The sequence below is a fragment of the Muntiacus reevesi genome, chromosome 4, assembly GCF_963930625.1.
Source record: "Muntiacus reevesi chromosome 4, mMunRee1.1, whole genome shotgun sequence".
Taxonomy (NCBI): Eukaryota; Metazoa; Chordata; class Mammalia; order Artiodactyla; family Cervidae; genus Muntiacus; species Muntiacus reevesi.
This window is the reverse complement of record NC_089252.1, coordinates 20800740-20944918: the sequence shown is the minus strand read 5'-3', so window position 1 is coordinate 20944918 and position 144179 is coordinate 20800740. Positions and strand designations below refer to the sequence as shown.

General features: G+C 42.1%; 3 protein-coding genes, 1 long non-coding RNA gene and 1 pseudogene across 10 annotated transcripts; 2 read left to right on the top strand and 3 right to left on the bottom strand.

Moving 5' to 3' along the window:
- The first annotated feature begins 23144 nt into the window (after positions 1-23144).
- On the top strand, positions 23145-72836 carry ZNF397 (zinc finger protein 397). 4 transcript variants are annotated; one of them, XM_065932369.1, is made up of 7 exons: positions 23145-23203; positions 24514-25008; positions 25278-25419; positions 26682-26747; positions 27905-28944; positions 37173-37178; positions 69934-72836. In XM_065932369.1, the coding sequence occupies exons 2-7, from the start codon at positions 24595-24597 to the stop codon at positions 71668-71670; spliced, it is 3405 nt and encodes a 1134-aa protein (XP_065788441.1). In that variant the 5' UTR covers positions 23145-23203; positions 24514-24594; the 3' UTR covers positions 71671-72836. The 4 variants fall into 4 exon arrangements, with proteins under 4 accessions (XP_065788441.1, XP_065788440.1, XP_065788439.1 ...); XM_065932368.1 differs by lacking the exons at positions 26682-26747; positions 37173-37178; positions 69934-72836 and having other exon boundaries at positions 27905-32084; XM_065932367.1 differs by lacking the exons at positions 23145-23203; positions 24514-25008; positions 25278-25419; ... (1 more) ...; positions 27905-28944; positions 37173-37178 and adding exons at positions 60284-60660; positions 61160-61383; positions 68383-68440 and having other exon boundaries at positions 69671-72836.
- ZSCAN30 (zinc finger and SCAN domain containing 30) lies at positions 32653-53640 on the bottom strand. Of its 3 annotated transcripts, none has more exons than XM_065932370.1 (4): positions 53505-53640; positions 43080-43601; positions 42669-42807; positions 32653-36335 (listed from the first exon to the last, which is right to left on the bottom strand). In XM_065932370.1, exons 2-4 carry the CDS (start codon positions 43485-43487, stop codon positions 35407-35409), a joined length of 1476 nt encoding a protein of 491 aa, XP_065788442.1. In that variant the 5' UTR covers positions 43488-43601; positions 53505-53640; the 3' UTR covers positions 32653-35406. The 3 variants fall into 3 exon arrangements, with proteins under 3 accessions (XP_065788442.1, XP_065788443.1, XP_065788444.1); XM_065932371.1 differs by having other exon boundaries at positions 53044-53514; XM_065932372.1 differs by having other exon boundaries at positions 53126-53514.
- A 1676-nt stretch (positions 72837-74512) lies between the features above and the next one.
- ZNF24 (zinc finger protein 24) lies at positions 74513-99739 on the bottom strand. Of its 2 annotated transcripts, none has more exons than XM_065932374.1 (4): positions 99627-99739; positions 97260-97758; positions 96884-97031; positions 74513-94938 (listed from the first exon to the last, which is right to left on the bottom strand). In XM_065932374.1, the coding sequence occupies exons 2-4, from the start codon at positions 97677-97679 to the stop codon at positions 94400-94402; spliced, it is 1107 nt and encodes a 368-aa protein (XP_065788446.1). In that variant the 5' UTR covers positions 97680-97758; positions 99627-99739; the 3' UTR covers positions 74513-94399. The 2 variants fall into 2 exon arrangements, with proteins under 2 accessions (XP_065788446.1, XP_065788447.1); XM_065932375.1 differs by lacking the exon at positions 99627-99739 and adding an exon at positions 98948-99111.
- On the top strand, positions 78549-80821 carry LOC136167384 (small ribosomal subunit protein uS2 pseudogene; annotated as a pseudogene).
- A 23881-nt stretch (positions 99740-123620) lies between the features above and the next one.
- Positions 123621-130534, bottom strand: LOC136167601 (uncharacterized). Its single transcript, XR_010663095.1, has 3 exons — positions 130412-130534; positions 125758-125863; positions 123621-123651 (listed from the first exon to the last, which is right to left on the bottom strand). It is a non-coding gene; the product is annotated as an uncharacterized lncRNA (long non-coding RNA).
- Positions 130535-144179: the final 13645 nt, after the last annotated feature.

Sequence of the window (144179 nt, the reverse complement as noted above, 5' to 3'; positions counted from 1 at the left end):
TGACACAAATGAACTTACTTATGAAGCAGAAACAGACTCACAGACATAGAAAGCAAGCTTAGGGTTACCAAAGGGGAAAGAGACTGGAGTGGGCATAAATTAGGAGTTTGGGATTAGCAGATATACACTATTATATATAAAATACATAAACAACAATGTACTATAGTATAGCACAGGGAACTATATTCAACATTCTGTAATAAATCATAATAGAGAAGAATATGAAAAAGAATATGTGTATACATGTATAACTGAATCACTTCGCTGTATGCCAGAAACTAACACATTGTAAATCAACTATACTTCAATTTAAAAAACACTTTATTGCTTAATAATGCTAAACATCATCTGAACCTTCAATGAGTTGTAACTTTTCTTTGCCATAGTAACATCAAGATCACTGATCACAGATCACCACAACAAGTACAGTAATACTGAAAAAGTTTGAAGTATTGCAAGAATTACCAAAATGTGATGCAGAGACACCAAGCGAGCAAATGTTGTTGGGAAAATGGCGCCAGTAGACCTGCTCAATTCAAGGTTGCCACAAACCTTCAATTTCTTTCAAGAATATATATATATATGTAAAACATAATATATGTATCTAGTTTCCCCAGTGGTTATGTTACATCTTATGTAATCATTGGAGAGAACTGGGTAAAAGGTACACAGGTCCTCTCTGTAGATTTTGCAGTTTCCTGTGAATCTAGTTATCTCAAAAGTAAAACAAAGAAAAAGCTCTACCTAAGTTCAAATCCAGGCTCCACCACTCCCTCTGTGAATCTGAGCTCATCTGACTAATCTGTGCCTTGTGTTTGCTCATCCATACAATGCAACAACAGTATCTACCAAGTTACGGCAAGAAATAACTGAAACAATACATTATAAGAAAAATTATTGTATGAGTACTAAGTGATTATTCCCATATTTCTGATTTTTCCTTTGTTGTAGAGCTAGGCAAGATCAAGTCCTCTTTTTATCTTTGACTATTTACATGATCTATTTCATGTCCAAATCATACAGCTATTATTAACAAGCTTGTATGATTAATAAATGTTTTAAGCATCTCATCAACACATTTAAGAAAACATCGGCCTACAGGATGAAAGCAAAAGGACTGGACTCTAAGCATATCAAGGGTAGGCATGGACAGACCTACCCTCTGACTTTATTCACGGTCTACCTGGAGAATCAAAATATACCTCCCAAAGCACAAGATGTTTACTGTCCATATGATTCACTGAACAAAAGAAAAAAAAATCTTATTTCAGGTGGCACTAGTGGTAAAGAATTCACCTGCTGGTGCAAGAGTTGCAGGTTCGATCCTTGGGTCAGGAAGATCCTCTGGAGAAGGAAATGCTAACCCACTCTAGTATTCCTCCTGGAAAAACCCATGGACAGAGGAGCCTGGCAGGCTACACTCCATGGAACTCCAAGGAATTGGACACAACTGAGCAACTGAACACAATAGCACAGTACATTATTCACTGAACAAAAGGAAAAAACATACTGTTTAATTAACCAAAAGCCAATTAGAAAACCTGACACATATATAGCCAGACAAAGCCAGAGGAACAGAATAGAGAGTCAAGAAATAAAACAAATACACATGAAAATTTAGTATATGAGCAGGATGTTACCTGAAATTGGTCAGGGAAAGATGGACTATTCAATAAATTGTGCTATAGCTATTGGACAGCCACTTGGAAATAAAAGGCTACATTCACACTTTATATCAGGAAAATTCTAAATGGATAAAAGACTTAGATATGAAAATAAAGCAATGAGAGTACTAGAAGAAAATAGAAACTTCTTTTTAACCTTGAAGTGTGGAAGGCTTTCCTTACCATGATGGCAAAGAAGCCACAGAAGAAACAACTGACAAAGTTGACTATATAAAATAAAAAAGTTCTGCATGGCAAAAACAAAATAAAAAAAAAAAAACAACAACAACAAAAAGAAAAGAGTAAATGAGGGAAAATATTCACAGAAAATAGTAAGATCAAAAATCATATTTAAAAATATATCTGGTTATTCCTATAGCACAGTTTGTAATAGCAAAAAATTGGGAACAACCTAAATGTCCATCAGTAGAAAGCTGATTAAGTTGTTCAGTACATTTTTACATGACAGAATATTATGCAATTGTGAAAAAGGAAAAATTCTTCAGCTAAATAATACAGAAAAATCTCTATTATTAAAACTAGTATTAATTTAAAAAAAAAAAAGCAAAGTGAAAACAGAATATGCAGTATGTTTCCTTTTGAGTAAAAGGGGTAAAATAAGAAATATATTGCTTATATGAATGAAGAAACTCTGTAATGAGACAATGTTGTTGTTTTTCAGTTCCTCAGTCATGTCTGACTCTTTGTGACCCCATGAACTGCAGTACGCCAGGCTTCCCTGTCCTTCACCATCTCCCGGAGCTTGCTCAAACTCATGTCCATTGAGTCAGTGATGCCATCCAACCATCTCAACCTCTGTTGTCCATTTCTCCTCCCACCTTCAATATTTCCCAGGATCACATAACAAACCACTTGTGTTGGTTATCCAGAAGGTAGGCAGGTAGGTGAGAACTAAGTAAATAAGGAAAATTTTTCATTTTATACTTTTTGCTACTGTTTTGAATCACTCAAAAATTTATCTGTTCAAAACACTGGATTAAAAACAACTCTTAAGCAGACTCAGAAAGGATTGTTTTATTCATTTTAGCCTCCATTAAAAAGCATCCTGAGCAACTCATACAGACTGAAAATATTCTGATAAACACCTAATCAGAGACTGGGAGTCTTAAGATACTACCAAGAGCCCCTGGATCAAAGTGCCAAAAGATGACATCACACTCATTTCCCACTCAGTCTAGGAAATTACATTTACTTTAAAATAGGGCAATAATAAAAGTAGCAAATTTTAAAGATATGAACAACTGAATTTTATAAAATTCTGAAGTCTAGAAACGCCACACTATTTAAAGAGACAAATTTTTTTTAAAAAGACAACAAGGAAGATAGGCAATTGGCAGAGGAGGGAAGCAGCTTTTGCAACAGAAAGATAAGGAGTGAGAAATACCAAAGAGTTACAGTTCATTACAGCAGCAAACTCAAACTTGAGAGAAATATTCCAACAACTTTTTGCCTATATACATATGTATTGTGTGGGATTATTTATCTATTTATTCATTTACTTATTTGGTCATTCATTTAGTCATTCACTTGTCCATTCATTCTGAACTGGCAAATTCATTCACTGTCCATTCATTCTAAACAAAATAAATTTAAAAGCTGAAGGGAGGGAATTCCCTGGCAGTCCTGTGGTTAGGACTCCTTGCTTTCACTGCTGAAGGCCCAGGTTCAATCCCTGGTCGGAGAACCAAGATCCTGCAAGCTGCATGAGGCAGCCACATAAATAGAAAGACTGAAGGGCATGATATTCTCAAAGACCCATAGAGCTAAAAATCAATTTAAAGAAGGGGTTTTTTACAGAACAGTAACCTAAATTATAAAATGGGAGGGCAGCCTGATTACAGTATTGGTAAGTGATCATAAAAAAGTGATCATTCCTAAAACACTAAATATTAAAGCAAGAGAGATTATAGGGCTTCCCTGGTGACTCAGCAGTAAAGAATCTGCCTACAATGCAGGAGACTTACAGGAGACGCAGGCGTGATCCCTAAGTCAGGAATATCCCCTGGAGAAGGAAATGGCAAACTACACCAGTACTCGTGCCTGGGAAATCCCACGGACAGAGGAGCCTGGCGGGCTACAGTCCATGGGGTTGCAGAGTCGCCCACAACTGAGTGACTAAAACAACAGAGAGATTGTAAGTACAGCACTCTCATAGCCTCTAGTCATTTCTGGCTAAGTGTTATTGAATGACTTACATCTTAACTATGGAAAGAGTACACAATTTTTTCAAATTTAAATATTTCCCTTGAGAGAAGAAAATGAAGGAAAATTTACAGTGAGTAACATATACTTTGGATAGAAATCTGATAACGCATTAAAACCGGGGGTTAAACCATTTTTATTATGGAGACATAAATTGAAGCCTGCATTTGTCAGCTGCAAACTAGCACAATGATAAAAGAATATTTACATTAATCTGCTTTATCTGTTATATCCCATAATCCAAGTAGGGATTTAGAGTTCCTCCTCCTTGCTCCCAAAATACTTTATGTTTACTGCAGCTTACTGTGTTCTAGAATTCAGTTGATGTCTCTCCACATCAGTCTCTAGACAGGTTTCCAGAAGGCAGGACCCTGTCTTCTATTCATTATAGTAGTTACACAGAATCTAGTAAAGTGCTTGGTTTGTTGATGATTAATAAACATTGTTAATTAAATATAAAAAAATTAGGTGTTGTAGCACATATTCACTATATTAATGATGTTGTAACATAGCCCACTTTTTCATTTAGGCCAAGGTTATTTCGGTTTATGTATCCAGGACTCTTAAAAAGATGAGATGACAAACTTATAAGACTGAATAAGCCTAAGACAAATTGAAGCTTAAGAGTTTCACTGTAAAATTCTCCAAGGCTAATTCTCTTCCTGTTCATGTAACTCAGAGTTTACTCTTTCACAGCATCCTTATATAACTCCATGGAAAGCATTTCCGATTACTTGGTTCCTTAGGATGTTATAAGATTTTTCTTTGTAATTTAAATATTTGATGAATTCTCTAGATGTTGAAAATCCAAATTACTATGCTTAGAAAATATTAAATGTTAGTTGGAATGAGGAATTTCACGTTCATGGCAGACTCCTCTGCGAACCTACAAAACCTGTCCTGCTTTATCTGGCCAAGAGGTGGCAGCATGTAACAGGACAGTATCTCAAAGCTCCCGTGCCTATTTCTCCTGAGTATTTAGAACCACCCAAGAACTTTACAAATATCTGTGAAGAGATGCAAAAGGCAAAGGAGAAAAGGAAAGATATATCCATTTGAATGCAGAGTTCCAAAGAAAAGCAAGGAGAGATAAGAAAGCCTTCCTCAGCAATCAACGCAAAGAAATAGAGGAAAACAATAGAATGGGAAAAACTAGAGATCTCTTCAAGAACATTAGAGGTACCAAGGAAACATTTCACACAAAGACGGACTCAATAAAGGACAGAAATGGTATGGACCTAAAAGAAGCAGAAGATATTAAGAAGAGGTGGCAAGAACACACAGAAGAACTATACAAAAAAGATCTCCACGACCCAGATCATCACGATAGTGTGATCACTCATCTAGAGCCAGACATCCTGGAATGAGAAGTCAAGTGGACCTTAAGAGGTATCACTACAAACAATGCTAGTGGAGGTTATGGAATTTCAGTTGAGTTATTTCAAACCCTAAAAGATGATGCTATGAAAGTGCTGCACTCAATATGCCAGCAAATTTGGAAAACTCAGCAGTGGCCACAGGACTAGTAAAGGTCAGTTTTCATTCCAATCCCAAAGAAATGCAATGCCAAAGAATGCTCAAACTACCGCACAACTGCACTCACCTCAAACACTAGCAAAGTAATGCTCAAAATTCTCCAAGCCAGGCTTCAGCAATACATGAAACGTGAACTTCCAGATGTTCAAGCTGGATTTCAAAAAGGCAGAGGAATAAGAGATCAAATTGCCAACGTCTGTTGGATCCTGGAAGAAGCAAAAGAGTTCCAGAAAAACATCTACTTCTGCTTTATTGACTATGACAAAGCCTTTGACTCCAAAATCACAGCAAACTGTGGAAAATTCTTAAGAGATGGGAATACCAGACCACTTGACCTGCCTCCTGAGATACCTGTATGCAGGTCAGGAAGAACAGTTAGAACTAGACATGGAACAACAGACTGGTTCCAAATAGGAAAAGGAGTACATCAAGGCTGTATATTGTCACCCTACTTATTTAACTTAAATGCAGAGTACATCATGAGAAACACTGGGCTGGAGGAAGCACAAGCTGGAATCAAGATTGCCAGGAGAAATATCAATAACCTCAGAAATGCAGATGACACCACCCTTATGGCAGAAAGTGAGGAAGAACTAAAGAGCCTCTTGATGAAAGTGAAAGAGAAGAGTGAAAAAGTTGCCTTAAAACACAACATTCAGAAAACTAAGATCATGACATCTGGTCCCATCACTTCATGGCAAATAGATGGGGAAACAGTGACAGACTTTTTTTTTTTTTTTTTTTTTTTGCAGCCATGAAATTAAAAGACAATTGCTCCTTGGAAGAAAAGCTATGACCAACCTAGACAGCATATTAAAAAACACAGACATTCCTTTGCCAACAAAGGTCCATCTAGTCAAAGCTATGGTTTTTCCAGTAGTCATGTATGGATTTGAGAGTTGGACTATAAAGAAAGCTGAGTGCTGAAGAACTGACGCTTTTGAACTGTGGTGTTGGAGAAGGCTCTCGAGAGTCCCTTGGATAGCAAGGAGATTCCATTCTAAAGGAAATCAGTCCCGAATAGTCACTGGAATGACTGACGCTGAAGTTGAAACTCCAATACTTTGGCCACCTGATGCGAGGAACTGACACATTTGAAAAGATCCTAATGCTGTGAAAGATTGAAGGCAGGAGGCACAGAGGACGAGATGGTTGGATGGCATCACCGACTCAATGAAGTTGGTGATGGACAGGGAGGCCTGGCATGCTGCAGTCCATGGGGTCACAAACAGTCGGACCTGACTGTAACTGAACTGACTGACTAACTGAATAACTTTACAGGAGACAGAGTAAACAAAGATTTAGCTACTTTATTAGTTGCAACTAACTGGATGCCCAAAATGGTAGAGGTCACTGGATAGTTTCAACCATCTTACAGCTAGATCCAGTGCCACCACTGCTAATTATCACCTGCTTGCTAATTCACAATAGGTGTAACACAACATAAACTAGCAAGATCCCTCCCAAGCCAGAGAGGAAAAAGGTAAAGAACAAGGGAGCTTGGGAAAAAAACTGAAATAAAAGAAATCAAAAAATGCTTGAGTAATCTGGAACACCTCTTATAAACACTTGCGATGACTTTTCAGTCTGCAATAATAAACATGATTAACATGTGAAAAATTTTTACAGTTTATGATACTAACCCTTTTTATATAACCATATTGTTAACACAGAGACTAATAATAATAATATGATCGAACAACTGCAAACAACTCGTGAGGGTTTTAAGGTCGATTGATGTACTACTCATTTTTTGTACAAGTGCATGATTTGGTAAAAACAGGAGAATTTATCCCATAGCATAAGTACTGTTTGACATTCAACATTTTCATGTATTTTATTATACCTATAGGATGTTATTAGCATATAACTCTTTTATAGAATATTAAAATTATGATAAAATATTGGGCAAGTTAGATAATAAGGATAAACAACTACTTGTTTGGGTTTGTTTGGTGTGGTGTGGTTAGATTCAGTCATCAGCAGACTTATTTCATTCTGCCATGTCATCATCATGCTTACCTACATAAGCTGTTAATTAAGTGTCCTTGCTTTTAAAGATTTAAGATATCCTGACATGCTCTCTATTTAAAGGGTTATTATTTGAGTTCCTAGTTACCACCCAGTTTCCTAGGAGACTAAGAAATCTGTTGCTATTTAAACACAAAGCTAAACTGACTATACTTGTTTAACTGCAAAATTGAATTGAGACCTGTTTAAAATTATATAAAGGGGTAGCCACTAAGCTTAGAAATGTGTCAAATGTGAGGCAGGTTAGAACCTGAATTTCATCTGAAACTGGGAGATTTCTGTGGCACATTACCTTCTGAAACTGTGTGCAGTTTCAGCTCGGACTCACCGGGGACTGTATGGTAGCCCAGAACTGGAAGAAGTACAATCACACAACATCACTCCAGGGCTACATACAGCTGCCTGAGTCAGTGAGTGCAGGACCAATCGTTAAATCTTCCTGCACCCTAACTGTGTGCAAGCAGTCTAGACATGTTACATGTTTGTCAAAATGATGATGACCATAGTGATGATGTTAGTTTAGCTTGCTTAAAAAAAAAAAAAAAGGAAATTTACCTTTTAAAATAAAGCAAAAATAAAGGGTAATAAAAACTTCCTTTTAAGGATCATTTCTAAAAATAAGGAATTTTACTTTTAAAAAGAAATTGAGATGATTACATCATCAGATTCATGTTAACTCTGGCAGCAACCTGCAAGATGCATGGGAATAGGAGGGCAGATGTGAGTCAAGGAGATCAATTAAGAAGCTATTACTAGAACGATAATAAAGGCTTGAATTAAAACAGTAAAAAGGAGAAGATGACAAATCTGATCTATTTCAAATAATGAGTTTGATCAAAGTTTTTAAATGACTGATTTTTCCCAGTCCCTTCCACTGACCCTAAAATTTCTACTTACTCATGATATGTGAGGGTAAAAAATGCAAGAAGTAATTATTCTACTATAAAAATGCCACAATATAATAATTAATTTTAATAAGGGTAAAAATAGAGGAAGGTAGTCCAATTTGATTTGGCTGTGTGAATGTAGAAGCATTGGTGAACTGTCCACGACAGATGTCCTCACACCTCACAGGTTGGAAATTAAGATTTGGGGCTTGGGACTTTCCTGGTGGTCCAGTGGTTAAGACTCCGTGCTCCCCATGCACAGGTTCAATTCCTGGTCAGAGAACTAGATCCCACATGAAACAACTAGGAGTTCACACTGTGCCAGAAAGAGAGATCCTGTGTGCCACAAGTAAGATCCGATGTAGCCAAGTAAATAAGTATTTTTAAAAAAAAGATTTGGGGCTTGGTAGATACAATATTGGGGCTACCCTGATGGCTCAGATCATAAAGAATCTGCCTGCAATGCAGGAGACCTGGGTTTGGTCCCTGGGTTGGGAAGAATCCTTGGAGGAAGACATGGCAACCCACTCCCGTATTCTGGCCTGGAGAATCCCATGGACAAAGGAGCCTGGCAGGCTACAGTCCATGGGGTTTTAAAGAGTCGGACACTACTGAGTGACTAAGCACAGCACAAATATAATTTTGTGATATAATAAGAAATACATGTTTGGTCTTCATCCCCAGTTTCTGGCACAGAACGCCTAAATCCCCCGGAATTTCCCAAGTGGTGGAGGGAGAGCAGTGCCTTTTGTTACATAATAAGCCCTTTCAACTATACCTCAGTTTATGCTAATTCCAACCACATGATCAGAAGACTGGAATTTTTAGCTTCACCCAGTGACCTCCAGGGAGAGAAGAGAAACTAGGGATTAAGTTATTAATAACTGTCAGTGGTCAATAACTTAATTAGTTGTGCCTATTAACAGAAGCTCCAATACTGTGGCCACCTGATGCAAAGAACTGACTCATTGGAAAAGACTCTGATGCTGGGAAAGATTGAAGGCAGGAGGAGAAGGGGGCACAGAGGATGAGAGGGTTGGATGGCATCACCAACTCGATAGACACAAGTTTGAGCAAGTTCCAGGAACTGGTGATGGACAGGGAAGCCTGGCATGCTGCAGTCCATGGGGTCGCAGAGAGTCAGACATGACTGAGCGACTGAACTGACTGATGTAACAGAAGCTCCATAAACACCCTAAATGATGGATTCAGAGAGCTACTGGCAGGTGACACAACCCAAACTCTATGGGGACAGAAGCTCCCACACTCAAGACCCTTCCTGACTTCGTTTTAAATACCTCTTCATCTGGTTGTTCACTTGTATTCTTTATAATAAACCAGCATTTCCCTGAGTTCTGTGAGCCTTTAGAGCAAATTATTAAACCTGAGGGGGAGCTGTGCAAACCTCAAATTTATAGTCAAGTCAGACAGAAATGTGGATAAGCTGGAACCCACTACTTAAAATTGTTGTCTCAAGTTGGGGGCAGTCTTGTGAGACTCAACCTTTAACCTATGTGCCAACTGGGTAGTTAGGGTCAGAACTGAATTAGATTATATTCAGTTCAGTTCAGTCGCTCAGTCATGTCTGACTCTTTGTGACCCCATGAATCGCAGCACGCCAGGCCTCCCTGTCTATCACCAACTCCCAGAGTTCACCCAAACCCATGTCCATCAAGTCGGTGATGCTATCCAACCATCTCATCCTCTGTCATCCCCTTCTCCTCCTGCCCCCAATCCTTCCCAGCATCAGGGTCTTTTCCAATGAATCAGCTCTTCACATCAGGTGAACAAAGTATTGGAGTTTCAGCTTCAACATCAGTCCTTCCAATGAACACCCAGAACTGATCTCCTTTAGGATGGACTGGTTGGATCTCCTTGCAGTCCAAGGGGCTCTCAAGAGTCTTCTACAACACCACAGTTCAAAAGCATCAATTCTTTTGCACTCAGCTTTCTGTATAGTCCTACTCTCACATCCATACACAACCACTGGAAAAACCAGATCCTTGACTAGACAAACCTTTGTTGACAAAGTAATGTCTCTGCTTTTTAATATGCTGTCTAGGTTGGTCATAAGTTTCCTTCCAAGGAGTAAGCGGCTTTTAATTTCAAGGCTGCAATCACCATCTGCAGTGATTTTGGAAGCCCCCAAAATAAAGTCTGACACTGTTTCCCCACCTATTTGCCATGAAGTGATAGGACCACATGCCATGATCTTAGTTTTCTGAATGTTGAGCTTTAAACCAACTTTTTCACTCTCCTCTTTCACTTTCACCAAGACGCTCTTTAGTTCTTCTTCACTTTCTGCCATAAGGGTGGTGTCATCTGCATTTCTGAGGTTATTGATATTTCTCCTGGCAATCTTGATTCCAGCTTGTGCTTCCTCCAGCCCAGTGTTTCTCATGATGTACTTTGCATATAAGTTAAATAAGTAGGGTGACAATATACAGCCTTGATGTACTCCTTTTCCTATTTGTGACCCGTCTGTTGTTCCATGTCCAGTTCTAACTGTTGCTTCCTGACCTGCATACAGGTTTCTCAGGAGGCAGGTCAGGTGGTCTGGTATTCCCATCTCTTAAGAATTTTCCACAGTTTGCTGTGATTTTGGAGTCAAAGGGTTTGTCATAGTCAATAAAGCAGAAGTAGATGTTTTTTCTGGAACTCTTGGTTTTTTGATGATCCAGCAGATGTTGGCAATTTGATCTCTGGTTCCTCTACCTTTTCTAAAACCAGCTTGAACATCTGGAAGTTCACGTTTCATGTATTGCTGAAGCCTGGCTTGGAGAATTTTAAGCATTACTTTACTAGCGTGTGAGATGAGTGCAATTGTGTGGTAGTTTGAGCATTCTTTGGTTGTTAATAACTTATGTTTGCAGAGAACTGCTTGGTGTGGGAAACCCACACATTTGGTGTTGAAAGTGTCATGAATGGAGAAACAGTTTTCCTTTAGTAAACAAGACAGGAAAGAAGATACAAATTGGGGGATCATTTATGTAGGAGAAGAATGAAATCAGCCCCCCGACAGAGGGGATATACAAGGAAAGTGACGAAGATGAGCTCAGCAGAAGCCTGAGGCAGGGAGCAGGCAGTGAAGAGGAACCACCCAGGCACAGTGTGGCTGGAGCAGGAGAGAAAAAATAGTGTCTTAGAAACTAAAAAAATAAAATGAAATTAAAAAGGATAGGCTGTCAGTGACAAAAATACTAGAGTTCAGGAAGGATAAGGATTGAGAAGTCATTGAATTCAGTGATTATAAGATCACTATCTTCTAAGATTCAACTTCATGGGAATGGTAAGAGAAAACTGGATTGATAAATAAGAAGTATGTATCCTTATCTCCATGCTTCCACAATTCCTCCAAATTGTATTTAAATATCAATATTTTAAATATAAAAGTAAATCAGAGCTTTAAAATTCTTCAGTATACCCTCTTTTTGTGGTTATGGTAATGTGCAACATATTTAGGATGTGTAAAAATGTGATAACTTCGGCTCGTGAAGAGGTAAGCATCAGCTGTCTTAAATGTCACTGGAAAGAATGCCCCCATTGCCCCAACAGTATGTCCAAAACATATTTTTGCTTTCAGTCCTTGTTTTCTGTACTGTACATAAAGCATAAATACAAAAAGTAGAAAGAATAGTAAGTCACTTCGTCCAGTGTAGGATAAATGCAGAACCTGAAAATCAAGGGATAAATGCAGAGATACTCAAGAGATTCAAAGAAAGCAATACTTCACCTTTAATATTTTTTTAACACAAGTAAATAGCATTTTTACATGAGTCATAACCCTAGTTTTCTTCAATATTACTGAAAAACAAACTAAACAAAATACAGTCCCTGCCTCTGCCCTGACCCTAAAGGGAGACAGGCCACCAGCTGTGTTAAATCGAGCTCCAGCTCAAACCACTGACAAGTACTTTTTGGTATCCCCTGACATGAGAACAGAACTATTTTCAAGGATAAATAAGTCCTCTTACAAGAAGCCATCAACAAAGAGAATATATTCCTGTGTTTGACCATACATTCCTAGAGAAAGAAAAAACTCAGATTCAGCTGCCATAATTTCCCTTTCAAAGGGCAATTTTGAACGGATTGGCAACTCACTCCGATATTCTTGCCTGGAAAATCCCATGGACTGAGGATCCTGGTAGGCTACAGTCCATGGGGTCTCAAAGAGTCGGACACAACTGAGTGACTTCACTTTACTTCACTTCTGTCAACCTATTAGGCTTGGCATCTAACCAACCAGACAATCCATACAGAAGCCCCAAACCAAAGGAAACTCAATCTGGTCATAATTGCTTTTCTGTGGTTAAGTGGCTCAATTTCCCATTTAAAGGTAAGACCACCCAGACATCTTCACCACCAACACCACCACTTTTGTTTTTTTCTATTGTAAATTCCTTTACTTAATATGAACATCAGGCCCCTGCACAGCTAAGGAATCCCTCTCCAACATGAGTTCACTGGATTACAGTTTATAATTTCTGATTTATTTTTCCCTTTAATGAACTGATAATGTTTTTGTGACAAGGGATAGAAAAGCTTTTATTGTTTAAATTGTTCATTCAAGTTACTCAGCCAGGCCTCCTGTTGACATTTTACAGTAGGAATCCCAATAGACTCTAGGATCTAAGAGAACAAAATCAGAGATTTTTTCACTGGTTTTAGCCTCTGCTATACACGCAGAAACTAAAATAGTTCCTGGTGGAAATCTGGACACAGTTTACTTAACAGATCAGAATCCACATCTGACTCTGAAGTCTACACTCTTATCTGCCACATCACAATTTCCCAACCTAATTTGATAATGAGAATCATTTGGCGTATTTGTCAAAAATATAAATTCACTGAATCATCCCTATGCATGTTTGCTTAGTCGCTAAGTCACGTCCAACTCTTTTGTGACCCCATGGACTGCAGCTCACCAGGTTCCCTGTCCATGGGATTTTCCAACCCACTGGAGTGGGTTGCCATCTCCTCCTCCAGGAGATCTTGCCCCTGGGATCGAACCTATGTCTCCTGCATCTCCTGCATTAGCAGGCATATTCTTTACCACTGAGCTACCTGGGAATCCAAACAAGGTTTAACACCCTGAATCATCCTGAGGTATTCTAACTGAAGGCCTAGTAATATGTATTTTTAACAAAGACCCTAAATAATTATTCAGTTCAGTTCAGTTGCTCAGTCATATCCGACTATTTGCGACCCCATGAATCACAGCACACCAGGCCTCTCTGTCCATCACCAGCTCCCGGAGTTTACTCAAACTCATGTCCATCAAGTCAGTGATGCCATCCAGTCATCTCATCCTCTGTCATCCCCTTTTCCTCCTGTCCTCAATCCCTCCCAGCATCAGGGTCTTTTCCAATGAGTCAACTCTTCACATGAGGTGGCCAAAGTACTAGAGTTTCAGCTTCGGCATCAGTCCTTCCAATGAACACCCAGGACTGAACTACTTTAGGATGGACTGGTTGGATCTCCTTGCAGTCCAAGGGACTCTCAAGAGTCTTCTTCAACACCATAGTTCAAAAGCATCAATTTTTCGGCGCTCAACTTTCATCACAGTCCAACTCTCACATCCATACATGACCACTGGAAAAACCATAGCCTTGACCAGATGGACCTTTGTTGGCAAAGTAATGTCTCTGCCAGCGGGCATATCTAGGGACTGCCCTGGCAATCCAATGATTAAGACTTTGCCTTCAAAGCAGGGGGTTCAGGCTTGATCCCTGGTCGGGGAGCTAAGATCCCTCATGCCTCACGGTCAAAAAAAACCAAAACATAAAACAGGCAAATCCAGACCCACAGAAATGTTTCTTCTGCCAACTTCCACACTGCTTATCTAGTCAATCTCTCCTTTCCCAAATACCAACAATACACATTCATCGAGCACTGTTCTAAATGTATTCCAACAGCCTTATGAGGTAGGTAATTTAACTACACCCATTTTTCAGAAAAGGAAATGGAGGCATAGAAAATTTAAGAAGTTTGTACAAGTCACAGAGTTAATCACTGAGAGAGCAGGGATTTGAACCCAGTCTTATCCAGAAGCTGAATTCATAACCATTACATTATTCTGCATATACCCGCTTGTCCCAACCTCCCCAAAGTGCTGGTTTCCTTTGGGTAACACTTCCACATCTGGTAATGAAAGTCATCTTGTAGTCTCTGTATGTGCGTGGGCTCAGTCACTTCAGTCATGTCCTACTCTTTGCAGTCTCGTGGATTGCAACCTGCCAGGCTCCTCCATCCATGGGATTCTCCAGGCAAAAATATTGGAGTGAGTTGCCAAACTCTCCTCCAGGGGATCTTCCCAACCCAGGGATAAAACCCAGGTCTCCTGCATCTCCTGCCTTGGCAGGCAGGTTCTTGATCATTGCACCACAAACCTCAAACTGATAGATTATAAAAATAAAGATAGTTCCACCAAAAGGCACTCAATTGGCTTTTTTAGTATAATCAAAAGAAATAGCCAAAGGAAAGTGTTATTATCTGCAGTGGTACAATCCCGGGCACAAAAACACAATATAAAATAATGAATTTGTAAAAGCATGACAAATCCAGAAATAAGCAAATTGAATTGCACCTCCTGAAAATGTTTTAAACATAAAAGTGTATTTTAGCATTCAGAAAGCCTGGAGGTAATGTGTGTGTGTGCGCGCTCATGCTCTCAGTTGTGTTCAACTCTTTGTGACCCCATGAGCTGCCAGGCTCCTCTGTCCATGGGATTTTACAGGCAAGAATATTGGAGTGTTGTTGCCATTTCCTGCTCCAGGAGAACTTCCTGACCCAGGGATTGAACCCTCACCTCTGCATCTCCTGCATTAGAGATATATTCTTTACCACTGAACCACTTGGGAAGCATCCACAGAGGTAGTATATAAATCAGTCATTTCCCATCATGCTGCCTAACAAGATTAAAAGAAATGAAGTTATCATTATATGTTGCCACAAAAATGAATATTCAATAAGTTCACTGTTCTGTAAAAAAAAAAAAAATTCAATTAAACCCTCAATTTCTTTCTAATAATGATTACTACAACAACAAAAGAATTTAGGCAAATAATACAAGTTCAAGACAACCAAATTAGATTTTTAAACACATTCATTTTAACACAGATAATGGTTATAATGAAATGACATGAATGTCTTTTAACACCCAAGTCCTACAGCTTTAAAAAAGAAAAGCTTCCCCTTCACTCTAAAGTTTCCTACCCACAAAACCATTAGAAAATATTTCATTCAGTTCCTTTAGCAGAACTGTCCTTTCAGTTACTCCCTAAACTTCCAGATGGCCAAGCTGGATTTAGGAGAGGCAGAAGAACCAGAGATCAAATTGTCAATATCCGGTTGGATCCTCGAAAAAGCAAGAGAGTTCCAGAAAAACATCTACTTCTGCTTTATTGACTTTGCCTAAGCCTTTGACTCCAAAATCACAACAAACTGTGGAAAATTCTTAAAGAGATGAGTATACAAGACCCCCTGACCTGCCTCCTGAGAAATCTGTATGCAGGTCAGGAAGCAACAGTTAGAACTGGACATGGAACAACAGACTGGTTCCAAATCAGGAAAGGAGTACATTAAGGCTGTATACTGTCACCCTGCTTATTTAACGTATATGCAGAATACATCATGAGAAACGGTGGACTGGGAGAAATATCACTAACCTCAGATATGCAGATGACACCACACTTGTGGCAGAAAGCAAAGAAGAACTAAAGAGCCTCTTGATGAAAGTGAAAGAGAGTGAAAAAGTTGGCTTAAAGCTCAACATTCAGAAAACTAAGATCATGACATCTGGTCCCGTCACTTCATGGCAAAGAGGTGGGGAAACAGTGACAATTTTTTTTTTTTTGCTCCAAAATTGCCAGGGTCTAGCCTCGGCAGGATCCAGGGGGTACCCTCAGGATGAACGGCGTCTGCAAGAGAAGACATGTGAGACCAGCCTTGATAGGGCCAAGTCTGCGAGGGAAAGAGAGAAAAAGAGAGAGAGAGAGGCCAGACGGGGGGCGTGCAGCAGAGTCTGGCAATGCTTTATTTTTTGCTGTAGCTTTTATACCCTAAGTTGGTACATTTCTAAGGGGAAGATAGTTTAACAATACGTCAGCTTGTCCTTCACGAAACCAGGGTGTTTTCTGCATACTTCTTTGTTTATGAGGGTCTTGTACATTATCTTCTGGCCTTGGGGCCTATTAACATTTTATGCAAGTCAGGTGAATGTAAACCTATTTTCTGTTTCTATGGTGACCTTAACTGAAAGGTAGCAGTCTCATAGGGCAACAGTACAGAGTAGAAGTATAACCTTGTTAACACAAAAATTAATCCTTCTGCAGAAGTTGTCAGTTGCATTTATCTAAGAGTTTTACCCCATACAGCCTCTGCGACTTCAGTGAGGCAGCTTCTGCCTAGCACTCCTGGCTGACAATTAACAACCGTTTCATTGTTACCACACTAGGGCTAAGCTCTTATTTTTCTAGATCTATAACTATATTAACAATGGTTTCTATAATGCAACCTTAGCACATTAAGAGCAAAAACACAGCAAGCAAATGTTAACCCAATAGCCACTTTTAGAATAATTTTTCTTGTGTTTTCTAATAGGGCTTCCTCACCCCCGGAAGGGCTCTATGTCTATTAAGGACCCTATATGATCAGGTTCTTTATGCTGTTTTATGATTAGGGTATTATAAGCAATCATGCATATTAGTACCAAGGGCATAAACGCATTTGCCAAACAAACTAAAATACCAGCAAAGGAGTTTAAATTAAAACACTCCTTTCACCCTGGATAATCTCATAAAATACCACCACCCGGGAAACTTACTGATTAAAGTTCTAAATTGATTCTTATTTGGGAAGAGATTGGAGAAGGCCTTCTGCCTGTGTCACAGAAATTAGGGAGTAGTCTGTTGAAGCAAGCATCAGAAAGACAGATATCATCTTTAAGGTGAGCACCGGGGGCAGCTTTTTGGAATCCCTGAAAACCTGATCTGCCTTGCCTGTCAGGTTTTCTCCCTCATGACCTTGTCATGGGTGGGATTTCGTGTGCTGGCTCCCGGCACAAAATCACTGCAGATGGTGACTGCAGCCATGAAATTCAAAGACACTTGCTCCTTGGAAGAAAAGCTATGACCAACCTAGACAGTATATTAAAAAGCAGAGAAATCACTTTGTCAACAAAGGTCCATCTAGTCATAGCTATGGTTTTCCCAGTAGTCATGTATGGATGCGAGAGGTGGACTACAAAGAAAGCTGAAGAATTGATGATTTTGAACTGTGGTGTTCAAGACTCTTGAGAATCCCTTGGACAGCAAGGAGATCCAGCCAGTCCATCCTAAAGGAAATCAGTTTTGAATATTGATTGGAAGGACTGATGCTGAAGCTGAAATTCCAATACTTTGGTCACCTGATGCGAAGAACTGACTCATTTGAAAAGACCCTGATGCTGGGAAAGACTGAAGGCGGGAGGAGAAGGGGACGACAGAGGATGCGCTGGTTGGATAGCATCACTGACTCAATGGACAGGAGTTTGAGTAAACTCTGGGAGTTGGTGACGAACAGGGAGGTCTGGTGTGCTGTAGTCCATGTCAGTCACAAAGAGTCAGACACAACTGAGTGACTGAACTGAACTGAATCCATTCATTTATAAAGTCATTGTGCTTTTTCTTTCCTAATCTTAGAACGTATCTTTCTTTGTTGAATCACCCCTAAGGCAGAACAGAATCCTGGTGGAAGATCCTTCTGAAGTGGCTGGCAGGATTAAGAACTAGGATGAGATTTGTCTTTGTGGATAACTCATAAAGGGAAACAAACGTAAAACAATACTAAGAGCCTGTCTATGGCTTTAACTCTGTTCTGGGCATGGTAAATGCAAGAATGTGCAACCTCAAGGGCTTTGACATCCAGGCAGAGAAACAACTCAGTAAATAAGGCTTTTGTTTACTGTCTTGGGTGCTACAAATAAGCACTGTCTTGTTCTGTTAATCCATCTGTCTCTAAAAAACACTGAATGCAATGCTAAGTTGATGATATAACAGTGACAGTAATAGAATTTAATAGTGTAACAATTATTCTGGATATTCTGTATTAATGATTTGGCGTCTTGGAGTTGTGGAGCCACACTAATAACCCAAAGTTTTAACAAACACCTCCACCATCAGGCACTCGGCAATCTATCACAAATCCTGCAATCACAAGCATCAACTGTGTGTTTTGTTTCCCACTCCCACTTTCAATAGGAGACATCCCCACCCAGCTGACTGCTTCTCAGCACTATAACAAGGATTAGTCCCAGCTCTCTCTACTTCTCCCTGTAAGTGACCCCATGTGGTCCCCTGTGGGATGTGATGCGTCCCATTCTCTGGGTATCTGAGCAGTAAACTCTTCTTTCAATGGTTGCTGTCTGTGTGTCTGTCAAAACTTGATTAAAATAAATCTTGGATTAAAATAGTCCAAGTACATTATTCAAAATGTTCCTCTCTGAATAGTCTATGTCTTTGAATCCTTCCATTACTCTCATTAGTTGTGGTATTGTTAAAAGGTAAACTGAGTGAGGTTCATGAAAATTTTGAAGAGTTTCATTGAGCAAGTGAAGTGAAAGTCACTCAGTCATGTCTGACAGTTTGCGACCCCATGGACTACATAGTCCGTAGACTTCTCCAGGCCAGAATACTGGAGTGGGTAGCCTTTCCCTTCTCTAAGGGATCTTCCCAACCCAGCGATTGAACCCAGTTCTCCCGCATTTCAGGCAGATTCTTTACCAGCTGAGCCACGAGGGAAGCCCAAGAATACTGGAGTGGGTAGCCTATCCTTTCTCCAGGGGATCTTCCTGACCCAGGAATCGAATCAGGGTCTCCTGCATTGCAGGCAGATTCTTTACCAACTGAGCTCTCAGGGAAGCCCTTCTTTTTACAAACATCGAAGCAAATCAGGCAGCACCAAACTGAAAATGGCTGGGAGCTTTAGAGCAGATGTGGGAGCAACTCGTGGAAATTGATGCTTAAGCTTAAGTGATGGCCTCATTTGAGAAAGCCTAGTTGGCTGGCTGTGATTAGTTGTTAAGTTTGGTTCTTAATCTTGAGGCATTTACAAAAATAAACTCTGGCTTAGGTTTTGGTTTGCTTATATAGGCTGCCAAGGCATTAGATTCACCTGAACCAAACACCACCTAATCAAATTTTAAAATCCCTGTTTAATTACTTTAACCAGCACCAATATTATCGCTTGCATATTTCTATACTAGTCATTACTGATTAGACAACAATGAAAAAAAATCCCTGCCCTCACTGAGTTTATACTCTAAAAGTTACAGTTATAAGTGAAGTGAGGAAGCTTGTCTTTTATTTCATTTGAATCTCTCACTTGTCTTACCAGTGTTTCACATATAATAATATTCAATAATTATTTGCTAAATGAAAGAATGATCCGTTTTCCTTTAAGCATCAGAAACCATTTTCTCCATCTTTATGACTGAAGAGTGGTTTACAGTTAAGTTTATCTCACTTGATGAAGACCACAAAGTATAGCACTGTTAAGTGACACATAATTCAAGCAGTTGGACTCTACTGAATGAATAGCTTTACTCACCAACCACCAGTTTATGAACAAGTGGGTCTTCACAGGGTCTTCACATCTGCTGATGCTGCGGCCATAACTTTTCAACGTCCAGAACTGTAAGAAGTATATTTTTGTTGTTTATAAGCCACTAAGTCTACGGTATTTTTGTTACAGCAAGATGGACTAAGACACCATGTAAGTGGAGACTGTCGACCAAAGCTCTTAAAATGATCAGCTGCCATCCCACTGAGCATTTAAAACAAGTCCTGGGAATTTTTTTATAAATCTTTCCTACATCTCTTGCAACTAAGGCATTGGTTTTTATTTTAAATGTCTGTGCCATCTTGTAAGGAATGATAAGGATTTGAATTTTTTTCCTAGGGTCTCACTTTCTTACCAATAAAGGCTCATTACTTATCAAAAGATTATCTACTGAAGTAGATGTTCTTGTTGCACTCATCACTCATCTATCTGTCCCCTTTTCTGTTTTTTTAACATAAACCTAATCTCACTCACCTTCCCCAGACTGTATCTCTCAGGAGATACAGGAGATACAGGCTGGCCTCTCCTCAGCTCTAGGACATGAATCTCAATCGGCCAAGCCTATTTTGGAGGACTCAAGCTTTAGGTGTTGCCTTTGGTTAAGAACCCGCCTGCCAATGCAGGAGACATAAAGGACATGGGTTTGATCCCTGGGTCAGGAAGATCCCCTGGAGGAGGGCAGAGCAACCCACCCCACTATTCTAGCCTGGAGAATCCCATGGACAGAGGAGCCTGGCGGGCCACAGTCCATCGGGTCACAAAGAGTTGGACACGACTTAGCAACTTAGCATGTATACACTCACCTTGGAAGCCTCCCTCGTTAGTGACAGGCATAGACAGGTGAAGCAATTTTAACTAATGTAACATGAGTGAAAATCTGCTGGTGGGGGGAAGGTTCTCCTTAGTCTTAAAAATAGAAAATATAAAGGTGACCCCTTTTCCTGCCCCTGGATGTCATCTGTAATCTGGAACAGAGACCACTTTAGGACCATAAGGGAAGTCAGACTGGAGAGCATGCCAACACGCTTAAACATGGAGCAGCAAAAAGAAGAAAGGGACCTGGGTCCCTGACAATGTTGTCAAGCCATTGAATTAACCAACCCTGTGGATGACCTGACCTCCACTTACCTAGCAATATTAGGTAATAAAAAGGCTTAAACATTAAGGATATTTAGTGCGGTTTTCTATCACTGCAACTAAGAGTATTTCTTCTCTCTCAATAGTTGTCCTCCTACATAGTAGGCTTCTCAGGTACGCATAACAATGCAATGATAACGCCTATATTTCCTCCTAGGTTCAAGGTACTCTTTCTCTTAAAATGCAGAGTCTATTTCAAGAGCCTTCCCATGAGTCTAGTCTGCCAACAGAATACATAAGTAATATAATGTAAGTTCCAGACCTAGGTCTTAAGAGAGCAAGCATCTTACCTTCTTCCTTCCCATTGTTGGAAACCAGGACCCCTGTCTCGCTGTTCGCTGAATACATAGGCAAGGCACGAGCAGGGAACCTGGAAGAAGATTCGAGGTGTCGTAGGAACTGCAGATAGGTTTATTCTGTCCTGACGGGCAGGGCAGCAGCAAGGCAGCAGCAGACATGTTGCATTCGCTCATGAATTGACCCAGCAAACACAGCCGTAACGCAGGCCAAGGGCTTTTCAGGTGGTGCTTATATAGGCAAGACGCGTGAGTGCAGTGCTAGAAACAATTTCAGCTGTTACATAAACATGCAAAGTTATTAATCACAAAATGTGGGGCGAGAGAGCCTGATCACTGCCATCTTGGCTAATTTGCTCTTTCCCTACAACCAGGTAAGAAAGTCTAGGCTAACTCCCAGAGGACAGGCCACTTCGAGGAAACTTTATGGAGGAGAATCAATGGACTCCAGCCAAAAGACAACACCAAGACCACGACAAGGCGAGTGACATCATCCTGGGCCTTCCAGTCCCTATTAAGCTACATGGGCTGACACCTCATAAAGCATCTCCGCTAAGCCCTGTCTGAAGTCCCAACCACAGAATTATGAGCAATAAAACACCTATTTCAGTCACTAAGTATTGGAGTGGTTTGTTAGGCAGCAACAGCTGAAGCATAACGTTGTATAATTTGTTCTCTTGCTTTGTAAAATTGTTCTAGTCTGTGCACTATGATTAGGAATTATTTAGTGAGCCACTCTGAAAGCTAATGAGTATTTTTTCTTCAAATATGTGTTTCGTCTTAGCTCACAAGAGTTGTTTCTCTCCATGTATCACCTTGTACTAACATTTACAAAACAATTAAATACAAATAAAAGGGGAAATATTTGTGACAAATGAGTTGATATCCTCCTCTCACAAATACAAAAGAAAATTAGTAACACCTCAGTTTTAAAAATGGAAAAGCCATTTCTTTGAAGAACCATAAATGGTCAGTACACATATGAGGGAAATACATTAACTCAAGCTCACTAATTTAAAAGAAATGCAAATGAAAACAACATGAGGTAATCTTTTTTAAAATTTATTTTTAATTGAAGGGTAATTACATTACAGTGTTGTGTTGGTTTCTACCAAACATCAACAAGGAGGCATTTTTCAATCTACTGAATGTCCAAAGGAAAACTTAAACACTAAGACCTAAAGCCAGTGAAAAATGGAAAATACTCCTTATTAGAGACTCCAAGTCTGGGACCCCTGTCCTTGAAATACGGCGACTTCGGCGTCTCTGGCCACCAGTTAGCTGACTTAGGGCAGAGTCTACGGCTGTAATGTGGGCATAAACAGCTACCTCACAAAGCAGTTGTGAGGCTCAGACGATACGCACAGGGAAGAGCACTAAAAATAGTTGTTACTTTTTGTCCAGCCCAGTTCATTCACACGTTCACTTCTGTCGGCAGTACTGGAAATGCACAGGAATTACAGGAAAATTCGAATTATTTTCTGAAAAACTGGAGGTGAGATGACTAGGGAGTGACAAGACATCAAGGACGGAGGTGACCGAGGCGGTGAGCGGTGCTCTCGGGCAGCGGCGACTTCCCACGGGGACCCCGGGGACCCCCGCCCCTAGAGCATCCTAGACCGGGCGTCGACATTCCTCGGGTACCGAGGCCACCACGAAAGCGATGGGAGGACCAGATCCACGCACTGATTGGCTGCCTGTGAGCACGGGGCGGGGCGGACGGAGGCTCGGGAGGTCGCGCGAGCGGAAGGCCGCGGGCGGGTACTTCCGGTCTTTGTGGCTCTCTACTGCAGGTCCGCGGCTCGCGCCCTGGTCGCTCCTGGTCTTCGCGGTGAGGGACGTGGGACCCGAGGCGGAGGGAGGGCGGGGAGGGCGCTTGGCCCGGGCGGCGGGCGCGGGGTGGAGGGTCCCCGCTGCTCCGCCTGCGCGCCTTGTCGGGGCGGCATCTCCGAGTGTCTTGGGGACGAAGGGGAGGCCAGCAATCTAAGCCCCTGCTTTCCGGCAGAAAGGGCAATTATTCTCCCTCCACTGTGACTTTGCTACGATTTAAGCGAGGTATAAAAATAGAAAGGCTAGTGCGACGGGGCTGGTAAATAAACTACAGGCTAATAAACTACAGGCTAAATAGTCTGTTCTCTAAAGTTAACTTTAGTAGGTTAGGTTAGGGTTAAATTGTACTGATCTGTCCTAATTCAAGGGCATACCCTTCCATCGAAGTTCTCCCATTCAAAAATCAGATCATGATCGATCTACATTATGAAACTTAAAACACAAATTACTAGTTGCCATATTTCACTTTTTAAAATGTTTACTCCCCTGTGAGTTCTAAGCATTTTGAGAGTTTAGATTAACCTTTTTGCTTTTATGTCTCATAATATCTGACGTGTTTTGGGGCATATGGTAAGCATTTAACAAATACTTCTTGCTTAATTCCTGGGTAGACTCTTATTCAGGAGAGTACCCAATACCTGGCTCAGGACAGAGACCATAATAAGTGCCTCAGTGTTTGTTGAGGAAGTGCATCAGATACTAAATTTGATCAAACGGTAAATGTCCAACGATGTTTTCATTAAAATCAACTCATGTTTAATATGAATTAAAAAAAATTTTTTTAATACGAAAATTTTAAAAAAATTAATATGAATTTTAAAAATAAAAATGAATTTTTATTCCTACCTTAGATGAAAAGCACCATAATTTGCTGTAAGTAAAAGGTAACTAAAAATAAATTTTTTAAAGCATATCCAATCCTAGCTAGATATGGTTACCCATGGAAATCTGAGGCCTATATTTTAAAGAGAATTTCGAAAGTTTTACAGATGATGTTAAAGACAGGCTGTTCTCCCTGATGCAATCAGGATTGAAAGAGAATTGAAGAGGAAATTTCCCAATATGTGATTCAAGTTAATGCTTTCTTTTGCCTCTAAAATAATTCCTCATAGTATAAATGTGGTAGGAATTCTACAGAATGAGAGACATTGAATGAGGTGAGTGATTTTTAGTTTTGTCGCTTGTTTATTAGTTACGGTCTCCACCCTGTTCCTACTCCATACGTTACTCCAGTGACTGATCTTTATTATTACAAGTTCTTAGAGGTTTTTTTTCATCGCTGTAAGTTAACAGTGCTTTTATATCCTTCAGGAAAGAAGAGATTACCCAAAGAAGCTCTGAAGTACAGGACCCAGTTTTAGTGAGCTTCACGCTAAGCTCTTTCAGCCCAGAATGGCTGTGGAATCCAGAACAGTTTCAACCCCAGGACCTCAGAATTCTCAGGAACAAGAGCTGATACTGGTGAAAGTAGAAGAAAGCCGTTCTTGGGGGCAGAAACTTAAGCAGAATGGGAGTACCCGATCCTGCCAAGAATTGTTTCGTCTGCAGTTCAGAAAGTTCTGCTACCAGGAGACGCCGGGGCCCCGGGAGGCGCTGGGCCGACTCCAGGAGCTTTGCTATCAGTGGCTCAGACCAGAGTTGCACACGAAGGAGCAGATTCTGGAGCTGCTGGTGCTGGAGCAGTTCCTGAGTATCCTGCCGGAGGAGCTGCAGATCTGGGTTCAGCAGCATAGTCCAAAGAGCGGCGAGGAAGCCGTGACTCTGTTGGAGGATCTGGAGAGGGAATTCGATGATCCCGGGCAGCAGGTGGGAACAGGGAGATGTGATACGTTGTGGGGAAAGGAATGTACAGACTGGAGCATGTGGCATCATCATAAGAATGGGATGAGAATTTATCTCCACTGAACCATAACCCTGAAGTGACTACTAGCACCATACCCATCTCTGTCCTTCGTAGTTCTTGTGTCCCTGTCCCTCATCCCCGGAGATGTCTTTGTTAACCTCTGAGAGATTTTTTACTAAGCATTTTCCCTAGGGGTTTTCTCACAGAGCTAACCATATTTTACTGATTTCAGGTTCCAGCTGGTCCACAGGGACCAGCAATGCCTTGGAAGGATTTGACCTGTCTTGGAGCAGCCCAGGAATTTACACATATTCAACGCCAGCCTTTAAAGAAACAGCTGAAACCGTGGGAACCTTGCCTTTCCCCCAGGAGTGGTAAGAAATAGAAACTCATTTGGAAACTTATCAGGCCTCTGGTCTGGAGGATAGGGAATTAGCTACATTTTACAGCCCACTCCAGGTGAACCTCACCTTTATTCTTCTAGAAAGGAGGTGCTCACCTTTGCAGCTTTGTATTCAGTGGTCCTGGTGAATTGCAGTTAGCCTTCCTTGTGTTAGTTTGCCTGTCCTTTATTCACTTACTCCTTCATTACATAACTTAATAGGGTGCTAATACATGTTGTACTGTGGTGGGCAGTGGTTCTCTATCTTCAAGGAATTTTGGGGTCTAGATGGGGTGGTTGGCAAGCACAAAGGCAATTATAATACAGTGCCAGGGAGTAAATTATAGACTAGAAGTAGATAATGGGTCCTACTACATATAAAGGCACCCAAGTCAGCTTTAGAGGTTCAAGGAGCACTTCCTGGAAGGAGAGACATCTCAGCTAAGACATGAACTGTGAGTAGAGGTAAGCTAAGTAAATAAGTGGGAAGAGGAGCTTCCACGCTAAAGGGAAAAACTGTTTCTCTGCTCACAACACTTCTGACACTGGATATGTGGGGTCCTCCCCCCTGTTAAGCTCTTCTGACCCTAACTACCTGGAGCCAGTGCAGACCCCACAGGTTAAGGTTTCAGTCCCAAGCCCAAGAAACTGGCCCGTCCCCTGCCCTCCATCAGATACTAGTGTCACATGTAGGGAGTCCCCAGATTACCCACCTTCTGTCCAGCTTGGTTGCAGGTTGGAGGTTCCACAGCGGCATCCTGAGGTTTCATAATTTGCTGTACTGGCTCCCAGAACTCAGGAAACACCGTCTTCACCATTTCCTGTTCATTGTAAGGACACTGGTGACCAGCCAGGTGAAGAGGCCCACGGGGCAAGGTCCAAAAGGGGCCTGAGCACAGGAGCTTCTCTTTCTGGAGTTCAGGATGTGCCCTTTCCCTGAAGCTCTCTGAACCCCTTTATTTAATGTGTTATGGAGGTTTTGTTAGGCATGATTAATTACATCACTGGCCATTGGTGATTAATTAACTCAACCTTCAGTCCCTGTCTCTGATGTTCAGGGTGGGGCTGAAAGTTCTGACCCTCCAGTCAAACTGGAGAACCTTTGGGAACCAGCCCTTCTTGCCCTCCAAGGGTCAACTCATTAGCATAAGCTCCAGTATCCTCTCCTCTCCACCACAGATGAAACTGCAGGGTTTTAAAAGCTCTGTGCTAGGAACTGGGGGTGAGGCCAAATATATATTTCCCACATTACAGTGTCACACAAGCAAGGACCACAAAGTCCTAAAGATGAGAGAAGACAACCCATTCTGGGAATTGCAGGTAATTTGATTTAACTTGAAGAGAGAATTCCTAGGGAAGAGAGAGAAACTAGAGGGGAAGTTGGCACACAGGTTGTGAAAATGTGTCTGTCATCCTAACTGGTTTGTACAGTGCAGTGGGGTACAGCTGAAGGGTTTTAGATGAGGGACTCAGTTGCAGGTTTTAGGACTCAGTTGCAGAGGGGAGAGTGAATTTGAGGAAGGCAATGCAGAGCCTGGTTAGAGACAGTTGTATCCAAGTGGCCACAGGGAATCAGGATGAGGTGAGAGATGGGGAGGATCACAGCTGAAAAAATACATCTGATTTATTTTCATTTTTGTGTTTGTCAAATATTTATAAGTAACATGGCCAACTAACACTGGATATGAGTGTCTGGAGCGTAAGAGAACTGGGTTAGAATTGGGGATCTGGGGAGACATTACTATATAGCGTAAGTAGTGACTGACGCTGAGAAGGTAGTTGGTGGACTGAGGACATGTGAGAGCTCAGAACAGAACTCCGAGGAACTCGTGTTCCTCATGACTGACCTTGAATCTGAGAAGGAACAGCCATAGAAATCAGGCTGATGTGTTTGGAAGAAAGTGTCTCTGGAAGGAAGGTGTGGTCCGCAGTGTCAGTGCTACAGAGAGGCCAGCTAAGAAAGATCCAGAAAGTAATCATTGGATTTAGCAGCTATGAAGTTGGTGATGTTAATGAGGGCAGGGTGGAGGGTGCACAGGTAAGGCAGACACCAGATTAGAGAATGGGGACCAGTACAGACTGCTGTTTGAAGAAGCTTTATTCTGAGTGGGAGTGAGGTTGCATGAGGGAGATGTATAGACAAGGAGCTTGATTTTAAAAGATGAGAGAGACTTGAATTTATTTAAGTGCTCATGAACAGGAGTCAGCGGAGAAAGAGACCAAAACAGTAGGAGTGGAATGGTGGATAATTGGTCTACTGAAGTCTCAGAGGAGGCAGGAAAGGATAAATTTCAAACTGTGGATGTAGGTCTTAGTGTTAGAACAGAGGAGGGACCCTATTTTGACCAGTTAAAGAAAAGGTACATGCAGACAGCTATATCTTTGTGGGCAGGAGCATCTATTTTCTCTAACCTAGAAAGGGAGTATTGAAAGGGACTGGAGAGATAAAACATTATTTTTTGTTATTACCATTTCAGGTTGTGAGAATAATGAATCGGCAACAAAGAAGGACATTTCAGGAGAGAAATCACAGACACTTTCCCAGGAGCCTTCATTTGGAGGATTCAGTGAACACAAAAGCAGTTTAGAGTGGCAGCAAGGGAGTGCTCCAGGGGAGACATTGAGAAGATCCCCTTCCCAGGGGGGCAGTTTTAGTCCAGTAATCTTCACACACAAATCGCTAGGAAACAGAGACCATCCTGAGCCCCAGAGAAACTTGATTCTAAGCACAAACTCTGTAATGTATCAGAAAGTTCCTACAGAAGAGAGACCTTACAGGTGTGACATCTGCGGGCACAGCTTCAAACAGCATTCTTCTCTAACACAACACCAGAGAATCCATACTGGAGAAAAGCCCTACAAATGTAACCAGTGTGGGAAGGCCTTTAGTTTGAGGTCCTATCTTATTATTCATCAGAGAATCCATAGCGGTGAGAAAGCCTATGAATGTAGTGAATGCGGGAAGGCCTTCAACCAGAGCTCAGCCCTCATCAGACATCGGAAAATCCACACCGGTGAGAAAGCTTGTAAATGTAATGAGTGTGGCAAAGCATTCAGTCAGAGTTCCTACCTCATTATCCATCAAAGAATTCACACTGGTGAGAAACCCTACGAGTGTAATGAGTGTGGGAAAACCTTTAGCCAAAGCTCAAAGCTTATCAGACACCAGCGAATTCATACAGGAGAAAGACCTTATGAATGTAACGAGTGTGGGAAAGCTTTCAGGCAGAGCTCAGAGCTGATAACCCATCAGAGAATACATAGTGGAGAGAAACCCTATGAGTGTAATGAGTGTGGAAAAGCCTTCAGCCTGAGCTCAAACCTCATCAGACATCAAAGAATTCACAGTGGAGAGGAGCCTTATCAGTGTAACGAATGCGGCAAAACCTTCAAAAGGAGCTCAGCCCTTGTGCAGCACCAGAGAATCCATTCCGGGGAAGAGGCTTACATATGTAGTGAGTGCGGCAAGGCCTTCAGGCACAGATCCGTCCTCATGCGCCATCAGAGAGTCCACACTGTAAAGTGACTTGTGAATACACTGAATACTGTAAATACTTCAGTCAGGCTTCTATGTCAGAAGGGCTTCATTTGCTTTGGAGTAAAACTCCATGGGGGTGGTTATAAAGTGCCAGGTCTCAAGTCATCTGACTATCCAGCACTCCCCAGTGCTCATGCATATTGTCTCCTGAAAGCTTTTCCTGTGACTAATCAGAACAGCAGGCGGAAGAATCGTTGCTTCCAGCTTTTCTCTTACCATTAGGAATCCTCAGGAGATGCTGAAGATGGGATTATAACATTGAAATCTCATTTTCCATGAGAATGTCACAAAGAGGGCACAGCAACCCAGACTCTTGTCAATGCATCTCCTGATCCATGGGCCAGATTTGGGGGGTGGCATGGAGAGTGTGAGGGATATTTTCTCAGGAATGCAAAAGGTTTTACTGACCAGTGGCAGGGCAGCAAGACATGGGAAACAGTTTCATCAGTGACTTATTGAGCCCAGGGCAGGCCAGAAGTGAGACAGTGAAGAGAAAATACAAATTAAGTTACCCAGCAGTTAGTTTTTGAGTGGGTGCTATCTGGCACAAGGGGTACAGTGGACAGTAAGCCCGTCTCTGCAGTTTCATGCCAAGGCAGGCAGGCAGTGATCCTGGTTCCATCAGTGCTTGCGTGACGTTGAGTACCTGACCCAACCTTGGATCAGGGAAGGCCTCTGAGAAAAATTATCTGAAGGATAAGTGGGAGTTAGCCAGGGAGATAGGCCAACAGGAAGAAAGTCTGGCACATCTGAGAAAAGGAAAAAGCTGTGTTACGTAGAGCATGGCTGTTGAGTTCCTTCTGAAGTAGATTCCTGACTATAAAAGAAACGTGGATGTAGCCAGAATCTTGTTTACTACAGTGCCTGTAGTTAAAACATGAACCAGTGGAAAAGTTTGTCAATAAACAAAACCTGGAGTCTTCGGAACACAGGGTGGTAAGGAGCTTTGTCTTGGTTTGTGTGATCTCAGGGTAAGGGTAAATAGGTAGTTTCCTTGTCCATCCTGGAGGCTAGACCTTCCGTGTGGGGGGAGGGCAGCGGGGCCAGAAAGCCCAGTCTGGAAGAGTCCTGGAGTTTGAGATCTCTCCCTTGCAGGCCTAAGGATTCCTTTGCCTTTTTTTTATCAGACCTCAGCTTCTAACTCCCAAGGCTCTGGGTCAGAACCACTATGCTGCCCTGTTATCTGTCCCGGGCTGTGCCCCCACAACAGTGCACGCACCCAATTCAGGTGCTAAAAAATATTTGTCCGCTGCTGGGTCTCTATCTTCTCCAAGCACCTCACATGTTTTCAGTTCTGTCTTTTTATCTGAAGTATCTCAGAGTCTTGGGAAGTTTGTCAGAGACCACTCTAAAGGGAAGTAGCAGTACCAGTCATGGTCCATCCAGAGACTGCCCTCGTTTGAGGGACCCAGCAGGAAATGTCTCTCAAACAGGTGCTTCTCAGTGCAATGCAGAAGGGTATACAGTTCAGTCAGCAACAGGAAGACGTGTTTAAAACTTCTCATAGGTTGGAGGTGTAACACACCTTCCCAGGTGGCACTGCTAGTAGAGATCCTGCCTGCTAGTGCAGGAGACAGGAGATGCAGATTCAATCCCTGGGTCAGGGAAGATTCCCTGGAGGACAGCATGACAACCCACTCCAGTATTCTTGCCTGGAGCATCCCACGGACAGAGGAGCCTGGTGGGCTACAGTCCACAGGGTCACAGAGTTGGGCACAACTGATGTGACTTACCACATCACACACCTTAACGAAAAATACAAACCTTTTGGAATCTCGTGTCCTGTACGTAGGAAAAAGAAGGATTTTTCATGAGGATAAATAGAGAAGCAATGCTCCTGCTGGGGCATGAGCTTGTACTAACCCATAAGAATGGTGGGAGGGCTACAGCCCAGGCTTGGAAAGAGAAAGTAAAAAAGGATCAGTTACATGTAACAGAATAGCATCCTAAAGTGATTCAACTCCTGTTCCTCTTCCACAGAGGCAGACCCAATCAAACTGAAACGGGTAGAACAAATGCTAAGTAGGAATTGCTACAGCATATATTACGAAAGGTAGATACTCTTCATAGAGTTCTTAACGTATACTGGTAAGAAACATAATAGGTACATGCAAAGGCTTTGTATAGATGTGTTTTCTCAGACAGCCCTGTATTTTACAGATGTGGAGATGAATGAAGGCTTAGGGTCATGGCGTACTCAAGATCACGTAGCTACAGAGTGGTGACGTCGGACTGGAAACTTAGGCAGTAGGAATCCAGAACGTGTCCATGGAGCCACTTCTCCATACCATCTCCCCATGAAAAGGTCCCAGTAGAAAAAATAGTACTTAAATAGGCGAGTCACAAAAGTATAAATGCCAACGGACAATAAATGTTAGGCTTGCTAGAATTAAAAATGTATATTAAAGCAAGAGTTGAGGTGGCACGTTTTTCCCCCCTTGTAAAACTTAACAAAGATTCAGGGAAATTGGGACTCTGATGCTGCTGGTGAGGTGTGAATAGATGCTGTCTGGCAATCAACACCAGAAGCCTTAAACACTGCCTTTTGTTAAAATTCTACCTGGAAATGTATGCTTCAGAAACCATCATGAATCTATACAAAGTTGTTTAAAAAAGTGACGCTGATTAATAATAAACGACAAAGCATATCTTAAGTAAAAGCACAAGACTGTGTACAATATGATTCATTTAAAAAATAAATTTATGCATTAAAAACACTGGAAATATATATAAATTGATTTGCCATACTGGTTATATCTGAGTAATGAGATTGTAGGCGATTTAATTTTCTTGTGCTGTGTCTTACAACGTTTCCTACAATAAATATTTCAAACTTCTAAAGTTAGAGGAAAAAAAGGTTTAAAAGGGAATGGAAGCCCAGGATAGTTGAAAAACACCAAGAAAAGCACGTGCTTTATATAGCATCTTCGTGCTTTCTGAGTCCCAGGAGGTTAGTTAAATCATTAACTGTCTGTGACTTCCTCACTGCTAAATGACAATGGCAGATGTATTCACCTCACTAGTGTACAAAAAAGTCTGCAAATTACAATTTTCTGTGAAGAGCAGTAGCCTTGACATGAAGACGTCTGTTGTCAGTGGTGCTTTTCCATGAATTCTGCACCACAAGCAAGTCACCTCATAACTCTGGACCCTCAGTCCAAAGGAGCTGAAGTAGGTGATCTCTTTAAGAGTTAAAGCTTCGACAGTCTTATGTTTATGAAATGGGGGGGTGGCGGGGGGTGGGCACCAAATAAGGTAGATGTCAAAGGTAATTGTTTTTCCCTTCACCAGAGTTGCTGGAGGAAAAGTAACTCATCTGTTTCTTTTCTGCTCAGAACCCTCATTTCTTGGGGTGGAGAGGCAGTCCTAAACGGATCCTGCACAAATTCTTGGATTTTAAAAGATGTGGAATGTAGGCACAGTGCTTAATACCAGTTTTCTACCTCTCCCTCACATCCACTGGCTAGTCAACACTGTCTAGATGAGAGAATTAGAAATTTAAACACGTCTGACCTTGGTCTTAGCTCCCCTGTGAACAGCTTTGCTTCTTTTGCCCCTTGAAGTGAATCCTCAGAGCAGGGAGACTTGCCAGTCATTTCCATGCAGAAGGAACTCATCTGGAGAGCATTTCTGCAAAGTCAAGAGGGAGGGTGAGTAGACAGGCCCACCCCCTGCTTTCTGACCGGCCAGAACCAGACACTGCTGCTCAGTAACTTTATCATTCACAGCTGTCTCCTTGGCAGGCACGAATGATGGCAGATCTAGAGGGTCATGGGGTTTTCCTTCACGTGATTCTATTAAGGACCTGCTGAGAGGAGGGGGGAAAGCTGTGGCATTCTCCCAGGCTCTTGCTCCTAAGAGGGGTGGGGAAGTCTTCTGATTCTGGTGGATGCAGGGCATGTGTGTTCACAGAGGGGACTTGTTCTGATTCCCATGTTCTTTCAACCACAGTGCAGCCTCAGATGTCCCCTCAATTTTGTGGCTTCACCTGGTGAACTGCATCCCCAGGGAGTAGCTAGCGTCTCAGACACGTTTTGGCCATGGAGTCAAAGGTGAGATCACCAGCTCCCAGCCTTCCACAGCTCCTTCCCCTGTTCCCCCAACATGTCTCCACTTGTCTTATTGTGCTTATTAATGAGTGATCAGTTTCAAAGCAAAACTTAAAACTCAAATTTTATTACAAGACATCTTGCATTACATTCTCATGCTAAATAGTTGAAGTATAACAACAAGGTCCTACTGTATAGTACAGGGAACTATATTCAACATCCTGAGATAAATCATAATGAAAATGAGTATTTTAAAGAATATGTAGATACATAACTGAATCACTGCTGTACTGCAGAAATTAACAATATTGTAAATCAACTACCAAAAATTTTTTAATGAATAGTTGAAGTATATATTTTAAAGTATAAATGTTAAAAATCAGTTACTAAGAATGATTCACCAGACAAGATTATTACCAAGAAAAAACATATGTGTGTATATTATATATATTAGGGTTTGTGGGTTAAAAAAATGAATAGAAAGTACTCTAAAATGTTAACTGTTTCTGTGGATGATGGGATTCTGGGTGATTTATACTCTCTCATTTTCTGTACTATCAAGATTTACACTTAACAATCAGGAAAAAATATTCAATGGTATTAAAAACATTGAAAACATGAAATCATTTGATTGTCACCTACAGGAAAAGGCAGCTCTGTCCATCTGAAAAATCTTTTTCGATATCTGACTGACCTCACTAGTGATCCTATGGCCTCTGGACACAAAGGCTGTCCCCCCAGTCCTGCCTCCCCTGTTACCCACAACAGCTTTGATCACCATGTCTTCAGAAGTGACAGCATCAGGAACGGAAATTGGGGTATCCTAGAAGAGGACTCAGACTTTCTCTTAGGGATTGACTGCCCTCAACAATTACTGGTAAGTAATTAAAACTGACAAAAATTAGCGAAGTAGAGTTTTGAGGAATCTGAGAGGGTAATTCAACAAATAGTCATTGCCCTCACGTAGCTTAGCATCTGTGAGTCTGATGAAGAGGAGGGCAAGCAGCGAATGAGACAGAGTGGAGCCTGAGAAGACCTCCTACTCCCATGTTCCTGTCAGCTTCTTGTTTCTGAGCCCCAGGGTCATGGGACACAAACACTCCAGTCCACACTGTCCCTCTACCATCCAAAATGTACTCCTTCCTTGATGTACAAACGTGTCTTTTTCATGCATCACAGCCAAGTCTCCCATCACACTAATTCTCTGAGTACTTCAAGAGATTGGGATTGGCCACCCAACTCAGTGACTAAATAGGAAGCGAGGAACCAACACCTCTCCTGGCTTCTGAACCAGGGGCCACAAGAACAAATTGTTGCCAGAGAGAAGTGTCAGAAGAAGGGATGCCTCCAGATCCTCTCTTCATGCCATCAAGCATGAGATAACCTCTGCTGTAACATTCTCTTCCTTCTCACTTTGTTCAGGCTAACCTCTACCCACCTTTTATGTCTTAGCTGAGGCTTCATCACATCCAGGAAGCCTTTGGTGACTCATGGACGAGGTTAGGTATCCCCTGCCATCCATGCATTTCAACAGAATCATACATGCACACACACATATATACATACTCACAGATATGAATATGTGTGTATATGTATTTCTGAATACGCATATGCATATAAGGGCTTCCTTGGTGGCTCAATGGTAAAGAATCCACCTGCAATGCAGAAGCCACAGGAGATGCAGGTTAGATTTTTGGGTTGGGAATATCCCCTGGAGAAGGAAATAGCAACCCACTCCAGTATTCTTGCCTGGAGAATCCCATGGACAGAGGAGTTTAGGGTTGCAAAGAGTCAGATATAACTGAAGCAACTGAGCATGCATGCATGCATATATATATAAAAAAAACTCACTAGCCCTTAACTCAAGATGCAATGGCCGTGTCTGCCGCTGATGAATGACACATACCAGGTGCTCAGTAAATAAGCAGACCTCAACTGACCTCAGCAGGAAGGCCAGGGCTGAGGAGAGAACGGACATGGGAGGAGAATGAGTCATCATTCCCCAAGTACTACTAAACTGATCCAGGGCATAATTCAACATTTCACAACCTCACAATGCAACATTGCAGAGAACTGGATAATTCTCAGCATGTGACTTCACCTGCCAAATACAAATGCTCTTGCCTGGGCAGGGATCCTTGCCATTGGAGACATCACCTCCTAGACCATCTTAGAAGGAGCTCTCTCAGGATCTCTTCCCTAACCCCAGATTTACTGTGAAGGTACCCATTCAACACTTCAACAAACAGCCTTCTGTGGATCTACTCTTATGACAGTTCATTGCACTGGAAGGACAAGAATTCTGCTCTCAGAAAACCTTTATCTTCTGTGGAGTCTCACCCCCAAAGTGAATTCCTAGCATTTCACAATTGTACAACTCTTACCCAAAGAGTTACACTCTGGTGTGAGTTCTCTGATGCTGCATGAGGCCTGATCTATGCCTAAAGGTTTTCCTACATTCACTGCATTCATAAGGCTTTTCCCCACTGTGGATCCTCTGATGCTGGGTGAGGGCTGAGCTTTGATTGAAGGATTTTCCACATGCATTACATTCATAAGGTTTCTCTCCAGTGTGAATTCGCTGATGTTCAATAAGGATAGAGCTTCTACTGAAAGCCTTACCACATTCAGTACATTCATAGCCTTTGTCTCCAGTGTGAATTTTCTTATGCTGAATAAGGGCTGAGCTCCGGCTGAAAGCTCTCCCACATTCACCGCATCCATAAGGCTTCTCTCCAGTGTGAATTCTCCGATGCCGGATGAGCTCTGAGCTGCCCCTGAAGGCTTTTCCACATTCACATCCATAGGGTTTCTCACCACTATGAATTCTCCGATGTCTAACAAGGTCTGAGCTCAGACTAAAGGCTTTGCTACAATCTTGACATGCATAAGGTCTCTCTCCAGTATGAATTCTCTGATGTCTAATCAGCTTTGAGCTCTGGCAAAAGGCTTTCCCGCAGTCCAAGCACTCATAGAGCTTACCCCCAGTGAGAATTCTCGGTTGTGTTTTAGCGTTTGAGTTCAGGCTGAGACTTCCTATACTTTCATTACATTCCAGGAGACTCTTTTCTGTGGAGATTTTCTTGGTGAAGCTTGCCAGGCTAAAATGTTTTTCCTGGGAAGGGAATTGACTCAGTTTGTTCCCAGAAGAACTACCTTTCAGTTTCTCAAAATTGTCCAGACCTCCCAAAACTTCTTCAACTATCTGTCCTGAAGGAGTTTCCCCAGAGAGTCGTCTTGGAGGTATTGTGACTGTTGATGCAATACATTCAATAATTTCTTGCTTTGCTGTCAATACTCTGTCAGCCACAAGTTTGCCATCTAAAAATGTGAATAGAAAATGCAAGTGTCATTTGCTTCCCATGCTGGAAGAAAAAACACTATAATGAGAACAGAAAAGAAATCAAGTGAAATAGGTGTTTACCTATTAGAAAGAAAACTCTTAAATATTAGCTTCCAAATCTAGAATTAAGAGAAGTTACTTGGGGTAGTGAGAGGTGCCCCCCCCCCCCCCCCCCAGAGAGTACTATAGACTAGAATGAGAGTCAGCCTGGGAAAGGAGAGACAGTGAACAGCAAAAGACATTAGCTAAAGGAGATGGTGGTAAAGAGGAGTAGCAGTGAGAGAGCAGGAAGCTGGGAGACAGTCCTGGGTTAGAGGAGAAGGTGTGTTTTTAGGTAATGAGGGAAAGGAAAAGAGGAGATAGGAGCAATGAGGCTAAAGAAAGATGTCTGAGTCTTGAATTTAGTCCTTGTAGAAAAACAGGGGAGCAGAAGATACAGTTAGAAAACACTTCAAGGTTTAGAACTGAAGAGAGGTAGGTGGTGCAAGGGCTTCCCAGGTGGCGCTAGTGGTAAAGAACCCACCAGTCAATGCAGGAGACGTGTGTTCGATCTCTGGGTTGGGAAGATCTGGAGGACAACATGGCAATCTACTCCAGTATTCATGCCTGAAGAATCCCATGGACTGAGGGCCACAGTTCATAGAGTCTCAAAGAGTCAGACATGACTGAATCAACTTAGCACGCATGCACACAGGTGGTGCAAAGGTAAACAGCAGATTCTGGCAAGTTCTTGGTTGATCAAATAATTACAAGCAAATAGAATACGATATGCAGAGCATAATAAAAGGAATCCTGTGAATTCCTGACTTATTCAGGGTCTGGTGGGAGTCTTCTGTGTTCACTTTTTTATTGATAAATGGTCAAAGACGGTTGGAAAGGAGAGGCAGATATGACTGCCTGGTGCCAAACCTTCAGCTCTCACACAACACGCCCCTCTCATTTCTAGATTTCTAGTAACTCAAAACAGGAGGCTACTAAATGATGGCTAAGGTAACTTGAATTATTTTGCATGGAGAAAATCTGAAAAACTGTTAAGTTACTTTCCACCTCCTCAAAGTCTTCCAAACTTATACGCATTCTACAGGTCAGGAAATGAAGACTCAGAGGCTATATCATTGATATGTCTTGTTGATGTTGTTTAGTTGCTAAGTCATGTCTGACTCTTTGCAACCCCATGGACTGTAGCCCGCCAGGCTCCTCTGTCCATGGGATTATTGGAGTGGGTTGCCATTTCTTTCTCTAGGGGATCTTCCTGACCCAGGGATGGAACCCAGGTCTCCTTCTTGGCAGGCAGTTTCTTTATCACTGATCCACCAAGGAAGTTCTATGATGTAAGGTCATAGAATAAATAATTGGTAGAGTTAGGTTTCAACCAAAGATGCTTCACATCAAGGTTTGCAGTTTTCCCTCCATATCATTTGCCTTCCTTATTGGAAGGAAGCAAGGCTATAATTGCACTGAGGGAAAAAAATTTTTTTTAACATTTTTGTTTTATTTTTGTAAAAAAGCATGTTTTTATATGAAAATAAATACCTTTTCTGATATTATTGTAGTTTATGATACTTCAAACACAACAATAAAGTCTCAGTAATTATCTGACCAAAGCAGAGGGCTATCCAGCTTCTCTTTCCCTCACTCCTTACCATAAATCACAGATGGACGACACTGCCTCTTAGATTAGGATGGAACACTCAAATTCACACTGTTCTTGGATCTTAGCCAGAAACTTAAATTAACCAAGCCTGTGCTTGTTCAAAAAGGGAAAAATTATAAATAAAAGCATAATATATAAAAAGGGCTGAATAATAATAAGCACCAACTTGGTTAAAGTCAGAGAAGTAGCAACCCAAAAGAAATTTTCTGAAAGTAGTAAATAGATCAAATTATTAAAGAGTATAAAGTGGCAATAAAATTTTGTAGGGACAAAATTATGGCTGTGAACATTAAAACAGCTGCATAATTTACAGGATTTAAAATATCTCTTACTCCTTGGAAGGAAAGTTATGACCAACCTTGACAGCATATTAAAAAGGTCTGTCTAGTCAAGGCTATGGTTTTTCCAGCAGTCATGTATGGATGTGAGAGTTGGACTATAAAGAAAGCTGAGCGCTGAAGAATTGATGCTTTTGAACTGTGGTTTTGGAAAAGACTCTTGAGAGTCCCGTGGGCTGCAACTCCTTGCAACTCCATGCAACTTCAACCAGTCCATCCTAAAGGAAATCAGTCCTGAATATTCATTGGAAGGACTGATGTTGAAGCTGAAACTCCAATACTTTGGCCACCTGATGAAAAGAGTTAATTCATTTGAAAAGACCCGGGTCCAGGGAAAGATTGAAGGCGGAAGGAGGAGGCGACAGAAAATGAGATGGTTGGATGGCATCACTGACTCAATGGACATGAGTTTGAGTAAACTCCGGGAGTTGGTAATGGACAGGGAGGCCTGGCTTGCTGAAGTCCATGGGGTTGCAGAGAGTCAGACACAGCTGAGAGACTGAACTGAACTGAACTGAAAATACCTCTTCAAATTCTGTAATTACATGAAGTCAAATCATGAGATCAGTGAAAAATCCTGACCTTAGACGTATAGATCAGGAAAATATCAAGATTTTTATTCTTTCAACTATATATGTTTATTATATAAAAATATTAGGATAAACAGTTAACGAATAATTTATGGAAATGAAAGATTAAAAGTAGAATACCAAATGACTACTTGAATATTTAGAAATATTTGTACAAAAATAAGCCAAATAATCTAATTAATATCTCCCAAGAATGAATGATAATTCACAACCAAGCCCAAAGTTCAGAGGCTGGAGGGAAGAGTACAAATTATAGGAGGCACTCTGGAAGAGAAATAAGCCATAGGTTTCCCTGTAGAAAAGCTCTTCTATATAACATCCCCTCACCCCACCCCACTACTTCCCTACCTTCCCAATACCCTATATGGTCTACACTCCTCTTACTGAGGACTCAGCCTTAACTGCACAGGGTAATACTATAAAGATGATGCCCCATTGCCCACTCCAATCACCTTCACAAGTATGGTGCCTCCTTCCCTCAGCTGCTGCACCTGTTGGTTCCTAATGACCTACAGCTCCCCCCTTCTCTGGAGACCTTCCCTGGCAGATGAAAGTCATCCGGCCTAGGAAATCACTCCACCCTTACCGCCCTCCACCCCAACTCAAGAAGGGACAACTCAGCAGTACAATTATGCTCCAGGGGGGACCCCTCCAAAGCCCCATCACATGGATTAAGCCAAGGCTAGGTTTCTTGATCTTGTCCCTTCCTAACCCTACCTCTCTCACTCCATCCAGAGTTCTCCTAAAGAGCATGTTCTCAGCAAACCACCTGCACTCAAATCTCCAACTCAGACTTTTTTTCTTGTAAGACATACTATCAGGCTAGTGAAGAAGCTACAGGAAAATTATATATATTATATAACGAAGGGTGTAAAGTTGTAAAAATGACATGGTGACTCTTACAATCCTGTCAGAGTGGATTCCTCCAATGATTTAAACCTCAGGACCTAGGTGAAAGATGTGAAATGATCCACATTAATACTTCAGAAGTGGAGGTGAAACCCTCATGACTAAAAGAGAGATCAGCATAACGAGATTCATCCGGAATCCAGTAAAGACCATTCAAGGCCATATACTTAGGGACCAGGCATAAATGGAGGATGAGGAAGGCTGGAAGATGGAATCATTGTGGCTATAAGTTGATTGCATCAACAATGTAATACCACTGTGAAAGAGCAAACGATAAAAAGATGCAAAGTGCAACAAATGAGAGGTGTGAATCTACCTTATAAATTAATCAGATCTTCATTAGCATATTTTATTTTTTTATCCCTGTAGTTCAAATGAATGTGCAGAACCTGAAGCATGTCCAGGGGAATGAGCAGAGAGATGGAACACAGAATCAGAGGCAGTGAGACACTTAGTTAAAACAAAGTTAAAGGGCAGTGTACTCATTGCCTTCAAGAATAGGTTGTGTTTTATGAGGGCTCTGCTGAACAAATAAAATGGAATTAACTTAAAGTTGGAAGTAGTTCATATTGAGCCAGAGAAGAAGTTTAAGATTGGTTTAGTTGGCTGGTCTGCCTGCCATAACACAATATCATACACTGGATGGCTTAAACAACAGAAACTTACTTTCTCACAGTTCTGGAGGTTGGAAGTTCAAAATCAATGTGTTGACAGGTTTTTTTTCAGGTCCACCTCTCCGTGATTTGCAGTGGCTTTCTTTCCACTGTGTCTTTAAACGGTTGTCCCTCAATCTGTGTTACGTCCCAATCTCCTCTTCTTATAAGGACACCATCATATTGGATTAGGGATCACTCTAACAATCCCAAGTTAACTTATTTACTTCTTTAAAGGCTCTATCTCAAACACAGTCATATTCTGAGGTACTGAAGGCTAGGGCTTCAACACAGAAATTGGGGATGGGGGTACATAATTCAGCTCACAACAAATATCAGAATGAGAAAACCAAGGACTTAAAAAATTACAAGACAGTCTCATTCCTCAAGACCTTAAAATAGAAATAATCTACTCTAACTGATTTAGATATTTACATACCTTAAGGCAGAGGACTCGAGGAGATGATTTTTAAAATCCACTTGAATGTAGTTCCTGCTGAATGCAGAAGATGGCTCACTTGGCAAATGATGTGTGGGGGGAGCTGGAAGGGAGTTTCCCAAGAGGTCTCAATGTACAGATGCATGGATTCCTTTGGTGAATTGCCAGAATCTGAGAGCTAGCCCTTGACCTTGTGGCCTCATAAACCTAACTTTATCATCATACAAAGAATACATTTACTTCTTGGGGTCAACTCTCATTAGCCAAACTCATGAAACTGAGCAGTAAAACCACAATAAGAATGAATGAATAATGTAACTACCACACAGACCAGACTAGACTAGTGCACTTTTTTTATTATAGCTAAGTTTCATGGGAACTTAATAAGATTGTTTGGTAAAGATGAAATCAGAAGGGTAGGTGGGTCTAACAAACTTGTTAACGAAAACAAGTTAATAAGCCTGATGTATGTGCTGCCCATAGGGATGACTTTGCCAATAACAGAATCAAAGCCCTCTGGTCAGCTTCAAATCCACCCTTCAATGCCCTGCCGGTGACACACTTCGCCCTAGCCGGCTGACATTATGTGAGCTTTAACAGTAGAGGGGGCCAAACGTTCTGGTGTGATCTCTTTTTTTTTCCCTGCAATGTGCAGGGCACCATCCCTCAGGGTGCCTTTCCAGCAAGTTCCATGTCATGGCACCTCCCCATGGGGGGCTCCTGGCAGCCAAGAGGGAGGCTTCTCAGTGAATTCTGCCTCCTAGAACACAACACTCTCCCCCAACCCTGTCCTCGAGCCCCAAAGAGCAGTTTCCCAGCAAGCTTGCCAGCAAGCACTTCCGGGAATATCTCAGTGGGCCGCAGCTGTGCCCTCTTCAACAAGGTCTGGACCTCAGCTCCGCCAGGGGAGGGAGAGGATGTGGCACCCTCGTGCAGACTGGTTCCTTTCTGGGGTGCTCTACCTCAATCCTGGAGACTCCCTACATGTGTTATTTCTGTATACTTAATGGGGTTTTAAAAACTAACTAGTTATTAATCCCCTGTCATAGTTAATAATTCTTAATGCTAAACTTTCCCTGTTCAAGCTACTATGTAATTTCTCTTGCTGATACATTATTCCTCTTCATCTTAGGGAATACCTTGACAGTAGGACCATAATTTTTAAAAAACAGAACAGTGACCTTTGAATATTATGGGTATTATTAGAGAATTTTATTAGCGACTTTAATTCTAAGTTTCTTTTTTTAATTTTTTTAAAATTTATTTTAATATATTTTTTACTATGCTGGGTCTTCACGGCTGTATGTAGGCTTTCTCTAGTTGTGGTGAGAGGGGGCTACTCTCCAGTTGCAGTGCACAGGCTTCTTATTGGGTGGTTCTCACGTGGTGGAGCATGGGCCTCAGTAGTTGTGGCAGACTGGTTTAGCTGAGGCAGGTGGCATCTTCCCTGACCGGGGATGGAACCCATGTCCTCAGCATTAGCAGACAAATTCTTAATCACTGGACCACCTGGGAAGTGCTAAGACCTTAATTCTTAAGCCAGAATTAGAAATTATGTTGGAATTTCAGATTCTAGGCAGAGCCAAAGGAAGAATATTTCTAGGTAAGGGGGCTTTTCCACAACATTTAATGACAGTCACAAGCAGCAGTCATTACGAAAATGCCCCATGCCACGCCTTTAAACCTTCACTTCCATCCTCAATCCCACATGGACTGCAGGCTCCTCACCTCTCTCACAGAAAGCCTGGCACTCCTGAGTCTCATTCTTGCCCTGCTTTTCCAAGGGCTGGAGCTGGATACTCGGTGACTTCAGCGCTCCCACAGACGTCATTTCCTTCCAGGTCATTCCCTGGCCATGAGCTGTGTCCTAGGAGTAATCAAGTACCAACACTATGATTCTGAGGACACATAAGAGGAAAACCCCTAGAATAACGGGGCAGGCCAGCCAGAGTCAGAAACTCAATCAAATGATTAGACAGAGAATAATAAGGCTAAAAGCTCTAGTGACTTGATCCTAGTGGACAAATAAGCCAAAAGGCAAACATTTTTATCACTCTCTGGTAGCCCAGTCAAGTCACTCAGAATGGCTTTCTCGTTAACCTACAAACAGTTAAACAAGCCAGCAAAACACCCCCTCACCTGCCGCCTTGGCTCGTCCAGCTCCTTCTCCAGCTCCTCGAGCATCTCCACCGCATCCTCTCCGCTCTCTGGCCGGGTCTCTCGGAACAAGGCCTGCAGCTCCTCGGGCAGGATGGCCAGGAACTGCTCCAGCACCAGCAGCTCCAGGATCTGCTCCTTGCTGAGCACCTCGGGCCTCAGCCACTGACAGCAAAGCTCGCGGAGCCGGCCCAGGGCCTCCCGGGGCCCCGCGGAGTCAGAGTAGCCAAACCGCCTGAAGCGCTGGCGGAAGGCCTCCTGGCTACAAGCACTTCCCTGACGGCCAAAGTCCTGCCCCCAAACACAGTTTTCTTCTTTGACCTTCAACACGATGAGTCTTTCCTGCCCTTTTGGAGCACAGTAGGCCAAGGATGCAGACTTCCCAGCCATCCTGGGCAGAGACAGCCTAAAGAGGCTGCCTAGCCGAAGCGGTGAGCAGATGGAGGTCTGTCTGAGATTTCTTCTGAGTTCTGATGCTTCAGGGAGCTCCTGAGGTGGACGAAGCTAATGTCACACAGGGGGAAGAAATGTGTTTAGAATATAAATTTGAAGACCAGGTGCCACAGAGCATAGCACTTTAAAGAAAACTGACTAGACGGGAGCTTTCGTATAAATGATACATTCATGGGTGATTCAGGATTTTTCTCAGGAGGTGAAACAGAAAATGTTAAGTATCACTGAAATAAATTCACCTTTTGGTGACCATGTTAGAGGCAACATTGGGGACAGTAAGTAGTGCTCATAGCTCATGGAGAGCAGGAAAAACACTCTAGTGTATTATTACTTCTCAGAATAACAAGCACCATTTTACTGAGCACCTACTAGATGCCAGGCACCTGCTAGATACTTAACATAAATTTAAGATAACTTCCCGAAGAATTCTGTAAGGACAATCATGATTGTGCCCATTTTCCAAATGAGGCTGCTGAGAATCATAAGGGGACCCAAGACACACAGCCAGTAAGCAGTACAACTGTGCTCAGCAAACAGAGTATTTATTAACTCTTTCTATTAAGCCATGGGGTCTCCCCAAAGAGGGGCTTCCTGAGTGGCTCAGTGGTAAAGAATCTGCTCGCCAATGCAGAAGACTTGGGTTCAATCCTTGCGTCAGGAAAATCCTCTGGAGAAGGAAATGGTAACCCACTCCGTTTATTCTTACCTGGGAAATCCCCCAGACAGAGGCGCCTGGCGGGCTACAATCCATGGGGTCACAAAGAGTTGAATGAGACTGAACAACAACTCCTCAAAGAAGGGAATCTTCACTTAATAGACCTACCTTGGGTCAGGCAATTTACAAATACACTTTTATCAGGAAGTGTAAATAACACTAATAGGTATGCATTATCATCCCCACTTTACAGATGAGAACTGAGGTTCTCGAAAGCTAAGTAATTTGCCCAAGGTCCCAAACTGGTATACAGCAAAGTCAAGACATGAACCTAGAACAGCCCAACTCTGATGCACTGGCTTTTTAAAATTACAGAATGGGTTAATGCCCAGGACAATCTAGGTCGATACTGTAAATTAAGAAAGAGGGTGAAACTGTTAAGGAAAGGTCATGGAGAATGGCCACGGTGATGTACAGAAAAGGAAGGTTTATTACTGACTTTAAGTCACAAGGTTCTGAGACAGCACAAAGAAAAGAGGAATGGATTCCTTCATCCATTATCTCAACAATACTTGAGCTATATGCTAGGCGGTGTATTGATCAGGATTCTCAGGGTATGAAGGTCTGTTTTCAAGGACTCCCAGTTTAGTACAGGAAAGTGACAGACAAACACAGTGCAATACATCCAAGGATCAAGAGAGGAAGACAAGGTAGCCCGGAAAGATGACCAAGACCAGGAAGAACTGCCTGCCTGGGGGAATCATCTCAGCATGACCTGATATGTGTGAGCTGGGTAAAGCCGTAGAGGAAAGTCATTCAGGCAAGGAGCAGTGGGTGTAAGAGGACGTGGCCCACTGAGGAAACTGCAGAAAGGCCAGGCTCAGCATGCTGTGGCTCAGAATCAACCACGGAGCACAGACCTCAGGGCAGACTTGTTCAGTCAGAATCTCCATGGGTGGGACTCCAATAAGTGCCATAGATGCTTCTGATGTGCAGCCAGAGTAAAAAGTCCTGGATCAGAGCCTGGGCAGAAGGAATAGTGAGAGAGGACAGAACTCAACAAAGAGAAATTTAGGGATATTTTTCTCCTTAATTTTGTGGTATTTGGAAAATATTAAATACATTTCTTTAGTTCTTCTTACAATTGACATTTAAGAAATTCCATGACAATGCACAGATACTATGCCTCACCAACTTGTCCTTCACTGGGTAGCTGAAGCATTGTCACTGTTCCTTTTCCATCTCCTTCACAGGTCCGCCCTCCTCTACATCAGAGATCCACAGGTCAGACCTAAGCCCACCACCAGTGCTCTCAGCCTCTCCCAGGCAATATCATCCTTACCTTCATTTACCATCCATCTCTAGTCTAGGCTTCCCATCTGAGCTCCAATTCTATTTGCCTATTGTGACTCACATCCATCATAAATCCTCTTGGATTTCTCACAAGGACCTCAAACTCAGCACATCCATGATCAACTGATGATTCCTCTCACCCCAACCTGCTCCTCTCTCAGGAAGATCCCCCTCAGGAAGCAAGAACAACCATCTGGCTGTACTGCCAGAAACAAGGAAGCATGCCTAACACATTCTTCCTATATTTAATTCAAATTCAGTCCTATTGATTTGATTTCCTATCTCCAGAATCTACCTTTCCCCATCACTACCAGCACCACCTTCATTCCGGCCACTATCCTTGTCACACTGTACGAGAACCCAGTCTGTTTCTAATGTAACCACAGTGACTTCTTCAAGTTGCAGATCAGATCCTGTTCCCCCAACTAGTTTTAAAAAAGCAAAAACAAAAACAATGGATAATCAACAAGTACCCACTGTAATGCACAGAGAACTCTGCTCAATATTTTATAATAATTTAAATGGGAAAAGAATCTGAAATACAACACAAACACATGTAACTGAATCACCTCGTTGTACACCTGAAACTAACACAAGACTGTTAATCAACTACATACACGTGCTTGGTCACTCAGTCCTGTCTGAGCCTTTGTGACCCCATGGACTGTAGCCCAGCAGGCTCGCCAGTCTATGAGATTCTCCAGGCAAGAATACTGGAGTGGGTCGCCATTCCCTTCTCCAGGGGATCTTCCTGATCCAGGGGTCACACCCAAGTCTCCTGCATTGCAGGCAGATTCTTTACTATCTGAGCCACCAGGGAAGCCCACTATGGTGGTGCTGGTTTAGTTGCTAAGTCGTGTCCGACTCTTGCGATCCCATGGACTATAGCCCACCAGGCTCGTCGGTCTATGAGATTCTCCAGGCAAGAATACTGGAGTGGGTCGCCATTCCCTTCTCCAGGGGATCTTCCTGATCCAGGGGTCACACCCAAGTCTCCTGCATTGCAGGCAGATTCTTTACTATCTGAGCCACCAGGGAAGCCCACTATGGTGGTGCTGGTTTAGTTGCTAAGTCGTGTCCGACTCTTGCGATCCCATGGACTATAGCCCACCAGGCTCGTCGGTCTATGAGATTCTCCAGGCAAGAATACTAGAGTGGGTCGCCATTTCCTTCTCCAGAGGATCTCCGTGACCCAGGAATCAAACCCAGGTCTCCTGCATTGCAGGCAGATTCTTTACCGATTGAGTTATGAGGGAAGTCCTATGTCAACTATACTCCAATATAAAATAAAAATTAAAGACAAAAAACTCCAAAGCCCTTTAGCCAAGGTAAGACTGTCTTTGATTGCACTCATGTCACTTTACAGATTCCTGGGCCATACCCCAGCCTGAGCCAGAACCTCATCGTAGGTGGGGTTTTAGATCTGTAAAACAGTCTACGGCCATACCACCCTGAACACGCCCGATCTCATCTGATCTCGGAAGCTAAGCAGGGTCGGGCCTGGTTAGTACTTGGATGGGAGATCTGTAAAACAGTCTGCAAGCAATTCTGATGTGTAGGCAGGCTTGAGAACCCTGGACCAGTCAGGAAGTCATGAAAGAGGATCGTGTTTCTTTCCCTCAGAGCACTTCTCTCATTTTGTCAGTATATATACAGCCCCAACCATGAACAAAGATTCAATTAAAGATTTACATAAAGGCCTCACAAATAGCATTGGTTCCACCCATCAGAGCAAGACCCAGATTTTCCCGTAGCCACTCCCTCCCATCAAGAAGCTTCCACAATCCTCTTATCCTTATCCATCAGAGGACAGAAAAAATGAAAACCACATCACAGAAAACTAACCAAACTGATTACATGGACCACAGCCTTGTCTAACTCAATGAAACTATGAGCCATGCCATGTAGGGCCACCCAAGATGGACAGGCCATGGAGGAGAGTTCTGACAAAATGTGGTCCACTGAAGAAAGGAATGACAAACCACTTCAGTATTCTTGCCTTGAGAACCCCATGAACAGAATGAAAAGGCAAAAAGATTTGACACTGACAGATGACCTCCCTAGGTCAGTAGTTGCCTAATATGATACTGGAGAAAAGTGGAGAAATAGCTCCAGAAAGAATGAAGAGGCTGAGCCAAAGCAAAAACAACACCCAGTTGTGGATGTGACTGGTGATGGAAGTAACGTCCGATACTGTAAAGAACAATATTGCGTAGGAACCTGCAATTTTAGGTCCACGAATCAAGGTAAATTGGAAGTGGTCAAAGCGGAGATGGCAAGAGTGAATGTCGCCATTTTAGGAATCAGTGAACGAAAATGGACCAGAATGAGGGAATTTAATTCAGATGACCATTACATCTACTACTATGGGCAAGAATCCCTTAGAAGAAATGGAGTAGCCCTCCTAGTCAACAGGAATCTGAAATGCAGTACTTGAGTGCAATCTCAAAAATGACAGAATGATCTCTGTTCATTTCCAAGGCAAACCATTCAATATCCCAGTTATCCAAGTCTATGACCCAGCCACTAATGCCAAAGAAGCTGAAGTTGAACGGTTCTATGAAGATCTACAAAACCTTCTAGAACTAACCAAAAAAAAAAAAAACAAAAAACAAAAAAAGGCATCCTTTTCATCATAGGAGACTGGAATGCAAAAGTAGGAAGTCAAGAGATACCTGGAGTAACACGCAAGTTTAGCCTTGGAGTACAAAATGAAGCAGGGCAAAGGCTAACAGAGTGTTGCCAAGAGAATGCACTAGTCTTAGCAAACACCCTCTTCCAACAATGCAAGAAACGATTCTACACATGGACATCACCAGATGGTCAATACTGAAATCAGATTGATTATATTCTTCGCTGCCAAAGATGGAGAAGTTCTATACAGTCAGCAAAAACAAAACTGGGAGCTGACTGTGGCTCAGATCATGAACTCCTTATTGCCAAATTCACACTTAAATTGAAGAAAGTAGGGAAAACCACTAGACCACTCAGGTATGACCTAAATCAAATCCTTTACAATATTACAGTGGAAGTGACAAATAGATTCAAGGATTAGATCTGATAGACACAGTGCCTGAAGAACTATGGGCGGAGGTTTGTGACATTGTACAGGAGGCAGTGATCAAGATCATACTCAAGAAAACAAAATGCAAAAAGGCAAAATGGTTGCTTGAGGAGGCCTTGTAAACAGCTGAGCAAAGAAGAGAAGCAAAAAGCAAAGAAGAAAAGGGAAGATATGCCCATCTGAATGCAGAGCTCCAAAGAATAACAAGAGATAAGATAGCCTTCCTAAGTGACCAATGCAAAGAAATAGAGGAAAACAATAGAATGGGAAAGACTAGAGACTTCAAGAAAATTAGAGATACCAAGGGAACATTTCATGCAAAGATGGGCACAATAAAAGACAGAAATGGTATGGACCTAACAGAAGCAGAAGATATTAAGAAGAGGTGGCAAGAATACACAGAACTATATGAAAAAGACCTTAATGATGCAGATAACCATGATGATGTGATCACTCACCTAGAGCCAGACATCCTGGAATGCAAAGTTGGAATGCAAAGATGGAATTCCAGCTGAGTTCTTTTAAATCCTAAAAGATGATGCTGTAAAAGTGCTGCAGTCAATATGCAAGCAAATTTGGAAAACTCAACATGGCCACAGGACTGGAAAAGGTCAGTTTTCATTCCAATCCCAAAGAATGTTCAAACTACCGCACAACTGCACTCATCTTACATGCTAGCAAAGTAATGCTCAAAATTCTCGAGGCTAGGCTTCAACAGTATGTGAACCAAGAAGTTCCAGATGTTCAAGTTGGATTTAGAAAAGGCAGAGGAAGCAGAGATCAAATTGCCAACATCAGCTGGATCATAGAAAAAGCAGGAGAATTCCAGAAAAACATCTAATTCTGCTTCATTTACTATACCAAAGCCTTTGACTATGTGGATCACAACAAACTGTGGAAAATTCTTAATGAGATGGGAATACCAGACCACCTGACCTGCCTCCTGAGAAATGTGTATGCAAGTCAAGAAGCAACAGTTAGAACCAGACATAGAGCAACAGACTGGTTCTGGATTAGGAAAGGAGTACGTCAGGGCCATATACTGTCACTCTGCTTATTTACCTTATATGCAGAGTACATCATCTGAAATGCTGGACTGGATGAAGCACAAGCTGGAATCAAGATTGCCAGGAGAAATATCAACCTCAGATATGCAAATGACACCACCCTTATGGCAGAAAGTGAAGGGAAACTAAAGAGCCTCTTCGTGAAAGTGAAAGAGAGTGAAAATGATGGCTTAAAACTCAACATTCAAAAAAGTAAGATCATGGCATCCGGTCCCATCACTTCATGGCAAACATATGGTGAACACATGTAAATCCGTGGCTGATTCATGTCAGTGTATGGCAAAAACCACTACAACATTGTAAAGTAATTAGCCTACAACTAATAAAAATAATTGGGAAAAAAATAAAATAAAAAACGCTTGCTCCTTGGAAGAAAAATTATGACCAACCTAGACAGCAAATTAAAAAGCAGAGACGTTACTTAGTCAACAAAGGTCCATATAGTCAAAGCTATGGTTTTTCCAGTGGTCACGTATGGATGTGAGAGTTGGACCATAAAGAAAGCCGAGAGCCAAAGAACTGATGCTTTTGAACTGTGGTGTTAGAGAAGACCCTTGAGAGTCACTTGGACAGCAAGGAGATCAAGCCAGTCAATCCTCAATAAAGTCAGTCCTGAATATTCATTGGAAGGACTCATGTTGAAGCTGAAGCTCTGATAGTTTGGCCACCTGATGCAAAGAACTGACTCATTTGAAAAGACCCTGATGCTGGGAAAGACTGAAGGCAGGAGAAGGGAATAACAGAGGATGAGATGGTTGGACGGCATCACCAACTCAATGGACGTGAGTTTGAGCCAGCTCTGGGAGTTGGCGTGTTGCAGCCCATGGGGTTGCAGAGTCAGACACAACTGAGGGACTGAACTGAACCGTACTTCAGTGGATTATCTGAGTAATACCCATGTGCGTGGGCTCAGTTGCTTCGGTCATATTCAACTCTTTGTGACCCCATGGACTGTATCCTGCCAGGCTCCTTGCCTATGCCCTCCTTCAGGGGATCTTCCAGACCCAGGGATTGAAGTGGCAGCTCCTTCATTTCCTTCACTGCCAGTGGATTCTTTACTGCTGAGCCACCAGGGACACTCAAGCGATACCTACTGTCCTCCACAATAAGATTATAAGCCACATCAAGATCTTTGCTCCCACTGTGTCTCCATCACCCAATCCAATGTGTGGTATATAGTAGGTGTTACACATATAAAAGAGAGTGTCACTACAGTTAAGAAAGGAGAGTTTAAAACAGGCAGTGGTCAACATTGTTAAATGCCTAATTAGGTCTGAAAAAGTCCCCATTTCTCATACTGCAGGGAGATGACTTAGCTCACGGGAAAAGCACCAGCTTTGGAATCAGGTGACCCCACAGTGTGGAATCATAATGCAGCCTCTTACAAGCTATGTGACATTAGTCGCCAACTAAACCTTTCTGAGATTCCATTTCTTCTTCATTAAAAATGGAGTCAACAATGCTTTCATCACAGAGTTATTACAGGAATTGGAAATAACATAGACTATTTAGAGTTCTGCTTGGTATATTAAGCATTTTTTTTATTCTGATGCTTTGACATCTAGAACCTTTTCAACACTGGAGGGACTGCCCTTTCCAGGGCTGGCAGATTCCAAGAGATAGCAAACTTGCCTGCAGGTATGCCTTTTACATACCAAGCAACCAATCCAGAGCCCCACACACCCACCACCTCCTCCTGGGGGTTTCTCATCCAGAGTCACCATTCCCCGGCCCTAATCACCCCAGGACCAGGTATCAGACAATCAGGGACAACTCAGAGCCCTGTCCCTACTTTGAAATTATTCAAAGTAGCCAATCCTAAACCTGATGACCTTGCCCTGTTTCTTGTCACACAAGACACAATAAAGGCTCCTGCCCACTTTCTGCTCATATCACCTCCTAGCTGCCCCTGGTGCTTCCCTAAGTGGCTCTGTGGGCCAGGCATGCCCCTGCTTCTTTGGGATCTGTAACAGACTACCTTTTCACACCAATCAACTCCTGATCTGTTGACCTCCCCATAACTAAATAATAATAAAAGTTGCGTTTTAAAACACTTGACCCAGAGCAGATTCTCAACACATTGTGCATACAGCACTCAACATAGTGGATAAGGGAGACGCAAATTTCACGTCAGAAGGCATAGGTTACAGAATAGGCTTTATTGGGGAAACTTACCGAGTGGTGAGGAAAAGGAGCACATGTCCCCTGACTCCCCCATTATCCCATAGAAAGGAATTCCAGTGTTGATTTTTTTTTCTCTCCTTTTGTTTTGGGTTTTTGGTTTTTTGTGTTTTTTCGGGTGTATGCAGCATGCGGGGTTTGAGTTCCCTGACCAGGGATCCAACCCATGCCCCCTGCACTGACCCGCCGGGGAATTTACGGAAGGTAATTCAAGGGAGTGCTCCTTCTACAATCTTAGTGTAAATATAAGAAAGCAGCCTTGTCAGCAAAGGGCGTAAGTCGACTGCGCTGGACCAGAAGCGTGAATTTAAGTGTCAGCTGTTTATGGAGTTGTCTAAGGGACCTAGTTGCAGGCCAGAAGCACCTCTGGGAGATGAGATCCTGGTCTCAGGTAGCTCTTAGTCCAAGAAACCCAAGGAAGTCCAGGGCACTTGTGGACATTCTTGCTTACTGCAATATAAAGTATCTACCTTGTCTGCTTAAACTGTAACAGAAAACACTAATTGAGCTTTCACTGTAGTGTCCAGCATCAGCTACCTGTTCTAAGTCTCTTCATTCATTTCATCTTTATAGCACCCTATATTCTAAAGTTTTACAGAAGAAAAACAGAGAAGTTATGTATTTTGTCTCAGGGCACAAGGCTAGTTAGTAATCTGGATTGTTTTGAAACCCAATGGTCTGACTCCAGAGTTCATACTCTTAGATGGGTACCCTGCTGACCTGCCCTTTCACATCTGCCTTCTCCACTAAACCAACTGCACTTTTGAGGAGAGCCTGTGTTTTCATGCAATTCTCTAACAATATTTATTGAGTTCCTACTTTGTGCAGGCACTGTGCTAGGCAGTGAGCAAAGAGTTATAAACAAGACATTGTCCTTGCATTGTGGTTGTTGAGTTGCTAAGTGTGTCAGAATTTTACAACTCCTGTGACCACCCCCACCCTCACCAAGGACTGTAGCCCGCCAGGCTCCTCTATCCATGGGTTTTCCTTCTCCAGGGGATCCTCCCAAGCCAGGGATGGAACCAGCGGTCTCTTGCACCTCATGCATTGGCAGATGGAGTCCTTACCACTGCCCCTCCTGGGAAGCCCTAACCACTGAGACACCAGGGACTTAAAAACAGTAGGGAAAGGCAAATGTTAAAAAAAGAGGGGGAAAAAAGAGCAGGTAATTACCTGATTTAATCGTTAAAGAACTACAAGGGGGAGAGTAGAAGGTGCTCTGAGAGTGGCTGGTTTAAAAAAAAAAAAATCTAACTTAGACTGGGGAAGTCAAGAAGGATGGCTAAGATAGGACACAAGAACGAACTCTGGGCGAGTGAAATGGGAGGAAGGATTCCATCCGTGTCCCTGCGACTCCTCCGTCAGCGGCCAGGCACACAGGAAGCGCCCGGTTAGTGCTCGCGGAGTCCGGGGATGCAAAGGTGGGTGGACGAACCGCAAGCGGACAAACCCATGAAAGAATGGACCGACAGACGGATGCGCCGACGGACGGAAGGGCGGGCAGCCAGACGGTACCGTTGAGGGGCGACCACTTGGTAGAACCGCATGCTCTGCCTGGGGCCTAGGCAGGCCGAGGCCGGACAGCAGCGGTTTGGGAAGCACCCGGGGCCGCGGGGCCGCACCGCCTCACTCACCCTTCGCTCCGCGGGCGGCAGGGAGTGACCTCAGGTGAGGGGCAGAATGACCTCGGGTGGCGCGCGCCGGAAGTGGGGGGCGGCGCGCCCCTCTAGGCCGCCCGGAGGACTGCAGCTCTGTGGCGGGCGCGCGGCGGGGTTCCGAGGACCGTTGAGGGGGCCGGGGAGAAGAAGCGGGTCTCTGGGTGGGACCTGGTGGGTACCGCCCCAGGTCGAAAACGGTTGACGGGAGACTGTAAGAGGAAAATAGAGATAGAAGTAGCGATAGAGCTTAATGTAGCATCAAGGAGCTAAAAACAGAACCGACCATCTGTAAATCCGGGGCAGAGGACTAGATCATATTCGTACACCGCGCACGCTGTCTGCAAGGACAGTTCTTGAAGCTACAGGGCGGAGAGTAGGGGAAGGGGTCTTACCCCAGCGTGGCGAGAGTGTAAAGTGCAGAGCCACCCTACCGTCGACTACAAGGGCGTGGGGATCTGGGACCCAGCAGTAGAAGGTCAATACTTTTCTCAAAGACCGCGGTACTCAAGCTGAGCCTTGCCGCCGCCGGGGTAAAATGGAGATTTAGGAGTGCAGTGTTCCTAGCAGGTAGGGAGCGGCAGGAGCGAGAGCACAGCGATGGGAAGCTCAGGGCCCGCTGGGGAATTAGCCCAGCATCTTGGTTGGCCGGATCCTAGGCTAAGGGATGGGTTGGGATCAGGTTTGGAGGATTTCAGATGCCCCTGCTGAGGAATCAGGAATGCATTTAGTTAGCGGTGCAGGACATTTACGTGTGACATGACCAGAATTGTAATTCTGCGGCAGTATCTGACAGTGCTTTGGGGACGGGATTAAAGGACAAAAGAGATGAAAGAGGACAGGCCGTTAAAAATGTAAACTTAGCAAGATTTGCGAGTATCTGAAAATATGACTAAAGATAGGGAAGAGACAAACCAAGGGAGATCTTGTGGAAAAAAAACAAGGAATTATAAAATACTAGTATCTGAGGGAAGGAAGGGGTAGAGCTGGTAGAGATGAGGAGCTTCTCAGAGAAGCTGGGCCCAGCTAGTTCAAACATCATAAAAGCCAGGAGAGCTCTCAGGAGAGGGAACAAATGACTAGGAGATGCTGCAGAGAGCTGGAGATGGTGCTTACTAATGCTAGAATTAAGGCAAAGGGGGAAGAAGGGCCAGAGGGGTGTTACCTGTGTAACTTGCCTGGGGTTCGAAGTGTAAGGTAAGGCCCTGAGAATAGATAATAATTCCTTTCGAGAAATGTGATAATGCAGGAAGGAAAAAGAGAGGAAACTCGTTGGTTGAGGCAACAGGATTGTAAGGAGTTTGTTTTCTAAGGAGATTACAGACCTAATTATATTTGTAGAATAAAGGTAGAGAGTGAGTGGGGAGAAAAATTGAAGATAGAATAGAGGAATAGTCGATGGGGAGAGAATAAGACCAGATAGGTCTCAGGAAGTAAGATGAAACACTATAATTAAAAATGGTACATTTAGTCTGTGTTGTCATGCTCTGAATGTAGACCAACCACGTAGTATCAATAGGTGATACTCATTTTACAAGTAAATAAGTGCACTGGTTACTGAATTGTCACAAACTGAGCACACCTGTGTTACTAGCACTCAGATGAACAAACAGTATTATCTATCCTCAGAAGTGCCTACTGCAGTCTCCTCAAGCTGCTACCCTCCCCCGGCCCTAAAAGATAGAAACTACCCTGGAGGAGGGCATGGCAACCCACTTCAGTATTCTTGCCTGGAGAATCCCCGTGGACTGTAGCCTGCCAGGCTCCTCTGTCCATGGGGTCACAAAGAGTCGGACACGACTGAGTGACAGCATAGCATACATAACACTAAACCCTTAACGTGATAGGTTAGTCTTGCCTATTCTTGTACTTTATATAAATGGAACTCAATATGCACTCTCTTAATTCAGCCTTCATTCAACACTGTGTGAAATTCATATTGCTTTCTGTAGATGTACACTGTACAATTCTCATTTCTAGTTAGAATATATTGTGTGATTATGCCAATACTCAGACATTCTATTATTGGTGAACATTATTGAGAGTGAAGTATTTAACTCTCTAAATACATTATTCTGGGATGTTAAGCTAACCTTGTATTACTAAGATAAATTCCACTTAATCGTGATTTTTTAATATATTAATGGATTTAATTTACTCATATTTGAGAATATTTGTGTCCCTATTGTTAGAGATATTCGTCTGTAGTTTTCTTTTCCTGTGATATCTTTGTCTCACTTTGGTATCAGAGTAATTAATGGCCCCTTTTATTTTTTGGGAGAGATTGTGAAGGATTAATATTCACTTCCCTGATAGCTCAGTTGGTAAAGAATCCACCGGCAATGCAGGAGACCCTGGTTTGATTTCTGGGTCAGGAAGATCCGCTGGACAAGGGATAGGCTACCCACTCCAGTATTCTTGGGTTTCCCTTATGGCTCAGCTGGTAAAGAATCCACCTGCAATGCAGGAGACCCTGGTTGGATCCCTGGGTTGGGAAGATCCCCTGGAGAAGGGAAAGGCTACCCACTCCAGTATTCTGGCCTGGAGAATTCCATGGACTGTATAGTCCATGGGGTCCCAAAGACTTGGATGTGACTTTCACTTTCAATGTTCTTAAACTGTTTGAGAGATTTCACTAGTGACGCAATCTGGGCCTGTGCTTTTCCTTGTTAGAAAAATTTTTATTATGAACTCAATTTCTTTACTTTTCATACACTTGTTTTTATTTCTCTTTCAGTCAGTTTTAGTAATTTGTATAATTCTAAGTAATATGTCCATTTCACTTATGGTGTATAATGTGTTTGCATAAAGTTGTTTATAATAATCCCTATGCTCTTTTAAATTTTTATAGGGTTGGTAGTGATGTCCCCTCTTCTTGGCTTTTGTTAATCTCTTTTTTTCCTTTAGTTGGTCTAGTAAAGGATAACTACATACTAACAAAAATACGTATTTTCAAAGAACAAAATTTTGGTACTTTTGGTGGGGGGGGGGCGGGTAGTGGCCTGCATGCAGTCTTAGTTGTGGCACACAGGGTCTTTGATGGAGTGAGATCTTTCAGTTACGGGACGTGGGATCTAGTTCCCTGACCAGGGATAGGACTTGGGCCCTCTGCTTTGGCAGTGCGGAGTCTTAACCACTGAACCATTTGGAAAGTCCCTTGGTTTGATTTTTTTTTTTTTCTGCTTTCAGTTTTATTAATTACTACTTGACTCATTACTTCCTTCCTTCTGCTTCTTTTGGCTGTTAAGTTTGCTTTACATTTTCAAGTTTCTCAAGATGAACTTAGATTACTGCTACGAGGTTTTCTTTTCTTATGTAGGCATTTCAAAGCTAAAAAAATTTCCTCTTATGCACTGCTGTAGCTACACCATACAAACTTTTAAATATTGCATTTCATTTTCATTCAGTATAAAACATAATTTCCTCTTGTGATTTCTTTGAATTATAGGCTATTTAGATATGGGTTGTTTAATTTCCAAATATCTTAGAGTTTCCAAATTACTCTGTCGCTTGAAATGCCCTGTGGGTCAGTGGAAGTGAAGAGAAGTCACTCAGTAAGGACACATCAACTCTTTGCGAGTCCATGGACTATATAGTCCATGGAATTTTCCAGGCCAGAATACTGGACTGGGTAGCCTTTCCCTTCCCCAGGGGATCTTCCAACCTAGGGGCCGAACCCAGGTCTCCTGCATTGTGGGCGTATTCTTTACCAGCTGAGCCACGAGGGAAGCCCAAGAATACTGGAGTGGGGAGCCTATCCCTTCTCCAGCAGATCTTCCCGACCTAGGAATCAAACAGGGGTCTCCTGCACTGTAGGCAGACTCTTTACCAGCTGAGCTACTGGGCCAGTGGAATCCCTATCAACTGCAATCTCTGGGCCACATAGGTCCCATTGGCCTCGGAGCCACTCTCAGTTGAGGTGGCCTTGGTGTCTCAACCCTCAGTAGTGGACCCATCCCCTGGGCATTCCATCGTCTGTGTGTAGAATCCCAATAGAATCCCAAAAGTCTGACAGTCTTTATTTTGTCCTGTCTCTGTCAAATTCAGTCCAAGCTGGCAGTGTTTCTGGTGAGAATCATATTGGTCTTCCGTGGATATCAGAGGGATGCACACAACTGGATACAAGGTTCTTCCATGGATCCTTCCTATGGATAACCCCCTTTCTATTCCTGGTTTCTGTTGAGATGGCTGATTGGGTTCATGAATCACCCATCTAACCTCTTCACCGAAAGGCTGTCCAGCTACACCAATGGCCTTGTCTCTGGAGCATGTGATCTGTGTAGGCTGAGAATCTTCCAAATCTTTGAGTACTGACTCCTTTTCGATTTATCTCTTTCCTCTCATATTTTTACTATAATCAGCAAGGGAAAATCATCCAGCTATACTTTACACCTTTTGCTTGATAATCTCCTCAGTTAACTACCCAAGCTCATCACTTACAAGTTCTATTTTCTGTCCAACAGCAGAATGTGATTCAGTCAAGTTCCTGCTACTTTATAAAAAGTATCACCTTTTTCTCCAGCTTCCAATAATTTTTTTTTTTGGCCACGCCACATGGCTTGTGAGATCTTAGTTCCCGGACCAGGGATTGAACCCCAGGCCCCAGCTGTGAAAGTGCCAAGTCCTCACGGATGGACCACCAGAGAATTTGCCCTCACCAGAAGTATTTTTAATGCTCATTTTTTCTAGCAAAATTCTGTTCATGACAATATATGTATTCTCTAAGATGACAGAGGATTCCACTTCTGAGCTTTTCATTTCCTTCTGAGCCCTTGCCAGAGTCACTTTTAACGTCCATATTTCTACCAACAATCTCTATAGGGAGAGAACGCCAAGGACTGGGACTTCCCTGGCCATCTGCTGGTTGACTCTGCACTTCCACTGCAAGGGGTATGGCTTCCATTCCTGGTCAGGGGACTAAAATCCCGAATGTTGCATGGCATGGCCGAGGAATGCCAGCAACCACCTGAAGTTAGGAGACTGGGGTGGAACCAGTCCTTCCCTAGAGCCTTCAGAGGATCATGGCCCTTGCTAACACCTTTGATTTGGGGTTGTAAGCTCCAGACTGTGACAGAATAAATTTTTGTTGGGTTGAGCCACTCAGTTTGTGGTACTAGAAATGGGGTGCTGAACAAACACCTAAAAATGTAGATGTGGCTTTCAAACTGGGAAATGATCAGAAGCTGGAGGAGTTCTGAGGTTGATGATACCAACCAAATCTAGGATGCCTTGAAGAGATTGTGTCCATACAAAGACCCGTACAGAAATGTTCATGGCACCTTTATTCCTAATAGTGAAAAAAACTATAGGTAACCCACATGCCCATGAACTGGTGAATGGATAAACAAACTGTGGTGTGTACATCCAATAGAATATCATTCAGCAACAAAAAGGAGGAGTAGGCTGCTGATACAGCAATATAGCTAAACCTCAAAATAATAATGCTTAGTGAAAGAAGTTTGAGTGCAAAAAAGAGTACATTATGTTTGAGTCCATGTAAATAACTCTAGAAAATGCTAACTATAATAACAGAAAGCAGAATAGTGGTTGGGGGCTGTGAAAACAAAGGGAGGGATTACCAAGGGAAGGAGGAAACTTCTGGGAATGTGTTTATAATTTTCATTATGGCGATGGTTTCATAGTTGTATACATAGGACAAAACTCACCAAATTGTATACTTTAAATATTTGCTGATTATTGTATGCCTGTTATATACCTTACTGTGTTTTTTTTAAAAAAAGCATCTGCACTCCCTACTTGGAACCGCTGGACCCAAACAAGGAGTCCTTACATTTGTTTTTACATAATGTTCCTTACATTTCATCAGGGTCTCTTTCACATCCCTAAATTTCATAAATTGGAACAGGTTCAAGGGCTGAAGGACAAAGTCCTCTTTCTCTACCTCAATCATCACTTCAGCCTGCCACCATTTTCCCAAACCTATACCTTTTCTTCGACATCTTAACTCACATTTCTCACCGGTCTCAATACTTCTATTTCCTATTTCTATATCCCCCCCGCCCCCGCCCTCGCCTCTCGCCCTCACCCTTATTTCCCAAGATATTTCCAAGGACACCGGAACATCCTTTCCCACCCTGATGCCCTCTCCCGCCCCCTTTCACATCCTTCTCACCCTGATCCTTCAGCCACAACGAGGAGTGTATTGGCAAGCAGACAGTTTAGAAAGAGACCCCCATGCCCTTTCTTAACAGCAAAATAGATGAAAATCCAGCTTTCTAGCTAGTCAGGGATGAATTCCTGAGCACTGTCTATTTTTCAGGCAGCAGTTATCAAAGTGTGGCCTCAGGATCACCTGAGAAGCTGCGCCCCCACTGCAGACCTACTGAGTCGGAAGCTGGGGTGGGGCCCAGCCATCAGTTTTAGTAGAGGCACGTCAGTGTTCTGGGGCGGGGGGAAACAGACGGGAAGAAAGTTAGATTGGAAGCTCTCCGTGCGTATCTGATTGACAGATTTGGGGGCTCGAAGACAGGGTGTGGGGTGGGAGGGAGACATTAACAAAGGAGAAAGAGATAATTAAGGAAGAGCTCATTATGTAGTCAGAAAATCTACCCTGCCCCAGAGTGCTTTCTCGAAAGATGTTCTCTGACATTTACGCCAGGAACTGGCAGACAGGGCCAGCCAGGCCCCTAACTGAGGCCAGTTCCGCGGATGTTTAGGGGTTAAATCTCTGCAGCTCCCCGCCACCCCCGCCTCGCGCGTGTGCGCGTGCGCGGCCTCGGGCCATAGAGCTAAGCAAGCCTCCCAGATTCCTAGAGCGGACGGCGCGATGGCTGGTTTAGCGGGTGGGAGGCTTGACGGCGACCTGGAGAACACGTCAAGGTATGGGTGATGTCGGCTCACGGATGGCAGAGGAACTCGGGCAATCTGGGCTGCCCAGCGGCCTCGCAGCGCCGCCAGGGAACCTTGTACGGTTCCTTGAGTCTTTAGGGAGTCGAGGCTGTCGCCGTGGCCCCCAGGCGCCGCTCCTGGGCCCTGGGAGCTGGTCGGTGCTTGGCCTGGCTTGGGTACCCAGCCAGTCGTTGACCGGCCTTGGGTTCTGTTGAATGAACACTAGAAACTGGAAGCGAGTGGAATCCAGAAGCTTGGATGCAGCCGCGCGAATCAGCCGACGAAGGTGTGAGTGTGAGAACAGAAGGAGGGAGGGACGGATGATGATAATGATGTCATTTGTGTCATTTGGGTGTGGGAAGGGCAGCGAATAACATAGAGCTAACCGCTAGGGCAGAATCCTGAAATTCCCTCCCCTGCCTTATGTTTCCCGTTATATCCTTATTTTGGTAGCATTAACCCCCGGATTATTTTTTTAAAATCTCTAGACTTGGAATGAAGACTACATGTCCAAGACGGTGGTATACACTATTGATACACTGTGTAAAATATATAACTAATAAAAAATTAGGTATGATGAGAACATACTGTATAGCTCAGCAAACTCTACTTAATGCTCTGTGGTAAACTGTATGGAAAGGAAGCCCAAAAGGGACTTCCCTAACTAACCCTAACTTCCCTAACCCATCCCTGGATGATGAGGGAGGAAGCATAATACATTTGAAAGAAAAGCACCTGAAAGTTAAATGAGATTTTATTTTCTCCTTAACGTCTTTTATATCCAGAGGATGTTTTTGCTGGTCTAGTCTCAGAAATTATATCTTCAGCCTCTGCATTGATTCCCTTCCAAATCCAATGGTGCCCAGTTGCCTCCAGGCCTCAGACTTCTATGTGAACAAGAAAAGCTCACTGAGGAAATGGTAATTCTTCAGTTGCTCCCTGAGATGTCATGTCCAGTTGCAGTCTATGGAGACTCAGTTCACTTATGAGTCTTAAGAACACCTGTCAGGTGAGAAGCAGTGTGTGTCTTTTTTGATGGTTGGGGGAGGGGGCGGTTTGGGGTTACCTTACTATGTTAGTGTCTTCTGGTGCTCTTGGTATTTCTCATTGCCATTAGCCTTCCCTGTATTAGGCAGTACCATCTCTTTTTTCACAAAAGAAAAAACATTCTTTTGTGTTCCGAGCTCATGGCTTTATTGTACATTCTTGCAAAATTCTCCTGGCATTCCTTTCTCTCTTCCATTTTTCCCATTATAATCACCTCACCACCAAGCTATCAGTATTCTGTATTTCTGGAGATACTACCTGTGAACTAATCAAAGAAGCCTTTACCCTCAAAGAGTTTACATTCTAGTTGCAGGGAAAAGAAATATATAAATACACAGTATAGTATCCCTGTGGCTCAGTTGGTAAAGAATTCACCTGCAATGCGGGAGACCTGGGTTCAGTCCCTTTGTTGGGAAGATCCCCTAGAGAAGGGAAAGGTTACCCACTCCAGTATTCTGGCCTGGAGAATTCCATGGGACCGTATAGTCCATGGGGATGCAAAGAGTTGGACACGACTGAGAGACTTTCACTTTCACTTCACTTTCACAGTATAGTATCAGATACTGATAATTGTTATGGAGAATGTATCAGAATTCTGGCAGGAAACAGATGGCTTATTCAAATTGGATAATTCAGATTTCATGAAGAGGCTGGGCGGGATTATAGAAATCAACAAGGGATGGAGAAGAGCCTACACAAAGTCTAAGCTGATAGAACTATCTTCTTTTTTTTTTTTTCATTTATTTTTATTAGTTGGAGGCTAATTACTTTACAGTATTGTAGTGGGTTTTGTCATACATTGACATGAATCAGCCATGGAGTTACATGTATTCCCCATCCCGATCCCCCCTCCCACCCCCCTCTCTACCCGATCCCTCTGGGTCTTCCCAGTGCACCAGGCCCGAGCACTTGTCTCATGCATCCAACCTGGGCTGGTGATCTGTTTCACCCTAGATAATATACATGTTTCGATGCTATTCTCTCGAAACATTCCACCCTCGCCTTCTCCCACAGAGTCCAAAAGTCTGTTCTGTACATCTGTGTCTCTTTTTCTCTTTTGCATATAGGGTTATCATTACCATCTTTCTAAATTCCATATATATGTGTTAGTATGCTGTAATGTTCTTTATCTTTCTGGCTTACTTCACTCTGTATAACAACCTAGATGCCCATCAGCAGACGAATGGATAAGAAAGCTGTGGTACATATACACCATGGAATATTACTCAGCCATTAAAAAGAATTCATTTGAATCAGTTCTAATGAGATGGATGAAACTGGAGCCCATTATACAGAGAACTATCTTCTGTCACCCATTCCACATCACCCTTATCTTCTGCCAGCATCCCAGTGGTGCAGAGTTCTTTATCTAGTCAAATAACATAAACCTTCTTTCCTAGATGATCTAAGTCCTTGGTGACCCTGTCTCTTTCAGGTTACTTTGGTGTACCGTTGACAGGGCCTGTTAGACATGAGAGAACTAATGGGCACCCCCATGAAGTCCTCTGAGTTCCAGTAGCATCAACCATTTCCCCACTGGTAATTGGTATCAGTCATTCTGGCCAGCAGAGTGACCCCATCTCTGCCTGCTGGTTTGACAGTTTGAGGAGCCCAAAATACAGAAGCAGGAAACAGTCTCAACTTCAAATTTAATAAAATTATGACTTTGTCCCATGGTAGAAGTATTTTTCCTTTGAGAATCAGAATCCCAAACCCACCAAGCCCAAGATTGTAGGGATAAGAAGCAAAAATAATGTAAGTGAGTTATGAGGTATAGAGTAAGAGACATTATTACTTTCTCTTCTTCCCTTGGCTCCTATATCCATGTATTATGGCCATGGGGAATATATAGTGCTGTTTATCATCCTCTAGTTTATTGCATATATTGCATCCCGTATGACAACACCACAAACTTATCAAGGTGTTGTTGCCCAGCTGGTACCATAATGGAATCTTCATTTAATCATTCCACCATTATCATCATCCACTTAAATCCGGATGGTGGGACATATGATAAGGCCCGTGAGTTATATGTATATGAGCTCACTGCTGAACTTCCTTCCCTGTAAAATGACTCCTTGGTGGTAATACTATATAGAATACTGTGATAAGAAGTACAGCATTCTCTTAAGTCAATGTAAATTTTTATCTGGACTGTGTATTATAGTCCTTTGAAAACAAATGGTTGCCTTCTCCATAATAAAAAGGGTTAGGTGTAGTGAATCTGTCCCCAAGTGGGTACCTAGTTTCTCTCTAGAGAATGGTACCTTATTAGGGCCTTAGCAGTTGGCCTCTTGAGCACATAGAAATGATTCTGGGCATATCAACCTTCATAAGTGGAGGTCCGTTTTGTTGAGTCCTTATATAGCCTCCGTCTGTGCTGCCGTGACCACTTTGTGCACGAATCCATTGGGCAAACACTGCATTGGTAAAAAGGCTGATTGACATCATAATATGGATCGCCGTATCCATCTGATTGAGAGTCTTCTCCACAGAAAATGCCCTTTGGTAGGATTCACATGGGCCACTAACTTATTAGTGGTTCATGCTTTGGTTCATCCTCATACTTTTCCTCCAGAATCTTTATTTCTCATCTTGTTCAGTCTTATTCTTCCCAGGTACCTAAGTGATCAGACGGGCTTCCCTGGTGGCTCACCAGTAAAGACTCTGCCTGCCAATGCAGGAGATGTGAGTTTGATCCCTGTGTCGGGAAGATCCCCTGGAGAAGGAAATGGCAACCCGCTCCAGTATTCTTGCCTGAAAATTCCATGGACAGAGGAACCTGGCAGGCTACAGTCCATGGGGTTGCAAAGAGTTGGACACGACTTAGTGACTAAACAACAAACAACAACAGATAACCCATTAGTTCAGTTCAGTTCAGTTCAGTCGCTCAGTTGTGTCCGACTGTTTTCGACCCCATGAATCACAGCACGCCAGGCCTCCCTGTCCATCACCAACTCCCCAAGTTTACTCAAACTCATGTCCATCGAGTTGGTGATGCCATCCAGCCATCTCATCCTCTGTCGTCCCCTTCTCCTCCTGCCCCCAATCCCTCCCAGCATCAGGGTCTTTTCCAATGAGTCAACTCTTTGCATGAGGTGGCCAAAGTATTAGAGTTTCAGCTTCAGCATCAGTCCTTCCGGTGAACACCCAGGACTGATCTCCTTTAGGATGGACTGGTTGGATCTCCTTGCAGTCCAAGGGACTCTCAAGAGTCTCCTCTAACACCACAGTTCAAAAAGCATCAATTTTTTGGCGCTCAGTTTTCTTCACAGTCCAATTCTCGCATCCATACATGACCACTGAAAAAACCATAGCCTTGACTAGATGGACCTTTGTTGGCAAAGTATTGTCTCTGCTTTTACTACACATGAATTGTCAATTCATGTATCTTAGGCTATGTTGCCTAAGTAGACTTGGAAAGTAGACAACCAGGTATATACCTGAAATTCTGCCCACTGGAAGGATTTGCCTTTCCCAGCGTGTTTGAGGCCACTGCTGAGTAGAGGTATAGGCTGGTGCCCATACACTGGGCACGCTCATCTGTGCATTTTCCTCCTCTGTTAACTGGTAATAGGGAACTCCCATGGGACCCTAAATATAGGTTGAGGGGGCGTGGTAGTGGTGCAGTAGGAACAGGATTGGGAATCTGAGTCACTATCACGTGGAATTTACTTGTCTTTCAGATTTGCTTTTATAATGGAATACTGGTTTATATGTTCAGTTCTCTGAATTGATGGATCATATAACAACTAGTACACAGAGGTCACTTTGTAATAGTTATTTGGTACTCTGTGGTCAAGCATTAAGTCTCTAATAGTGCTCAAGAGCAAGCCAAGATCTGCTTTTCACTTAGAAAATGGTTGGTAGAAGGGAGTATGGTCTTATTCCACTATGGTTCTCTCTTTTTTTAATATTTATTTTTATTTATTTGGTTGTGCCAGGTCTTAGTTGTGACATGTGAAATCTTTAGTTGTGGCATGAGAACTCTTAGTTGCAGCATGTGGGATCTAGTTCCCTGACCAGGGATTGAACCCAGACTCCCTGTATTAGGAACATAGAGTCTTAGCCAGTAGACTACCAGGGAAGTCCCTTCACTGTGGTTCTCTTACAGAGGCTTTCAAGAGTCTCCATACAGCAACCATGACTGCTCCTGACACTTCCAGTACCATTGGTTATCCTGGTTAATGAGGTCATGTGACAGGACAGCTTGTAATGCAAAATGGTCCTATTGTAGAACCTTTTTTTATTCTACTGTTAGTCACTCAGTCATGTCTGACTCTGCAACCCCATACACTGCAACCCGCCAGGCTTGTCTCTCCATGGAATTCTCCAGGCCAGAGTACTGAGTCTCTCTCAAAAGTTGCAACCTTACAAATTACTCAGATTGGTCATTTCAGCTCACTTACTATGGTATCTGTTCCCTAAAAAATGCAGGCCCACCAAGCATTATGGTCTCTGAGGTGGTAAGAATTGGTTAGAAGTATGACCTAAATGAGAGTATAAGCCATGTGACAGAGAAGAGTCTTCCAGGAGGAGGGAATAGCAAAAGTCAGAGCCCCATAAATGTAGCAGGAACAGAGTAAGCCTGGGGTAGACAGGTGATAGGGGTGGTGTAGAAATGAGGGCAGAGAGAAAAAAGGGACCAGATCATAAGTTATTCCCAGTGAAATGGGAAACCAGTGGAACTCTTTTCACAAGATAACATGTAAAGATCACTCTAGCCATTATATGGAGAACAGGAGAAAAGTAAGTTAGCATAAAGAAAGCAAATGATTTAAGAGAGTAATCAACTATGTCAAATAAATCAAGAAAAAGACTGAAAATTGACCATTGGATTTGTTAAGATAGAGCATATTAGGGGCTTTAATAAGTATGGTTTTGATGGAGTTACAGAGATAAAAGCCTGATTGCAGTGAGTTAAAAAAGGCCTAGACTTGATGTTGCTTAGAATATAGTGCTGTGTGAACTATACACACCTGAGCAAAGTGTGAAGTGGCTTAACCACTTTGGAAAAATCTAGTTAAAGACCCAACAATTCTGATCCTAAATTTATATAACCAAGAGAGACACTTATATATGTATACGGCGATAGACATACTAGCATATTCATATCAGCATTGTTTGAAATAACAAAATGTTCTTATCCATTGAAGAGGAATGGATAGATCACTTGTGGTATATGTCACATTATAGTAGTGAACATGAATGCACTGTGGGTGAATCTTCCGAACATAATGTTGAGCAAAAAACCAGTCATAGAATATATGTGGTATGATTCCATAAATGCATAAAGTTCAAAAACATGCTGTATTTGTTGCTAGGAATGCCATACCAAAACTATAGAGTGGGTGGCATAAACAACACAAATTTATTTTCTCAGTTGTGTGTATTAATTTTGGTCATCTATGCTTTACTTTGCTTCTAGAAGTCTTACAGCTTTAGGTTTTATATTTAGGTTTACATTACATTTCTAGTTAATTTTTGAAATAATTTTACTTATTTACTTTTGGCTGTGCTGGGTTTTCGTTGCTGCACAGCCTTTTCTCTAGTTATGCCGTGTGGGGGCTACTCACTAGTTGCGTTGCATGGGCTTCTCATTCCCATGGCTTCTCTTGTTGTGGAGCATGGGCCCTAGGCATACAGGTTTCAGCAGTTGTGATGCACAGGCTTAGTTGCTCTGTGGCATGTGGGATCTATCTGGATCAGGGATTGAACCTACGTCTCCTGCATTGACAGGCAGATTCTTTACCACTGAGCCACCAGGGAAGCCCCTCAGTTAATTTTTGTGTATAGTATAAGGAGGGGCTTCCCTGGTGGCTTAATAGGGAAAGAACAGAGTCAGGGTTAATTTTTGTTATTATAATATCCACTTGTAACACTCGTTTTTGAAAAGAAACTACTTTTTCACCATTGAATTATCTTGGCAACTTTGTTGAATGCCATTTGTACATACATATTTAGATCTGTTTATAGACTCTGTTCTATTCAGTTAATGGATATGTCTATCATTGCCAGTATCTCACTGCCTTGATTACTATATTTTTGTAGTATAAGCTCTCCAGTTTTGTTCTTTTTCAAAATTGTTTAGACCTTTCTCTGACTTTCTACACAGAGTTTAGAATTGGTTTGTCAGTTTCTACAAAAAGGCCTGCTGAGAATTTGATTCAGATTGCATTGAATCCACAGATCACTTTGGGAAGAATTTATCATCTTAACAATATAAAATCTTCCTATCTGTAGATGTTGGCATATATTTCTAAGTCTTTAATTTCTCTTAGCAAGTTTTATAGTTTTCATTATGCAGATATTGCACATACCTTGTTGAATTTGCTTGTAAGTATTTCATTTTTTAGTGCAACTGAGAAAATGTTTTTAATTATAGGTTCTAATTGTTCATTGCTAGTATACAGAAATGCAATCAGGTTTTGTGTATTGCACTAAAACCTTTTACAAGTTCTAGTAACTTTTTAAAGACACGTCAGGATTTTCTGTATACATGGTTGCATAATCTGTAATACAGTTTGACTTCTTTCTTGTATATCTCATTTATTTTTCATGTTATATTGCATTGTCTATGAATAGTGAATAGAAGTTGTACAGTGTTGAATAAAAGTGGTAACATGTTCTTGTTTTCCTTGCTTCTTCCTAGGAGAAAACTATGTAATGTTTAACCATTAAGTATGATGTTAGCTATTAGTTTTTCTTTGCCTTTTATTAAAGTAGTTAATTTACATGTAACATGGTTGATGTTAGGATTTAAATGTACCATTTAAATGTATTTTTTGTTTTTATTTTATCCCATCTTTTGTTTCTTTTTTGTTTTTATTTTTCTCTTCATGTGCCTGATTTATTTACATTATCAAGTTTTTTGTTTTTCCATTTTTTTCCTCTATCAGCTTATTGTTTATACATCCTTGTATTGTAACTTACCTGTCACATTATAACTTTCACCTCATAGGCTTTCTCAACTGTGATTCTGTGCGAAAATTAAGCCAAAATGCTCTAAGGCATTCACTGTAAGTAACATATTAATGTTTCTCCTATACATCTGTTGATGTACTAGCTTTCTACCATCTTTGGGAGAATTAAGAAAACAGTCACTCATAATATTTTCTTGTGGAACCCTGTTTGAAAAAGGCTGCCTTAGAAATCACAACATACATATTTAATTTATTCCAGTTTATCTTAGTTTACTATTTCTAGGATAATCCAAAGACCTTGTAATATTTTGGTTCCATTTACCTTCCTCCTTTTATGCTACTTTTGCCATATATTTTAATTCTACATATATACTGTAAACTCCATGAGATATTCAGGCCCATTTAGATTTACCCCAATACTTTACTTTTTCCAGTAGCCTTTACCTCTGGCAAAGAGGAGAAACGTCCACTTGGAGGCTTGGGATTTTTGATTTTAGCCCTTGAAATTAATCTCTGTCATGTTTTTAGCTCTCTAGACCATTTGCAGCCTGACAGTGATGTACCTTTTGTAGTAAACACCTCTTAAGAATGGGCTGATAGTCTCAAGAATTTTGGTGGAGCTCTCATGTTCTCTACCAATACATCTGGTATTGTTGAGCATAGGAATAACTTCCTAAAAAAAATCAACTCAAAAGAGATTTCTGATCCTACCTCCCTAATCTTTTTCTGATTTACATACCTTAGTAAGGACGTTTGGACACTAAATATAGTTGTCTTCAAAAGGATCATGTTTTCTTGGTCACTTTCTTCTAATAATCAAGACAAAAGAGGTAGAGGACTACATAGACCTATTTTTGAAAATTCAGGCTTCTTTCCTAACCATTCCTGGGCTTGGTGCCTCTTTCTTTCCCCCTGGACAGCACATGAGGAGCCTGGTTGGTGTACGCTCACAGTGACCGCCTGGCTGCCACTGCCTCCTCCTTCTCTTTTTCCCTTTTCCCTCCTTCCAGCTCCGTCACTGAAGTTTTCATTCATACTGCCTACTTTACATATACCAGTAAGTTGCTTATGTATTAGCTCTAAATAGTCAAACTTTCCTAATTACTGTAATTAGATTTCAGTATTCACAGATCTCTTCTTATGACAAACATATACAGAACATACCTGAGAAGCCACTTTAATAAACAGTTATTCATTATTTATTAATTTTCAGTGTTTTGGAGCACTCCTATACTGTGACATTTCATAGGAAAATACTAATCTTTTCACCTTAAAATTTCACAGTATGGAGAACATGTTCCATCTATATTTTGTTTCTTGTTTTAGATGGTGTGACTAAGGCCAGTGTTGGAGAGATGGCTTCTAAGGAGAAAATTACAGCAAAAGTTGAACCATTGACTGAAGAGTCTGGCAACCCCAGAAATGATGTTCTCCAGGATTCTGAATGCAGAGAATTCTCTGAACTTGGGGATAAATTCAATGAAAAGGATCAGAACATCTTTAAAAGAAGACAGCACAACTGTGATGAATGTGGGCAAAGCTTTGCTTGTAGTACAGGCCTTATTAGGCATCGAAGAACCCACTGGGAGAAACCCTATGAATGTGATCAGTGTGGAAAGGCCTTTAATGTGAGCTCAGCCCTGGTTCTGCATCAGAGAATTCATACTGGGGAGAAACCCTATCCTTGTAATTGGTGCATTAAAAGTTTCAGTCGGAGCTCAGACCTTATTAAACATCAAAGAGTCCACACTGGTGAGAAACCTTACAAATGTGATGAGTGTGGGAAAGCCTTCAGTCAGAGCTCTGATCTTATTATACATCAGAGAATCCATACAGGAGAAAAACCCTATCAATGCAGTCATTGTAGTAAAAGTTTTAGCCAGCGCTCAGACCTGGTTAAACATCAGAGAATCCATACTGGAGAGAAGCCTTATACATGTAGCCAGTGTAATAAACATTTTAGTCAGAGTTCTGATGTTATAAAACATCAAAGAATCCACACTGGTGAGAAACCATATAAATGCGATGTGTGTGGAAAAGCCTTCAGTCAGAGCTCAGATCTTATTCTACATCAGAGAATCCACACTGGAGAGAAACCATATCCATGTAATCAGTGTAACAAAAGTTTCAGTCAGAACTCAGACCTTATTAAACATCGAAGGATCCACACTGGAGAGAAACCCTATAAATGTAATGAATGTGGGAAAGCTTTTAATCAGAGCTCAGTTCTTATTCTGCATCAGAGAATTCACACTGGAGAGAAACCCTATCCATGTAATCAGTGTAGCAAAACCTTCAGTAGGCTTTCAGATCTTATTAATCATCAACGAATTCACACTGGAGAGAAGCCTTACCCCTGTAACCAGTGCAGTAAAATGTTTAGTCGAAGATCGGACCTTATTAAACATTATAGAATTCATACAGGTGAGAAACCCTATGAGTGCGATGAGTGTGGGAAAACCTTTAGTCAAAGCTCAAATCTTATTCTGCATCAGAGAATCCACTCTGGCGAGAAACCCTATCCGTGTAGCGATTGTACTAAAAGTTTTAGTCGTCGTTCAGACCTTGTGAAACATCAAAGAATACACACTGGAGAGAAACCATACACATGTGATCAGTGCAATAAAAGTTTTAGTCAAAGCTCAGACCTCACTAAACATCAGAGAGTACACTCTGGAGAAAAACCCTATCATTGTGATTGTTGTGAGAAAGCTTTCAGTCAGAGTTCTGACCTTATTCTTCATCAGAGAATTCACACTGGAGAAAAACCATATCCGTGCACACAGTGCAGCAAAAGTTTCAGTCAGAACTCAGACCTTATCAAGCACCAGAGGACCCACACTGGGGAAAAACCATATAAATGTAATGAGTGTGGGAAGGCGTTCAGTCAGTGTTCAGCTCTTGTCCTACATCAGAGGATCCATACTGGGGAGAAACCATACCCATGTGATCAGTGTGGCAAAGGCTTTAGTCGGAGCTCTGATGTCATTAACCATCAAAGAATCCACACAAATGAAAATCCATATAAATGTGATGTGTGTAGAAAAGCCTTCAGCACATGCACCGATCTTACTGAACACCAGAGAATCCACACGAGAAAGAAACCCCACAGGTGCGTTCAGTGCAGTAGAAGTTTTCGCCGGCTCTCTGATCTTAATCATCATGAGAAAATTCATTCTGGGGAAGACACTTTGAATGTGGGAAAACCTTTAGTGTATACCCCAACTTTGTTCAGTACTAGAGATGCTCTGCCAGAAAAAAATCTTAGGAATGCTATTGATTATGAGAAAGGTTTTAATCAATGTTCAGCTCTCATGCTACATTAAAAACACACACACACACACACACACACTACAGAGAAAACATAGTAATTCAATTTTTGTAATGAAAAGTTTAACTCAGAGCTCAGACATTACTAAAGAAAAATTCTGAGAATGAATCCTGTGGGTAGAGGGAAAATCTTTAACGTGAAAAAAATTTTACTGAATGTCAGCAACAATGGAAAAAAATTTCTGTCTGCTGTAATGTAAGAGAAGCTCTAGTCTTTTAATCAAGTCCACAAGAGGAAAGTTCCTATCATTATAAGAAATGTCTAACAGTGTTAATGCAGAATGTTACCAGATATTGTAAAAATCAGTGTGGTGGTGTGTGTAATCAGAGCTCAGAAAGAAATGTATTAGTGTTATAATCTCACACCTTTAGTGAGCCCAGATCACCAGTTGCAGAGAAGTTATTTTAGAGAATGTAGGGAAAACTTAAACCCTTCTCTTATCTTATCATTCACTCTGATAATTGGCATACTACTTATCTCCTGACAGCTGGAGAGTTCTACTTTATGCTAATTCTAGCTATTAAATTCCCTGCGTGTGAACATGCTATGCTATTTTGGTATTAAACTTGTTAACTACAAAACTCTAGTGCCCCATTTTCTGAAAGATGTTTTTTTTTTTTTTTGGCCAAGTTTTGTTCTTCCTAGTGAGCACAAGTTTTCAAGTTTCTGTGATGTTCATAGCAAACAGGAATTTGTTTTACTCTAAATAATGCAGCCCATCCATAAACTTTAGAGGTCTGAAATTATTTCAACACTACCATTTAATTGCAGCTTCTGAATATATGAAATAATTCTTTTAAATTCCATATGTTAAAGTATGAAGATTACTACTATGTTTATCCTGTCATCTATAGATTGAACAAAATATTAGCTAAACTAATAACCTTCATGACTAATTCATATAGCATATTCTGTTTACAAGTAAAAAGATCTTTTTTTAATGGCAACATTCATCAGACTTTGTTTTCTTTGTTGACTTCTGACATACATACTGATAATAGGCTATGTATACTTGATATTTTCAACTGAAAAACAGTTTTTTAAAAGTAAGAAAACCTGTCTTTCTGGTATTAACCATTTGTTAAAATTCTGCTACTGTCATTTACTTTGACTATCCCCCATAATTATCCAATTAATATTTTAATACACATTGTTAAATTACCATGTGAAAGACTTCTTTTTTTTTTTTTTTCAGGTTTTGTAGTATACACAAAGAATACACTGTCGTCAGAAATCATGAATTGTCTGGTCATAAAGGCTGACATATACAGAAAACATGGCTCAGTAGAATCATTAAGGTAGACGAGATGCTCATAAGAGCTCAGAGGAGGTAGGGTTCACTTGTGATTGGAAAGGAAGGAAAAGCTTTGTGGAGTTCCCAAGATTTGAGTTTTGAAGGATGGGAGTAGAGGCATATGGGCAGGGAGGGAATAGTCAAGAAAGGCACAGAAGTGATAAAATACAAGAAATGATGCAGAGTATGGTGCTTAGTCACTAGTTCAATAAATATTCAGTGTCAGACACTGCAGTGAGTGCTACTGAAGAAAGAATGATGCCCTTGTGCTTAAGTGTTTAGGAAAATAATGACTGAAACATGTACCTAAAAGAGTAAGAATAAAGTGGAAATTAAAATGAAGTAGGAGAAAAGACAGTTAAGTGTGATGCTAAATAAGCAGACACTTCAACTCTCTGCAGTTTGGTGTCATCTGTAAAACAAAAGTACTAGGTATGGTTGGAATAGATTTCATATTCCTGCATATTGTTCTCAAGGTAGTGGAAAGCTATTAAGATCTATGAATCAGGGAATGGCATGATCATCATCTTGCTTTCAGAAAAGTCTAAAAAGGAAGAAAGAACAGAAAGGAAAACCATTTTGGAAGTGTAGAAATAAAATCACAAGGTCCAGAAGTAAAGGAGCTAAATGGCATAGACATGATGATAGTTTGAGAAGTGAGTAGGGGTGAAGTGAGGAGTAGAAGGGGAAAAGTATAACAATTATTGTCTGTTTTGGGGAAATTTTAAAAGTTAAGAAAAATGCAATGATAAAATTTATATCTGAAGGTTAGCTCTTTTTTCCTGAGGATAAACACTAAGAGCCAACTGCTTCCTACACATTACTATCTAGTGTCCTACAGGTAAACTTAAAATTCATAAACTTGACACACGGATGATACCATCCTCCTGAATTCCTTACTAAACACCTTGCCATCCAGATAAAATAACTTGTAGCCAACCTACATCCTTCATTCTCCCCCAGTTTTCTAAATCTACTTGCTCACTAGGTCATTTCTGAGTTACAAAAATAACACTACTTATTGTAAAAATTTAAACAATAGTGAAGTATATAAAGTAAAAAGGGAAGGGAAACAGAACTAGGCCTGATATTTTATGCCAGTTGATTCCCCTGGCATTTGCTGATTCTCAAGCTGGCAAGACAAAAGGCCAAGAAATCTAACTAAAGGACACTGGAAGATTCAGATATCCACTATCACAAGCTGAATCACACACTTACCAAGTGAATCATCAAAAACAGGAAATCTGAATATAACCATAGCTAGTAAGGAGATTCCTGACATAGAAAAGCCCAGAACCAGATGGTTCCACTGTTGAATTCTACCAAACATTTAAAAAAGAAACACCAATCCATCTCAAACTGCTTCAAAAAACAGGAGGGAATGTTTTCAAGCTCATTTTATGAGACCAGAATCAACCTGATATCAAAGCCAAACAAAGATACTACAAGAAAACTACAGATTAATATCTCCTATAAATATTGATGCAAAAACCCTCAAGAGAATATTACCAAACAGAATCCAATAGCACATTAACAGGATTACATAATACCAAGTGGAATTTATTTCTGAAATGCAAGGATGGTTCAACATATGAAAATCAATCAATGTAATACATCATATTATCAGAGTAAAGGGTAAAAACCACATGATCATCTCAATTGATGCAAAAAAAATTTTCTTTGACAAAATTTAACACCTTTTCATGACTTAACCCACATACTCAACAATCTAGGGATAATATCTGGATAATAATAAAGGCCATACATATAAAACTCATAGTTAACATATACTCAGTGGTGAAACACTGAAAACGTTTCCTCTGAGAGGAACAGGAATGCCTGCTTTTGCCATGTTAATATAGCACTGGAACTCCTAGTCACAGCAACTAGCAAGAAAAATAAATGAAAGGAGGGATTAAAATGATATCTCTTTGTAGATAACGTGATCTTATATACAGAAAACCCTTAAAGTCTCACACACACAACTTGTTAGAACTCAAATCAATTTAGCACAGTTGTAGGGTACAAAATCAACATGCAAAAATCAATTGTGTTTTTATACACTAACAATAAACAACCTGAAAAAAAAGCAATTCCATTTACAGTGGCATCAAAAAGAATAAAATACTTAAGAATACACTTAACCAAGTAAACAAAAGACATGCTAAAAGCTACAAAATACCTGAAAGAAACTAGACACCAATAAATGAAGAGCCATCCCATAGTATTAAGTACATTAAATAATAAAATTAACCAAGGAAACAAAAACCTTATACACTAAAAGCTGCAAAATGTTCTGAAAGAAATTAGACACCAACAAATGAAAAGACACTCCATGGTGTTAAATATGTTAAATAATAGATAGTAGTAAATACTACCCAAAGAAATCTACAGATTCAGTGAAATCCCTATCAAAACCCCAACAACAATTTTTTCAGACCCAGAAGAATCCATCCTAAAACTCACATGGAATATCAAGGCGCCCTCAATAGCCAAAACCACCCTTAGGAAGAACAAAGGTGGAAGTCCCACACTTCCTGATTTCAAAACTTAACTACAGTAATAGAAACAGTGTGGTACTGGCATAAAGACAAATGCATAAACTAATGGAATAGTATAGAGTATAGAGAGCCCAGAAATAAATGCTCCCATAAATAGTCAAGTGATTTTCAACAAGGGTGTCAAGACCATTCAATGTGTAAAAAGACAGTTTTCTCGATAAATGACATTGGGAAAACTGCATATCGACCAGCAAAAGAATGAATTTGAACCCTTGCATTACACCATGTACAAAAATTAACTCAAAATGGATCAAAGACCTAAACATAAGAGCTAAAACTACAAAACTCTTAGAAGAAAACATGGAGGAAATTGGATTTGTCAGTGATTTCTTGGATATGACAACATAAGAGGAAACAAAAGAATTAAGTGGATTTCATCAAAATTTAAAACTTTTACGCATCAAAGGATACCATTATCAGAATGAAAAAGGAAATCCATAGAATTTGAGAAAATATTTGCAAATCATATACAGACAGATTTAAAAATTTTTTTTTATTTTTAATTGGATAATTGCTTTACAGTATTGCACTCATTTCTACCAAACATCAACATGAAACAACCATAGATTTACAGGTAAGGGATTAATATTCAGAATATATAAAGAACCCCTACAACTCAACAATAACTAACCAGATTTTTTAATTGGTCGAATGGCTTGAATAGACATTTCTCCAAAGATGTTATAAAAATGGTCAAAAAGCACGTAAAAAGGTACTCAGTATCACTAATCATTAGGGAAATGCAGACCAAAACCTCAGTGAGATATCATTCTATACCTATTAGGATAGCCATTATTTAAGAAAGAAAGGAAGTAAGGAAATAATATTGTTGGTGAGAAATTGGAACCCTTGCCCAATGCTGATGCGAAGGTAAAATGGTGTAGCCACTGTAGGAAACAGTATGGTGGGTCCTCAAAAAATGAAACACTGAATTACAATATGATCCAGTAATTCCACTTCTGGGTATAGACACAAAATGGTTGAAAGAAGGGACTCAAATATTTGTACACTGATCATAGCAGCGTTATTGACAATAGCCAAAAGCTGAAAACAATCTGAATGTCTATTGACAGACAATGAATAAACAAAATGTGGTATACAAATACAATAGAATATTACTCAGCTTTACAGAGAAAGGAAGTTTTGATACACACTGTGTCATAGAGGAACACTGAAGACATCATGCTAAGTGAAATAAGCCAGACACAGAAGGACAAATATCTTATGATCCCACTTACATGGTGTACCCAGCAGATTGGATACACTGAAATGGAAGTTGGTGAGAGATACATAAGTAGAAAACACCAAGGCTGAAACATGGAAGAAAAAAATGTCATAGAAGATACAGAAGAGAGCACAGGAATCATACCTGCTATGGTAAAAAGGCCTGGTGGTTGTTCAGTTGCTAACTGCAGCACGCCAGGCTTCCCTGTCCTTCAGTATCTCCTGGGCTTTGCTCAGACTCATGTTCATTGAACTGGTGATGCCATCCAGCCATCTCATCCTCTGTCACCCCCTTCTCCTTCTGCCATCAATCTTTCCCAGCATCAAGGTCTTTTCCAAAGGGACACAACTTAGCTACTAAGCCATGGGGTCACAGAGTCGGACACAACTGAGCGACTGAACTGAGCTAGCTACTAAGTCATCAAAAAGTCCTAACATACACAAAATTTGAATCTCAATGAAATAGATGATGAAACAAAGGCTGTATTTAAAGAAAGAGTGGTCAAGAATTTTCCAGCACTCATGAATAATCACGTCATACATTAAAGGAGCACTGCAGACACCAAAAACTACAAGAAAGTATAGCTGGGGATATCATCATACCTAACACAGTACCAAAGAAAAGAGAAAATCTTAAGAAAGGGGGAAGTCATTATATGCAAGGAAGCAACAAATAGACTGAGGCTTAACTTCTCAACATAAAGCCAGAAGATAATGAGATATCTTGGGAGTATAATTTTCAAAAGTAAAGACAATGTAAAGACATTTCCAGATAAACAGAAAGAGAATTCACTGCTCACAGACTCAAACAAAAAGTACTAAAAGAAGCTCTTCAGGCACAAGAGAAGAACACTTAAGGAAAAATGAAGAGCCATGGAAAGTATAAATCTGAAGGTAAATCTAAACAAATATTGACTATAAGAAAAAGTAAGAATGCCTAAATTCAGGATTTTAGGCATTAATGGCAATTTTAGGCAGATAATGGCAGTACATTAAGTACATTGTCAGGGAAATGGTAGAAGTACTAATTTATATATTAGGTTCCAATAAACCAAGGATGCATGTTGTGATCTCTAGAGTAAAAAAGGAGTATAACTAACAATTTAACAAAAAGTAAAATGGAATAATAAAAACCATTGATTAATCTCAAAGAAGGCAAGAGAAAAAGAATATAAATAGAAAACAAATAGGAACATGATAGATGTAAGCCCAAATACAAATAGGAACATGATAGATGTAACGGGATCTTCCTAAGCCAGGGATTGAACCCACGTCTCTTACGTCTCTTGCATTGGCAATTGGTTTCATTACCTCTAGCACCACCTGCGAAGCCCATGTTACATGCAAGTGGACACAAGACAAAGATTCTTGACTAGAATTTTTTTAATTAATCATATTACTTGAGATACAACTATCAAGGGGATTCCCAGGGGCTCATTGGGTAAAGAACCTGCCTGTCAATGCAGGAGACATACGCTGCAGGGTTCGATCCCTGGGTTCGGAAGATCCCCTGGAGGAGGGCATGGCACCCCGCTGCAGTATTCTTGCCTAGGAAATCCCATAGACAGAGGAGCCTGGAGGGCTACAGTTCATGGGGTTGCAAGGAGTCGGACACAACTGAAGTAACTTAGCACACACACAAGCACAACTATCAAAATCCAGGAAATTTAAAATATTAATACAAGTACAGAAAAAGATACTTCATTCAAACATTAACCAAAAGAAAGGTGCTAATAGCTGTACCAGTATTAGACAAGGAATAGACTGTAAAGCAGATGTCTTACTAGAGATAAAATGAACAGAGGCCTCTGTGAGAGGCTGGTGGGCATCCCTCGGATCAGTAACCACCGTAAGTCTCTACTCCCAGAAGATTATTGATGAGTCCATTCACTAAGAAAACAGAAATATACTAAACGTGTGTACACCTAACAATTTTGCGTCAGAGTATATAAAGCTAAAATTGACAAAACTAAAATGAGAAAGGTAAATTTATAATCTTAGTAGGAGACTTACACAAATCTCTTAGTAAAAGAGAACAAGCAGGAAAAAATGTCTAAGAATATAGTATATTTGGACAATATGATTAATAAAATTACCTAATGGACATATAAATAACAGTGCAACCAATAATGGCAGGAAACTTGATTCTTTTCAGGTGCACTGAGAACATTTTCCAAAACTGAGTATATGCTGGTTTGTGAAGCAAGCCTCAACAAATTTTATCATATTGAAATCATTTAGAGTCGGGCAACAGAATTTTCTGTGTTCATCTGTATTGTTCAATACATCAGACCTCAGAGTCAATATAGTAGTCATTAGCCACATGTGGCTACTGAGCACTTAAATTATGTGACTGATGAACTCTGTTGTATTTATTTTAATTAATTTATATAGCTACATCTGGTTAGTGACTACTTATTAGCATAGACTTAGCATATGTTTTCATTCAACAATAAAACTAGTTAGAAATCAACAGCATAAACATTTAAAAAATTTCCAAATCTTTGGAAATTAAGAAAAACAATTTAAATTACCCATGGATAAACAAACACAATGGAAATTAGAATGTATTTTTAATCTGGATAAAGTGAAATACAACTTTATCCACAGAGATAAAGTAAGATACAACTAAAGTCCTGATTAAAGAGAAATGTATAGCATTCGGTGCATGTATTAGGGGGAGAGGGAAAGGCTAAAATTTAGTGATTTGAGTCTCAATCACCAGAAGTTAGAAAAAGAATATCAAGTAAATCTAAAGAAAGTAGCTTTTGCTGTTTAGTCACTCTTTGTGACCCCATAGATTGTAGCCCACCAGGCTCCTCTGTCCATGGGATTTCCCAGGCAAGAATACTAGAGCAGGTTGCCTTTTCCTCCTCCAGGGAATCTTCCCAACCCAGGGATTGAACCTGCATCCCCTGCTTCACAGGTGAGTTCTTTACCAGTGAGCTACCTGGGAAGCCCCGAAGGAAAGTAGAGAGAGATTGATATGGGTTGTTCTGGTTTCTCATCATAATTTAAAGAGAAATACTCACAATATCCAGAGCCCTTTATGTCCTGCAAAAGAAGGAAGAAGAGGTCCTCAAACTTGCCATGCTCCCAATGCTGGGGGCCTGGGTTCAAACCCTAGTCAGGGGACTAGATCCCACATGCCACAACTAAGAGCTCACATGCCACAACTAAAGATCCTGCATGCCGCCGCAACAAAGATCTGGTGCAGCCAAATAAATAAAAATAAAATAATTTAACTATTTTAAAAAGAAAAATCCTTACATAAGGAACCCACTTAGGAGGCACTTAGGTTGACTTCCAAATGGAACAGTGAATCTACAAAAGGAAAAAATGATGGCATCTACCTCATAAATCTGGAGAGAATCTGGGAGAAAGTTCTGGCAGCTTGTGCCATGCCGTCGATGCCACTGAAAACTTGGCTAACATCTGTGTCCTGTCCTCCAGACATACTGGCTGCCAAGCTGTGCTGAAGTTTGCTGCTGCCCTGAGGCCACTCCTATTGCTGACTATGTCACTCCTGGAGATTTCACTCACCAGATCCAGGCAGTCTTCTGGGAGCGGAGACTTCCAGTGGTTACTGATCCTAGGGCTGCCCACCAGCCTCTCACAGAGGCCTCTTACGTTAACCTGCCTACCACTGCTGTGTGTAACACAGACTCAACTCTGTGCTCTGTGGGCATTGCCATTCCCTCCAGCAACAAGGGAGCTCACTCAGTGGGTCTGAGGGGACGGGTGCTGGCCTAGGAAGTTGTGCGCATGTGTGGCACCATCTCTCGTGAACACCCACAGGAGGTCACACCTGACCTCGGCTTCCACACAGACCCAGAAGAGATTGAAGGGGAGGAGCAGGCTGCTGCTGAAAAGGCTGTGACCAAGGAGGCATTTCAGTGTGAATGGACAGCTCCAGCTCCTGAGTTTACTGCTGCTCAACCCGGGATCCCAGACTGGTCTGCGGTGTACAGGTGCCCTGGGTGCCTACTCAGCAGGTCCCTTCTGAAGACTGGTCTGCAGCTCCTACTGCTCAGGAATCGGGAGGGAAGACCATTGAGTGGTTTTAAACCACTCTCTCATAGACGTTAAACAGAACATGGAAATCAAGTTGAGGGAAAATGAAGTTTTTTTTTTTTTTTAAAAGAGAAGGAAGGAAATAGTAGAGCATGAATTAATAAACTAGAAAGCAAACATTTTAAAAAGAAAATAAAGCCAAAGGCTCATTTTTGGGAAAAGAATAAATTTTATATTCTCCCAGCAAAACTAATCAAGAAAGAGAAAGAATTCCCATATGTCAATGTAAGGAATGTAAAAGTGGCCATCAGCACAGATCTACAGCCATTACAGGGGTAATATGAAGGATATGATTAATAATTTTACCTGAAAATAAGAAAATTAATCTAAAATTAACATAATAAGAAATATAAAATTTGAATAGCTCTATGTCTATTAAGGACATTATCTGTAATTTAAATTTTTCTTATAAAGAATATGCCAAGCCAGACATCTCAGCAGGGAATATTTCCAGACAGTAAATGAAAAAAAATATAACAATCTCACACAATCTCTTCAAGGTAATAGAAAAAGACCATACATTATCCAACTAATTTTATGGAAGCTGTGGATTATGTTCCTTACAGAGGAAGGTTTCCTTTCTGAAACTAGAACAAGAGGCCAGCTTTCCCAATGATGTTGACACACCCATCTCTCCACATCTCCCTAAAACACCCTTCAGGCCTTTGATCATTCCAGCTGTCAAGAAACTGCAGCTGAGCCTCCAGGGCACATTAAAAGCAATCTCTTTCAAAGAATTGGGATCCAGTTCTCTGGCAGGCAGACTGAATCTATACAATACCATACAATATCATTTATCACTTACACTAATACCAGGCTGAATGAATCACAAGCTGGAATCAAGATTGCTGTGAGAAATATCAACAACCTCAGATATGCAGATGATACCACTCTAATGGCATAGAGCAAAGAGGAACTAAAAAACCTCTTGATGAGGGTGAAAGAGGAGAGTGAAAAAGCTGGCTTATAACTCAACGTTCAAAAATATAAGATCATGGCATCTAGTCCCATCACTTCATGGCAAATAGAAGGGGGGAAAGTGGAAACAGTGAAACTTTCTTGGGCTGCAAAATCACTGAGGGTGGTGATTGCAGTCATGAAATTAAAAGACACTTGCTCCTTGGAAGAAAAACTATGACAAGCCTAGACAGCATATTAAAAAGTAGAGACATCACTTTGCTGACAAATGTCTGTATAGTCAAAGCTATGGTTTTACCAGTAGTCATGTACAGATGTGAGTTGGACCATAAAGAAGGCTGAGCACCAAAGAATTGATGCTTTTGAACTGTGGTATTGGAGAAGACTTTTGAGAGTCCCTTGGACTGCAAGGAGATCAAACTAGTCAACCCTAAGGAAATCAACCCTGAATATTTACTGGAAGGATTGATACTGAAGCTGAAACTCCAATGCTTTGGCCACCTGATGAGAAGAGTAGACCAAGAGTATTTTGATGAGTGCTATAGTACATATATGTGTACTTTGTTCTAAAAATCATATAGACAGTGGCAAGTGAAAAATTTTCCATTGTTGTACCAGGAATATTCCTATATCAAAAACATAGCTCTATACCTTCATTTTAAATATGGCTGTAAGGGATATTTCTAATTGCTTTCTCAATATTCCTCCTCCCTCTCCCTGCCCCAAAACTTCTCAGTAACAGCACCTTACCTTTCTTTTAGTAATTTGCTCTCTCCCTTTCAGGGCTACTGTTTTTTCTAACTTTGAATTTTGAGATAATTTCAAACTTACAGAAAAATTGCAGGAAGAGTACAAAGAATTCCTATATGTGCTTCCCCCAGATTCCCCAAATATCATTTTATCACATTTGCTTTATCATTATCTACCTATTTACTCTATCTACCCAGATATATCTCTATATATATTTTAATTTTTTTCCTGGATTGTTTAGGAGTAAGTTGCAGACACCTTACTTTGCAGGCAAAGGAGAAAAGGAAAGATATGCCCATTTGAATGCAGAGTTCCAGAAAATAGCCAGGAGAGATAAGAAAGCCTTCCTCAGTGATCAGTGCAAATAGAGGAAAACAATAGAATGGGAAAGACTAGAGATCTCAAGAAAATTGAGATACCAAGGGAAATTTTCATGCAAAGATGGGCACAATAAAGGACAGAAATGGTATGAACCTAACAGAAGCAGAAGTTATTAAGAAGAGGTGGCAAGAATACACAGAAGAACTATACAAAAGAGATCTTCATGACCCAGATAATCATGATGGTGTGATCACTCATCTAGAGCCAGACATCCTGGAATGCGAAGTCAAGAGGGCCTTAGGAAGCATCACTACGAATGAAGCTAGTGGAGGTGATGGAATTCCAGTTGAGCTATTTCAAATCCTGGAAGATGATACTGTGAAAGTGCTTCACTCAACATGCGAGCAATTTTGGAAAACTCAGCAGTAGCCACAGAACTGGAAAAGTCAGTTTTCATTTCATTCCAATCCCAAAGAAAGGCAATGCCAAAGAATGCTCAAACTACTTCACAATTGCACTCATCTCACACACTAACAAAGTGATGCTCAAAATTCTCCAAGCCAGGCTTCAACAATATGTGAACTGTGAACTTCCAGATGTTCAAGCTGGACTTCAAAAAGGCAGAGGAACCAGAGATCAAATTGCCAACATCTGCTGGATCATCGAAAAAGCAAGAGAGTTCCAGAAAAACATCTATTTCTGCTTTATTGACTATGCCAAAGCCTTTGACTGTGTGGATCACAATAAACTGTGGAAAATTCTGAAAGAGATGGGAATACCAGACCACCTGATCTGCCTCCTGAGAAATATGTATGCAGGTCAAGAAGCAACAGTCAGAACTGGACATGGAACAACAGACTGGTTCCAAATTGGGAAAAGAGTACATCAAGGCTGTATATTGTTACCCTGCTTATTTAACTTATATGCAGAATACATCATGCAAAATGCCAGGCTGGATGAAGCAAAAACTGGAATAGAGATTGCCGGGAGAAATATCAATAGCCTCAGATATGCAGATGACAGCACCCTTATGGCAGAAAGCAAAGAAGAATTAAAAGAGCCTCTTGATGAAAATGAAAGAGGAGAGTGAAAAAGTTGGCTTAAAACTCAATATTCAGAAAACTAAGATCATGGTGTCTGGTCCCATCACTTCATGGCAAGTAGATGGGGAAACAGTGGAAACAGTGACAGACTTAATTTTGGGGGCTCCAAAATCACTGCAGATGGTGATTGCAGCCATGAAATTAAAAGAGGATGGGAAGGACTGATGCTGAAGGTGAAACTGCAATACTTGGCCAGCTGATCGGAAGAACTGTCTCATTTGAAAAGACCCTGATGCTGGAAAAGATTGAAGGCAGCAGAAGGGGACGGCAGAGGATGAGATGGTTGCATGGCATCACCAACTCAATGGACATGAGCTTGAGTAAACTCCGAGAGTTGGTGATAGACAGGGAGGCCTGGCGTGCTGCAGTCCATAGGGTTGCAAAGAGTCAGACACGACTGAGCGACTAAACTGAAGTTGCAGACAATGTTCCTTTGACATTCAAACAGAGCAAGGAGAAAGAGGATTTTGAGCAGAGAAATGGTATAGTCTGGTTTCTATGATCCGGGTGCCTTGTGGGGAACTGAGTAAAGCAGGGAGATGGGGAGGCTATGGCCTGAGCAACTGGGAGGATAAAATTGCCACATTATAAGATAGCAATATAAGATATGAGAAAACTACATGTTTGGAGAGAATTTAAAAGTTTGATTGGGTCATGTTAGGTTGAAGATGCCTAATGAATCACTGTTCCAAGCATCGTTTATAAGCCTTTTTGCAGGGCCAGGGTTTCTGCTCTTTGATACTGATGACCCTCTCAGACTGCCTGCACCATCCACCCTTGCGGTTGCAGAACCAGGCTGCAAGTGGAGGGAGCAACTGACTCCCCCTGGATCTCTGGCCCGCCACTCCCCCTGTGCTGCTGTGCTGTCTTGGATCCTGACTTCCCGGTGGGTGCTGCTGGAGGGGCTCAATGATACCATCTGGGAGTGTGGAGTTGGTGTTTCATGATGGAAACTGAGGGGAGGCTGAAGAAAAGTCATCTCCCTCCTCCTACCCCATGGTGAGATGACCTAGTTCATACCATGAGCACTCTAATGATAGCGAAACTATGCAAACAGCTGTGCCTTGACTGTAGACACAGAGTAACACCCACTTGTACCTTTCTTTGTCCCTGGCTCACTACCCATTTACCTTCAGTCAACATGCTCTGAGATTGCACCACCCCAATAAAGGAAAAGAATCCACCTGCCAATGCAGGAGACACAGGAGACCCAGGTTCCATCCCTGGGTCAGGAAGATCCCCTGGAAGAGGAAATGGCAACCCACTCCAGTATTCTTGCCTGGGAAATCCCATGGACAGAGGACCCTGGCAGACTACAGTCCAGGGGGTTGCAAAGAATCGGACACAACTGAGCATGCATGCATGCAATAAAGAATTAACAATAAGGTTTCATTTTAGGCTCTGTTTTCTTGGGAACCCAGATTAAAGTAGGCATCAAAGTGGAGATATCTGGTAGGCAAAGGGATTTATGAACCTGTAATTCAGAGAAGAGGTCAAGGCTGGAATATAGATTTTGGAGTCCTAGGTACTAATTGTAAAGACCTAAGACCAGATGAGGAGAAGGCTATGGCACCCCACTCCAGTACTCTTGCTTGGGAAATCCCATGGACGGAGGAGCCTGGTGGGCTACAGTCCATGGGGTCTCGAGGAGTCAGACACGACTGAGTGACTTCACTTTCACTTTTCACTTTCATGCACTGGAGAAGGAAATGGCAACCCACTCCAGTATTCTTGCCTGGAGAATCCCAGGGACAGAGGAGCCTGGTGGGCTGCCATCTATGGGGCTGCACAGAGTTGGACACGACTGTCTCAACTTAGCAGCAGCAGCAGCAGCAAGACCAGATGAGATCCTAGGAAATGAACAGAGGTAGAAAGCCAAAGAGACTTGAATGCTGACCCCTCAGGCACTCCAACCCACTGAAGGCTAGAGTTGAGGAAATACCAGCATTGAGACTGAGAAGAAATATCCCACAAGGTAGAGAAAAACCAAGTGTGTTGTTCCTGAAGCCAAATGAAAATGTCAATTATGCAAAGTACTGCTGACAGCTCAAACAATAAGTTAGTATTGGAACCAGCAATATGGAGTTTAGCAAACTTGATTACTACTCTTTATGTGGAGAATTAGTTTAATATTCAGTAATGTCATACCTCTCATTCCTGATATAATTTGCATCTTTTTTTTTTCCTGATCAATCTGGCTTAGAAGTTTATCTTGTTCTTTTTAAAAAATTGCTTTTGGTTTAAATAGAGTATAGAAATTGATTTTTGTTTTCTATTGATTTCCAATCTAGTCTTTCTTTTCTTCTCTTTATTTTGGGCTTATTCTTATTCTGGTTTCTTAAAGTAGAAGCTAAAGTAACTAAATCGAGACTTTTTTCCTAATGTATTTCATGGCTAAAAATTTACCTGTAAAAACTGTGTCCCAGAAATAACTTGTTGAAATATTTCTCTGTTCCTTTCTCCCCTCACCTTCGGGAACTCTAATTACTGTTATACATACAAGGCTGCTTGCTTTGTACTGCAGCTTTGTTCATTTTTTCTCAGTGTTTTCTTTTCCTTTTTTTTCATTTTGAATGATTTTTGCTATGTCTTACCTGTGGTATTTTTTTTTCTATTATATTTAATCCACAATTAATCCCATCTGTGCTTTTTTAAAAAAAAACTGATATTGTAGCTTTCATCTCCAAAAGTTTGATTTGGTTGTTTTTCTTAGATTTCATGTCACTACTGAGCATGTTCTGTATTTCCATAGCTTCTTGATCATACAGAATACAGTTTAATAACTGTCTTGATGAGCTTGTCTAATTGTCACTTCTGGATCAATTTGAGTGGTTTTTCTTATTATGGTTGCATTTTCCTGCTTCTTTGCATGACATGACTTACCCAATTTTTTATTGGATGCCAGTCATTGTGTATTGTATGCTGTTGGGTGCTAAGTATTTTATATATATATATATTCTTGAGCTTTCTTCTTGGATGTGTTTAAATTACTTAAACAGTTTTATCCTATTAGGTCTTGCTATTAAGTATCTTTCAGGCAGTGTTGTCTAGGGTTCATTTTTCTCTTATGGAGGTAAGACTACATTTTGGACCCAGAGTTTCTCAACCTCAGCACTATTGACATTTAAAGCCAGATGATTCGTTATAGAATGTTTAGCAGCATCTCTGGCCTCCACCCACTAGATGCCAGTATAGGTTCATCTTCTCTGGCTGTGAAAACCAAAAACTGTCTCCAGAAATCACCAATTGCCTCCTGTGAGATTGGGGGGTGGAGGGTGGGGGGACAGGGAAGGTGTGTGTGCACCAAAACTGCCCTCTTTGGAGAACCAGAGCTCTAACAGATGTCCTGTTACTTTTAAGGGTTTCTGCTCTGCCTGATGGTACTATTCCTGGCCATTTGTGAGTTCCAGTGATTTCTCCCCCTAATTCTTCTGGATGGTTCTTTCCTCCATCTCAGAGTTTCCACTCAGCTGAATGCTTTCGAAGGACCCTCCGCAGATCTCCAACGTTTAGTTGTCCTCTTTGGTACTCTACCCTGCAAAAGCTAGTCCCTCGACCTCTCAGGGTCCCCTGCTCCATCTTCTCACTGAGGGAGACTGCCAGGTTGTGTTAAGAGTTCTCCCTCCCTGTGCTGTGGCCTGGAAGGCAGTGAAAGTTAAAAGTGTTATTTGTTTAGTCATGTCCGACTCTTTGGGATCCCATGGACTGTCCATGGAATTCTCCGGGCAATATTGGAGTGGGTTGCATTCCTTTCTCAGGGGATCTTCCCAGGGGTCGAACCCAGGTCTCCCGCATTGCAGATTGTTTACCATCTGAGCCACCAGGGAAGCCCCAAATTTGCTTCATGTTTCCCATTTCAGGCATCTCCTCTCCTGTCCTTTGTTTCTGATATGTTTTGTCTAATACTGTACTTGCTCAGGTTAGTCATCTTGATCTGAAGGATTTTGTGATGATTTTTTGAAAGGATATTTGCATGCTAATTAAATTCAGAGAGGAAAAATCTATAATGCAAGAGGTAAGGATTACTGCAGTATGCCTGAGTAGGTTTGAGAGGGTGGCTTAGACCCAATGGAGAGGGCAGCCTCAGGTAGCACAGTTGACCCATAGTTAAGAGGAAAAGTGGCACTAAGATTAAGAAACCAAGATATGGACTTTGTTTACTGCTTTCTAGATTTTTCTTTCTGTTGTAAACATGGTATAATAGGTAGAGACAGGGACAGGTATACAGAGTGCATTTTTATAGGTGTAGACACAACATAAAATTGTTAATGTGATAATACTAGGATTGTGGACTCATGGATGACTTTTGGAATGCTTTTTATTTCTAAGCTTTTCTCATGTAGCTATATATTAGTTTATATTAATAGTATTTATAGATATACATAAAAGTATGTAGAGAAACTTATGAATTTAAAGAAACTAGTTGGGACACTGTATTCTAGTCTCAGCACCTACTCATTACACTCCTTTGCCCAAAATCTCTTGAGTTTTCCATTTCATTTATAGTTCTCGCCAACGGCTAACCAAGTAACCATGATCTGGCCCTACTCTCCACCCTTAACTCCCTTCTCTGGTTCCACCCACTACATTCACCCCTGTTCACTCTGCTCCAGCCCCACTGGCCTTGCCTCTTGAACAAATCAGGCATTGCTCCTACATCAAATTCTTCACACTTGCTGTTCCCATGCCTAGAATATTTTCCCCCTAGAGTCTCAGCGTGCTTCCTTACACTTACTTGTTATCTTTTCTCAAACTTCACTATCAGTGAAGTCTTCCCTGTATGACCTGTCTAAATTACAATCCATTTCCTGCTTGATGTTTTGTGGTCTCCTCTCCTAGTGTATTTTCTTCTTACCATTCATCACATGCTTTTTTTTCCCCTAGTGCCATCTGTGGTTCCAAAAGCAATAGACTGCCCCAAGGCAGTCTTGGGCCTGAGCAACTTCAAATCCACAGGCCTGAAAAATTTAAAAAAGGACCCCAGAAAATCACATTGGGGGGAGGAGGGGGACATGGGAAGGGGTTCCAAGTCACATACAGGGGGTGCTTGAGAAGAACACCCTAAGAGTGATGGCTGGAGGTGGGTATAGACTCAGCAATGTAATCCCTAGTCTGGGTCCCAAATTAATGAATCTGTAAGAAGGATGGGAAGAGAAATGTCAAGGACTTGACTGTGTGTCTTTTCTATCTATAGACATTCCCAACACCAGTGTTCAGTTATTGTTGGAATTGAAAGTATACGTATGTGCTGTGTGGTGTAGACAAGAGTAGAGTAACAAATGGCAAAGCTTGACAGAGGCCAAACCATGGAAGGCCATGCTAATTTTATTAACTTATGTAGTGCATAAAGTATAAGTTTAGAATTTAAAATTACAAAGGTTTTCTACAAATTAGTAAGAAAATACAAATAACCTATATTAATCAGGACAGAAACCCAATTCAATTATTTTAAACAAGAAAGGGACTTTATTGGCTCACAAAACGTTAAAGTCCAGAGGTAGGGCAGGCTTTAGGCACAGCTGGATCTAGGGCCTCCAGAAAAATGACATCAGAACTTAGCTCTCATTCCTTTCTGCTAGCCTCTGAGTTTCCCCTCAGACTCATTCCACATAGTACAAATTTTCAGGCTTACACAGTCCTTAGTTCGTGGGATCTCTGTCGAGCGTTCCTTCCAAGAGTTCCAGCAGAAGTTCCATTGAGGGCATTCTTTAGCCTGACTTGGGTTACATGCCCATTCTTTAATCACTGTGGTTAAGGAGGTGTGGGATTCAGGAAGGCCTGACCTGGTCATGTACTCACCTAAGCCACAGAGAATGGATTCCCCACAATATTTACTCTGTTCTCACAAGATGGGGAAAGAGATGCTGAACAGAAACAATATATATCCACACATAACTCAATAGAAAAGCAGGTGAAGGATACAAACTATCCATGATAAAACTATAAACGGCCAATAAATATATGAAAATAACCTCAACCTTGCCATTAATCAGGAAAATGTAAAATGATCCTTTTTCTCTTTTTTGCCCATCAGATAAAAATTATCAAGTGCAGGTAAAGCTTTATGGGGAAATGAGCACTTTCCATAGTTGGTGAAAACAGAAAGTCATGAAGGCCTTTGGGACAGCTAAGGTGAGTCTACTATCAAATTGTTCTCTGACAGACAATCTGATAACAATCTGATAGACCCAACCACCTACGGTCTACTCCATTCTAAAAAAATACTCACACACATGCATACAGATATGAAAGAGATGTTTACTTTGGCAATGTAATAGCAAAAGAAAAAATAAGGGAACAGTTAAATAATGGTATTTTCATAGTATTGAATATTATTCAACCATTATGGATATTTAAAGACCTCAGGATCGGTTTTTGAGACCAAAAAAAGCAAGCTGCAGAACAATACATATATATATCCTATTTATGTAAAAATGGCATTTATATGTATATGCATATTCACATGGGATTTATGGAAAGGAGATTAAATGAATGCATACTCAACTGTGAGCAGTGGAATGTGATAGGAAATGGTGGAGAAAAGGGTCTCTCTTCACTTGTATATAAAAGTTTTGTACACTGAGATGGTAGTCATTTATATTTTCATAATTAAAAATGGGAAAATGCAATTCACAATTAGAAATGCAAATCGCAAATAAAAGCATAAAAAAGATACTTCTCCTTATTAACAAAAAAAGAGCAAACACATTGAAGAATTCAGGGTTGGTGGAGTGTAGGCAAAGAGGCACTCTAACTAGTGATGGAGCTGCAAAGTGGTACAATCTTTTCTCATGGTATTTCTCCAAATGTTAAATATGTACATTTCCTGACCCAATAAATCCACTTCTGGCTATTTATGCTACAGAAATACCCACACAGGCAGCAAAATATATATGGATGTTAACTCTACCTTTATTTGTAATTTTAAAAAAAATTGGAACTAATGAAATTACCTACCAACAGGGGTTGTCTAATAAGTTACAGCATATTTTTTTAGGCTGTGCTGTGTGGCATGTGGGATCTTAGTTCCCCAATCAGGGATCGAACTTGTGCCCCCTGCATTGGGAGTGCCGAGTCTTAACCACTGGACTGCCTGGGAAGTCCCAGTTATAGCGTACTGATGCAATGGGTTAGTATGTAGCCATAAAAAAATAAAAGTCTACATCCAAGTGGGAGGGAGAGGAGGCAATTTTCAGTGCAGTACATGTAAAATGGGGGTATGTACCTACCTCATATGGTCGGTGTGGGGATTAAGAGTTAATCCATGGTAAAGCGCTTCCAACAGTGTCTGTGTACAGTGACAAGTGTTAGCTATTAACACGTTTTTGCTTAATTATGTATATGCCTAAGTCTGGAAGAAGAGCAAACCAAATAACTATTACTTCTCAATTTAGACCATAAAAAGAAATGTCCGTTTTCATTTTGCATTTCTGAACTGTAGAAAAGCCAAACAAGTATGTTTTAATAGCCTTTATATTTGTTAATCATAAGATAAAAGCATAAAATTTACCAATCAAGGTTTAATAGCCATCATTCATTGCATTGTGAAAAAAAATATATCCCTGGAGTTCACAGAACTAGATTTGAGTTTTAGCTCTAACTGGCCACATGCAAGTCACACGATCTCTAAATCTTGCTTTCCTAGTCTACAAATCTAAGGGAGATGGGTAGTGTCTAACCCAATGACTGGCATGCAGATTATTTCAGTACATAGAACCCTCCCTGCAACTTACACAAATGTGACAGACCTACTGCTAAATGATCAAGTGCCAACTGGGTGTGAATGTGGAGAGTTCAACCTCCAAGAAAATCAAAAGAAAATTTCGCAGTAATGAGTAAGTGCTCAGTGGCTATTGGACATGCATAAGCAGTCTGCTTGCCGTTAATAATGACTGCTCATTTGCTAATCGAACAGATGCCACTGCTTGGCAATGCTAGATCACCACTTCATCAAAGGCTGGGCACCCCCCAGAATTGCCAACTATGATCATCGGAGTGGACATAAATCAAAGTCCAGATGAAATCACAAAGCACTGAATAGATAATCAGAGATGGGGAGTACACAATCATTTCCTTTTAATGTGTATCATCACCCAGTTTTCTGGGGTCCAGTCCATTTCCCCCCAGAGCCTTGCCTTAGTCTCAGAATCCTTCTTAAACAACACACAGGTATCAGAGATGACAAGACAAACTCACATTTGCCAACTCTTCATATTTTTTCTAAATCCTCACCTTACACCAAACATCTTTGGCATTTATGACAAATGTACAGGGAAGCTTCTCTGTATACAGGAAAAGCAGAAGATCTAAAAAACCATGAAACTCTAGCCACCGAGAGGTTACTCCATTCTTACCTACTCTGATATAAGAATTCTGTCATACAAGCAGTATTCCAAATATGCCACTTCAGAACCTACTTGGAAAGAAGCCAGCTATAAATAAATCAATCAACCCAAGACCATTCTATCTTAAAGCGGAGGAATTCATAGCTTTATTGGACACTGACTTGTTTCCTCTCAGCCACACAGAGAAAAAGACCCAAACAAAAGTCCCTACATATTCTTGTATAACTTAAAATACATTATATCATTACTACATATTTATACTTCAATAAATCTTAATCTATAAAGCACATTTCTTATAATTGTTATCAAAAAATCTATAAACAAGCTCCATTCTGCCTCACTTCTCCACCAGCTAGCCTTGCATTTATTACTCTGCTTTTTAACAGGCTCATGCAAATCGCACCTTCCATTTTTTAATTTGATCCAAGCACCAGATGTAACCCAAAACTCTGCAAATACGTAGTATTTTTATTCACATGGGTCATTTTCCACACAATTATGCCCACTATAAAAAAGCCTTTTCTCATATTCTATGTATTTTAACTTCCAGAGTTTTCCACTAAACAGAACCACAGTATTTGGGATTCTCAACCAAGGAGTATATAATCCTACTACTACAATGTTATTACTTTTATACATTTTTTAAAAACTGTGTTAAGACTTAAAGAAAAAAGCTCCACCAACTCTGACAATTAATAAACTAGTTGTTAATAGCCTAGTTCTTTTTTAAATAGAACAATCCATTCAACCTAATATGTTAAGTACAACCTCAATACTACTAGAGATTGATTAGTTTTTTTTTTAAAATAAAAGACCCATAAACTTCCAAACTGTGATAGTTATCTTGGACTCACCTCTGAAGACTGCTGACGAGCTGGCTAGCTCTTTGAGCTGAGTCTTCCTTTCCCCAGTACAACACCCTGGTAAGAGAACTATGGCTCTAGGAATCTCAGAGGTGACCCCCCACCCCAAGACTGCTTAGACTGGGGGAGAGGGGGGAGAGGCTAACTCACAGGAAACAGCTTTATACCAACCCCCAGTGATTTACAGTGGAAGAATACCTACCTACCCATGACAGGGTTACAGTACCTAGCACAGTGCCTTGTCGGTAGAAAATTTAATAAATGCATGGCTGCTCTGTTAGCTTGGTGTTCAACCCTTTTGTACCAAAAGAGTAAAATAAAAAACCTGATACCTTGTTCCCCACCTGTCAGGGATTTTCCTGTCCTCTACAAAAATGAAAGAAACATAACAATGACTTAGATCTTCAAGTCTTTTGTTTTCTAAAAGCCAAGACAGACCATTACTCTTGTTTACATTTGCCCTTCAACACTGCCATTCACTGCAGATCCTCCCCTAGTGTTATAATTTCTACTTTCATTGCTTTACAACTGTTTGTTTAGACTGTTCACTTTCTAATGACACAGGAGAGGACATTATTTTCATGAGTGGGTTGCTTCTCAATTACAGGTAGGATGAGATATTTTTGAGTTTTCCAGCAGGCAGATAATTATACCTAGAATAAATTCTTGATACACTTCAATTCTTGGATTAAAGTATTTGTCAGTCTTCCCCAATCTGGGTGTCCCATTCACTTTTTTATGTTTTATCAACCATCACTTCTTATCTGAGTTTTAAGGCTCATTTCACTCTGGTTTTTGGTCACCTTTTATCTTCTATTTTCAAAAATGCATATTCAAATTAGGTAAAAGGAAACAGGTAAATTTGGAAAAAGTGGTTTCCGTTTTCAGATTTTGTAATTCCTGTTGCTTTTCAATGTAGAAGGGAATGTATCCTTGCGAAGAACATTTCGATCACCAACACAAATAATATATCGGTCTAAGAAGCAAACTTTGTAACAAAGGGACAGAGATCAGGTAGTTCATCATTAGGAAAAATAATAAGAAATATCACATGGAAGATTAGGCATTAACACCTGAATAAAGTTTAAAATTTCAGTTTCTAGGCAGGTATGACACCATTCCTTTTAAGATAATAATAGTGGGTGAAGATTTTCTACATTTCCCAGTGGATTTTCTAACAGTCTATAGGAAAACTATGTCATTTCATGTTTTTAATTTTGTCTTCATTTCAGAAGAAAAAGACCTGAGTGCTGACTTTTTTTTAAAATTTCTTAAACTTTCACAACATTGAGAAGTTTTTCTGCATTGTGTCTTCGCTGATGTCTAAAAAGATTTGAGCTCTGACTATAGGATTTCCCACACTGAACGCATTCATAAGGTTTCTCCCCAGTATGGATTCTCTGGTGATTGATAAGCCCAGAATTCTGGCTAAAGGCTTTTCCACATTCAAGACATTTGTAAGGTTTTTCTCCAGTGTGGACTCTCTGGTGCTGCACGAGGATGGAACTCCTGCTGAATGCTTTCCCACACTCAACACATCCATAGGGTTTCTCCCCACTGTGGATTCTCTGATGAAGAATAAGGGCTGAGCCCTGACTGAAGTGTTTCCCACACTCGTCACATATATGCTGTTTCTTTCGGGAGGGATTTCTCTTTCTTTCAAACCTGCCCTTAGGGAAACATGTTTCTCCATATTTAAAGATTTGAGGAACACCTATATTGAGAGTGCCGGGAACTTCATGAGATTCTCCTGCTGAAGGAACCTCCTGCTTTGGAGCTAGAGCTCCATTTTCAGTCCTAGCATCATCATCTGAAATAAACAGAAAATGTAAATATCACTCACTTCCAATTGGGGAGGACAAACAACTGAAGAAAAAAAAAAAGTTAATGAACTAGAAGTAAATAGCTTGTATATGTCTATAAATAGCACTATGAAACTGGTGATACTACTGCCTAGTCTCAAAAAAGAAAAATATGAAAACAACTGATTATGAGGTTAATGAGGTGAGAGCATGAGAACATATGAAGAATTAAAAGGCTGTATCCTAGTGAGTAGTAGCACAGGGAGTGGGTTACACAATGGTGGTCAAAAATCAAAGGGTGGAAAAACTGCAGATGTTTCAGAGAGTCTAAGTTTGTTAGGAGACACAGAGATGCAGCTAAGGTCAGGAGAAAAATAAATCAAACTTTGCCATCAGGAAATCACATTGTTTTGCTTTGAAAAAGGGAGCGATTACATCAAAATACAAAGTGTAAGTAACCAATCTGTCAGACAGGGATTTTTCTAAAATGAGCAAGTAAGACAGGTCAAAGCCAAGATTAGACTACAAGGAGAATATAGCAGTCCTGACAAGAAGCAGCTGAAGGTAAGCTGGGAGCATCCTGTGTTAACTTGGGACACAACACTTAGAAATTCAAGGCTCTTTTAATGACTGAAGTTTTCCTGTAAAAGCAACTTGCTGTATTTGGTATTTGTCACGGTATTTAGACAAGCTATGACTTCTAGGCCTGTTAGATGTGCACAGTGAAAGAACAGCCTGAGTTACGAATTACCAACATGAGGTACCATCATCTACCTGTAGGCAGGAGTGGTATGAGCAAGTCTCATATAAGACCTTCCTGAAACTTCAAGCTTTGGTGAATAAACAGTTACTAAAGGGTGAGCAGAAGCGCTCAAGAAACTTGTACATAGTGAGAAAGTCTGTAACAAATGATTAAGAAAGAGACAAATAGAAAAGAAGGCTGACTAAGAGACACTGAAGAGTCAGAGGAGATTAGTGAGGTCTGGAGACTTGAATAACAGAGAAGTGAGTGTGAAGGTAACAAATGACACAGAAAGAATTGAGTCCCCAAATGTGGTAAAGACCAGAACGCTAAAATGAGGCGAGAATTATTCTATTCTACAGTTTAAAGAGGCAAGAATTAAGTCTATTCTACAGTTCAGGCAAGGGAGAAGTTTGCCACCCAGGAAGATGCTACCTCCAACAACCAAAGATACTGGTTCTCAAACTTTACTGCACAGAAGAACACCCCATAATTCAGAGGGGCAGCCTACTCAGAACTCATCTGACTCACATTACCATTACCTTCAACTGCCTCAAGAAATGATGCCCAAAGCAGTTGCAAACAAAATTTCATTTTAATTCATATAAATATGAACAAGAAATCTAGCAGTTTTAGGAATATATGGGATTGTATCAAAGTAAGTATGTGGCATTAACTGCCACAAAGTAATGTGGCATTAACTGCCAAGATGCTGGGAAAGAATGGCATTAGTGAGTAATCTTTCCATTTAATTTTTCTGTACTTATGTTGAAGAAAAAACAAAAAAGCTGAAAATTCAAAAAGATTTTGGTGATAACAAACAAAAAAACTAGATTTGAAGAGGTAAGCTTATTATACTAGGTAGGAGACTGGAAGGATGTAAAACAGGTGGCAAATAAGCAATACATAGGGACCTGGTCTACAGGTGGGTTATGGCTCAAAGTCAAATGCCCACCAGAAATGGGCAGGCCTTCAAAGAAAGACATAAAAGCAAAGAAAAGGTTGATGATGTTATGTTGAAGAATAAAAGACCCAAGGTCAGCAAACCAATTTTTATCACATAAGAACAGAAATCCTACAATGTGTCTATGTCTAAGCAATCAGGTGAAGGTGATTATTCCCCCTCCCTGCTCCCAGTAAAAATAAGCATAGAGTTCTGGACAAAAGGTCCACACTCTCACTCTCCAGCCCACATGAGTTCCAGTCCTCACCACAGTGCCTTAGGGAATGGAGCTCCCAGGATGCCCACTTGAGCTGGTTTTCCACAGCATCAAGCTCAGAACTCGGTAATCCCTGAGCTTCTTCTTGAGATACTATCTCCTCCACTAACACTTCCCGTTTTCGTCGACGAAGAGAAACCTGGAAATGACAGGAATTGGTTCAGTTGAGAAGCAACTTGATGAGAATCAAAACTAAAACACACACCAAAGAAATCATACAAAACATATGCTGCAGAGGCCCAGAGGGCAAAGCAACATAAATAATGGGGGGAGGGGAAGCATAAACATAATTCTAACTTAGTTGAGTGGAACTAATTCAGAAGCTGTGAATACTGCTATGCCAGTGCTCCTAACACAGGAAACTTACTGGCTGTCCAGGGTCATCTAGTTCACTCTCTAAATCCTCCAGGACCGTCACCGCCTCCTCTCCATTCTCTGGATGATGCTCTCGAACCCAAGTCTGTAGCTCCTTGGGGAGGATGGCAACAAACTGCTCCAGTACAACCAGCTCCAAGATTTGTTCTTTTGTGTGCGTCTCTGGCCTGAGCCACAGACGGCAAAGTTCTCGAAGCTGGCTCACAGCTTCCCGAGGCCCAGGTGAATCCTGGTATCCAAATTGCCTGAATCTCTGGCGGAAAACCTCCGGGTCAGGAAGATGGTTCCAGGGGATACTCGACCCCTCTTCACCATCAGGATCCTCCTCTAACTTCACTCTTAGTATTTTTTCCTCTTCATCTGGAGTTGGGATGATAAGTATTGAATCCTCTTCCACTGACTGTGCAGACATCCTGATTTATAATACTTCAAGGAAAGACGATCAAGGCAAGATACCTTAGGGAAATACCCAATTTTCTTCACAGGCACTCCTGAGGCACAAGAAATGAAAAATACATAAATGACTAAATATTCTAAGAACCTGGACACAGACTGATTAAAGGAAATAAAAATTTATTCTTCTACTAGATTAAAAATTCCAATCAACAACCTGAACCAGAAGTTGGCAAACTACAGCTCACGGCAAAATCTGGCCTGCTGCCCATTTTTGTACAATGCGTATACTAAGAATAGTTTTCACACTTGTACATGGTTGGGAAAAAAATCAAAAGAACACTCCATGACATGTGAAAGTGACATGAAATTAAACCATCTGTCTCCATAAATAATTTTATTCATTTGTTCACACTACTATAGCAGAGTTGAGCAATAGGCACTATAGGGCATGAGAAACCTAATATTTACCCTGGTCCTTCAGAGAGAAAGTTTGCCAAAGTATGATCAACAAAACCTATTTCAACAATCAAAAGAATCTAAGTTAAGAACCAGCCCTTCTCAGTGTTACCTAAATGCATCTGACCCTTGAAAACATTATCTACAATTCAGTACTGGTGTTCCTTGACACACTTAGGTCATCTCAAAAGCAGGGACTGCTTTTTTATTATCTGTTTAAAAAAATTTTTTTTTCACAAAGCGTTTAAGGGTTATTTTTTAAATGTTTAAGAATTCCAATGACTTAAAATATACGTTAAAAAAAATTCACTTGCTCAGGAACAGGTTAAATAATGTTGGAAAAAAGTAACCACTATGTGCCATAAAAGTTAATTATTTTTCAGTTACCCTCCACACCATAAATACCTTTAAATTAGGAACGACAGGCATTATTCAGCAAATTCTGGGGGAAAAAAGTACTTTCATAACACCTTTGTGGTGCAGATTCTTCCGCTGACACTGAATGACTCACAATCTCCCCAGCTACTACCTTCATGGAAACCTCGTGCCATGTCTGATCCCTTCCTTGGTATTTGCACAGTCATGCCCATGCCATTGTCTACAACACGCGTTAAGAATGAGCCACGCAGCTGCTCAAAGTACCCATTCAGGCCCCAGAATATGAAAGCTGATTTCCAAAAACTTCCTGTGGCTCTACCAAAAATAGGAATCAGAAAAGATCTTATCAGGTAACATAAACGCAAGTTTAATTAAATACTCTGTGGAGTGTGGCGGCTTTATAAACATGTAGCTTTGGCCTATAGATCTGTTTCTGTTCCAAAACCCTACCTTTCTACGGCTCAAGCATTCTATGGAAAAGAAATTTCTCTTCCTTTTACGTTCTCAAACAGTACCCTGGCGGTGGGATGTGAGGAGGTGCGGGGAGCCCAGGCCCGCGGTCCCGACCGTCTTTGCGTGGAGAGCCCGGTCGCCGGTGACCTCCCCACGCACTCTTGCAGAGTGCCGCTGGGAACCGCGCCCCCACCCCAACGACGTCAACCGCTCTTCCCCGCACTTGCGGCGGCGGCTTTCCTCAGACCGAATGCCACCCGGCCACAACAGCGAACGAGCCTCAGCACTTCCGCCCGCGCCCGACTGAACTACAAGTCCCGGCAGGCCCACGCGAGGCCCGCCCACTCCCACCTCCGCCCGAAAAGAATCCCAGAACTCTCCGCGAGATGCCTGGGCCTCGAAATAGAACAAAACCGGCCGATGGGGGAGGGGAATCGGGGGTCGCGAAGGACACAGGGGATGGAGGACTCTTCGAGGGTGCTGAAAGCCCGATCTGGCTTTCTGTCTTCCCTTGCCCGTCCCACAGCTGCCGGGCACGGAGACCGCGGCCTGTCCCTCGCGCCTCTGGAAGAAGCCGAGGAAGGTTCCCGCCAGACTTCTTCGCTGACTCTTGCCAAGCAGTCTGCAGCCCCCAGGCCAGCGTCCCCCTCACACCCTTCCCCCCACTCGCACAAACCTCGGGCTCGGGCACCACAGCCGCTTCGCTGTCCTCGGCCGACGCAGAAACGCCGCTCAGAAGCCGTTTCCCAGCAGCCCCCGGCGCGGACTGCTTCCGGTCTGTGGGCCCCAGGAGGCGGGGGGAGGCGAAGCCCCACGTTGCCATGGAGATGTGCTCCGGGCCGGGGGAAGGGCTGTCCAACGACAATGACTGCTTTGAGGCTGCGCTTGGCCTCGCGCCTTCCTCCCCCGGTATCCCAGCCTTCTGGGTTCCGCTTGAAAGACAAGGAAAAGAAAGAATTCTGCCACTAAGACAGTCTTTACGGTTTCATAAGCCTTTTCACATGCGTTATCTCATGTGATCTTCACAGTAGTTCTCTGAAAGAAGTATTATGAATATTTATGAATGTTAATTACTTTGTACCAGGCACTGTCACCATGCTTTACATGAAATTTCATTTTCACAACAACGCTGAGATTTTTGTTATTCCCATTTCACAGCTGAGATCATTGAGGCACAAGTAAATAGCTTGCCGAATGCTCATAACTGGTAAGTGGGAAGCAAGATTTGAAACCAAGGCATGACTCTCACCTTTGCCTCCTACTTTCTATGCCATACAACTTTACTATGACCAGTGTACTTGTCAGGGAAACAAGATGAGACTCTTAACCAAGAGCTTTGGCAGTGAGCTCACATTGAATTTGCAGAATGCGTGGTCATTTTCTGACTTGAGGCTTGACAGTTTCTATTACAAAGCAGCTGCCAAAGTGATCGTTTAAAAACAGAACTCAGACAGCTTCATTCCCCTATTTAAAGACATTTAATGGGTCCCTAACTGCCTTACTCCTGCGTGTGCTCCGTTGCGCAGTTGTGTCCTACTCTTTGCCGCCCTATGGAGTATATCCGGCCAAGCTGCTCTGTCCTTGGGATTTTTCAGGTAAGAATACTGGAGTGGGCTGCCATTTCCTCCTCCAGAGGAATCTTCCCCTACTGCATTAATTGTGACTTAAAAATTCCTTACATTTTCCTGTAAGGCCCACTAGTCTGTTCCCTGCCCCCACCCCCACTCTCCAACTCTGTAGGCTCATTGTGGTCTGGATCCTCAGCCTCCTGACCACCTTTCCTCCTGGAAGCCTCCCCACTCTCATAGCGCTGGGTAGAAGTGATCTCATTTATTCACTTCTCTGTTTTTTTTGTTTGTTTTGTTTTTGTCCATAAGACCCATAGAGGCAGAGACTGCCTGTCTTATTCACCACAGTATCTTCACATAGTAATCCCAGGATACGGACTGCCTGGTACATGGGTTGTTGGTCAGTTGCCAAGTCGGGTCTGACTGTGACCTCATGAACTGCAGCACACCCTCTGTCCTTCACTCTCTGCCGGAGTTTGCTCAAATTCCTGTCCATTGAGTCGGTGACACCATCCAACCATCTCATCCTCTGCCACCCCCTTCTCCTTTTGCCTTCAATCTTTCCCAACGTCATGGTCTTTTCCACTGAGTTGGCTCTTCGAATCAGGTGGCCAAAGTATTGGAGTTTCAGCTTAGTGTCAATCCTTCCAAAGGATATTCAGAGTTGATTTCCTTTAGGATTGACTAGAGAACTCGGTAAATATTTGTTGAATAAATGAATAAAGTGTGGGCTGCTCAGATTGCTGCTTTTGCTAGGTCACGTGGCAGGCCTCAGAAACCACAAAGAAAGAGCCGTGTTGTTTAAGGTCTGTGTTAGAAGTGCAGGTCCAGCCTTTCAGAAGCATTCCAATATCCTCAGGCTTCAGCTTTCTGCCTCTTCGGAAAAGTTCCCTTTGCAAAGAGCCCTCAGTCTGCTGGATTGGTGAATGAGAAAGCTCGCAAGTTAGCAGCTGATGGTATAGCACTCCTCTACTCTCTGACTGGAGCTTTGCCCCCCAAAACCCTTGCTACTTCTGATGACTCATCTCTCTTCATTTAGGAAGTTTCTGAAATCTTTACTTTTTTCTTTCCTACTTGGCTATTGCCACCAACCTACTTGGCTGCTCTTCCCAACTGTTCTTTTTTTGGTGACTCTAAAAGCTAGCTCATGTTATTTTTCAGAGACAAACCAAAATTTAATTTCTCAAGGTTCATGCTGTGTGCTGTAGCAGAATTTGATGGAGTTGTATATACATTTATAATAGATAAAAAATAAACCAGAATGAAAATCCTTTTTGTTTCTTTTTAAAAGCAAGCTATGTACCAAGTTTTTTGGTCCAAGTTGTGTAGGATAAGTTAAATTGCATTCTGTTAACCAATATGAGTGTTTCTGTCAGTATGCTTGCATGCGTGCAAAGTCGCTTCAATCTTGTCCAACTTTTTGTGACCCTGTGGACCACAGCCCACCAGGCTCCTCTGCCCATGGAATTCTCCAGGCAAGAATCCTGGAGTGGGTTACCATGCCCTCCTCCAGGGGATCTTCCCGATCCAGGATTGAACCTGCATCTCTTATGTCACCTGCACTGGCAGGTGGGTTTTCTGTAAGTATAGCTATGTCAAAATAAAGTTTTAAAAAGCAATAAATAAAATAAAAGGTAGCTCAAGGCATTTTTGTTTTATTTTGTCTTGCTTTAAGTGTTTTTACATCTAATTAATGCTGGAAAACTAAAAACATACACATCAAACAGAAGTACTTGGACAGATTAAAAATGTTAAAATTTAATAAAACCCTTTGCCTGGGATTCATTCTTCATTCCTAATTCTTTTTGAGAGAGTAAATAAAATCACAATGAGTTTTTCTTCTCTACTCTTTTGAGAGCAGGGACTATAAACCTCGTTTTTGAAACCCCATCCTCTGAGTCCCAGGTTCGATTCTTCAGTCAGGAAGATCCCCTGGAGAAGGAAATGGCTTCGCACTCCAGTATTCTTGCCTGGAGAATTCCACAGAGAGAGGAGCCTAGTGGGCTACAGTCCATGGGGTCATAAAGTGTCAGACACGACTGATTGACTAATACTTTCACTTTCAATGGAAACAATGACATACTTTGTTTTCTTGGGCTCTAAAATCACTGCAGATGGTGACTACAGCCATGAAATTAAAAGACGCTTGCTCCTTAGAAGAAAAGCTATGACCAACCTAGATGGCATGTTAAAAAGCAGAGACATTCCTTTCCTGACAAAGGTCCATCTAGTTAAAGCTATAGTTTTTCCATAGTCATGTATGGATGTGAAAGTTGGACCATAAAGAAAGCTGAGCATCGAAGAATTGATGCTTTGGAACTGTGGTGTTAGAGAAGACTCTTGAGAGTCCCCTGGACTGTAAGGAGGTCAAACCAGTCAATCCTAAAGGAAATCGGGCCTGAGTATTCATTGGAAGGACTGATGCTGAAGCTGAAACTCCAATACTTATGAAGAACTGACTCACTGGAAAAGACCTTGATGCTAGGAAAAATTGAAGACAGGAGGAGAAGGGGATGACAGAGGATAAGGTGGTTGGATGGCATCACTGACTCAATAGACATGAATTTGAGCAAGCTCTGGGAGTTGGTGATGGACAGGGAGGCCTGGCGTGCTGCAGTCCATGGGGTCGCAAAGAGTCAGACACAACTGAACAACTGAACTGAACTGAGTAACAACAACTGTGCTCAGCCAAAGGTAATAAGTTGTGATTGAGCTAAGCCATTCATGACTTATCTGTTTCCCTTTGCCATGAACTCACTCTGCCTAGCTGGAGATGGTCATATGATTCGGTTCATGGTCAATGAGATGTAAGGGAAAGTAGTCTCATTTATATCTCAATGAGATGAAAGTGTCTTTCAAGAAATTTATCTAACTCATATAAGCTGTCAGATGTCTTAGCGTAAAGTTGTTCATAATATTCCCTTAATATACTGTCTATAGGATCAGTAGTGATGTCCTCTTTTTCATTCCTGACATTGGTAGTCTTGTTTATTTTACTGTATATGTGTTGCTTGAAGTTTATCAATTTTATTAATCTTTCAAGGAAACAACTTTTGGCTTTGTCTATTTGCTCTATTGTTTTTTATTTCATGGGGTTCTTCTCTTTTTAAAATAAGTTAATAGTAAAATTAGTTCTGCTTTTAGCAGATAGCTCTAGGAGTTTTAATACATGTATAAATTATGAAACTATCACCAAAATCATAATATAGGATAGTTCTATCATTCCACAAATGTCTCTCAAGATGTACTTACAAATTTTCTACTCCATAACCCATGACAACCACTGGTTTGCAATGTATGAATGCTAAGTTGACTCAGTCATGTCTGACTCTTTGTGACCCTATGGACTATAGACCACCAGGCTCCTCTATCCATAGGGTTCTCCAGGCAAGAATACTGGAGTGGGTTGCCATGCCATCCTCCAGAACTACTGGTTTATTATCCATCAAAATAGTTTTGACTTTTACACAGTGTAATATAAATGGAATCATAAAGTTAACCTTTTACATAACTTTCATTAAGTATATTAACTTTGAGATTCATCTATGTTGTTGTTACATGTCTCAATTGTTCATTTCATTTTATTGCTGCATATTGCTAAGTAGGATTTTACTGTAGGTATCGTTTGTTTATCCAGTTAGCATTGAAGGACTTTTGGGCTAATTCCAGATTTGGGCAGTTTTAAATAGAGTTTCCCTGGTAACTCAGATGATAAAGAATCTGCCTGCAATGCAGGAGACCTGGCTTTGATCCCTGGGTCAGGAAGATCCCCTGGAGAAGGGATCTTCTCCACTCCAATATACCCACTCCAATATTCTTGCCTGGAGAATTCCATAGACAGAGGAGCCTAGGGTTGCATGAGGCTACAGTCCATGGAGTTGCAAAAAAGTTGGACACAACTGAGTGACTAACACAAGTGCACACTATAAATATTAATGAACAGGCTTTGTGATCATAAGTTTTTATCTCTCTGGAGTAAATATCTAGAAGTGGAATTGCTGGGTCATATAATTTTATGGACTGAAAGTTTGTGCCCACTTCCCAAACTCACTAGCTGAGGCCCTAACTCACAGTGTAATACTATTTGAACCTGGGCACTTTGGGAGGTAATTAAGTTTATATACGGTCATGAGAGTGGGATTAGTTCCCTTATAAAAGAGACACACAAAGCTGCTTCCTCTCTTTCTCTTACCATGTGAGGACAAGGGATAACAATGGCCATCTGCAAGCCAGGAAGAGAGCCCTCCACCTGGGAACCAAATTCAGTTCAGTTCAGTCTCTCAGTCATGTCCGACTCTTTGCGACCTCATAGACTACAGCATGCCAGGCCTCCCTTGTCCATCAACAACTCCTGGAGTGTGCTCAAACTAATGTCCATCAAGTTGGTGATGCCATCCAACTATCTCATCCTCTGTCATCCCCTTCTCCTCCTGCCTTCAGTCATTCCCAGTATCAGGGGCTTTTTCAATGAGTCAGTTCTTTGCATCAGGTAGCCAAAGTATTGGAGTTTCAGCTTCAATGTCTGTCCTTCAAATGAATATTAAGGACTGATTTCCTTTAGGATGGACTGGTTGGATCTCCTTACAGTCCAGGGGACTCTCAAGAGTCTTCTCCAACACCACAGTTTAAAAGCATCAATTCTTCAGCACTTAGCTTTCTTTATAGTCCAACTCTCACATCCATACATGACTACTGGAAAAACCATAGCTTTGACTAGGTGGACCTTTGTCAGCAAAGGAATGTCTCTGCTTTTTAATATGCTGTCTAGGTTTGTCATAGCTTTTCTTCCGAGGAGCAGGCATCTTTTAATTTCATGGCTGCAATCACCATCTGCAGTGATTTTGGAGCCCAAGATAATGAAGTCTGTCACTGTTTTCATTGTTTCTCCATCCATTTGCCATGAAGTGATGGGACCAGATTCTATGATTTTAGTTTTCTGAATGTTGAATTTTAAGCCAACTTTTTCACTCTTCTCTTTCACTTTCATCAAGAGGCTCTTTAGTTCCTCTTCACTTTCTACCATAAGGGTGGTATCATCTGCATATCTGAGGCTATTGATAGTTCTCCCATCAATCTTGATCCCCGCTTGTGCTTCATCCAGCCCGGCGTTTTGCATGATGTACTCTGCATATAAGTTAAATAAGCAGGGTGACAGGGAACCAAATTAGCTGACACTTTTACCTTGGACTTTCCAAATTCCAGAACTGTAAGAACAAATTTGTTATTTAAGCCACGACTATATGATATTTTGCTATAGCAGCTGGAGCTAATATATATGATTTTTTTTAGTTTGAATAAACTGAATGTTTTAAATTAAAAAAAAGAAATATTGAGCTAAAACCAACATTTGGTACATAAAGAAGGAATCTGGGAAATCATGATTGAAAATTATATCTCTCTATATTCTTTTAATAGAGTTTTGACAGAGGAAAATGTTTAATTTTGATGAACTCCAATTTATCCATTTTAAAATTTTATTCCTTGGGACTTCCCTGGTGGTCCAGTGGCTAAGTCTCCGAGCTTTCAGTGCAGGGGGCCTGGGTTTGATCCCGGGTCAGGGAGCTAGATCCTTGTGCCACAGCTAAGAGTTTGCATGCTGCAACTAAAGACTCCACATGTCCCAAAGAAGATAGAAGATCCTGTGTGCCACAACCAAGACTCAGTACAGTCAAATACATAAATACTTTAAAAATAAATAAAAGCAGTGGGAATTGGCACCAAGCTTCTGGGAGCAAAGCTCTTCTGAGCAGAATGAAGTGTTTCCCTCTCTCTTAAAGTGCCTGCCCCATGCCCTCTGTCATTGCTGTGCCGCTATCCCTCCACTGTCTAGGGAGAGGAATTGGAAGAGATATGGAACTTCCCTTATGCTCTCTGACACTTAAGAACCCCTTTCCCATCTCTTGGGCTTCTCTGTGGGCACTTGTGGGTTTCAGGCTTCCTTTGAGTCTAGGCCAGGTGATACCAAAAAGAAAAAAAGGGTAAATTCAGTGGAACCTGAAATTCTAGTCTTCTTCCCCAGTCTGCTTTTTTTGTTCACTTTGAGGAGTCCTCAGGGAGCTACTCTGTGATCTTTGTCCAGGATTCTCTCGGACTTTGGCCACCTGATGGGAAGAGCCAGCTCATTAGAAAAGACGCTGATGCTTGGGAAGATTGAAGGCAAAAGAATAAAGGGGTGGCAGAGGATGAGATGGTTAGATAGTATCACTGACTCAGTGGACTTGAATGTAAGTAAACTCTGGCAGATAGTGGAGGACAGAGGAGCCTGGTGTGCTGTATAGGCCCGGGGGTAGCAAAGAGTCAGACACGACTGAGCGACTGGACAACTGTGGGACTCTGGAAAGAGACAGGGTTGGAGTATGCTTACTCCATCTTGCCTAGCACCAGAGCCTCTGTTTTTCACTTTAATCATTCTCTCTCTTCCACTTATTTTGGTTTTAAATGAAAAATATAAAAAGTGGCACCTGAGGGCTTCAGTCCTGCTTATCTGTAGTATTCTAGTTGCTCGCTCCACCTGGGTCAGCTGCGCCTTCCAGCTCTTGCAGCACTGCCTGCTATCATAACCAGTCACAAGAACATCTAGAGACTGAAAAGTATCATCTCTTTTTTATGTCTGTTTTTTAGAAGAAAGCAAACTTTTCCAGAGGCCAGGCAGCAGGCTTTCCCTAATGTCTCACTGGCCTAAATTGAGTGATATGCCAGTGCCTAATCAAAACTGGGCTTCCCTGGTAGCTCAGTGGTAAAGAATTCACCTGCCAATGCAAGAGATGCAGGTTTGACCCCTGGATTGGGAAGATCCCCTGAAGAAGGAAATGGCAACCCACTCCAGTATTTTTGCCTGGGAAATCCTAGGGACAGAGGAGCTTGGTGGGCTACAGTCCATTGGGTCGGAAAGAGTTGGACAACTTGGGGACTGAGCAACAACAACAAAATCAAAATCACTTGCAGGTGGAGTGGAATTATTATTATTGGCTTAAATTAATCATTTGTGGTTGAATGACTATCAAGAAATCAAACTGTAAAACCACCTAGGTTGCAAGACTGCTAAAAGCCAATGTATCAAAAGCAACATTTAATGGACTAATTTGGTTCTGATGCGGGCTCACTGACATGTCCAGCTGGAGATATTCTACCTACAATTCTGACAAATCCTTCTTCAGTAGACTGGAGCCAGCAGAGCTGTATAGGAAAAGACGGCAGATGGCTATCCAGCTGATCATTAGCTCAGACAGTAGAGTTCCTTATTTTAGCTGCCACCCCATGTCATTGTAGACTTTGAATAAAATCAGTCCTCCATCTGAAGACAAACAAGTTAATCTTAGCCTTTAATTCAAACGAGTAAGATTAAGAGATGCAGATAATAAGACACATCCGTGAGGTGAAAATGTCAGGAATCAATAAAGTAAATAATTAGCATGTGCTCTGTCACTTCAGTCATGTCCACCTCTTTTCGATCTTGTGGACTGTAGCTCACCAGGCTCCTCTATCCGTGGGATTCTCCAGGCAAGAATACTGGAGTGGGTTGCCATGCCCTCCACCACGGGATCTTCCTGGCCCAGGGATTAGACCCGTGTCTCCTGCATCTCCTGCATTGCAAGCAGATTCTTTACCCACTGAGCCACCTGGCAAACCAAATAATTAGCATATAATAGTAATTAGAGTTATTTAGCATATAGCTTTATAAAAGGAAGCATATTGAATCCAAGATAGAAATTATAAAACAATATTATTTACTAGCCATCCAGGATTTATTGCTTATACAATCCATTCAGATCTTCTAGGACTGGGACTTCCCTGGTGCTCCAGTGGTTAGGGCTCTGCACTTCCAATGCCGGGGCACAGGTTCGATCCCTGGTCAGGGGAGCTAGGATCCCACATGCTGCACAGAGTGGCCAAAAAATGTAAAACCAAATCTTCTAGGACTGCTGCAACAGTCTCATCATGGCCTGTCCTAAGTGTTGGTGGCAAAGAGAAGATTCTTTGTCAGTCCCTTCACCAAACACTTGTCTGGATTTTATCTTCCAGATCTTCTGCTTTTCAACAATCTGTAGTGTTTCTTCTTCTTCTTCTTCTTTTTGATAGAATATAAATGTTATTAGGGCAGAATTATAGAAAAGTCTTTTCCCTTTTGTTTCCTCCAGTGTTCTTGTGGTAAAATAAACATGAAGTTTACCATTTTAACCACTTTTAAGTGTATAGTTCGTTCTTTCTGGAGCTATTTCTCCACTGATCTCCAGTAGCATATTGGGCACCTACCAACCTGGGGAGTTCATCTTTCAGTGTCCTATCTTTTTTGCCTTTTCATACTGTTCATGGGGTTCTCAAGGCAAGAATACTAAAGTGGTTTGCCATTCCCTTCTCCTGTGGACCACATTCAGTCAGAACTCTCCACCATGACCCATCCATCTTGGGTGGTCCCATACGGCATGGCTTAGTTTCATTGAGTTAAACAAGGCTGTGGTCCATGTGATCATATTGGCTAGTTGTCCGTGACTGTAGTTTTAGTCTATCTGCCCCTGATCCCCTGTCTCAGTGGCTACCATCTTTCCTGGGTTTCTCTTACCTTGGATGAGGGGTTGCTATTCACAGCTGCTCCAGCAAAGCGCAGCCGCTGCTCCTTACCTCGGACGCAGGGTAGCTCCTCTAGGCTACGCCCGTGTGCTGTTGCAGCCGCAGACCATCCCCAAGAAAAAGAAATGCAGAAAGGCAAAATGGCTGTCTGAGGAGGTCTTACAAATAGCTTTGAAAAGACAGGAAGCGAAAAGCAAAGGAGAAAAGGAAAGATATACCCATTTGAATGCAGAGTTCCAAAAAATAGCAAGAAGAGATAAGAAAGCCTTCCTCAGTGATCAATGCAAAGAAATAGAGGAAAACAATAGAATGGGAAAGACTAGAAATCTCTTCAAGAAAATTAGAGATACCAAGGGAACATCTCATGCAAAGATGGGCTCAATAAAGGACAGAAATGGTAGGGACCTGACAGAAGCAGAAGATATTAAGAAGAGGTGGCAAGAATACACAGAAGAACTGTACAAAAAAGATCTTCATAACCCAGATAATCACGATGGTGTGATCACTCACCTAGAGCCAGACATCCTGGAATGTGAAGTCAAGTGGGCCTTAGGAAGCATCACTACGAACAAAGCTAGTGGAGGTGATGGAATTCCAGTTGAGCTATTTCAAATCCTGGAAGATGATGCTGTGAAAGTGCTGCACTCAATATGCCAGCAAATATGGAAAACTCTGCAGTGGCCACAGAACTGGAAAAGGTCAGTTTTCATTCCAACCCCAAAGAAAGGCAATGCCAAAGAATGCTCAAACTGCTTCACAATTACACTCATCTCACACGCTAACAAAGTGATGCTCAAAATTCTCCAAGCCGGGCTTCAACAATATGTGAACCGTGAACTTCCAGATGTTCAAGCTGGGCTTCAAAAAGGCAGAGGAACCAGAGATCAAATTGCCAACATCTGCTGGATCATCGAAAAAGCAAGAGAGTTCCAGAAAAACATCTATTTCTGCTTTATTGACTATGCCAAAGCCTTTGACTGTGTGGATCACAATAAACTGTGGAAAATTCTGAAAGAGATGGGAATACCAGACCACCTGACCTGCCTCTTGAGAAACCTGTATGCAGGTCAGGAAGCAACAGTTAGAACTGGACATGGAACAAGACTGTTCCAAATAGAAAAAGGAGTACGTCAAGGCTGTATATTGTCACCCTGCTTATTTAACATATATGCAGAGTACATCATGAGAAACGCTGGACTGGAAGAAGCACAAGCTGGAATCAAGATTGCCAGGAGAAATATCAATAACCTGAGATATGCAGATGATACCACCCTTATGGCAGAAAGTAAAGAAGAACTAAAGAGCCTCTTGATGAAAGTGAAAGAGGAGAGTGAAAAAGTTGGCTTAAAGTTCCACATTCAGAAAACTAAGATCATCGAATCCGGTCCCATCACTTCATGGGAAATAGATGGGGAAACAGTGACTGACTTTATTTTTCTGGGCTCCAAAATCACTGCAGATGGTGAATGCAGCCATGAAATTAAAAGATGCTTACTCCTTGGAAGGAAGGTTATGACCAACCTAGATAGCATATTAAAAAGCAGAGACATTACTTTTCCAACAAAGGTCCGTCTAGTTAAGGCTATGGTTTTTCCAGTGGTCATGTATGGACGCGAGAGTTGGACTATAGAGAAAGCTGAGCGCCGAAGAATTGGTGCTTTGGGACTATGGTGTTGGAGAAGACTCTTGAGAGTCCGTTGGACTGCAAGGAGATCCAACCAGTCCATCCTGAAGGAGATCAGTCCTGGGTGTTCATTGGAAGGACTGATGTTGAAGCTGAAACTCCAATACTTTGGCCACCTGATGCGAAGAGCTGACTCATTTGAAGAGACCCTGATGCTGGGAGGGATTGGGGGCAGGAGGAGAAGGGAATGACAGAGGATGAGATGGTTGGATGGCATCACCGACTCAATGGACATGGGTTTGATTGAACTCCGGGAGTTGGTGATGGACAGGGAGGCCTGGCATGCTGCGGTTCATGGGGTCACAGTGTCGGACACGACTGAGTGACTGAACTGAAGTGTGTAGTTCAGTGGCATTAAATACATTCCTAATGCTGTACAATTGTGACAATTATCCATTTCCAGAACTTTTTCATCACCCCGAACCGAAACTCTGTACTCATTAAAACCTCCTCAATCCTCTTTCCCCCAGTCCTGGTAATCAGTATTCTATGAATTTGCCTATTCTAGATACCTCATATAAATAAAATCATACAATATCCATCTTTATTTATCTGGCTTATTTCATTCACTGTATTTTCAAGGTTCAGCACTTTTGCAGCATGTACAGATTTCTTCCACTACCCCAAAGCAGGGAGCTTCTGTGAAATCTTTTGGAAGCTGATTTGGTGTACTGTGCTCAGTCACACTTTGAGCGACTGACCCCATGGACTATAGCCCACCAGGCTCCTCTGCCCATGCAATTCTCCAGGAAAAAATACTGGAGTGGGTAGCCATTCCCTTCTCCAGGGGATCTTCCCCATCCAGGGATTGAACCCGGGTCTCCTGCATTGCAGGCAGATTGTCTACTACTGAGCCACCAGGGATACATGAACTAAAGCAAGATAAAGCACAGATTTTACAGACATAGTTAAGTCTATGTCAGCTTGATTCTGAGATGCTGAGTGTGGTTCCAGGGAAGGGGTTCGGCAGTGCCAGTCTTGCTCTTCAGGATGCATGTTGTCTCCATGTGATAAAAAGTCACTCAGTCATGACTCTTTGTGACCCCATGGACTATACAGTCCATGAAATTCTCCAGGCCAGAATACTGGAGTGGGTAGCCTTTCCCTCCTCCAGGAGATCTTCCCACCCCAGGGATCAAACCCAAGTCTCCCAAATTGCAGGCAGATTCTTTACCAGCCACCAGGGAACAGGTAGTAATGCAGGTTTTTCATAAAAGTGAAGTGACATAAAGTGAACTTTCAAAACACAGAGGATACCTGTACTTGTTTTTACTAATTGAAATAAACCTGAGGAGGATTTTTACTTTCAAGGAAAAAGGCAATGATAGCCTTCAGTGTTTGCTTTGCCTCAAGCCCCAAGCAGCGTGAGTGGCACTGAGAAGCTCCTTCCTGGACAACTACCCTCAGCATCTCAGCATCAAGCCACTGTAACTTTGAACTGTGTGTAGGTAACCACTTCTTTACTTTACACCATTTCAGCCTAGGAAAGTTTTCAGAGGCGCACTCTTCTTTCAGATAGCGGGAGAAACCTATACTGATGTAGGTCTTTTGTAAAAGCGTAGTGTAAAGTGAACTTTTGAAAAGTGGGGGATACCTGTGTCAGAGTTTCATTGTTTTTTAAGGCTAAATAATATTCCATTGTATGCATATAGCATGCTTTTGCTTACCTGTTGATTTACTGACGAACACTTGGGTTGCTTCCCCCTTTTGGCTATTGTGAATGATGCTGCTATGAACATAGGTGTACAAGTGTCTGTTTGAGTCCATGCTTTCAACTCTTTTGGGTCTATATTAGGAGTGGAATTGCGAGATCATATGGTAATTCTATGTTTAGCTTTTTGAGGAAACATTAAGCTGTTTTCCACAGTGGCTCTACCAGTTTACATTCCCATCAGCAATGCACCAGGGTTCCAATTTCTCTACATCTTTGCCAACACTTGTTATTTTTTTTTTTTTTTTTTTTTGTATTTTTGATCAGCCATCATGATGGATATGAGGTGGTATCTCATTGAGGCTTTGATTCACATTTCCCAAAAGATAAGTGATACTGAACATCTTTTCCAGTTCTTATTGGTAATTTATATATCTTCTTAGGAAAAGTGTCTATTCATGTCTTTTGCCTACTTTTTAAATGGGTTGTTTGGTTATTTTCTTTTTCTGTTGAGTTGTAGGAGTTCTTCATACATTCTGGATATTAATCCTTTATCAGATATATGATTTTCAAATATTTTCATTCCACAAATATTTGAGTTTCTATTATGGGCCATGCATTCTGTCTGACACTTGAGAAACACCAGTGAATGAAGTACCTCATGTTCTCAAGAATCGTAAAATACTGAAGTCAATACAGGAGTAGATATAGTATCCATTTAGTGGATAAAAGGCTATCACATTTCAAAAAAAAAAAATGGAGCTTATTTTTTATAGCTGATGTTTTTGCTTCCTGGATCCCCACCCCATTGGGTAGGGAGTGTGATGGTGAAAGAGTTGAATTATCCAGTCCATTTTAAATTCAACTCCCTATCATGGCCATTCCTCCCTCTACCCTTCTTCGCCATCTGGAAGTCTGTTGGGCAATTGTTTTCCCAATGCACTCAGTGACAAGCCCAGCTTCCTCCCCTTTCAAGCTCTCTCCCAGCCCCCGCCAGCACTTCTGCAGAGGTGAAACAACATCTGTGTCTGACCTCTTTGTCTCACCATTCCCAGGATCAGGAGGGCTTTTACTTTTTCTTTCTTTTGCTGTCTCACGAGTTTCTTCTCAAAGTATCATTCACTCTCCTCTGCCTTGGGCTATATTTGCAGTTTGATATTTTATTTTACTTTAAAATATTTTATTGGTATATAGTTGATTTACAATGTTGTGTTAGGTCCAGGGGGACAGCAAAGTGAGTCAGTTATACATATACATATATCTACTCCTTTTTAGATTCTTTTCCCATATAGGTCATTGCAGAGTATTGAGTAGAGTTCGCTGTGCTATACAGTAGGCCCTCATTACTTATGGTTTATTAATAAATACAGTAAAGTGTATATGTCTCCCAATCTCCCAATTTATCCCTCTCTTCCTTTTTCCCCAGCTACCATATTTGTTTTCTACATCTGTGACTCTTTGTTTTCTAAATGAGTTCATTTGTACCATTTGTTTAGATTCTACATGTAAGTGATATTGTATGCTTGTTTTTCTCTGACTTCACTCAGTATGACCATCTCTGGGTCTCTCCGCGTTGCTACAAATGGCATTGCTGTTCCTTTTTTATGGCCGAGTGCATTAAAAAAAAGATTTATTTATCTTTGGCTGTGTTGGATCTTTCTTGCTGCTTGCAGGCTTTCTCTAGTTGCAGAAAGTGGGAGCTACTCTCTAGTTGGGGTGCATGGGCTTCTCACGGCGGTGGCTTCTCTGTTTGCAGAGCGTGGCCTCCAGGCGTTTGGGCCTCAGCTGTGGTGCATGGGCTCATTAGTTGCGGTCTGCAGGCTCTAAAGCACGGGCTTAGCAATTGTGGCACAAGGGCTTAGTTGCTCCACAGCATGTGGGGTCTTCCCAGAGCCCCCCTGAATCTGTGTCCCCTGCATTGGCAGGTGGATTCTTAGCACCAGACCACCAGGGAAGCCCCTGAGTGCATTTCAATATTTTAAAAATATTTTATTTCATGTGATAAATGTGATGCCAGAGTGAGAACAGATTGCTATGGAATCAACAGAAGGGTGTGGAGGTGGTCCCAACCAACTCTTAAGGTGTCACAGCTTCCTGGAGGAAGTGGCATCTGAGCTAAAATCTGAAGAACATACAGGAGTTAGATAAAGTGTAGAGGCTGGATAAGAGTTTAAAAGGAATACATACAAAGGCCCAGAGGTAGGAGAAAGACTTCTAATCCAAAATGTGTTTGGCATACAACCCAGCAATCCCACTGCTGGGCATACACACAGAGGAAACCAGAATTGAAAGAGACATGTGTACCCCAATGTTCATCACAGCACTGTTTATAATAGCTCGGGCATGGATGCAACCTAGATGTCCATCAGCAGATGAATGGATAAGAAAGCTGTGGTACATATATACAATGGAATATTACTCAGCCATTAAAAAGAATGCATTTGAGTCAGTTCTAATGAGGTGGATGAAACTGGAGCCTATTATACAGAGTGAAGTAAGTCAGAAAGAAAAACCACCAGTACAGTATATTAACGTATATATATGGAATTTAGAAAGATGGTAACGATGACCCTATATGTGAGACAGCAAAAGAAACACAGATGTAAAGAATAGATTTTTGGACTCTGTGGGAGAAGGCGAGGGTGAGATGATTTGAGAGAATAGCATTGAAACATGTATATTATCATATGTGAAACAGATCACCAGTCCAGGTTCAATGCCTGAGACAGGGTGCTCAGGGCTGGTGCACTGGGATGACCCTGAGGGATGGGATGGGAGGGAGGTGGAGGGGGGTTCAGGATGGGGGACACATGTACACCCATGGCTGATTTATGTCAATGTATGGCAAAACAAGTACAATATTGTAAAGTAATTAGCCTCCAATGAAAACAAATAAATTAATTTTTAAAATGTTTGGCATAGAGAATTAAAGACATGGTAACAAGAGAGAGAAAGCAGAAATGATAAGCAGCCGTCAGATCATGACAAGCCTCAAACACTTTGTTTAGGAGTTCTGACTTTATAATAAAGCAATGGGACACTTGTGTTTTAGGCAAAAAAGGGACATAAATTTATATTTTAAAAAGATCACTGTGGCTGAAAGAGATGAATGCACATGAAGGAGACAAAACTAAGGGCCATTTTGCTCCCTGTCACTCAGGGATTAGCCACAATCTTGACTTTTTAAGAATACACTAGAAGAGTATAGAGTTCATTCAGCATGTTTTCAATGTTGAAGAGATGGATCCAGAAGGGAGGAAAAAGGATGAAGAAATAAGAGAAAATGACTGACGGCAGCCAACATCCTTCAGAGGTAAGGAGGAAAGGTGAGGGACCAGAAAAGAGAGCCCCCTCCTTTCATTCTGAAAGAAGGGGAGAGGAAATGATGGGGGAGATGCAACTAAGCTGACAACCTTGATGGGCTTCTGACTGTTTTTGTTGTTGTTGTTGTTGTTTGTAGTGAAGGAGGCAAAATCATAGCCATGTGCTCAGGAAAAGTTAAGTGGCCAAGGAGGAGTATGGCATACACTGTTTCAACACAATTGGTTCCCAACCCCCAGCTACTGTGCTATCTTCCTGCTTATAGTTGGTCAGTTGCTCAGTCATGTCCGACTCTTTGCTACCCATGGACTACAGCAACCTCCAGGTTTCCCCGTCCATCATCAACTCCCAGAGCTTGCTCAAACTCATGTCCACTGAGTCGGTGATGCCATCCAACCATCTCATCCTCTATAGTCCCCTTCTCCTCCTGCTTTCAATCTTTTCCCAGCACCTGGGTCTTTTCCAGTGAGTCACCTCTTTGCATCAGTTGGCCAAAGTATTGGAGCTTCAACACTAGGGGTTGAAAATACTTGCTTTACCGGACATACTTGCAACAGGGGAGCATACGTGGAAGTTTGTTGGGGCTTCTTAGAAAGCTAATTTTTCTTCTAGTAAAAGAGATGATCATGGCTGGAGCCCCTTTCCTCTTTCTCCCTGACTTGACCCCAGATGCCATTCCAGAGCTGGGACAGCACTCCCTCTTATCTGAGAAAGTAAGTATGAAGGAAAGGCCCAAAGTGCAGAGACAGCAGCCAGAGAAGACATTGTTCAGCTGCTGACTGACAGCCAGCAGCAACTTGCTTCCAGATTTCTGGTTGGGGAGTCTAATTTGTTTAAGCCACCAAAGGATTTGCTGGATTTGGTATTCAGCATTCCTGATACAAGAAGTTTCAAGGGTAGTGGCAAACATCTGACCTGGTCACTGAAGAGAATTGGAGAGGAGAAGGGGGAACATAGGATTATAGATAATAATGAAGGCTCAGATGAAGTGAAATTAATTCTAAAATCATCCAATTTCATTTTGGAGTGCTTACCATCTGTGGGAATTAATTTGATGGGGATGCTAATAATTTTTTAAATCAAATTTAACTCAAGTCATATTAATTCTCTGGTTAGATAAACTAGTACCTCCTACTTATTAGGAGACCTGTATAGGAGCAAGATAACTCAAAGAACCCAGTGACACCCTTTAAAGATTCCTGATTCTAAGAGGATATGATTCACTTCACTTTTCTGGTGGAATAGTTCAGATTATTCACAGTGAAAAGAATGTAATCTTGCAAAGCCTATGGCATAACCAAGTGAAGAAGGACACTTCCCTCAGAATACTTGATTTAGATTCTGTCCTTTTATTCACATAGTACTCTATGAGTTCTATGAGTACTATGAGTACTTTCTATCAGTACTATTCACAAAAATCTCTTTCTATGGTAAGCAGTAAGCAGTAATTCACAACACATATATCTTTTGCTGCTTTAATAGATGGCTTGTTCCTCTCTTTAATTACAAAAAGCATGAGACCCAAATAAAAAGATTCCTTTGTTTTTAATAAATGAAAATATACAAACTCAGTATTTATGCATATTTACTAGAGCTACAAAGTATGACCACTAACAGAAAATTCTAAAATTAAAATTTATATTCACTTCTCCCCTTACTAATCTTATTTATCAATATTCTAACTAAAAAAAGCAGAGCATGTACTCCCACATTTGTTTCCAGAGTTACTCCAAGCACTAAACGTGGCTGGATTTTCTGATAATGAAACGTTTATACTTCATAAGGAACAAAGAAGTTCCCCATGAGCCCTCTCTTCCCTTCTCCTTCCAAAGACTTATTTTTCATGGTTGTCTCCATAGTTGGTAACTGTGGCACCATGGGAGACACAATAATCCACGTATTTTTTTTTTTATCTATTTGTTTACGTTTGGCTCTGTCGGGTCCTACTTGTGGCACATGGGCTGTTGCCCTGGCAGCATGTGGCACGTGGGGTCCTGGTTGCTCCCCAACCAGGGATTAAACCCACATCCTCTGCATTGGAAGGTGGATTCTTAACCACTGAACAATCAGGGACGTCCCAGTCCATGTAATCTTGTAACACATATAGAATTCTATCAAGAATCCCTGGAAAGGGGGACATTATGTTATATACTGTCAGAATAATCATTTAAAAAACATATCTGTCATTTAAACAAGAGACTCCAATTGAATTAAATGTAGTATATCTCAATGGACTCTTTAAACTTTAGTGATTTCCTCATTTGTACAAGAGCATCAAAATCCAAGGTCTTACAACATGATAAGAAACTCATCTTACTAAGAATGATGAGAAAGACCCAGAAAAGGTTGTCCTGTGATGCCTGAACACGTTCACAGCTGATTCAGGCCAGAACAGAGGTCATGAAGAACTCTGCAGGAGAGCCATCAGCTGTTAATGGTTCCCATTTCCAGGTGTGTACATCAGCCTTGTTTGGACCGTCTTTTCTTCATCTTTCTTTTTTATGTTAAGGTGATCAATTTTATATAAGCACACACAGAAAACTGTTCATTATTAGAACACTCATTATGGTTATGCCACTTCTTGAAGACATGTAGTGCTATCTCAATACTTTCACTGAGATATTTCCAATATAAATTGTAAAGGAGATAATTATTTTTTTCTACACAAGAAAATTATTTAGTTCTACACAATTTTTTTTTCTAATCATGTATTCTGAGGGACGTGTCCTTCTTCACTTGGTTGGGCCATAGACTTTGCAAGATTACATTCTCTTCATTGTAAATAATCGGAACTTCTCCACGCCAGTGATGTGAATTATCTTAGAATAACAAATCCTTAAAGGGTGTCACTGGATACTGAGTTATCTTGCACTTATATAGGTCTCCTAATAAGTAGGTGATAGTTTATCTAACCAGAGAATTAATATGACTTGGGCTAAACTTGATAAAAAATTGATAAAATTGATAAAAACTTGATTAAAAATTAGCATATTAGCACCCCTTAGTATCATAAACAGTATGTAGGCTCTTTATACATCAACTATACCTCAATTTTAAAAATGCAAACAAAACAGTATGTAAATTCTTGTGAATTTTCTTAAGAGATGATTCAAGTCCCTTCACTCACCTGCTTCCTAACAATGACCCTGGACGTTTCAGCACAGGTCTTGAGGTACATATTCTTTTTGGTCTCCTTGAGCCTGGCGGGCTATAGTCCATGGGGTCGCAAAGAGTCAGACATGACTGTCTGAGCAATTCAAAAACAGAAAATAAAGTAGGACATTTATTTTATATTTTGGCCGCACAGTGTGGCTTGTGGGATCTTAATTCCCTAATCAGGGATTGAACCAGGCCCATGGCACTGAAAACATGAATCCTAGCCACTGACTGCCAGGAAATTCCCAGGAAATTTTTTCAAAAACTAACTTAATTTTTGGTCTAACAACTCCAAGGTTCAAGTAATGAAATGGAGAACATCCATTTATATGTCAACTCACACATTCCTTCTCAACAGGGAAAATGTACTTGTCTAAAAAGGAACATCCTAGTTTATTGTTTATGTTAATAATGTAGACAGTTGAATGTGTCTGAGAGTATCTTTGCAAGAGCTGCACTAGGGATGGAGGAGAAAGGGAGAACAGAGGATGAGATTGTTGGATGGCATCACCTGCTTGATAGACATGAATTTGAGCAAGCTCCAGGAGCTGGTGATGGACAGGTGATGGCATGCTGTAGTCCATGGAGTCAAAAAGTCGGACATGACTAAGTGAATGAACTGAACTGAGGGATGGAACTCTATAGCTTTAGAATCTCAAACATCCGAATTGACCTTGTACTGAAAAGCAGAGAAGTAAACACTGCTGGCAGAAAATATTCCACATTCTCTCCTGTGGCTTTAATAACCTTTGAAAGGAAACTGGTGCCAACCAAAACTACCGATTTATATTAAAGGAGTATAGGTGCCATGTGCCTTCTCACTCAGAGAAAAATTTCTCAATAAATGCTTCAATTCCCTCACAACACAGATGGCATTTTTTTCTCCAGCATGTTTCTTCCTATGCCTGAAAAGATTCGAGCTCTGACTAAAGGATTCCCACATTCATGACATTTGAAGGGTTTCTCCCCAGTATGGATTCTTTGATGCTGAATCAGGACTGTACTTTGGCTGAAAGACTGCACACACTTCACATGTATAATGTTTCTCTCCACTGTAAGTTCTCTGATGTAGATTAAGGACTGAGCTCTGACTCAAGGCTTTCCCACATTCATAACATTTGAAGGGTTTTTCCCCAGTATGGATTCTTCGACGCTGAATCAGGACTGTACTTCAGTTGAGAAGACTTTGCACACACTTCACATGTATAAGGTTTCTCTCCACTGTAGATTCTCTGATGTAGATTAAGGGCTCAACTCTGACTAAAGACTTTGCCACATTCATCACACTGTGTTGTTTTTTTCAAGGACAGTTTCCCTGTCTTCTTTCAAACTTTCTGTCTTGTTCACAGGTTCTTCTAAATGTGAAACTCAGGGGAGCATTCACTTGAAGAGTGTTGGAAACTTTGTAATGTAGTTCTTTGTCTGAAGAATTCTTTTGCCTTAAAGTAAATTTCACATTTTTAGTTCTGGTGTCTCTATCTGAAATAGTACACAGACAAGAAAATGTAATCATCTCTTTGTTCAGAGGAAGGAAAAGGAAATAGAATGATCTGAATGGAGCATAGATTATTTTTGAGCTAGCATGTTTGCAATATAATATCAATGTAGAGCATGGCGCCATGCATGCGTGCTCAGTCATATCTGACTCTTTGTGACCCCAAGGACTGCAGCCCACCAGGCTTCTCACTCCATGGGATTTCCCAGGCAAGGCTACTGGAATGGGTAGCCATTTCCTTCTCCAGGGGATCTTCCCGGCCCAGGGATGGAACCTCTGTCTCTTAGATCTCCTGCATTGGCAGGCGGATTCTTTACTGGGGAGCCACCTGAGATTTTAGAGGATGGAGAAGGTAAGGCAGAAAACACTGAGAACATCATAAGGCAAAAGAGGTTTACATACTGATGAGGCAGTCAATGATAAGATGAAAAGCTCTGTGCAAAAGATAGAATGGTGAGTAGGGGTAAAAAGATACTTTAGAGACTAGGAAAGTCTGGAAGAAAAGAGAGGCCTAAAAGACAAGAAATTATTGGAGAACAGAGGAGCAACTAAAGGAGAAGAATTCAATATGGTAGTGGGTAGCAATAAGCAAGATTTAGTACAAGTACCAATAAACAGAAGTTAGAATGATAAATTAATCACATGATGGGGCCACTACCTCCCTCACCATTTCATCTGAAGGAGCAGAGCTTCTTCAACGCCCACCGCAGCTGCTTTTCTGCGGGCTTGGGCTGGTGACATGGTATATCCTGAGGGATTTCACAAGTTGGTAGTTTTCTTTGCGAGCATGTCCTCATTTTGTCTGAGAAAGACCTAGAAACAGTTTGGTATTACTGAGGCTGAAGAAGGGAATCAGGTTGGGACTTGAGGATAAAATAACAGAAGAAACTATCTTGGGACACCGGAAAGGGGAAGGAAAAAAAGAGGCACACCCTGATATTGGGCAGAGCCGGGGTCCATTGTCCACAGTATACACGGGGTTGTGCCCAGTGGAGCACAGTTTGGGAGCGCGACCCTCAGTGATGCGCCAGGGCTCCTGACTGCACCTCGGCCCTCACTCCCACCGCCGCCTTCCCACCTGTTCAGCCTCCCCATCGTGCTCCTTCTCCATCTCCTCAAGCATCTCCACGGCATCCTCTCTGCTCTCTGGTCGGTTCTCTTGGAACAAGGCCTGCAGCTCCTCGGGCAGGATGGCCAGGAACTGCTCCAGCACCAGCAGCTCCAGGATCTGCTCCTTGCTGAGCACCTCGGGCCTCAGCCACTGACAGCAAAGCTCGCGGAGCCGGCCCAGGGCCTCCCGGGGCCCCGCGGAGTCAGAGTAGCCAAACCGCCTGAAGCGCTGGCGGAAGGCCTCTGAGCTCAGAGAAGTGGGGGCCAGAGGCTCTATTACAGGTCTGCCTTCATTAACACAAGGCAGTCAGGGTCCCCTGAAGTTTGTGGAAGGAGTTTTGATGACTCTCAAATTTGCAGACATCTGGACCAGGAATAGCTTGGGACCACTAGACTTTAATCTTCAAGGAGGAGAAATTCTCCTTAAGGACACTTCATAAATATGATTCAAGAGACAAGTGGAAACAAGACAAATGCTTTTCAGAACATCACAGCTATGAGAAATGTTAAGATTGTACCAAAAGTATCCTTAATCTTAACAGAAGCCAACTTTCAAAGAATACTTCCTTCTTTAAGAGAATCAAAGGGCTCATAGGCATTCACTTTTTTTTTTTTTTTTAGGCATTCACTTTTATGAATACTTTGCAATTTATTCTGAAAATCATGCCCAGGAGGCTGACTACACATTACAATCATAGATCAGTCAGGGTTGCAGAGGAACTCCTGGAGAAGAGAAATAAGGGAAGCCTGAGGAAATTTATGACTCTGGGACAGGCTCAAAGGGTCAATTAATTATTTTTAGCCTGCTGCTAAATTAATTTAATTATTTAATTTAATAATTATTTAATTATTTTAGCCTGGAGCGCTGAGGAATAGACTCATGAGATTACTTTTGCATGGATTTTTTTTTTTCGATGTTACTAACTTTTAAAACAATATTACTTTGGCATTAAAGGAATCATTCAGAGGAAAAAAGCATATCCCTACATCTTAATGTATTTCCATATTTTCATGTTCATGTCTACTGCTCATCTGTAATATCTATCTTATTTACTTAATCTCTGTATTATAGATTATTTCTAATTTTTACTATTATAAACAATGCTGGGAAGCATATTTTCAGAAAAATAGACTATTTTCCAAAAAAACCTGCTAATTTTCAAATTATTTCCTTTAAAGATGTCCCAAGGATTTGACTTATTGGGGTCAAAAGAAGAGTGACAAAATATCTCACAATTTATTATCAAATCAATTATAGAAAACACTGCATCAAATCACAATGTCACTGGCAACATAGTGATGTATGGGGAGCAACAATTGCTCCAAGTATCACTAGCTTGTTAGCAGGAAGAGGGTGGGGAGACACTTCGCTCAGTAGCATTTTAGTATATGTATCACTAGTAACTGATGACTAATTAGAAGTGTTATATGTGCCCCTATTTTTTCTCTTTCCCATTTTTTCCCCACTTCACCAAAAACTGTTCTAGGCACTCAAAATATGGCAGTCACCTGAACAAAGCCAGTGGTGTGGCTAGATAAAGCTTATACTCTAGCAGGAGAGAGACAAGGAAGTTACCAAATAAATGATACAAGCTTACACAGTGAGATGCCCCACCTTAAAGGGTAACAATGACAGAGAATTTACTAGGTGCCAAGCACTCTTCTAATAAATCTTAACAAAAACCAACTCACTTAAATTCCCAGTGACTTGGTGGTAAAGAATCCCTCTACCTGTGCAGGAGACCTGGGTTCCATCCCTCTGTTGGGAAGGTCCCCTGGAGAAGGAAATGGCAACCCATTCCAGTATTCTGGCCGGGAAAATCCCATGGACAGAGGAGCCTGGTGGGCTACAATTCTTGGGATCACAAAAGGGTTGGAAACCACTTAGCAACTAAACAACAAGAACAGTATTTAGATCCCCACAAAAGCCCTGTAAGGTTCTTTTCATCTCCACGTGGTAGATGAGGAACCTGCCAGGGCAAGCTCAGGCAGGTAACAGACCAAAGCGAAGGAGCAGGGCTGGGGTCTGGGTTCAGGCCATCCACACTTCGTGCGGTGCTGCGCGGTCCAGAGGCCGTGCCCGGGGTCCCGGGGAAGAGGAGCAGCAGACACAGATGGTACTAGGCCGGAACAGAATCGGGTGGAGACCTGAGCGACAGGAGGGGTTAGAGGCCACGTGTCAGGAGCCGTCTAGGGGAAGGCCCTAAGCTTAAAGTACCCTCTGGAAGTCGAAGGCGTGGCCACTGGGACGCACCCAGCGTCTCCCCGCACTAGGAGCCGAATCTGTGCCAGACCCACAGTTGCTCTCAGTTCCACCCAGGAGACCAAGCCCTCATCATCGCGCGAGGGTCCCTAATGAACCCGGGCCCTGGAGGGCAGGCTGCGCCCGGAGCCCCAGATCCCGGGGGTCTTTTCTGAAGGGGCCGACTCTCTCTTGGAAATATCTCCTCTAATGAACCGTCTCCTGACGGTCCCCGGACACCTTCCTCCCCTGTGCCGGAGGAGGACAGACTCGGTGAGGTCACAAGAGGGGAGTTGGGGGGGAAGAGGTGCGCGGGAGGGCGGGTAAGCGCGCGGGGGGTGATGCGAGGAGGTCTAGCTTTGGGGTCGGGGGTCGGGCGCCTCGGGTGCTGGGTGAGCACAAGGTGGGGGGGGGGGCGCGGACGCGCGGTGAGGGGCTCGGAGGTGCGGGGACGGTGGGGGCCCGGAACAAGCGAGGGCGGCGTGAAGAAGGGGTAGCCGGGGATACTGGGCTGTGAAGGGTATGAAGAGGGGGTGATCGGTTAGAACGGGTGGTAAGGGTGGGGGGACTGCCTGGAGGTGGTGCCTAGGTCCGCGGGCGACCTTTCCCCGCCCCCTGGGTGACCGTCGCTTCTCCCCGAGCCCTCGAAGCGCGGAGAGACCTCAACTCTAACCTCCGGCCTGGGAAGGACTGCCCCGCGTTTTGGGGGAGAAGCCCGGGAAGTGCCCGACTGGTTGCTTCCGGTCCCCGGGGTGGACAGGGGGCGGGGCTTGGGATGCGGCGTGGTTACCATGGAGACGAGCCAAGGCCGCAGCCTCCCGCATCCGGAGAGGGAAGACCAAAACGTCCAACTGGTGGGAACCCAGCTGCTCGGGGCTCCCGTTCAAAGAAACCAGCATTATTACTTCTTAGAGTACTTTTACTTACATCATTTGCTTTGCTCTTCAATAACCCAGTAGGGTTATTCCCATTTTATAGTTTCTGCTACTTGGCCAAGGTCACGGAGGAGACTCCTGTGCATTCCACCGCTGTGCACAACTTTGTGTAATGCCAGATGCGCCCCTGAGGTTGGCTGCGCTCCAAATATCATGGTACGTTCGTGCTAAGTCGCTTCAGTAGTGTCCCACTCTTTGCGATGCTATGGACTATAGCCCCGCCAGGGTCCTCTGTCCATGCGATTCTCCAGTCAAGAATACTGAATTGGGTTGCCATGCCCTTCTCCAAAGTATCCTGGTAAGGAATGGATTTGATTGACCCTACCACCCTCCCCCAGGCTTTTGATTGCAGAGAAGAACAAATTCTGACTCCATGTTGGAATTGTTTGTTTGACTTGCTTTTCCTTGCAGTTGTTATTATAATTATACATAATGGCCTTCCTCGGGGGGGAATATAGCCCCTCTGCCTAACTGTTACACTAAAGGACCTTTGTTCAGAACCCTGTCCACCTGTAGGTGGTAGGAAAGAAGAAATTCACACATCCCCTGCCTGACACTTGCCCTTCTGGGAAATATTTGCCAGACTAATGGCCTTTTCATTACCTTTGTTTCCTCACCTCCCCCAATCTCTGATCTATAAAAGAACCTGGCATCCAGACCTCAACAAGATGGTTGTTTTGAGACATTCATTTGCCATCTTCTCCGTCCGCTGGCTCTCCGAATAAAGTCATATTCCCTGCCTCACCGGGTAGCACTTTGACAAAAGAACCCAATGGCCTTTGAAAAGGTGAGAACCCGTGCAGGCACATACATATTTTGGCATCAATATATATGCATATATTTCCTCAGATAATCTTGAGTAAATTTAAAAATAAATTTCAGGCTAAATGAGCTACAAGGCAATAGTCCCAACATATTGACTCACTCTTCCACCCACTTGCTTAGGGACTCTTGGAAACATACTTGTAGAAGGAAGTGGGGGAATTAGAGAGAGGGCAGCAGTGTTTGAAAATAAATGACAAAAACAAGGGAAAACCCCTTTTGGTATGAGGAATACAGCAATTACAATAAACAAACCTGAGAGTTCTCTAGCAGTCCTGTGGCTGGGATGCTGGGCTTTCACTGCCGAGGGCTTGGGTTCCATCCCTGGTCAGGGAACTAAGATCCACAGGTGGCATTGGTGCTGCCAATAAAAAGAAAATAGAAAGATATATTAGTACTGGAGTCTGAAGTGATGAGACAGAAAGCTGGTTTACTCAGTCTATACCAAATCTAGGGGGGTTAGGGATAAATTTACTTTTTTTTTTTCTTTGCTGCTCCATGGGGCTTGCAGGATCTTAGTTCCCTGACTAAGGATCGAACCTAGGCCCCCAGCAGTGAGAGTACAGAGTCCTAACCACTGGACTGCCAAGGAATTTGTGAAACTTACATTTTAATTAACCTACTGTGGTATTAAATTTGAAGAATTGTGTTTTAGAAGAAATTCCTGTTTCTACAGGGTTATTTCAGGGGATAAGATTTTTGCTGAGATAACTGCTAACATAATAGAAAGACAACCCAAAAGTGTACAAGGGGATGTCTTTATTATGGTGGAGCATAGGTTAAACAACTCAAGGCAATGGGGACTCTGAATTAATTCCTCACGGCAGTGCTTGGCAATGGTGTGAAGTCTTAGAAGGTGCTTTAAGGAGAAAATGAACAGCAGTCAAAAGCTGCAAGGAGAATAAGAAACTGAAAAACCATATGATTTGGCAGGAAGTCAGCTGTGAGTTCATCAGCTAGGATTCTACCAAATAGTCGCATCCAAGAAGCTAAAGTTTTTTTTTTTTAAAGGAGCAAATGTAAAAGATTGCTGATAATAGTTTACTTGATAGGGTTTTTTGTTGTTGTTTTTGCCTTTTGTTTTTTTAACATTTGGGGGTACAGTGGAAAGAAATGAACAGAAACAATGTCCCAGGAGAGCAAGCATCTAACTATATACCAGATGCATGGTGAACACTGGGACTTCAAATGTAAGATACAGATTCTTTTTATTTTTTTATTGAGGTACAGTTGCTTTAAAATGTTATACCAAAATGACTCAATTATACACTTGTGTACATTCTTTTTTTTTTTTTTAATGATATAGATTCTTTCTCTTTAGGAACTGATAGACTAAATAAGGAGAAGGGATTGAACCTGGGCCTCCTGCATTGGGAGCATGGAGTCTTAGCCTCTGAACCACCATGGAAGTCCCCTAAGCAGAATTTGTTGGATTGAAGGATGTTAAGGTGTGAGTGATGACTGAGGATGCGGATGAAGAAGTCAGAAGAGCTCTAGTTTTTAAAGACTTGGCAGGCCAGGTAAAATTTTAAGCAGGGTCTTGAGTGGGTGACTCACACATATCTGCATTTCAGGTAGAACTCTCTGATGGCAATGTGAAGGATTGTTTGCGGGGAGACCAAACTCATGATACTGTGAGCAGCTCTGAAGCTATTGCAAGGATCCAGGCTGTAACTGATGAAGAAATGAATGAATGCAGAGGGGGAGAGGATGGAGGCAGATTTAGGAAACATTTGGGAGGCTGGTGTTTGTTGAATGATAGCCTGACCAAGGTGCATAGTATATCACTGGAGAAGTATTTCTTTTTCTTTTTTTTAAGAAAACAGTATGAGTAGGTTTGACAGTGCTTATGTGGGCATTTGAGGGCTATTTTCAGTAGACTGAATGTGAGGCTGAATGAGATGCTTTAATCTATACTGCACAAAGTTGGACATTTTGTGAAAATGTGACATTATGGACATTGGACATTATGTGAAAATAAACATCAAATGTACTCTATATCTGAATGATTTTCCTGTGTAAATATATTAAACTTCCTATAAGTTTCATAAGTTACTGATAAACACAGTGAAGGAAGACAGCAATCCCTTTATAGTAACATTTAGAGACAGTCACTCCCCAACCTCCTATTTGCCTTCATCACAGCAGTCCTTCACCCCAGAATATTTGCTTTCTACCTGGTTAGGAGATTTTAGTGGTGTGGCTCTGTTTCCATCTGTGAACATACCTGCTTTTTTCCTTAACCAGCTGTGTTAGAGATGAGCTGCCATATTTCTATAAGGGTTAGATGAAGAAATTTAGCTGTAGAAATGAAAAACAATTTGCTTACAGTGGAACTACGATTTCCAGAGAGTGGTAGATATGTTACCGAAAGGTGGGATCTGGCTGCTTGCTGCCTAAAAGCCAATAAAAAGGTCAGCTTGGTGGAAAGGAAAATTTGCTTTATTTCAGATGCTGGAAACTGAGGGGGAGGGTGGCCATCTATCCAAAAGCCAGCTCCCCACCTGAGAAGCAGGGAGTAAGAGCTTTTATAGACAGAGGGAGGGGGCTGCAGGCAGAAACAGCACAGTCAGCTCAGTGATCTTGAAATTGGTCACTGGTGTCTGACCAGCATCATCTTGATGGTGTTAGGTTTGGTTCTTCCAGGGTCAGTTTGTTTCCATTTCCTTGAGGCAAATTCTCAGAATTGTGGCAGCTTATGTCATGGCTACAGCCTGGTCATCACTTACTTAATGTCTTCCACCTGGTAGGGCTTTCAGTGCCTATAAAACATCTCACAAGAGATGGCTCAGAATATCAATGGCCCTTGAGAAGGAACTAAAGGTCCTTGACTTTGCTGAGTGATATGGCTAAAATAATAATAATAATGATAATAAATTGAAATAAATAAACACTTTGCCGAATCATTATTCAAAGTGAGAAAAAGGACATTTTCAGGCATGCTAAATATATTAAAAAAAAAAGTTTACCTCCCATGCCTCCTTTTTCAGGAGATTATTGGAAGTCTACCAAAAAGAGTAAACCAAGTAAGAAGATATGGGTAGGGGATTCAACATAGGTGAAATGAAGGAAATTCCCAAGAGGGGATGACAGGAGATCCTAGGTGGCAGTCTGGAGTTAAGAAACTGAGGGACGGAGAGCTCAAGGAATGTGCCTTCAAAGGGAGAAAGGGGTGTAACGGATACCGAGTGTGTTTGTTTTGATATGTTCCAGTGTTGACATTTATCCTCTGGCTGAACGTCAAAGAAGAATTAGTGATTGGCAGATAGAAGGCTGAGAGCTAAGTCCTTATCTTCCATAATGTGAACTTAATAATGTGCCTGTGTGCTTAATCAGTCATGTTCAACTCTTTGCAACCCTTTGGCCTGTAGGCCTTCAGGTTCCTCTGTCCTTGAGAATTTTCAGTCAAGAACACTGGAATGAGTTGCTATTTCTTTCCCCAGGAATCTTCCCTGACCCAGAACCAGCATCTCCTGCATTGCAGGTGGATTCTTTATCTGCTGGGTCATCCTGGAAGCCCCTAATCAATAATGCTTAATGTGAAATATAGAAAGGAAATAACTGTACTAACAGGTTATTTTAAAAGTATAAGTAAATCCCATAGAAGGAGCTGTAAGAGATGAAGGGGGATGCATTCATGGGGAGCAGGAGCTGGGGAAGGGATTGCCCTTGTCCATTCTAGGTCTTGTAGACCAATTTGAATATTATGTATATTATATATATGATGTATATTATGATATCAGTTATAGAGAATAAATATAACTGCACCTCCATTCCCCTTTAAGCCTTCTGTTTGGAGGCTTCCACCCTCACTTCCTCATTTGTCTTCCCTGTTGCCAAATCTAATTTACTTTCTTTAGTTCTCATCGTCTCAGCATTTTACATTATTAACTATGGTACTTCTTCCACTTTGAACTCTCTTCCCTTCATTTTCACTGCTCCACTGTCTTCAGGTTCTCTTCCTTCTTCTGAACACTCCTTACAGTGGTTCCTCTTGCTCTGCAATAGCACGTGTTAAGAGTGTTCCCCATTGTTCTGCCTTTGGTTCCTGCACTTTTCATGTTGTAGACTCTGTGGGCCAGTTCATCTATTTTTACCCATAAGATTTCAACCTCCATCTCTAAGCTAATCTGTTCCAATTTATATCTTGAGCCTCCTCCTCACAGAGCTGAGTGCTTATCAAACATCACTGCTTGTTTGTTTCATAGGCATGTTAATCTAAACATGAGTGAGCCCTCTCACACTCGCCTTTTTTCCTTCCTTATTCCCTGGACTGTCACCACCGTTCACCCATCCCCCCAGGAGAAAGCGGGAATCTTCCAAGGTTTGTCGATTTCACTCCTGTACACGTCAGGAAGGGTGTGTGTCCCATTCATCCTCGTGCTCCCTGTGTCCTCTGTCCCCTTTATGGTAGCTGGGACACTGCTCTCTACTTAATTCATGCTCCATTAATACATGAATGAAAAAGATGAGAATCAAACTGATAAATGGGTCAGTTTCCTGCTAGCAATGAGATTATGGGAGTGGACTGGAAATTATATGCAATATGATGTATACTGGTTGTGGGAGTCCAGGGTGGTAAGATCTAAAGGAGATGAAGGACACAACCAAAATGCTAAAACTGAAATTCAGCAAAGACGGTTCAGACAGATTTAAAGGCATAGTTACCGGAGAAGACAGGTAATCCACGAGGAGTAGAGTGCAGTAGGTCAGAGAATTGCTGCAGGTACATACATTGGAATAAAAGCATAATGACTTTATGACAGTTTAAGGTGAAGAAATGAAGACAATACATTTCATACAGGACTGAAAATCATATCTGGGAAGACTGCAGAGTCCTGTGACAGGGAGATAAATGGTTAGAGCTTCAGAGCCTGCTGTGACCTTGAGGGTTTAGCACACTACTTACATGACGTGGAGTCTTGCTTCTCGCCACTCTCCCTAGGCATGGGCTCCAGGTCTTCACTTATGAGTTGGTTCTCCACAAACTGAAACTGGACTTTTGGTGCTGTATTACTTTCTTAGGTTTGCCATAGTAGATTACCATAACTTGGTACCTATGAACAGCAAGAGTTCGTTATCTCATAGTTCTGGAGACTAGAGTCTGAAATCAAGGTGTGGGCAGCGTCACACTCTATGAAATCTCTAGAGAAGAATCCTTTTTTGTTTCTCCTACCTTCTGATGGTTGCTGGATCTCTGCAGCACTCTGATCTCTGTCTGTCATTATATGGCCTTCTTCTTTCTGTGTCTAAGTATAACTTCTTGTCTCATCTTCTTTCAAAGCTTTCATGGGATGTAGGGCCCACCCTAACCCAATATGACCTCATGTTGACTATTTACATCTGCAAAAATTGTGCATTTCAGGATAAAGTCACATTCTGAGCTTCCAGATGGAAGGACATGATTTTGGGAGGACACTATTAAACCCGATTCAATACCTTTGCCTACAGCAGTTTTACTGAAATCACCCTCTTTGCCTGTTCAGTAAACCTGACATTGGCCATCTATTTTCCCTTTATCTGCAAATATGATGCTACAATTTGGCAGTAGGGGGCGCTGGAGGAAGGGCTTCCCGGCCTGGTCCTGGGGTGCAGGCTCAGCCTCTGGCTTTCCCGGGAGCAGAGCCCTCCTGCACCCCCTGGGGCACAGGACAATGTCCTAACACATTGCCTCCAGTGAGGGCTCCGTGGCACTCTATACAGGGAAGCCTTCCAGCAAGATCCACTGCCATGGTGTCGCATCTCCTCTCTATCCAGTGAGTCATGACTGCACCGCAGAGGAGGCTCCGAATAATCAAGTGGACAGAATGACATCTGTATATGGAAGTCGATCGCTTACCCCAGTCACCCCAGTGCATGCTCCAAAGCTAGTGTGGGCTCAAAAATACGGACCTTACTTACTCAACACTGACCTGGCAAGCATTATACTGCCGAGTGTTTAATGTGTCAACAGCCGGACAACAACGCTGTCACCGCTAAGCGTCTCAGATGGCATCACTCCCCATGGGGGACCAACCAGCCACCTGGGGGCCGTGGTTACCCTGGACCCATTTCTTCATAGAGGAGGCAGATTCATTGCCAAGGAATATACATGACTCTGGATATGGATTTGCCTTCAGAGAACTGAATATAGCACTTGAGCCCCAACCTCCATCTGTATACGTATAGAATGCTTTATCTACCTTGATATTCTGTGCACTTTCGATTCTCGTGAAAGAACTCATTTCACAGCAAAGGAAATAGAATAATTGGCTTATTCCCATTGAATCAAATAGTCTTACCACACCCCATCACCTGGAGCAGTTGGCCTGATTGAAAGTTGGAATGGAGATTCAGTTGTGGTGCCAGTTGGGAGACAACACCCCAGAACAATGGGATTCTGTCTTACAAGGAAGGCTTCATGCTTTGAATCAGTGACACTTCTGTGCTGTTTTCTCTGCCATAGACAGAACACATGGATGTGAGCATCAAGGGGTGGAAGTGGGAGAGGCTCCTTTCACTCTTAAACTCAATAACCCATTTGCAGAAATGGTCTTCCTTCCGCAGAAGCTTTGAGCAATGCTGGTTTGGAAGTCATTAGTCCCAGGGGAGGGATGTTTCCACCCACAAATACAATGGTTCAGCTGGAAGTAGAGAATGGTTAAATTGGAAAGTGAGACTGCCTCCTGGGCAGCTTGGACCTCTTATTTGTTGTTGTTCAGTCACCAAGTCATGTCTGACTGTTTGCAACCCCGTGGATTGTAGCATGCCAGGCTTCCATGTCCCTCACTGTCTCCCAGAGTTTGCCCAAGTTCATGTCCATTGAATCGGTGATGCCATCCAACCATCTCATCCTCTGTCATCCTCTTCTTCTGCCTTTGATCTTTCCCAGGATCAGCGTCTTTTCCAATGACTTGACTCTTTGCATCAGGTGGCCAAAGTTTTGGAGCTGCAACTTCAGCATCAGTCCTTCCATTGAGCGTTCAGGGTTGATTTCCTTTAAGATGACGGAACTGTTCTCCTTGCTGTCCAAGGGACTCTCAAACGTCTTCTCCAGCACCACGGTTTGAAAGCATCAATTCTTTGGCACTCTGACTTCTTTATGAACCTCTTCTACTACCGACCAACTGGCCAAAAAAAGGGGGGGGAAGAGGAAGTTACTGTAGATGAGGTGCATGAGCATGGGCTTTTACTACACAACACAGGTGAGGAGGATTGTGTCTGAAACCAGAGGGTTATCTGAGACTGCTTCTTAGTACTTCCATGCCTAAGAGTGAAAGTTACTGGAAAACTACAGAAACCAGGAAAGGCAGGACTCAAGCCCTCTTGGGAGTAAAGGTTTGGATCCCTCTAGCAGGTAAGGAACCTCAACCAGCTGAATTTCTGGCAGAAGATGGGGGAAATGTGATGTGGACTGGGCAATGGACGGACGAAGAGATGGGTACCATTGACAGCCTCATGACAAAGCACAGAAACAATGGCGGTAGTGTGTGTGTGTGTGTGTGTGTGTGTGTGTGTGTGCGCACACTCTGCGACCCCATGGACCGTAGCCCGCCAGGCTCCTCTGTCCATGGGATTTTCCAGGCAAGAATACTGGAGTGGGTTGCCATTTCCTTCTCTGGGGGATCTTCCTGACCCAGGGATCAAACTCGAGTCTCTTGTTTCTCCTGCATTGGCAGGTAGATTCTTTACCACTGCACCTCCTGGGAAGTCCCAATGGATGGCTTCATACATATTCTCATTACATATATGTGTGTTTATTGAATACACTATGCTGTTCTCCTATCTCCTTGCTAGTTTTATTTTACATACAGGTAATTGAAATTTTACAATTTATTCTTATGGTAACAGGATATTCATTGAGACTCTGCCCGAATTTGAGGACTGGTTATAACCAGTGGTGGACCCAGTGCCTGTTAAAACTATGCACCTCCACATTTCGAGAGAAAGGTAAGAACTTTACTTTTAAGATGGAAAAGCATATTCTGTTACAGGACAAACTAGAGTTCTTTCATTGATGTGCAGAAGTTCGAAGCTGTGTAGAAGGTGGCACGTGGAATCTGAAGAACCAGAGGTCTCTCCTCTCTTGTATCACTGGGCTACTGCTTGGCTATTCTTTGAACCTTTAAGGGTCTCGTCTTATACTTTCAAATCTCGGACACAGCTTGTTTCGCCCCACAGTTTCTCCCAATCCCCCTATGCTATGATGATGTTTTCTTCTCATGTCTTTGAATAACTTGACTGTAGCACGTGTTTAGCCCTGATTGTGTTCTGAGTATAAATTTCCTTTCCTTATTTGATGCAATACATGGCTCCTCCACCAGCCCCAGTCCACTTGATCCTCAGCTCTTTTTTTTGATCCTAAGCTCTTTGAGGACTATGTCTCACTCCTTTTCTGCATCATCCACCAAAAACACACACATGAGTACACACACAATGAATATGTTCTGATTAACTGCTCTTCCTCACTTACTGCACTGATTATCTGCTTCTTGCTCCAAATTTAGTATTTCAGCTAATCCAGTGTTTCCCAACCTATTCTGACTAGAGATCACCTTTGACCTTACCATGTTAAATTTACTCAAAATTACCTGGAAATTTTAAAAAGTTCATCAATTTTGATATAGAGCAAGGATCTATATAAAATACTTTGTTTGGGATTAATATATTGTACCATAAAATTATTTCAAGATATACTCTGTAATATTTATAACTTTTCCCCATTACTTAAAAATAAATAAGAATTAAAATAACATACTATAGTTCCAAAAAATTTTAAAAATAGAGCTACTATATCATACAGCTATTCCACTTGGGAGTTTATACCCCAAAGGATTGAAAACAGAGTCTTAAAAAGATATTTATACATCCATGTTTATAGCAGCATTAGTCACAGAAGATGGAAGCCGAACAAGTGTCCACCAACAGATGAATACATAAGCAAAATGTGGCATAAATACACAATGGAATGTTACTCAGTCTTAAAAATGGAGGGAATTCTGGCACATGATACAATCTGGATGAATCTTGAGGATATAATGCTAAGTGAAACAAGTTAGTCACAAAAAGACAAATACTGTGTGATTTCACTTATATGAGTGTAGTCAATACAGTAGTCAAATTCACAGAGGCAGAAAGTAGAATGGTAGATTCCAGGGGCTGGGGTAGTGAGTAGGGAGAGTCATTTGATATAAAGTTTCAGTTTTGCAATATAGAAAGAGTTCTGGAGATTTGTTGCATAATAATATGAATATACTTAACACTACTGAACGGTACACTTAAAAATGGTTAAGATGGTACATTTTGTTGTGTATATTTTATAGCAATTAAAAAAAATCCAAGAGTCCATAAATTAAAACTCATAGATGAGATTGTTTAGGAACCAATGGAAAAATTATTGTGAGAAATTAAAGACTGAAGTAGATGGAGTGACATCCTGTGTTCATGGATTAGAAGACCTGACATCATAAAAATGTTCTCTCTAAAATTATCTGTAGATTTCATGCAATGCCAATGAACATTTCAACACTTTTTCTGTAAATTAAAATACTGATACTAACATTTATATGGAAGTGCAAAGAGTTAAGAGAAGCCAAGACACTCTTCTTTTTTTTTTTTCAGTTGAAGTATAGTTGATGTACAATATTATATGTTCAGTTCAGTTCAGTTCAGTCACTCAGTCATGTCCGACTCTTTGCAACCCCACAGACTGCAGCACACCAGGCCTCCCGGTCCATCACCAACTCCCGGAGCCAGCTCAAACTCATGTCCATTGAGTCGGTGATACCATCAAATGATCTCATCGTCTGTCATCCTCTTCTCCTCCTGCCTTCAATCTTTCCCAGCATCAGGGTCTTTTCCAATGAGTCAGTTCTTCGCATCAGGTGGCCAGAGTATTGGAGTTTCAGCTGCAGCATCCGTCCTTCGAATGAATATTCAGGATTGACTTCCTTTAGGATTGACTGGTTGGATTTCCTTTCTGTCCAAGGGACTCTCAAGAGTCTTCTCCAACACCACATTTCAAAAGCATCAATTTTTCAGCGCTCAGCTTTCTTTATACTCGAACTCCCACATCCATATGTGACTACTGGAAAAGCTTTGACTAGGTGGACCTTTGTTGTATGTATGTACAAAGTAATGCATGTTACAAGAATACAATATACTGATTGATAATTTTTGAAGATTAGATTCTACACAGTTATAAAATACTAGCTATGTTCCCCTCGTTGTACAATATATCTTTGCAGCGTATTTTATACATAACAGTTTGTACCTTACTCTCTAACCCCTAATTAGCCCCTCTCGCCTTCCCTCTCCCAACTGGTAACCACTTCTTTGTTCTCTGTGTCTGTGAGTCTGTCTCTTTCTTGTTCTATCCACTAGTTTGTGGAATTTTTTAGATTTCACATGTAAGTAATATCATATAGTACTTGTCTTTCCCTGTCTGACCTACTGCACTTCATAATGCTCTCCAAGTCCATCCATGGTGTTGCAGATGGCACTGTGGATGGACACTTAGTTTGTTTTCATGTCTTGGTGATTATAAATAATGCTGCTATGAACACTGGGGTACACGTATCCTTTTGAATTAGTGGTTTGTTTTTTTTTCCAGATATATACCCAAGAGTGGAATTGCTTGGTCATACAGTAGCTCTATTTTTTAACTTTATTTTTAATTGAAGGTCAGTTGCTTTACAATTTTGTACTGGTTTCTGCCATGCTTCTGCTGCTGCTAAATCACTTCAGTCGTGTCCGACTCTGTGCGACCCCATAGACGGCAGCCCACCAGGCTCCCCCATCCCTGGGATTCTCCAGGCAAGAACACTGGAGTGGGTTGCCATTTCCTTCTCCAATGCATGAAAGTGAAAAGTGAAAGTGAAGTCGCTCAGTCGTGTCAGATTCTTAGCAACCCCATGGACTGTAGCCTACCAGGCTCCTCCATCCATGGGATTTTCCAGGCAAGAGTACTGGAGTGGGGTGCCATTGCCTTCTCCGGGTTCTGCCATACATCAACATAAATCAGTCGTAGGTTTACTTACCTCCCCTCCCTCTTTATTTTTTTTTCTCCCCTCCCTCTTTAACCTCCCTCCCACCTCCCACCCAATCCCACCCCTCTAGGTTGTCACAGAGCCCCAGTTTGAGTTCCCTGAGTCATAGAGCAAATCCCCACTGGCGATCTATTTAACATACGGTAATGTAAATGCTTCCAAGCCACTCTCTCCTTCCGCCCCACCCTCTCCTTCCGCCCCACCCTCTCCTTCCCCTCCTCTTTGTCTGCATCTCCATCCATTGCTGCCTGCAATTAGGTTCATCAGTACCATCTTTCTAGATTCCATATAGTAGTTCTGTTTTTAGTTTTTAGAGAAACCATAATGGACTTCCCTGGTGGCTCAGATGGTAAAGGCATCTGCCAACGATGTGGGAGACCCAGGTTCGATCCCTGGGTTGGGAAGATCCCGTGGAGAAGGAAACGGCAATCCACTCCAGTATTCTTGCCTGGAAAATCCTGTAGACAGAGCAGCCTGGTAGGCTACAGTTTGTGGGGTCACAAAGAGTCGGACATGACTGAGTGACTTCACTTTCACTTTTAACTGTATGATAATATTAAATTACAATTAAATATTGAAAGATTTATTTGTATTTCTATGTGTGTGTCCTAAGTCACCTAAGTTGTGTCCGACTTTGCAACGCTATGGACGGCAGTCCACCGGGCTCCTCTGTCCATGGGATTCTCCAGGCAAGAATACTGGAGTGGGTTGCTGTGCCCTCCTCCAGGGGATCTTTCTGACCCACAGAGGGAACCCGCGTCTCTTGTTTCTCCTGCATTGACAGGCGGGTTCTTTACCACTAGCACCACCTGGGAAGCCCATATTTGCATTTAAATATATTTTAACTCAATATTGTATTATCACTATCAGTTCAGTTCAGTTCAGTTCAGTCACTCAGTCATGTCCGACTCTTTGAGACCCCTTGAATCGCAGCACACCAGGCCTCCCTGTCCATCACAAACTCCCAGAGTTTACTCAAACTCATGCCCATCGAGTTGGTGATGCCATCCAACCATCTCATCCTCTGTTGTCCCCTTCTCCTCCTGCCCCCAATCCCTCCTAGCATCAGGGTCCTTTCCAATGAGTCAACTCTTTGCATGATGTGGCCAAAGTACTGGAATTTCAGCTTCAGCATCAGTCCTTCCAATGAACACCCAGGACTGATCTCCTTTAGGATGGACTGGTTGGATCTCCTTGCAGTCCAAGGGACTCTCAAGAGTCTTCTCCAACACCACAGTTCAAAAGCATCAATTTTTCGGCATTCAGCTTTCTTCACAGTCCAACTCTCACATCCATACATGACCACTGGAAAAACCATAGCCTTGACCAGACGGACCTTCGTTGGCAAAGTAATGTCTCTGCGTTTTAATATGCTGTCTAGGTTGGTCATAACTTTCCTTCCAAGGAGTAAGTGTCTTTTAATTTCATGGCTGCAATCACTATCTGCAGTGATTTTGGAACCCCCCAAAATAAAGTCTGTCACCGTTTCCACTGTCTCCCCATCTATTTCCCTTGAGGTGATGGGACCAGATGCCATGATTTTAGTTTTCTGAATGTGGAACTTTAAGCCAACTTTTAGACTTTTTAGTTTCTCTTCACTTTCTGCCATAAGGGTGGTGTCATCTGCATATCTGAGGTTATTGATATTTCTCCCAGCAATCTTGATTCCAGCTTGTGCTTCTTCCAGCCCAGCGTTTTTCATGATGTACTCTGCATATAAGTTAAATAATCAGGGTGACAATATACAGCCTTGATGTACTCCTTTTCCTATTTGGAACCAGTCTGTTGTTCCATGTCCAGTTCTAACTGTTGTTTCCTGACCTGCATACAGGTTTCTGAAGAGGCAGGTCAGATGGTCTGGTATACCCATCTCTTTCAGAATTTTCCACAGTTTATTGTGATCCACACAGTCAAAGGCTTTGGTGTAGTCAATAAAGGAGAAATAGATGTTTTTCTGGAACTCTCTTGCTTTTTCGATGATGCAGTGGATGTTGGCAATTTGATCTCTGGTTCCTCTGCCTTTTCTAAAGCCAGCTTGAACATCTGGAAGTTCATGGTTCATGTATTGCTCAAGTCTGGCTTGGAGAATTTTGAGCATTAATTATCACTATACTGATACTGCTGCTAAGTCACTTCAGTCATGTCCGACTCTTCGCGACCCCATGGACCGCAGCCTAACAGGTTCCTCCGTCCATAGGATTTTCCAGGCAAGAGTACTGGAGTGGGGTGCCATTGCCTTCTCCGAATTATCACTATAGAGGAGGTGAAATGGTCCACAGCAGTAATACAGTGTTTCTTGCCTTCTTTTCCACAAGAGGGCGCAAGGTGAATATGATTTTCATGTTCATTGATTCACTCATGCCTTTGGCTGTGGCGGGGGATGACCACTTACTCCCATCTTGGTAGAGTTGACAAACTACTATTGTTAATATCTAAACAACTGTCTTTGGTGTCAGGGAGCTGTTGAAGGGGTACCCAGATGAAGAAGTCATGATTTAAGCGCTCACAATCTCGTGGGAACACAAACTCAGAGAGGGAACAAAAATAACACATTTGGAGAGCGTGCTAAGGGCCCAAGGAGTACCGCAGACGATAAGCTGGGGTGTTCCTTCAGAGAGGTTGGAACGCTTGGGGGTGGTGCGCTTGAATGGGCAGAGCCGTGGCGTGGACTGCGCCTCAACTGTGGGGGCACTGAGGGTGGGGGGTAGTGTGGGGGCTGCTGTGGGAATGTAGGAAATTCTACACCAGCAGACCTGGGGTGTAGTCAACACTCTGCCTGCAAACACTGGGCAGTTTCTGAGGTCTGTTCTCCTTCCTTTGTCCCTTGAAATCTGTTCTGTTCCCTCGAGGGCCCATGACCTTCACGCAGTCACCCCCCCTGCCCACTGCCCCCCAAACTCCCCACCCACAACCCCAGACCTTCTCAGGTATGGTTCACTCTCTCCTCACAGAGGCCTATCCTTGTCCAGAGCCCTTCCCTCCTAGAGACTGGTGCTTTCTTTCAGGCCTCCCCGCTTCTCCGAGGGTTTGCTCCCTGGTCTCTCACCTCTTCTCCTCTCCTGGCCCGTCCGCCTCAATGCCAGGATTGGTGTCCTTCTTTCCCCTGGTCTCACACCTGTCACCCGTTCAGCTCCCCCTCTGGAGGCCTGCAAAGTGTCGACTTAAAAAATAGTCACAACCTGCAATGTGATCGTTCTCCTCTGGGATTCACCCCCACATCCAGGGCCCTGTGGGGTGTGGGTCACGGTCTGTGTGTGTGTGGTTTTTTCTCACCCTACTATGAACACAACCCCTGAGTTTAGGAATGTTTCCCCATCATGATAACCACCCAGTGTTAAATAGTGGAAGGGATTTATGGTTTACTTTTTAGGCATGGGAAACAGCTTACCTGGTGTAATGGAATCTGACTCAGATGGAATCAGATATTCTTGGGGCCCTACTGTGAGGAGATCTAGATGTGCCTTGTGAAAAGTGAAATGTTAGTCAATCAGGTATATCTGATTTTTGGGACCTTATGGACTGTAGCCCACCAGGCTCCTCTGTCCATGGGATTTTCTCCAGGCAAGAATATGGGAGGGAAGTCGGGGGCGGGGTTCAGGATGGGGGGGGGGGACACATGTGCACCTGTGACTGATTCACGCCGATGTATGGCAAAACCCATCACAATACTATAAAGTAATTATCCTCCAATTAAAAAAAAATTACTGAAGCGGATTTCCATGACTTCCTCCAGGGGATCTTCCTCCCTGAGTGCCCTTAGGCCCCAGGAACTCACACTGGAATTGATGACTGTGACATCTTTGTTTCCTGATATGGTAGGAAATATTCCATTTCTCAAAAGGGCCTGATTTGCAGGACCCCTGGGGCTCTGGTGGACTTCCCTCGTGGCTCAGATGGTAAAGCATCTGTCTACAATGCAGGACACCCAGGTTCGATCCCTGGGTTGGGAAGATCCCCTGGAGAAAGAAATGGCAACCCACTCCAGTACTCTTGCCTGGAAAATCCCATGGACGGAGGAGCCTGGTAGGCTGCAGTCCATGGGGTCACTACGAGTCGGACACGACTGAGCGACTTCACTTTCACTATGCGGCGCTGGTGAATATGGCTGGCATGAATTCACACCTCTGCTGTTCCCTTGGTGGTCTCATCTTCACATTGTACCCTGGGCATTTCGATTTGATATTTCCAAAGCAACGACACTGCTTATGGGCTCTGAACCTGAGGTGTGGAAAAGGTGTGCACCGCCCTTGCAGATCTTAAACCTTGTTCCATGTGAACTCATCTGCGATACAGTGTGATGGTGTGGGGGCATCACAGGGCCACGTGCGGAGGCCTGCCTCCTGGCACTGCCCTTCCTGCCCGGGCACCTGGGCAAGTGAAAGGACCTCTCGGAGTTTCCGTGTCCTCATCTGTAAGATGAAGCCAATGAGAGCAATTACCACGTGGGACTGTCCTGAGAAGTAAAGGAGGTAACAGTAAATGAGACAGTGTTTCCTAAGCACCTAGGAAATTGCTTACACTAAAAGGAAGTGCTAAAAAAAATGCAGGGCTTCCCTTGGTGACTCAGTTGGTAAAGAACCTGCCTGCAATGCAGAAGATGCATGTTCAATCCGTGGGTCGGGGAGATCCCCTGGAGGAGGAAATGGCAACCTACTCCAGTATCCTGGCCTGGAAAATTCCACGGACGGAGGAGCCTGGCGGGCTATACAGTCCATGGGGTCGCAAGAGTCGGAGATGACTTAGTGACTAAACCTCCACCCCCACCATTATTATTATCAGTGTTTTTTCTTCATCTGTGACACTCAAGCGGGATTGCCAAGGGCAGACTGAACGATCTCCAGGAGGCTCCTTCAAGCTCTGAGTTTCTCAGATATGACCTGCCATACCCGCTGGGCGGGTTAGTGACTCAATCCTGATAACTTCCCTCTTCTGTTTATCTCCTCTGGCAACCCCCACCCCACCCCACCCCGCCCTGCAACACCTCGGTCAGCAGCTCTTTGTGCTGAATTCCTCTGAAAGAGCGAGTGGTTTCAGTTCTGGGTGCAGTGGCTTCGCCATCTGGGGAGTCAGCCCCAGGCAAGCGGCGTCCAGAGGAGTCGTCAGGACCTCTGCTCACATTCAAGTTTCTAGATATGAATATGGGTCAAAGGACACTGTGTTGGTTGCCCTGAAAGCCACCTGGTGTATGCACGTGTTTTCATTTCTATTCTGGAACAAAATCTCACTCAGCCTACAATGGGGCAGCGTTTCTGGGCCTGAGGGGAGGCCAAATCTTCACTGACATGTCCAGCTGGTCAGGTTGTCCCTTCCCCTAAAGACGTTTCTGTTTCCTGGCATTTTTGCTGCCTTCCGGCTTTAGAACAGAGCCACGAGTAAATGCTTCACGCTCTGCATGTGCCTTGAGGCGCAGCAGGACCGAGAAGAGGGCTCCCGTGAGCCCAGTTTGGACCCAGGTGCTATTTCCCCAAGTGACCGAGGGAAGGCGTGTTTCCCCAGGACCAGGCTCAGCCACTCAAATGAGAAAGCTGGCCTGGGGTCAGCTTGTGTCCCAACTGAGAAGGCTGCCCGACTCTCGGAAGCCCACAGTTTTGAGGCTCCATCAGACACCTGGAGGCTGAAGAAGGAGTCTTGAGTGACTGGAAAGAGACTATCCCCAGAGACTAGGAGATCTTTGAAGAACCCACAAAAATACCTCAGGGAAGAAACGACTTGCTTCATGGGGAGGGCTGATGCCAGAGCATCACAGAATTCCAAGTTATACAAGCACTTCCTGCCCTTCCTTCCCCTCCACCCTGCGAGTGGTCACAGCAAAGGGTGAAAGTCATACAAGAGGTTGGAGGGAAAAGAGAAAAGTATCAGAATGTTTCCCCCTGCAGGTGTGATGGGAAACCCAGCCCAAGAATGAAATTTAAAGTTTTTATTATTGTTGTTGTAAAGCTGGCTTAAAATTCACATTCAAAAAACAAAGACCCTGGCATCTGGTCCCATTACTTCATGGCAAATAGATGGGGAAAAAGTGGAAACAGTGACAGATTTTATTTTTCTTGGACTCCAAAATCACTGCATATGGTGACTAGAGTCATGAAATTAAAAAACGCTTGCTCCTTGGAAGAAAAACTATGACAAACCTAGACAGCATATTAAAAAGCAGAGACATCACTTTGCTGACAAAGGTCCTTATAGTCAAATCTATGGTTTTTCCAGTAGTCATGTACGGATGTGAGAGTTGGACCATAGAGAAGGCTAGGCACTGAAGGATTGATGCTTTTGAACTATGGTGTTGGAGAAGACTCTTGAGAGCCCCTTGGACAGCAAGATCAAACCAATCAATCCTAAAGGAAATCAACCCTGAATATTCATGTAAGGACTGATACTGAAGCTGAAGCTCCAATAGTTTGGCCACCTGATGCAAAGAGCCAACTCACTGGAAAAGACTCTGATGCTGGGAAAGAATGAGGGCAAGAGGAAAAGAGGGTGACAGAGGATGAGACAGTTGGCTGATGCTGGCCAACGCTAAGAGTCAGCCACGACTGAGCAACTGAATAATAGCAACAACAGCTTAAATTACCAGACCTGCCATGACAAGAGGATTGTTGGTTACTCATAAGTAACCAGATGGAGCAATAACTGCAGGGAAGGTGTTTCTCTGGGGGGTGAAGTTGAAGCATGACCGAAAGCCTACTTTTTGTTTAAATGCTCCTTGGTGGTAGCATGTCAAAGCCAGGGTGATATCTAGTCAGCCTGTAAATAGGGACACTCATGGAGTTTTGCCTCTGACCAGACTGTAATGGCAACTGATCACATGTATATTACAGCACCAGTGGTTCTGAGATGAAGTTCCACCCCAGGACAGGGTCAGTGGGATTGGACAGTGTCTGAGTTATTTAGAAGTGTTATAGGCGGGTGCGGGCTTCCCTGGTGGCTCAGAGGTTAAAGCGTCTGCCTGCAATTCGGGAGACCTGGGTTCGATCCCTGGGTTGGGAAGGTCACTTGAAGAAGGAAATGGCAACCCACTCTAATATTCTTGCCTGGAGAATCCCACAGACGGAGGAGCCTGGTGGGCTACAGTCCACGGGGTCGCAGAGTCAGACACAACTAAGTGACTTCACTTTCACTTTCATAGGCTGGTGGTGGGGGGGAAAATTCAAGGATTAGGAAAGAGGAAAAAAACCTCAAAATATCTTCATATAAATGGAAATTATTTTTAAAAATCTACCAGCACATGAAAGTTAACTATGTTAGATTTAAAAATGAGCATCAACTCCCCCTCCCTGCCCCAGAGCTTTAAGTGGCTTGCCTACAGCCCAAGGTCTATAGACATCCTAAGCGTTGGTGAGGGTGATGGTCTCAATTTTAGAGAGTGGCTAGCTAAAATAGTGGCTAGCCTCCCGAATTGCAGGCAGACGCTTTAACCTCTGAGCCACCAGGGAAGCCCGCACCCGCCTATAACACTTCTAAATAACTCAGACCCTGTCCAATCCCACTGACCCTGTCCTGGGGTGGAACTTCATCTCAGAACCACTGGTGCTGTAATATACATGTGATCAGTTGCCATTACAGTCTGGTCAGAGGCAAAACTCCATGAGTGTCCCTATTTACAGGCTGACTAGATATCACCCTGGCTTTGACATGCTACCACCAAGGAGCATT

Excerpts from the sequence above, each read along its gene's own strand:
- ZNF397 (XM_065932369.1), top strand. The coding sequence starts at position 24,595 with ATGGCTGTGGAATCCAGAACAGTTTCAACCCCAGGACCTCAGAATTCT. Across the intron at positions 25,420-26,681 it reads TTGCCTTTCCCCCAGGAGTG|TGTCACACAAGCAAGGACCA; the intron begins GTAAGAAATAGA and ends CCCACATTACAG. Across the intron at positions 26,748-27,904 it reads ACCCATTCTGGGAATTGCAG|GTTGTGAGAATAATGAATCG; the intron begins GTAATTTGATTT and ends TTACCATTTCAG.
- ZSCAN30 (XM_065932370.1), bottom strand. The coding sequence starts at position 43,487 with ATGGCTGGGAAGTCTGCATCCTTGGCCTACTGTGCTCCAAAAGGGCAG. Across the intron at positions 42,808-43,079 it reads TGGACGAGCCAAGGCGGCAG|GACACAGCTCATGGCCAGGG; the intron begins GTGAGGGGGTGT and ends GATTACTCCTAG. Across the intron at positions 36,336-42,668 it reads CCAGGCTTTCTGTGAGAGAG|ATGGCAAACTTGTGGCTGAC; the intron begins GTGAGGAGCCTG and ends TCACATTTTTAG.
- ZNF24 (XM_065932374.1), bottom strand. The coding sequence starts at position 97,679 with ATGTCTGCACAGTCAGTGGAAGAGGATTCAATACTTATCATCCCAACT. Across the intron at positions 97,032-97,259 it reads TAGATGACCCTGGACAGCCA|GTTTCTCTTCGTCGACGAAA; the intron begins GTAAGTTTCCTG and ends TGTCATTTCCAG. Across the intron at positions 94,939-96,883 it reads CCATTCCCTAAGGCACTGTG|ATGATGATGCTAGGACTGAA; the intron begins GTGAGGACTGGA and ends TGTTTATTTCAG.